The following is a 144,179-nucleotide window of genomic DNA, read 5'->3' on the forward strand; positions in this document are numbered from 1 at the left end:
CACAGAATGTTTCAACTTCACAGAAACTTTCATATAAATCCCATCAGGCACAGTGTCAAATAGTCTTTGTATTTGTCCCCTTGTGCGATCCCTCCTAACAACCTCCACTGGTGTTACTCAGTGTTTAACTTGCGTTTCACAGCTCAGTAAATTAAGATGCCCAGCAGAGCTTTAGAAAAGAGGCAGCAGAGACATTTCCATGGCTTTATCACATGGTCTCTTGTCTGACACAGCTAATCTAATGATGGATCATTTTCGTTTCAAAAACAAATTTCTTAACTATTCATCCAGGAGGATCTCCTGTTGGATGAGGACGCCTTGGGAATGTGTGTTAATTGTGTCTGCGTGTAAGCATCAACATGTATGTGGACTGCAGGATTCCATTCAGTGTTTAACACAGTGCAGCATTCCCAACTCAACATTGTTCCTGGGCAGCTGTAACCATGGTGACTCCTTAACAACTGCTGTCACAACGTCCCTTATTCGCAAATACCATGCACACTCAAAGGGAGACAAGCATTTTGCTACGGTTTGAGAACATTAAAGGGGATCTGTGGTTTGATGAAAAAGAAACGACCATTTTATAAATATCAATTAAAATCTCTGAGACAAACAAATCCAGAGTCATTTGTTGCTGGGGACATTTATATCACATAAAGGGCATTAATATCAGTGTCATATTTATCTGGCTGGCTAAAAGCCTAAAGCAAAATAATAAAAATCATCTAATTGCACTCTAAATGTTTCAACAGTCATTTTAAATCAATGTACCACATGTTTGCTGTGGAAGTGGGAGAGGAATTCTCCTCAGCAGCATCTTATTGACAGCAGCTGCAGTGCCCAGTGACCACACACATTGTCTTCATCGCTCTGCTTTAACCCTCTTTTGCACAACAGCAGACTTGAAAAGAACAAGGCTACATCTGTTCTCCCTGCAAACATTTTACTCCGTCATTCTGCTTGTCTTGCTAGGTGTATTTCTTAGGTCAGAATGTCCTTTTTTTTCTTTAATTTTCAATGCTCTGTCAATTCAATTAGTTGGTTTAAACTCACCCGCATAATTATTTCCCCTATTCTTCTGTTGCTTGATGATCATATATGATACAGTAATGTGGAACATCTGAGTCCGCAAAGAATTATTCATCAGTTTACATGTCCAAATTATTCATTATGTAATCATGCTAAAAACTAATCAAACATATTCTGAAAAATATATATCTGTAAACTTGGGTGGCAATGTGTGCTCTTTTAGCCACAATAGGCCCATGGCAATCCAGAATGCTTTCAATAGTGTTAAAAGATATGAAAGGAAACCTCTATAATCAAGAGAAGACACGACAGGAGAGTATGCAGCAAAAGTATAATAGAATAAGACATTATCTGATGATATGCGCACTTATTTGCACTATTTGGAAAGTGTATCTATCAAGAACGGTGGAGGAAGGTAGGGCCCAGATGCAGACTTCTCAAAAAACTTATTCACAAACACAAAAAGGCACGAGGCAAAAACGCAGCTGAGCCGGATATCCAAAAATACTGAAACTTTGATAAACAAAACAAGACTGTGGCTATGGAACAAGACTATGAAAAAACAAGACAAGACTATGAAAACTATGACTGTGCATTAGCAAGACTATGAGGCAAAACCAGACTTAACTTTCATGGCGTGAGCGTGGAAGGGAAAGTGAGGATTCTGCAAAGACTGAACCTGGAAACTAAATGCTGTGGGGAAGTGATTGGTGAGGATGTGCAGCTGTGGAACAGAAAACAGGTGACCAGAGTGAAACTAAGTGGCAGGAAAAAACAAGATCCTGAAACAAAGAAGCTGAAAACAAGAAATATTAAAACCTAAACCGTGACAGTATTATTATAAACCATAAAATGGTTTATCTGGAGGATTTCTTTCTATTGGTGTTCTTGCTCAAAATTTGACCTCAAGGTTTTGAACCAAATTATGTGAAAAGAGGCCATAGTTTCATGAATAACAGAGTTTTTCTGTGATATGTTCTAACTGATCATTTAAAATCAGTTGTGTGGCAGAAAACAACAGCTGGTGGTGTCATTAGTGTTTGGGATGCTGGATTTTATATCTGTGTGGAGGAAGAACTGGTTTACTCAGACTTGAGGAGGACAGGTGATCCAGATCAAGCACATATCACAAAGTGCCACACAATGTATTACACAGGGATTTGCATTTTGAAAGCAAATCTAAAACAAATACAAGTGGTTTAAATTTCCCTAAATAATAACGATGCTGCCCTAATGCATAAGTCAATGATAAGTATTGACTAATGCATTAGGACATCAGTCAATAAGTTGCTTTTAAGTCCAGTTCTGTTGTGTGAGAGGATGTTGACTCTGCAAATCGACACTTGACATGTTGGCACTTCTGAGACGGGGTGACTCCAGGGCAAAGCTCAGTCCTGGTGGTTGGATGATACATTTATTTTGCATTATTCATTCCAACCCTTTGCCCATTTCTGCTTTATAAATTCAGTGGGAAGGAACAATGAGCACATAAAAAAACGATATGCACTGAAAGATGATTAACAAACAGTAGTCAGCATTGTCCTTTAACACTAATCATAGATGTGATTAAGTGGAGGACCATTTCTGTGGATCTGAAACTATCAGAGTCTCAACAGTTTCTTGCATAAAGGGAAACTGCAGGACAATTAATCTAGAATTTGGTCCAGGTTAGTGGAAAGATGGGCATTGAGGTAATATACAGGGTCTCTATGCAGAACCTGTAACCCCTGGATACTGCAGCTATTTTTGTGCTTTGATAATAACTAGAAAGGTCTAGTTATTATGGGTCTAAGCAGTGAAGTTGTAGGTGATTTGACGCTTTCTTCTTTTTACTTCTATTTTTACTCTTTTACATAATGATAATTATCATTATTAATGGTTCCAAATATCGACTCAGAAACCAACCCATGAGGTACTTCATCCACTCCAGTTCTAAGGTTTAAATTTGAAGCTTATCTTGAAAAAAGCCTGACCATTTTGATTCTGAATGAATCTTCGTCTCTCCTAGATCTGTCTTTTGCTTTAGAAATTTCCCACTTGATCTTCTCCTCAGTTTTAATAAGAAACTTTGGTATTTTCAACATCTCATGAGAAACCACTGAGCCGGTTGTTACAAAACTGACTCGTGAGCATCTACAGACATACAGTGATGTGGAAAAAAAAGTTCATCCATTTTCATCTCTAGAATTTTATGTATCAGAACATTTTTTTTTCTAAATCATTTGGTCCCTACTGGATATAAACACTAAGATAATGCAACAACAACATATGACTTACAGAATAACACTGTGTCATCATTTATGCAACAACAAGTCAAAATGCAGAAGCGTGTATGTGAAAACTCAGCAGACCCCATGATTCAGTATCTTTTAGCAACGGTAACTTAAAATAGTCACTTTATGTATGACATTATGAATCTCTCACAGATGTGACCTTTATACATTTAAAGTTCACATAACAAGAATTTCAAGGTTATTTTTTCTATGTACATTTATGCTTTACATACATGTTCTGGGTGTTTCCTTTAGAAAAAAACAATAAAATCTTAAAGGTGTATGAATGCCATATATAATTGATCTAATTTGGTCACACGCTTACTTCTTTTGCCTTTATTTAATCAGGGCAATGACTGACTGAAATGTATTTTTCTTAGGTGGCCTGGCCTTGACAGGCAGCAGCTGTGTGAGCAGTGGTTTTGTACGGAATTACTATTTGCAATTCCCTTTTAAGTAAACATTTCAGCTCTCTACAGTTTCAATTTATATAACTGAATAATTGCAGAAACCTGCTGAGCATTAAAAATGTTGCTTAAGTCTGTCAGTAAGTGCATTAGTTTTATTTTGCTGTTTGGGCTTCGATGTCGCCCTCTTTCAGCTCGGTCTGTATTCATCCACCTAAGTCATAGCACCTCTCAGAGTGTCAGCGACGAGAACATCAGGTGAAAAATGATCTGTCTCCCGGTCCTTGCCTGTGGTCAGTCACAGGGGTCTTTATGACAGGTGTGATGTTGCTCTCTCTGATTGTCTCTAAATCTTGATATGTAGTATCCCTCAAAGAATCCATCATAGGACTGAGAACCTTTAGTTACTTTAAAGATTGATCACTAACAGCTTATTCAGTCATGAACATAACAGACACAAATTATTTTACTTTTATTCTAACAAAAAACATCTTATTAGATATACTGTTCTAAGTAAATATCCCTGGAAAACATTTTTGCTTTGCTGAGTAATTACGTGGATTTGACTCCATCTCTGGTATCATTGAACATCTGTTAACAAGTATATGTACTCATTAATGAGTTGATAAGAAGAACATTTATAAGCATGACCACAATGATCTTAGCTCATCTGTTGCATTCATCTGGATATTATATATGAAACTACCTACTTTTTAAAGTTACACCAACATGCAAATTAAGCTGTGTGACATACAGACGGGTACATTGTCTACATTCTTGTAGTTGTAGCTTAAGTGGCTTTACTGGAAAGCAAACAAATGGCACAATTTATCTTACAGTGTGCAGACCGGAACCAGCCTATCTGTCTGCAAATTTCTTTGATTGGAATTGCAATTCTGCAAATATATCCTTTACATTCACTCAAAGGTTCCACTATGAAATTAAGTATTTTATAAACACGAGACTCATTGAATTTACTGAGAAAGCTACTAGCTTACTACTAGTTAGCTATAACTCCTTGTATTGGTTTTGTTTCAGTTTGTTTAACTTCTTGAAAGATATAACATTATTTTTAATTTACAACAGTGTATGGATGATTAAGATTACACACGTTGTTTTATGAGCTTTTATTGACTTTTTTTGTTTGTTTAACGAGTGTCCTGTGAACCAGGTTTTCTTAATTTTAGGCTATTTGAATTGTACTGGTGTTTGCACTGTTGGGTGCTACATAAAACCACCTACCAGCTGAGATCTAACAATTTACTGCAGATAAAAAAAATAGTAACATGGCAGCTTTCATAATTTCTCATCAAACAGAATTATAGATGTCTCCTGTTTCCTAGAAAGAGATGTCACCAGATGATGATAAAAGCAAATCCATAATCTTTATACAGTTGTAATCTTTATAGAGGAAAGCTCAAGTCACAAATTTTCACAATCCCAGGGGAAAAAAGCTGATGGCATATTGTTCCCAGTTCAGGACTAAACAGGCTTGGAGCCTCTCACAACCAAAACCATGACACAGTTTAACTGCGACACATTAACTGTGACCCATGCTGATGACAAAAAATATTCTCAAGCGTGAAACCAGTTCCTTAACGTAAAGGTAACAGTTCAAACAGAAAAACAAGCAATCTCTCTGACATGCAACATTTAAACATAGATATTTATAAGTTGAGCTTTTTTTGTTTTTACAACAATATCCAACTCAAAGACACATGAGAAAAAATATGTGAATATATACATTAACTTACATTATCAATATCTCTGTTTTTTTATTAACAAAATGTACACAGCAGTGGAGGACGTAAAAGTCCTCTTTCCTTACAAGGTGCCCAAAGTCACCTGCTTCAGTCATATTACAGTTTATTTTCTTTTGTTTGACTTGTTTGGCTTTGAGGAGTAAGAGCACAAATCTGACTGACAAATGTACAAATGATCTTCTCTGTACAGGTCCGAATGTTTCAGCAAGTTATCATGAGGCAGTGGTCCCTCCTCATATCCACTGATGGCTCATCACATTATGTTGAGGTTTCTTTTTCAGCCTTGTGTTCAAAAGCTCTGACAACTGTGTTTGGTTGAAACTCTTTCTCTGAGTTCCTGTGGTCCCACCTGATCCACTGAGTTCAACATGAGTATACAACTTAAATTCTTTGTTGAGCAAGGGACATTGTTACAGTAATATATGTTATTGGCAAGTTGAGCCGTAATTCAGCTACCATATGACAGTTGTGTTAGTAGACATATATCAATGAGGCAGACAGACAGACTTGTAACCATCTGTGCTAAGATAACAAGACGCATATTTGCAGACAGAAGTCGTAACATGGCAAGCTAATGATTCACATTTTCATCTCCAGGTGAAAACGATCCATCACTCAGATGCAAGTCATTACAGTGTTGTGTCTCTGATCCCTCTCTGAAGAATAATATCTGTTCTTGAGTTCAGAAAGGGTTCAGACAATGGATCCCTTGGAGGAAGACAGGTGGATGGACTGGATGCGAATGGCCAGGGTTTTCTCCAGGGCCTGCAGGATGTCACAGCCAGGGCTTTCAGGAGGTGCATCATACAAAAGCTGTTTGAAGGGCTCCAACTCAATCAGGATCACCATGTTCTTCAGGAAGTAGCCCTCTATATAAGACGCTAGGTCTGGGGCATCAAGAAACTGGGAAGAAATTGGGGGAAGTGACTGTGAGAGTTGCTAAGTTTCACTATTCATTTTTTTAAGAAAGTATCATTTTCTGTGGGTTAAGCATCCAACAATAGTTGAATATATTGAAAACTTTGATACACAACATGTTAACATTGCATGTATATACATGTTTGTGTTAAATCACTTTTTCCTTTACCTTGGTGTGGTTGTAGATCTCAACACAAGTTTCCGTGTTGATGTTCTTACAGCAGATAATCTCACAGTGCCTCTGTAATGCCTCCAGCTGAAAGAACTTGGCTGCTGACAATAGCTAAAACAAAAGCAACAAAAATAATATGTTAAAGTTATTTTTTTGTTTTGTGTTTGATGATAATAATATGTATTTTTCTTAAATAATTTGACTTTTTTTATATGCATCTTGGCCTGTCTTTTACTCCATTGTAGGTAGCTGAAACCAAACATTTTGGAAAACCTTGTCCGGTTTTAAAATATTTAGACATTTATTAATAAGTGGATGTGTAGTCTCACCCTAGTCTTCGAGCCAGCATTGATTGCAAATCTGTAACTCCCCTGTAGCTAATGATAATTTCTTACTCCCTGAAGTCAAATAGCAGAAGTTCAGTGACGATGCAAATGCTATTAGCTTCTTTGTGAGGCAGAACATACAGCATTCAGATGCTTTCACACTACTCTGTATATGCCTTCTATGTTAGTTTATGGACATATACTGTAAATGGACAGGAACTTTTTCCGTGGGTTCTTTTTTACGCTGTAGGAGGAAAAGTGCAGTTTTGAAAAAACACTGTTATACGTGTGTAATGTAAAATGACTACATTATGAACTTTTAACTCACATGACTGTTCAGCTTGTTGCCATTCTATAGAAGAAACATAACCAATGCTATTTTTGTCAGCTATGCGTAATGAGGTAACCTAAACCGCCACCTTCAAATGACACTTTGAAACCTAATCGTTTTGCTCCACACCAGTTACAAGAAATTAGCATTTTTTGCAGCATTTGAAACATTTGCCCCTTACTAGAATGATAAGTCCAAGAAAACAAAGCCATGAAAGCTATTTTACAAATAAACAAATCCATATTTCAAAGTGTTTAATACAAGTTCCAGGATTCCTGTAGAAGCTTTATTAATGATCTCACCTCCATAATATTAGTGTTCCTTATGTGCAGAGCATCTGTCCCTCCAAAGTACAGATACTGCATCACCAGCTAAAAAAAGAGCGTCACAGTTTCACAACTCCCACACAAAGAGACATAATGTACAAATATATCAAATAAAGACTGGCTGAGGATTTAGGTTAGTAAATACCTGAAAGATGTGGTATTTGACATTGCTGATTTCAATGCATGTGTTTTCACCACAAGGTCTGTTTGCTAGAAGAGATTTGAACCTTGAGAGGAAGAAAATGAGACAGTGCGGGCAATGAAATAGAGAAGGAAATAATGTAAAAAAGAAACTGAGTTATGTATAATACTTAAATCCTTTTATAACAGTATGTACCCGTTGCCAATAATATGATGTGACATGAGGGTAAAACTGATGTACTGCTTCAAGAACATTTGATAATTTCTTTATAAAAACAAGCCAAAACCTTGATACATTCTGGATCTTACTCAACAAAAATTACAGTTCACATACATTACGAAAAACTAATGTTTAAGTACCTGTTGGATGCTGTGAAGAGCAGGACTTTGTGGGCATAAAAAGGTTTCCCCTCCACCAAAAAAGTCACATCAGACATCTCTTTATTATTCAGGAAATGAGGATCTGAGAGACACATGGCCAGAAATATTGAATTTCTTTCTGATCATCTGTTTAGTTTAATTTACAACTTAGCCTCATTACCCATACTAAACATTTCAGCTACTGTACAGTTGCGTACATTTATGCCACATTTTTTTTAACACTATGCCACATGAACACTAGATGGTGGTATAAACACTCTCTAAATATGGTCTTACATATTCACCAGAGAGAGCTGGCTCAAGATTTTACATTGCAGTGATGCTTTTATGCTCCCTTAATGCTGTCTATTTCTATTGTTTGTTTAGAGTATCTAAAATAATATGATAAAAAAATAATGCTCACCCAAACGTGATGACTGCTTCCTTTTGATCTCTGACAGTTTGGGGATGGGGTACGGGCCGTAACACTGGGTGAAAATTGCAGACAGCTGCTGGCTGATCACTTCATTCTGATAACAAACAAGCAGAAGGAAAGAAAGAGTGTGAGGACAGCCCTTAGTGAATGGCCTATCGTGTATAAAGACGCTGTAAATGTTACATGTAGAAAGAATCCATGTAATTGAGAAAGTGAGCATAATGTGCAACCCTCCTTCACAAACACTGTCAATAACAGCTCCATACGTCAGCCCAGTCAAATACAAAAGCCACTTTCACAAATGCCTTTTCAACCTGAGACTGCGTATTGTGTCATGTGTGAAATGACAGAGACGGAATGGGTGTCAAAGTTGACTGGCCACTGATATTCATCTGAGACGTTGAGGAGGTAGTGACAGAGGCGAAACTCCTCACCTCTTGTGTGCTTACACACATCAAGCTGGCAGCTGTGCTGTCGTCACTCAGATGATTCCCCAATGCGGGGCTGAATCGGCTCTGTTTGGCATGTGTGAATTATGAGGAGGAATAGTGGAAGGTTGATGATGACGTCTTTTTTCTGCCTATAAGGCACAACTAATGTGTGAAAGAGGGAAAGGAGTGACAGTGCAGCAATGTACTTAAGTTTACTGGGCAGACTTACTCTTTCAGTTTTGCTGTTAAATAAGTACCAACTCAGTGGAAATGTATTTGTGTTAATGGGGGTTTCCTTTCCAAATTTAAAATTCATGAAAAAGAGCATTTGAAGTATTATTGTAGAAGAATTTAATCAATCTTGTCCTCACAATTCACTACCAACAGTGCAATTATTTACCACAAAAAGACAAACAAAAAAATGTCTTAGATTTTGAGCTTTATGTGGCTCATTGTGATTTATATTTTGGTTAAATAAGTAAAAGCACACTGTAGTATGTCATGCATTGTTGTTCATTTGAGGTTGTATTAATCTAATTGTCAGACTTGGTGAGGACCAGATAATTTTCTATTACACCCTGATATGTAAAACCCTCCTACATGTGTGTGTGTGAAGAGAGATAAATGCTGTTGGTATGAAAATGCACTCTTTTTATGTTTCTTTTTCCTCATACCTAGTACATATAGCATGCCAACGTAAGCAAAGCAAACAGAGGTGCATTGCAGGACAACAGTGAATTGTTTTACATCTAATATAGACTACGAAGGGTATCGTGAGCTAAAATAATGAGAAGGGGCCCTGATCTAATTTGCTTCAACAGAGAAGACTGGGGGCTCATCATAAATCATTATCATTTTAGGCAATTGATATTGAGCGAGCCTGCAAGACTGTTGGTCTCTGAGAAGCTGATGACCTGACCACAGAATGATAATAAGGAAAGAGGGTGAGAGGGGGCCAGAGTTCAGAAAACTGAGTACAGATACTTGGGGAAAAAAAGCACAGTAAGATAAAGATATAGAAATTTTAAATGTGAAGATCGTATTGTTATTTTGGAGGAGGTTCAGTTCAATGTTTTTTGTCTTTGCGATGACCCCTAAAGAGCACCTTGCTGGCCATGAGAATCTGGAACATGAGAGGCAGGCCATGCGTGATGAGCTCCTCTGTGTACTCGTCTTCCTCGATGCAGCTGAACTCTTTCAGAAGACCCTGGATCAGAGGCCGACGATGCTGATGGAAGCATGTACGCAGAGACTCCAGCCAGGTGTGCAAAGTCCACGGGACCCCTGAGAAACAGTCCCAGAGATGAAAACACATGAAACTTAGCACAGAGTCTGCACAAAGAGGGAGTAAATGTTGTATACATAATGAGATATGTCAGAAAACTGATGATTGAAGAGTTTACAGAAACCCACCAAGGCTCCGTATGTCTATGGTGATGTCCACGTGTCCATGTTCAGCACCGTGGTACATGGCTTCTTTCAGGGCTTTAAGTTTGGCTTTTCCAGTGCGGATCAGGTCCATCTGAGATGGACTTCTACCTTCCAGTTCTGAACCCTCTGCCAGAATTTCCTCCAAGGACAAAACATCCCCTTTACCTTTCTCTGAATGGGACAACAGTTTACGGAACACATTTCTACAGGGAAAAAGCACATAAACAGAAAGAGGAACATAATTTAGCTCATCTGCTCAGATGGTAACTTAATTAGATTGCTCTTTACCAAAGAGGAGTTTGTGTCTTCTCTCAAATACCACAAATGATGTTTAGCAATAAAGGAAATACACAAATTCAAAGGTGATATGACAGACACTTAGTTGAACCCATAACTGTGATAGTCTATTAAAGCTACAACCTTCCTCGCAAAAAAGCTGTGATTCTGTGTTAAAGGCCTGGGGGGGGGGGGGGAATTATGGATGTTGGATAATGATTCTGAAATATATTGTTTTGCAATCCCGAGCCAAAGCATTGAAAACAGATGGGCAAGGTTTTTCTTTTGTGTTGATTTTTTCACACTAATTATAAATTGAATATTTCTCAAAGCTTTCTCTTTCAGCATCTACAGTGCCTGCATTAACACTGTCAAAAGATTCAGGGAGTCTGAGGAAATCTCAGCATGAGTACAAAGCTGGAAACCTCTTTTTCAAGCCCTCAGGCAGCACTGCCTGAGAAACTGTCATGACACTGTAATAAATACCGCTATATGGGCTCAATAATGCCTTGGAAAACCATTTTCACCCTATATAGTCCACCGCTGCATCTAGAAATGTAACCTGAAACTGTATTATGCAAGGAAGTAGCCATGCATTAACTGCACAGTAATGGTGCTGAAATCTGTGGGCGCAAGGTCATCTCAGATGGACAATAAGACAATGGGCATGTTTTCTGTGGTTAGATAAGTCCACCTATAGTTCAGGTCTGTCCGCCTATAGTTAAGATCTATCTCCTAATGAAAATGCATGGTGCATGAAAAATAGAAGAATCAGACAATAACAAAAACCTAAACTGTTGAACAGCTTAAATCTTATGTTAGGTAAGAATAGACATAAAACTCCTCCTGTAAAACTACAACAATAGTCTCTTCAGTTCTCAAATGATTTCACAGAGCAATTCAAAGGAAGGGTGATGTTACACAACGATAAACATGACTATCCCGACTTTTTGTTACCTGCATTAGATTCTAGATTATGTTATATTTACTAAATACAATGAAGTTGGTCAGTGAATGCAAATGATTTCCTTTGTTCTTGTCTTTGTTAAATAAAGGTCCAAACAGTTTTTAATTATTAACTAGGTTTATTTCAGAAAACTTCCCTTTTTTTTTTGGAGATCTAATCTAAAAGTATTACAAGCTTGATAAATAAACGCTTCTTGTACATAACGAAAAAAGAAAAAAGAAACACTTATGTCATGTATTTGGTATTTTCCTGCCTTGAAATGCTAACAAATCATGTTATTTCTGTACAATGGACAGTATACAATACAGAAATATTAGAAATTATTTTAAAAAGTAGAGATCTCTGCAGAATACTATGTCAGTGTTCCCTCAATTATTACAGCGGATGTAGCTGGCAGGAGTCTCTCATGTTGTCCCTAATCCTGCCAATGACTTCGACCATAATCCTGCTCACGTGCGACTTCCAGCTGTGCATATCTAATGGTTGAGGAACACAGACTTATGCACAGCAGACACTTGGCTCGGCTTGACTTATATCACAAAAAATATAGATGATGGTCCAAACATATTTCCACGCTGGTGGAAATAGCAAAAAAAACTGGCAGCTTGTGCCATTTTGTAGAAATATCTGCATTAAGCAAAAACCCAGAGGGAAGTGGTAATACTTTATTTCAGAGATATTTCTATTTAAATAATATTGCAACAACTTTGTAATTCAGCCCTAAATAAAGTGGCAACATAGATAGATGGTTGTGAATTTGCAAACTTCCATTTTATTTTCTCGAGTTCTTTAGGGCAACACAGCAGGATAACCAAGTAAACATGTCTTCTCTGTACCTGAGAGAGAAGGTATTATTAAGATTAATTCCATATGTTTTGTTTCTAAACAGTTTTAGTGTTTAGAGATGACACATTACATTTAGTTCAGTCAGACATTTAAGATGGTTGTGCAATCTATCTTTTGTTTTTGAATTGTGCCATCTCCAAACTAAAAATCTTTGAATGAATCAGTCAGCGGCCAAGGTGTCAGTTTCAAAGACACGCTCTCTTATGAGATCGTGTTTGTACCTAAAAAAGATTATATGCTGAGTACACAGTGTGAACTAAGGTTTGTGTATTTTCTGTTGGTTTACTTGTAAGTGGGATGACTGAACATAAACATTTGTGTAAGCCACCTGTGTCCATGAGCTGCTGCCAGGCTGTAGGAGTTCATGTCTCCCTGTGGTGCTGTAGAAATGCCATTACGGTACATGGTTCCCACCATGGGGTCAGCCCCCCGCTCCAGCAGCAAACACACCAGCTCAAAGTTACCTGCATGTGAAAAAACAATGACCGAGTTCATATACATGGACATTAAACCAGAAAAATACATTTTATGATTTTCTCTACATTTATTTCTCCATCTTTCTATTTTTTTTCAGTTTCCTGGATTGATAAACTCTAATGTTGTTTCCAAGCCAGTGATCATGCTGACAGTCAGGTGCTGTTATCAGCTGCTTATAGATGACCAGCTGCTGTTGCCAGCATGGTGCAGTACATCTGGACCAGATTCAGAGAGGATGCTGTGTGCCTGTACCTGCAGCGGCAGCCAGCTGCAACGGGGTCTCTGTGTAGTTCTCCATCCCATCCTGCAGGGAACCCTCCACGTTGGCTTTGGCATCCAGCAGCAGCTGCAGGTGGGCACACAGGTAAGCATTACAAGAAAGTGAGAGGTAAACAATGACTGGAAGGCAGAAGAGTCAACTGGCTAACAAATCTGAATTAAAAGTAGATTTAAGCTTTTCTCAATTTGTGAGCATATGAACAAATATGACTTCCCTCATTTACAACACTGTACTACCTATAGGAGAATGTAAACAGCCAGGATAATTCAAAGCTATGAACTGTATTCTTACTGCCTTCTTTTCAAATTAGCCCAAAGAATACTGTAAAACTTCTCCTAGCATTGGCAGAAAGATCTTCAGAATTAATAAACGTTGACGCAGAGCTATCCGGGAATATTTCATTAATGAGAAAGAGGAACCTCAACAAGCTCCTGACACCAAACTTGTCATCTAATGGGATGAAAAATGGGTTGCATTTAAAATCAGTATCTTGGAAATTGCGCATAAAATGATGAGTAATAACGATCGAATGACAAAACACGATAGAATTTAATCTTTCTAAACAATTTTTTTTATATATCTGATGCACTCAGAGACCAAATTGCAATGTCAGGTGGCATTAATGTTTTCTATTAGAACAAATGATTCAAAATCCAATGGCTAGATCACTTAGGAGACTAATTGAATTAGTTAAATGAGTTCGATACCAATTAGGCTGCAGAGTTTCCACTTTCCACTTGCTAAATGCAGTCTGATTCATTTCCAAATAGACAGGAGTAAGCCAAGTTTTTGCCTAGAGGGACTCAGTAATAACCCTCTTTAAATCAGAAAACTACACAAACAGAACCTGAATTATTAGAAATAAAAAAAGAGAGATGAGAACAAACTCAAAGAAGCTCTGAAGACAAAATGACAATGAAGACCAACCATGAGCTGAAGCACAACAAGAGGTCACAATGAAAGATTCACAGGTGAGCAAGGATGTCACTACCTGCACCACAGGCACATGTCCGTGTAACACAGCGAAAGTGAGGGGCGTCGCCTGCCGCGTTTCGGGAAAGACTGAGGGGTGCCTGTGCACTGTGTTTGGCACCTGGGGAAGGGATACAGGTGGGAGGGATGGACAGGTTAGGAGGGAGAGAGGTGAAGGAGAGAGACATCAAGCCATTAAAACTGCTACTTGGGCAATGGAGCACAAGACAAGCAGCTACAGGGAGGAGAGACAGGGACAGGAAGCTTTACATGAAAACCAAGAGTAATTAACCAGGAACCCTGGGGCTGCAGAGGACATCCTGTCCCCATGTTCACCTTCTGATGAAACCCATGGATTGATCTGTGTAGATTGGCCATGTACTAATGGTTTCACTTTGATCCACAGTGGGTTTCTGTGACAGGGCTCTGACCCATCTGATCTCTGTGATCAGGCTGATCAAATAAAAGCATGACGGAGATGAGATAGCCACGTGAACAAAGCACAAAGGCACAAATATTACCTCAGGCTGCTGGGAAGAAGTGGACTGGGATGCAGATTAGACATGTAGAAAAAACGTCTTGGTAACACTTGATAAACTGGCACAAAACAGTGTGATTTTGATGTTGAAACCAGATGGCTATAAAACGAATTTTTTTAGAAAAGGTAAGGTCACATCTGTAGTCCAGTACTGGGAAACTACACAAAAATGGTGGTTTCCATTTTATAATGTGAGAGGAAATAAAAGCTGACCTGGATTTCCTTTACAATAACTACATTTCCACAGATTTATCTTTAAGATGAAGCAAACATTATCCTTACTCCGTAAATGATTGACAAATCTTGGACTCCTTTATGATTCCAAGATTTGCTCGTCTTTTTTCAGTCTCACCAACCTAAACGTACCCTGCAACACAGCTAAATTATGGTCCACCTGTATTTTGGTAAGGTAACCCTCCCTGCCATTTAACTTATTATAATTTAAACGTTTTGTTAGTTCTGCTGCATATTGTGGATATTAAGATATAACATTAAAACATCTGCCTGATATTGTGTGGCTCCCCTTCATGCCCCAAAAAACAGTTCTGACCCATCAAGGTGTGGACACAGTAACTTTTGTGTTGTCTGGCTCTGAGTTGTGGCAGTACATCCTTTGGGTCTTGTGGGTAGTAGGGATGGGGGCCTCCTTGGATCAAATTATGTGGGTTTGAATACTGAACGGCTTGAGGTCTTTGTCATGTTCCTTGACACCGCTGGAGATCACCAGATATTTCCCAAAACAATTCTGCTCTGATTCACAAAGTCCCAACTGGATTTGATTTAATACGTAATTCAGTTAAATTTAATAACAAATTTGCTTGGACGGAAGAAATGTTTATGAATGCTAGGATGTCATTAACATCACCTGCCAGTAATTCTAATTTTACAGCTGATGTACATTTACCAATGAGAACTGTATTGGAACCAAATCATTTAAAAAAATCTCAGTCCGTATTATGAAGTGTCACTACTTAATCCATCTTTGAGCTGCTGACAGAAACATGTTTGCACAACGGCATGAAATGAATATGAAAGTGTATAGTGCTTTGTTCTTTGACCAGAGGTCATGAATGCAACAACATACAAAGCAACACTGACACAGTAGCTGATGGAACATGTTGCTGCTGAGGTGACCAACAAAGATCAGGATCATGAGGTCTGAACTGAATGGACAAGTTAAAGGATGCCACCTCAGTTGTTTGCAGACTCTAGGAGGTATTCACCATGCTTTCAGTCAGCCAACCACTTTTTACTTTCCTGATAGAGAGAAAAACAAAGACTCAGAGGCAAACCTCGACCTGAATTAAAGGAAAATCTGTTTCTTTGTGTGTCTGGGCTGTCAGGGCCTCATGATTCCCACCTTTATTATATGTAGCAGCATGAGACATGAGAGAGAACAAGATGAGATGAGAGATGACGTTTGGTTTTCCCCAATTCTTTACCACACAAATAATGAAGTTACACATATAAAGTGCATATAAATCTGTAGATACTGAGAAAAGCAAAAGCCCTGTAAACACCTCTCCTCTTTTATAAAACCCATTCCTCCTCAGTCTGGTTTGCCTTGGTACAAACAATACTAAAGTTTCGCAAGGAAATCTAGTCTAACTTACTCTGCATAGATCAGTCTTATAATTCGACTGCTGACTTTGACCTCAACCCATTGTTAAACCCTGGAACAGTAGCAGAAACTTTTTCGCCACTGACCTCGCTGTTAATTTCTGCTCCTGCATCCAGCAGCATCTGTACCATGGCCTCGTCCCCACGGACGCAAGCGTACATCAGCGGGGTCATCCCCTACACGAGCACAGGTGCAGAGAGCAAAGGCAACCAGAAGTTAAAGATGCAATTTTTCACTTTATCCAGTTTCCACACAGCATTTCTAAATATCAAATCCGTATTCCTTCTGCACTTTAAGTATATGTCATTATGTAATGGACTTTCAAACAGCTCCAAGCTTGTATCCTTAACAGCTCTTCTCCAGCCATCTTGAGTTTGTTCAGTTTAAAATTCTGCTGTTGATCAGTTTTTTTTACAGCATACCATATAAATCAATATGTCATCTAAGTTATCTGGGATGAAAGAAACATTCTGTACTAGACTGAAAGTTTTCTGCTAAGTTCAGCCCACCAACTAAGTTTGATTTTCTCATGGAAAGTCATGAGTTACACTTGCAGTATTCCCTTGATGATTTACCCCACGAGAGGTTAGTAGTCATGATATAAGCAGGCTGGCTTGGCAGGAGCACTGCAGGAAAATAAGCCAAAGGAAGATTTAATATATACAACTGCCCTCATGCTCAAAGGTGAAGGAGCTTTGGTTTATCAAGCAAAGAAAAATATACCTCTCCTTAGGCCATGTATGTGTGTGTGCATGAGTAGAAATGTGCCAGCATATGCATTATTCACATGTTGACTATGCCTCTAACCTGCTCATTCATGCTGTTGATTCCATCCGGCCCAAGCAGGTTGACGGCCTGCTTTACCAGGTCTGTTCGTCCACAGCTGAGCATACGGAAGCCCAAGTCCTGCAGGAATTTTGCCTCAGTAGAGGCAGCATCCAGTTTCCGTGAGGCACAGAAGCAGTCATCCGTTCTGAAGGGCAGAGCACAAACAGTGATTCCCAGTGCAGGCTTGCTGTTATGACCATTTAAATGAGCCATATTTTCCTTAAATATGTGACAAGCTTTATTTCTAACACTGAGGAGAGGATAAATTCATTTGAAATATGAGTATCATTGTTTGTATAATTTATGTGTGTGTGTGTTTGTGGGTTCAGAAGAAGAGGTTGGTTGAACACATGCTCTGCGGCTTAAAGGCAAGCACGCTCCTCAGAGCCATACCGGAGCTGGCGAGGCTCACAGTCCACTCCAGGGAGCAGCAGCCTGGCAGCCTGCCGAACGTCATCGCTATCCACAGAGAAGCTGCGTCTGTGTTCTGTGTGGACCACGGCCACACGCACCCACTCCATCAACGGTGGCAGCACCATAAAAGGCCTGTTGGGGGAGATAGAAGCACATGCTCAGGCCACAACAGACACGCACTAAACTTCTGTAAGCCTAAGTACTAGGTGTGCCCAGGCACTGGCAAAGAAAATCCACCTAATACAGAATTTGCATTTGTTATTTTGCAAAAATCACCTGGTGCAGAACAGGATGAAAACTGTCTAGAAAATCTAATCCACTCCCAGGAACCAACGACGTTTTGGATATGAGGAAAAACCATCCTCCCATTGACCACAAATTATTGTTAAAAGAAAGAAAATGCTGTATCAAATGTTTCCTAAGTATGTTCTCAATCTAATGACCATTCTGCTCTGTTCTAGTGAACTAAATCCAGTCAGAGTGATATTTCTAAAAGATATGCTTGTGCTGTAAATTTGCTATCACTGCATATCAACATTAAAATATATTATATAAATCTATGTAATGTGTAATAAGAGTGTTCATACGGTTTTAAAATGCATTGGGATGTTACAGTAGTCATAGAAACAAAATATATCATAACATGTTTTGTAGTTCTTTTGCTTTATCGGTTTTGAATGAAGGTCTTGTGAGTAACATGAAGCACCCTGTAAATACGATGTACTGCATGGGGACATTCTGTATCTAAAGAGAGCTCACTGCCTACATGAAGTAAACTAAAGGTGCAGTGATATTTTCCTAAATGTACTGAGTCACTCAGACAGAGGTGGGAGAAATCCATCATATCGTTGATCCTGACACAAGTACTTTCACTAAAAAGCATGTGAGAGTGTGGCAGACATTTAAAGCCAAGCCGTAGCTTAGCAGAGGAAACCACAGTATCGGCAGGATTACCAACCAATGCAATGCAGGAAAAAAAAGTCAGTGGCCAAAGACCCCAAAAGGGCCCCAGATTTACTCCATATGTACAATTCCATCATCGACTATACTGGGAGCAATAAACTTTGTGTTATCGATATGTGTGATAGCTATTTCTTTAACAAATGCTGCTCTTTGGTATAAGCATCTACAATGCAATAACTTTGGGAATTTATTGTTTTAAAATGTTCTCCTCTTGTCCACTTGTGTGCTTTTCTTCTGCACTTGTACTGCACCACTTTTTATAGCAGCCACACTGTTTAAAATACATATGCATGGTGTCAAATTTTGACCTTTGTTTCAGCACAGACATCTTTCTCCACTTAAGCAAAACAATGAGCTGTCATAAATACTGGTAGATTATGCAAAACAAACTCCCTGCTTCATGGATGCAAAAAGAACTAAATATTCATAACACTTTGGTAAGTAATATAATTAGATAAATAATGGCTTGTGAGTGCTGGTATAAGCAACACATGGAGGCTGGTGTGTACTATTGTTAAGTATTATATGAGACATATGCATAAAAGAAAAATTTAATAATTTGAGAAACAGGCTTGAAAGACAGTTTGAATTTTAAATTAATGGGAGTATTTCAGTTCAGACAATTGATTTTTTTTTCAGTTCATACTGCACATAAAACAGCATTCAGATCATTGCATCAACAAGAATAAATAAGATGGCCAAGTGCATATTTTGTATGAGTTGTCACACACTTGATGAAACTGTCCCACTGATTTATTGATCAATACACCACTTCACAAAGGATTTATTAAAGCCTGGACTATTCTTGACACATGCTTAGCTCACATCAGCCACTTACTGTAAATTATCCACTCATTACCGCGTCTCTAAGCTGATGGGAAGTTCTTTTAATGACAGCTTGATATGCTAAGAAATGCAAAGCCTTTTCTTTCACCAACTTCAAAGGAGCCTGCCCTACAGCCAAGTGACGTTGGTTCCACAGACTTCAATAAAGCACACAACACTTCATCAAGAGGCGGGAAACGTAATCGCAACACGTTCCTTCACAAGCTCGATGGAAACTTTAGTTCACAAGCAGTTCAAGGTCTCGTTGTTTCCACATAATGCCTCTGTAATAGGTGCAAAAATTCCTGAAGGAAACTTTGTTTCCAGGCTTTCCCTAACCTGCCTCTTCCATTGTGCTTCAATAAGACTAAAAAAACAGGCATAAATGCGATATTGGTGACAGTGATTTGAGCTAAAACAACTGGACACCTGGGACACGCATTAGCTGCTAAATTACTCCTCTAAAGGTGATAAAGTGCGGAGACCTGGTAGAGGACTGTTCTGGCTCAACCGTCAGCCCCATTTTCCACTTATGGGGTTTTCCATCAAAGTGTAGGAAATACTGAACATACAATGTGTAAGAAATAACAAGGAACAGCTCATAAAATCAGCTGAAAATTTGTTTCTTGGGTAGAAACAGCAAAAAAAATCTAAGGACTCCTCTGTGCTTCCCTCATTTGTGGGATAAAGTGTGAATTAGCTCTGTGGAAACTTTGCCTAACCCTTATGTCATTCACGCATAAATCATTGAACAGCCCTATAGCTGCCGATATTGCTGTGCCTCTCACAGCCCCTTCCTTCAACTGGGTCGTCCAACAGGCTTTCTTTTCTTTTCGTTTCATTCCAGATGAAAACACCTGGTGTGCCATTTCAGGGCTGAGCACAGAGAGCCCAAAACAAAATAAAAGAACAGTCTGCAGAAGTGTACAGTTTCAGCAGAATGATCTCTGCAGTTCTGTACAGATGGAGCACAACCACTGGACTGTGTCTATATGCTAAGGTGAAAAGGAGGACAGAAGCAGTAAATTGTACAGAAGTGCAGGGAGTTTCCACATTTTCTCACAGCGGTCTCATAGTGTTTCCTTACTGTTGTCCCAGACAATATTAAAAAGGCTATATTTTTATCTACCCACAGCACTCAATGAGGTGAAAGGGTCTGATGGACTGATCAATACCACACACTCCAATTTATTTCCGTTGTCCTCCAATGATACTATTAAGAATTCTCACTGTAGGAAAGAGCAAAACATTTTGACAGTCCAATTATGATAAAAGGTAAAGATACAATAGTTTTAACAACAAAACAAAAAAAACCCAGCTTATGCTGCTTTTCACTACTTTGTGCTATATTTTCTAATTGTGTCATGTTCCTTTATCATCTTCTCTCTTTCTAGCTTGACTAGATCTTTTGCAAAAACGTGGTTTCTGTCAATTACATGCTGAAAACTCTGTACCTCTTTTCCGGTCCTGATGGAAGATGATCAAAGACACTGTTAGTGCTCTGAGTTCCATAACAGCTGTGTTTTCAAGTTTTTCAAGGTTTTTTAACAGTGTACAAACCAGGAATAGACTGATTAATAAGGCAGATTATTCGCAGTTTCAGACAATTTGCATCAGCTTGTTATTTCAAGGAACCTGCCCACAGATTACTTCAAGAAGCTAGTCAACAAAAATTAGCACAATCTGTGCTGCCTCGTCGGTCTGGCTGCTGTGGAACAATGGTTTTGATTACTTTTGGAAAATTCATGCAGAGTACATCTACAATGCAGATGCAACAGTGTTGAATGTTTTCTTTTGTGAGATGCAAAAAAGAGAGAAAACAATTACATATTAGCATAAAACATTCGCCATCAGCCCTGCTCTTAGTAATCACAAACTACACTCTTGATTAACCTCAACTAACACAGAACCACTGCCCCAAATAAAGTAGATTTAGCAAACTTGTCAGCAAACAGTTCCCAAGTTTTATCTGCAGCATTTAAGGAACATTATAATTTATTTTTCTTTCTATTTTTGTCCTTCAGATGAATCCTACATTCATTCTTCTTTCATCTACGATTTGCTCCATACACTCTGAGGGAAATATCTGCTCAGAAGTGGCTGAGTATTCAACATATTCTTCAGCTGGCAGCTGAGTGGATTTTATTTCCTGCTGTTTGGTGCTGAGCAGCTACCTACAGTGTTTTATTATTATTTTTTTATTATTATTATTTTCTTCATTCCAATAACAGCTGTTAAAGGTTTCAGCAAAGGGACTCCAACAAACGAACAGAACATTTGCTGGGGACTATTTTCATTTCAATTGAATACATTCTGTTGTACTGTTATGCCAGTGCTGGTTTTCTTTCCTTTTTACTGGTGGAAGTTGGCCCACACAGCAGGTCTGAGAACGACCTGCCAGCTGTCTTACAGTCAGGTAAATTCAATCAGCCTCATCTCTTTTGCATACTGTTGCTGTCATTTCTGAAGTTTCTGTGTGAGACGTTATATTTGATAAACATGTTTTCCTGACAATGAAACGCTTATTCATGCATTCTCTTGTAAAAACCTTACTGTAAATTAATGTATATACCTGCAGTTGTATGCATCTGGGCGTGGCATTCCAATCAATGCTGATCTGAGCCACAGTAAATAAATACCCATAATAGTCAATAATAGAGTCAATAATCAGATGCAGGATTTGGTCCATTAAACATTTTCCTATTATATCAAATATAATAATATGATCATATAGTAATATGATCATGGCTCATGGCTTCTAAATGATCAAAGGAGTTTTATAATGCTTTACATCACTTGACCTTTCTATATTGTGAGTGTGAACAAGCCAAAGCCCTGACAAGTTACATAAAACATCAGAAATATTTGATAAAAAAAAAAAAGTTTGCAGGCCATTTTATTCAGGATGGGTTGGCCAAACAGGTGGGCTTTAGAAAAATGTGTGAAAAAATTTGTAGTGGGCTCAAACTTTTGCATGCCCCATTTTCTTAGTTAGGTCTTGCTGTTGTTTGGTCCAGTGTTGAGGAGTCTGGACCTCCTCTTGAACTGACTTATTTGCGTGTTTGCATCTCACCTTTCTGTTTGTAAGGTAACCTTGGATGGCTCAACATTGGGGTTCTCCCACTCCATATGAGGACAGTGCATGAAGTAACACAGTGTGTAGATCGCTTCAGGTGACCAGTGAATCACGTTGTTCTTTTGGTGGATCGGTGTCCCGTTGCTGTGATTCTTCATATACAGCGGCTGAAAGTGGTGCATGGCTCTGGACACTAGGTCGCCTACACAAACAGACACAGACCAGACATATAGCATAAGAATAAGAAATTGGCCATTGTGAAAGGTACATTCAGTAGACAAGGGAGAAAATGCTATTTTGAGCACATGGCCTTTAAAAAGTCACTGGGGAATCATCCTCATTCTTTCCTGCTTCCTTGGAGCTCACTCTGTCAGGGGAAAATTGAGTTTCCATGAGCCACAATCAGGAAAAAGACAAGGTTCAGCCCCATCTTTTCTGTGCAGCTGAAAGGGGCAGAGCAGGAGGATGAACTGAACTGCACTGGGTGAAAATTGAATATTCATGGATAAACATGAGCTACACCAAGCCGTATCCTCTGAGTACTACTGTATGATTTTTAAAAAATTAACCAAATTTTTTTTTTAATATTTACCAACTCAGTTTTTTTTTTATAATTTTTTTTTTTTTGGAGTTAACAGCTCTTAGAGAAACATACGGGTTTGGCTACATTTGGGACAGAGCAGATATAATTTTTCGTGCAACATTTTCAATTCAGTAGAAAAAGAGGCACGAATTGGAAATTTTTTCAGATACAGTCCAATCTTTTCATAAAAAAAAAACAAGCTTGTATTATTACAGTGTGGGCCCAAATCCCTTTCCACTGAATGCTGTCAGCTTTCTGTCGCTTCCTGTCAAGACCCACAGCACTCTGAGTAAAATGCAATAAAATTCTGAAGCAGAGTTGATCTAAAAACATCCTCTGTGACATATTGTTCTGGTCATTTTGATACAAGGCACAAAAGTAATAGAGCATAACGCCAGTTGGTTCCCCATTCTCAATGGACTTTGCTGTATGTGCGTCTATACAATACAGAGAGGGAACAAACAAGTAATTCCCATGGACATAAGGGTTTGTTTAGCATCAAAATTGCACCATTTAGCTCATGCCAAGATTCCATTTAGCCTCGACAATGCGAAAGGAGAGTGTGAAAGGATGCTGGCATGAGGGAAGAGCATTCATGCAATAAAACAGTCAATCTCTCAGCTGTCCTTTGGGAGGAGTGGTGCTAGACATCATCATTATGACAAGAACGTGTGTATAATGTAACTTACTCTTCATTACTGTCAGTTACTCTGGTTTCATCTCTCTCTTAATTTAACAGATACGCTTGTTACAAAGCTGTCTGAGGCTTTGTAGCTAAGCTAATCAGCAACAGCCAGTTTTAAAGTCTTATTTATGCTTGTGTGTGACATGTTGTCTCTTGTGTGTCACATGTTGTCAAAAGAGCCCTGCAGTGCTGAGAATGTAGATTTTTTCTAGCACTGCAAGAACATCACCAGAAGTATCTTGAAGTGAAATTATTGCAGCTTCATAAGCAGAAGTGATGACTTTGTACCATCACAGAGCCATAAGGATCCTTTTCGGTATATGAAAATGGGAAAGATGCAGAAAAACTAGCAGTTTAATAAGCTGAAACATCAATTGAGATTTAAAATATTTAAAGTTTAAATCATAACCACATCCTGGGCAATAAATTATCAAAGATAACAAGAGGAGTACAGGACTCACAGCATATTATGCTCCTCAGATATCTCACTGATTACTTTTTAGTAGTGGGCAAAGCTCTATTGGTTTTCAAAGCTTTATAATGCAGAAAAAAAATTCATGAATATGTAAACATATAATGGAACTGCTTTGACTTATGAGGGGTTTTATAAGAGGTGGCATCTTTGAGGTCAGTAACTGGCAATAAGGCACCCACACAACAAACACAGGGCTTAATACTTTAGAGAGAGTAAATGATGTTGAAATTTTAATAGTAAGAGGGAAAGTATACTCTTTGGAAACGTAGAAATTAACTGTAAATTTGATGGAGCAATTACATTCAAGCTTTTGCAGGTAAATAAATGAACAGTAACCATCTTTTCTTTGGGTAATGATGAATGGGTTGTCGCTGCCATGTGCAGCTGCTGCCTTCATCACAGTGTTTCAATTATTTGCTGCTATGCAGCTGTGATTACGTTTAATGGCTGCCTGTGGCAATCCTGACTCAACAAGATGCCAATATATTCTTCATGCTGTTAGTTTTGCAAATTTAAAAACAAGAGCCTTTAGCCACCAATGATGCACCTATCAAACAACATGGAGGGCAGAAACTGTCACTTCATACAGTCTTTCTTCAGGTCTTCTTCAGTAATAATCTGTGATAGGAAGAAGTCCACTGAACTAATGTGAGTCTGTCACCTGTCACACTGGATATTTTAGCAACAAAAAAAAAAAGAACCTGTATCAGCATTAACATCGTGAGGTAAATCTCTCTCTGTCAGAGGTATCTGGGGTCTTTCCTAAACCATTTTCACACATGCACTGTAGTACAGACATTTTCTACACATGTTCAAGAACATCTGCAACACTCCCTCCTGACTGCACACAGAGATTACTCAGCCAGCTGCATAGAAATGACTCAGGCTATCTTTGTCAACAATACACAATATTAAACTGCAGCATCCCATAGATGTTAAAGAAAGGCTTGATTTTATTCTATAATAAGATATTGCTTTTAACTCTGGCAACCTCAATTGCCTCCATTAACCATTGAGGTCTAATGACACAATTCTGCCTTTGCAGTTTTCAGTCAAAATCACCCTCTCAGTGTAAAACACTGTGATTAACACTTTGAACCAGGAGACACAAACACGATCAAATTGTTAAATGGTCAATCAGATTATGCTGTCCACCTTGACATGAGGTCAAACATAATCACCTTCAGAGTAGACACGAAAAAAATAAGATGAAAAAAAAAGAATAATAAAAAAAGCCTTTTACTGCTGCTACAACAAAATGGCCTTTAAAAGGCATTATTGAGAGAACTGATGGCCATTAAAAGCATCTCCTGTTCACACCAGACATAAAGAGAAAAGAAAAGGATGAACAGCAACAGATAAGGAGGAAGGAGAAAATATAGTTTGGGAAATGGCAAACAGATTCAGAGTCTTTAAGTTAAGGTTGAGTGAAAATAAAATGCATGAAAAAGTGCTCACAAGGGACAGTAAAGGTAAACATGAATTATTTATATGGGCATCATTATTTTAATGGTTTATATAACTGCAGGTATAATTGGTAGACAAGTTAGAAAGCAGTAACTAGTTTGACAAAAATAACATTTTTAGTGTAATTAAAGCTACGAGAGCAGTGGGAATAAAACCAGAAGTAATCTAAGATCCAAACTCATTCAGAGGTCAGCTGACTATCTCCATCTTCTCCTATTTTATTTATTGTTCTAACCTGGAGATAATCAAGTACGTAACTACAGGGCTTTACAGTCTGTAAAAAATGTCACCCAAGTTAATATTTCCCAGCTGCACATGTTTTCATCCACGCATATTTATGTCCTCCATCTAATGCTGCTTCAAAGAATAGATTTGTCTACATATAGTGACATAGTAAATTACAACAATGTGCCAGACGTATCTGTGGCAGGACAGCCTGACTGAGTGATGATGACACACCAGCTGTCCTGATCATTACACAAATTGCTGGACTGTCATTTCAAATATGCTAATTTGGCATTTTAGCAGAAAAGAAAATGAGAAAATACCCGGAGCTGAATCTGTGACAAACCTCTAAAATTGAGTCTAAATGCCACTGGAAAAAACAGGTTCTTGATAGGATGCAAATTATTTTGTGCGTGTTTGATTCCAAGATAATTGTTTCAGAGAATCAAACTTAAGAGTCTCTCTTCCATTATTCAGTGAAATCTTTGCTTCTTGTGCTGCTTTTCTCAATTATTCATTTTGTTTCAGTTTGAGCAGAGGGACTGTTTGCAAATGCTGTTGTTCCTCTCCAGAGCTGATAGCATTACCACTGGACTAAGTGGTGCTATTATCCATCAGAAGCTCTGTTGTCTTGCAGTGTGTTTGCAGTGTCAACACAACAAGATGGATCCTTGATTGATCTCATCAATATAACAAAAAAAAAAAAAAAAACTCACAGCGTATGCTGCCCCTCAGTCCTGAAAAAAAAAACCATTCAGCTTGGAATTGGTTTCCTGTTTATTGTGATGATAAATGTTTACACAAGAGACACAAATATTTCCCAGCGTTACACTGAAAGAGACCCTGCAACCCTTTAACCATCATTTTGATGACTCTTTTCACGCACATTAGGAGACAGTCTGTTCTTTCCGTGCTCACGAGTCTGACTCGCAGAGCTGCACGCCAACACTCACAAAACTGTTCAACACTGCGAAAGAGCGTCCCGATTCTGTGATCATGTCTGATTATATCAAATGGGAACATTGTGCATTCAGTTGTGTGCAACACAGCGTGCAACTGAGGATCTGTTGAGGCATTTTCAGCGTTTGTAAGAAAGTTTCCCCCAAAAACAGAAAACAAAGAGGAAACTTTCAGAAAGGCCCTGGGTTGAACTCTGGGTGAGTATTAAAACATTTTCTATTTTCTGAAGTATGAGACTGGAAGACATAATCAGAACTTAATTTCTTAAATGATGCAAAAAAGGCAAAACAACAACAAACAAACAAAAAATGCATTACAATAATACAAATGCGACTCCTGAAGGCTATGTAAATTTGTTCATACCATATAAACAGGTTTAGAAAACATTGCTATGCCCATTATTCTTTGAACAATGAGTAAATTGTGTGCGGATGGATATTCTATTAACTTTTGGCAGACTTGTCAAATTTATAATCCAAACTCATTCATTTTAATTTATGACTGTGGTTCATTACAATGGCTTTCACTGACAATGCAACTCTCCTGATTCACATTTAAATAGGCTGGGATGACGACGCAGTGCCTCACTGATAAAGAATATTTGTGTGTTATCATAAAATACATCATGATAACAGATAATAATGGCATCCAACTCATTTCTTAAAGAATGTTTTCAGTTAACTAGAGATGCATAGGTAGAAGGTTTTTAGAAGTTTGTCTTCTAAAATCTAATATGTTACCCAAGAGTTTATGAATCTCACAGAACATTTTGTTGATGCTGGAGAAAAAGGATCAATATAAGAAGTAAAAATCTCGAATATACATCTTAAATTTGGTTCTGATTCATCAGGGCCAAGGACATGGTATTTGAAAGAATAAGTTAAATTTCCAGTGATGGTTGCAGGAGAAAGATGAAGAAGACTGTGCAGGCTGGGCAGAAAAGAAGGGCATTTTTGTCACAAGCACATCAGCAAGAGTGAAAGGGGAAGTTTACAAGATAGAGGCGAGAACAGATATGTTAAAAGGGTTAGAGATGGACCACTGACAGAAAGACAGGAAGCAGAGTTGGAGGCAGCTGTTAACGATGTAAAGATTCTCTTTAGATAGATGAAGAATAATTATCAGTGTTACAGCTCAGGTTGAACAGTTTTGGGACAAAGACTGAGAGGCAAGACTGACTTGGCTGGGACTTGTATGGAGGAAAGTACAGAGTGTACAGCGCATAGTGAAGAAGGATGATGGCGTGGGCGGGGAAGAGAAAAAGAGGAAGGCCAAAGTGGAGATTTATGGATCTGGATACGCAGGAAGTTGCTGTGGAACAGGAAGATGTAGAGGACAGGAGGGGATGGAAATTGATGATCTGCTTTGGTGACCTCTAATGGAAGCACCAAAAAGGCCAGTTGCCAGAAAGCTTTTAACATAATGATTAAAACCTGCTGGTCAGAGTGGTCAATCAAGCTTCCTGAATTTATTTAGGTTTCCTTAGCATCTTAGATAACCATCATTATTTGGATCTCAGGTTGCGCAGTAGTCCACAAAGACAGAGATAGGTCTGCCTAACAATATTTCATTCTTTTTCAAATAACACACATAAAAGACTTACTGAGTTCAGAGATGCTCCCCACCCTCGTGGCCAGTAAGCACTGCTCGACGGAGCGCAACTCGGACTGGCTGTAAGCATTTCCCTCTCCACTTTTCCCTGCTCGTAGCTGCTGCTGGTCCCTGTGAAGAGTCAGGCCCTCAGGAAGGCTGAGCACACCTAAGTCAAAAGGAATAATTTGAATGTTACATTAGTGTTGTGGTAGAGCATGCAGTCTGTGAGAATTTAAATACTGCATCCACTTCTATGTTTTGTATGAAATAATGGATATCTAACTGTTTTTGTTCAAGTTTAATTCTGTTGTGAAATCAATTAAACAGGTAGGTTGTTCCTTAAATGCCCAATAGTTACTAGGAGAATATAGCTCTTATTATATCAGCCCATATATTTGTGATAATGACATCAAACAACAGGAAGGTTCAGTGAGCGTGTGCAATTGATTGTTTGAAGAGTCTCTGGCTGAGAGATCTATGTAGGAATACAATGCAATCATTAACCCACCTTTTTTCACCTGTCAGAAGAGATTATAATGCATAGTAGTTCAAATGCAGGCCCACTATTAACACATCTCCCTCACTCAGAAAGTACCAAAGCAGATTCTCCATTTCATTCTGCTCGCTGTTTTTTTTAATGCAGCATCTTGCTGCACCCTTCTTAGTGTGTGCAGGGTGTCAACTTATGAAATGGTTATAAGCGGTGAGTTTGTACTTATCCTCCTAATCACTGAAAGAAAGACAGCTTTGGTTTTAATGTCTCCACTTTCATAATAAGCTGCCAAATTACAGCACATGCTGCCTGTGGAAAACATAACATTCTTTATTCAGCTTGTGGGATCATGCAGCTGCTTGTAAAACTCTATTTCTAAAAGACATTGGACTCTGTTAGATGCAAATAAAAGCAGAAAGCAATGACATGTCTTCCATTTAAATAAATTTCATAAAACTTAATATATTGTAGTACAGACGTACAGATCAAATGTTGAGACTGAGAAATTTTAGTGTGCTTTTAATAAAAATATGCATATTTTTAATTTGATACTGGAGTCGCATTTTAACAAAGGGACAGAAACAACAAAAACAACACCAGCAAAATCCCACAGTTAATTAGGGTCACTGACGACAGTAAATGCGAGGTCTTGAAGAAACTGTTCAGCCAAACAGCTCGACAACTAAAGAATAATATTTCCAAAGTAAAATGGCAGTTTGGCCATCAACCTAACATCATAACATCAAAAGATGCATAGAGTGGAGAGAAATCTGAACACAAGAGAGAAGACTGAAAATAAATAATGACTGGCTATGATCTTCACACCCTTTGGAGGTACTGAATAAAAACAAAATGTGTCCTGCAGTCTGACAAATCAAAACTTTGAGTTCTTTTTTTACATTAAACATCAAAGAGGGGATAAACTGTCAGACTCATGGAGCCTATCCCAGCAGTCAATGGGTGAGAGTCAAGGTACACCCTGGACAGGTCGCCAGTCCATCACAGGCCGTAATAAGAACCGTGCTGCAAAAATATCTGGAGATAGGTTTCTTAGCAACAAGTCAGTGTCATTTGGCATCTAAACCTTACGCAGCAGCTGCTTACACAGCAACAACTTCTCTCTCCCACTTTCTTTGAGCCTTATTCCAAATGTATCTACAGGATTCATGATTCAACTTCTTAGATGTGCCCAGATTGAAGGCGCCCAGGTGTGATGACGCAGAATACTGCACTTCAGATCCCATAATTTTCACAACTGGCTATCAGCTCAGAACAAAAAAAGTAACTATCCTAATCCTAGCCCTAGCATAACACAGAACTATTGTTTATTTGTCCACTTCACTTGATTGATTTTATGTCAGTGGTTGCTCCAACCAAGCTAGCACTCATACAGAGTTTTGTCATGGATTGCAGGGCTACATATGGAGACCATACGATATATTACTCGTAGGAAAGGGGACTAAACATGGAGAGAAATCTGTTAAGGTAAGTATGGCACTTAATTGAAACAGACATACAAAACTAGGGAAGAGTTAATCACTCTGCTTTATGACTATGACAAGGCAAGCGTGGCTAAGTTCAATTTTGGAACACTTTGTAAAACGATATAAACAAGAGAGGCACTTGGAAAGCTCAGTCTTCCATTAAGGCCAAAGACTGAAAGAAAAATCTAATAGGTTCTGACTTTGCCTGTGCTTCATCCCTAAACTAAGTTTAAAAGCTTACAATATTCAATATAAAATTGCTGAAAAACAGATTGTGTGTGTATGAGTTAGGGTAAATATGCACATGCATTCCTTTTGTCACATTTACAGATCTATATGTACTGTATGTGTGCCTCACTTTTATGAAAATCAGACATATGCATGAGCATATAATATTGTAAAGAAAATGATAACGATAAAACAGCACCATGCATAGACACAGCTTTAAAAATTCTAATCACAGCAAAATTATTCACACATGCTTGTACATGATTTCCAATTCCATCTTTAGCCATGAAGGCTTCTCCACACTCTTTTAATTAATCTCTGCATATTACAGTTTAAAACAAGCATACAACTCTGGAAAATAATAGCAATAAACAAGCACACTTTCTCTAAGTGTGAAGTTCAGACACTTGAAAGAGTAGAAAAGGAAATGGGTTTTAATTGGTGGTTTCCATGCTGATATTATGAGCAACAAATATGAAACAAAATACAACGACGTTCAGATCAAAAAAAAAACTGGCAGAGGTAAAATAGAAATGGTCTGACTACAAAGTCCCCAAAACTGTGGCATCAAGTGAGGAGCGATCAGCTAATCAGAGGAATAGTGGTTTGATCAAAGTGTGCTGGGACAGCATGACACTGAACCCCATTTCCCAGATGCATTCATCAGTATATATGTGTGTGATAGAGCAAAGCACTCCATAGGCCAAAGCAGTGCAGACGGCTGTATGAAAATATGTGTAAATGAGCAAATTAAGCTTTTAATGCAAAACGCTTTGAGAGGTCAACTAGACTACAAAGTGCTATAAAAATGCAGTCCATTTACCATTTACAGCAGCACAGCAGCTATCCTCCTGCACCACACATGACTTCTACAATGTATAGCACTACAATTAAGAAAGATTATTTTTAAAAAGACCAAATACAATGTACTACGCACTATGTGCATGCTACGCAGATATAGTAATTGTATGTCAAATAGGAAAACATTATGATGAAAATGAGAGATAAAAATAGCATTTTTTTGTTGTTTTTGTTCGGTTGTTTCTCTCTCACATTTTTCAGGTACTGTTCATCATAGCATGCACAACTTTCTCTACAAAAAGAACATGTGTGCATTTTCAAGTATTAGTGTTGGAGCTACACATCAAAATAGCACTAGTTTGCGTGTGGCTAAAAATCTTGTACAAAGCCCTATTTGTGGGCAGTCACATAAATAAATAAATTATGAATAAAATAAATTGCCTCAAAATCTGAGTAATATTCATAATAACTCTCTGCTTATGTATTTACTACCTGGCAAAAAAAGAAGAAAGAAACAATTAAAATAAACCTGGACTTACTAAGTAATTAGGTAAGAGCCCCTGACTGCCTGACTTGTTTCAGTTGGCAACAACTTTGTGGTACAACTATGAAAGGAAATGAATGTTGTGACATTACATAAGGTTGTCAAACACATGGATCCTTGGTACACACAACTGAAAGTATAAGTATGAGCAGTACCAGACTGTGTAGCAAACAGACTCAATTATGACTGAACATAATTTATCTGCATTAAAGAGAATATTACTACACATGTAAGCTCACTGTCCAGAATTACTGTGGTGCTTGAATATAATGGTAATATTGTAGTTTCTTTTCTGTCGAAATGTGAAAAATATCTGAATAAATGTATTGCATAAAAAATACAGAAACATTACTGTAACACTTGAGCTCTCAATTGCTGAATTCCTTAACCTTGGTTCAGGGGAATAACAGACCCAGCTGACAGTGAAGTGGCGATTGCTCTTAGGATGGACTGAGGCAAGGTGACTCACTGTCTCTTTGCCTCCTAATGCGAGGCACTGTCTACCCTCCGGGAGGAGCTGATGGAGCTCTTACATGCCACTGTGGCTGCTCTCTATGCGTGCTTGTGATGGTATCCTACTCCTGGTTCCACAAAACTGATACCTTTCAGAAAACGCAATGTTGTCAGGTATATTGGCACAAAATGCTTACATGGTTAACTGGTCATAATAATATAATGGAAGTTGGTTATTGTCTTAAGTATAATGGTGAGGGATGTCACAGAGCACCTGCCTCTCTTTAAGAGGAACAGTCCTGTTTACCATATAGCAGCTGCTCAGCGCTAAAGAAAGAACACTGGATGATCCTCCAGGCGACACACTGTCACTGGAGAAGAAGTAATGAGTACAAGAGTTTCCATTAAGATGTCACTGAATGTGCCTTAGTCATATCCTCTGATAGACAGCTGCACAGAAGACGTCCAGTGCATGGTCAAATGCTGTGCATTCCACACATCCTGCTGAACAATATCACAAGCAATATTATATATTATCTTTTAAAACTGTTCCATTTTTGTTTTTATTATGATGCAGTTCGATTTTTAACATTTTATAATGCATCTGGGTTTAAAAATAAGCTAGTGCCAGCAGCCAATTAGCTTAGATTTCATGAGTCTACATGTGTAACACCGCTGCCTTGCTTCATGCACTTGGTTTGACTCCAACTATTTATTCAACCACTGACTCAGAAAATGAGACACATTCTGTCCGACAGCTAGATCTGTCTGATCTTTTTGTTTTCTCAGCAAAAAGAAAGAAACGACTAAAAAACTCATTGTGTATATTTTAAGAGTGTCTACTTGGAATATTCATAACTATGTTTCAATAGTAAAGAATTGTATGAAACAATGAATGTTTCCATTGCCTTATAAGAAGCCATTTACAGATGCCATGGGTCCTCTTGCCTTCAGTCTACCATGTTGCACCTCCATGTTTCTACAGTTGCCCAGAGTCTAAAATTAGGGGTGACTGGTTTGACCACAGAGATACGAATGGCAGTCAAGTTTTCAAAACCCTCCAGTGTCACTCCACTGTCAACCATGGCGTGGGGATACCTGTGCCGGCTTGTTGTTGACTTGCTTTGGGAAGAATGTATCCCCCTGCCGACTGATCCATTGTCCTTTTTTGTCATTTTTTTCACTGTGGTATTCATTTTCACGATTTTATGGTCTCACTCACCAGTTTCAAGTCCTCTTCAACAGAGAAAGACATTAAAAATGAAATGCTCTGGATTATGGCTACCTTGGGACTGTTGTATAGTAGCACTGCAGAGTGTTTCAATGTTCTGCATCTCATCCTCACTTATGGTAAAACCAAAACGCTAACCTTTGGCTTCAAAATGGCGATCCAAAAAATAGTGAGTGACCTGCAGCAGCCTATAGACTTTATTAAGATGCATTTTTTGATTTGGGGTAAATTAAGAATAAACAGAACACTTTAGCACAGCAGTATGTAAATTGAATTCTGAAAGGCAATCTTATGTCAGTGTGCATTCATAAACAAAGTAATATTTTCAGTCCTGAGTACAACATTGACAACTCTCATCTTCAGAGCCATGGTCTGATGAACATGGGATAGTATCAGCTTGACTCTTCCCAGTTGGTGAACTTTAGCCTGCTTATTGCCACTTTTTGTCTTCTGCCTTTGGTCTATCTTTTATTTGAATGTTTATGAAAAAATGCAGACAGCCTTGGTATATATAAGCAAAACTTCAACTGACTTTTCATATGTTTGCCTCAATTTCCAACATTGTTGTAAACTTCATAGACACGTAAAGGCATAAAACTGAAATCAGTAATCCGACTGAACTACTTAAGCAAGAGTGCTTCCCCAGAATCCCTCTTTGCAGAGGACTGTACTAACAGAATAGAATAAGTAAACATCCAATACTTTTACAGAATATTGTCTCTCGGTCAGTCTTTCAGACGACAGACTGCTGCAGTTTGGATTCACAGACTTGTCTCAGGGTTGACTAAAGCAGGGTAACAGGAACACTAACCTCGATGTGGCTTCTACCCTGCATTTAAATCTATTTTAGTTGGACACACAGAGAAGCGCACTTCCCCAAACATACTTCAGCTCTGCAGGAATTCTGGCTTTGAGTTTCACACAAAGATTAGAGGCAGAGACAACAGACTGAGGCTTTGATTTGGAAAACTGTGATTATACTGCACAAACAGGTGCACAAAGGCAGAACTTGGATGTACTTCATATCTGACTTAACTGCTGTGACAACTAGAAAGTGACAGACAGAGATAAAAGGAAAATGTGAGGGTAGAAGAAGAATCGTGAGAGGTGCAACCTTTTGACTCCAGAAGGGTTAATAATGTTGTTACTGTACATGGATCATAGTGGTGCTGCCCACTCCAGGCTCCATCACTGTGGTGCCAAACCAGATGGCCACCATATGTACACCGAGCGAGTGATCATAGAGGGAGACATGGCAAAGTGAAAAACAGGAAACAGAGTAGTGACGTGCGTTAACATGTGTTATAGTGGCTTTCGTCCACACCCTTAAAAAGGTGCTTTATTCATTGAAAATAATCACAACCTTATGGTGAGCTGCAGAAAAAGAGGTGTGAATATTAAACATTTTTTGAGGGACTGCTGGTGCATGGGCGCACACTAAATCTCCGGAGGTATGACCTCAGTTTGGTTTCTCAGGTGACCACAGTTCGGTCTGAGGCGGGCACGGACCTTTTATTGGGTTAGTCTGTTAGCCACAGGGGTTTACAGGAGTAGCGAGCAAACCCGAGTCCTGTGGGAAAAATAGGTATACATTTGCAAAAGTCTGGTAAAATTTGGAAACTGATGGAGAAGATATGTGACCACAGGATGAACCAAATGTGCACACACTGTCTGGAGCTGTAAACTAGTTAATGAGGATGCAATGCATAGCATGCAATGCATACAACACCGAAGTGCAAGCACATAAAAGCAGGCACATGATAATTACAAGTTATTAAAAAGTCTTAATCGCAGGCACTTGTAGTCACGTCATGTCTGCTTCAAGTGGGATGTGCCCTGCAGCTAAATCCAAACTGAACATTCCCTTTTTTGCTGCAGCTATGTTAAAGACAGTTTCTTGAACTTCCTGAAACACAATACTGAAATATCTTCCAAGTTACATCATGTGTTGCTCTGAAAGAAGCACACAAGCCTCCGGAAGTGTTCCCAAACAAGAATGAAGAAACTGCCAGAGTAAATACCTTCACATTCAGGGTTTATTTATGTTCTTTGTTAATGAGAAAAGGAGAGCCCCCTGGAAACATACCTAACCCCATCTAGCCCTGATTTGAATAATGAAATATTAAGAAGGCAATAATGAATAAGAGGTCATTCGAGTTGAGACACCCAACGGTGTCGGAGTTCTACTCAGGGAACCAAAGTTCACAACACCAGAAGCATGATGTGAAAGCAAAAACTTTTAGTCACACAAACAGAATAAAGCTTACACAAATAGGAGGACAAAGCACATGGAGATGGCTGAAACATAGTAAAATCGTATAGGTGCATCTAAAAACAAGCAACCTCTCATCGAGAGCAGAATTCAGATGCTACATGCCTAAAAGCAGTGGAAGTGACAATAAGGCAGATGAGCAGTGGAGATTTGAAGCTACAGTTAGGGGCTGATTAGTGAAGTAGCTGCATGTGAGCTGGGGTGGGGTGTTGCAGCAGAACACCAGCCCTTTGTTCCCACTGGGTCGCAACATGGATTTGTTCAGTCTGCAGCTTCTTTTCTTAATTTGTAGCATTTCAGAGGTGAATCAATGTCTGCTTGAACGTACAAGCTACATTTAATGGGGAAAAAAAAAAAACATAATTTTGTTGCGTTGGAGCCAAAATGTGCCACAACTACATCTGATATAAACATGAGGTAATGCTGTGTTCTGATGGATCTGAGCATCCAAATATCACTGAGGTGTATCTATAGATTACAGTTGCAATGATGAATTAAACAGCCACCACCTTGTAAAATCACACACTGTTGGTCCAGTGTTGTTCTCCACTGCTCTTGATTCAGCTTCACAGCATTGATTCAGCTCAGCTATGCCCTGACTCTGGAATTTACATAGCTGTGTGTTGCAATGTAAGTAATGCAAAAGACAAACTGTGAGGCATCTGTATAAATCAGATACATTTGTTTAGCCATTCTCAGATGTGGCCTGTTTATTGCTTTGTAAAAATCAGATATAAGGTAAAACTTTGTTGGAAGACTTTTTTTATCTGTCCAGATACACCAAAAAAATGTTTGGAAGAAAACTGATGAATACATATATTAATAAAGTGATTCAGTCAGCAGTTCCTCTTAATACTTCTGCTGTCATGCACCTTGCTCAAGTGCACTTAAGGGGGATTAAAAATGAAAAGTTTTGCACCAAATTGTTGGTGGGTTTTTTTTGTAATAAATGTATGTATGTATGTATGTATGTTACTAAGTCACTTTATGACCCATAAAACAATTCAAAGATAAAAATGTAAGTCAAATGTTGACATGGCATCCCTGTCACTGATGAGTGTACCCTCCACAAACTTCTGATTGAAAAGGTAAATCTTGGGTCCATGTAAACTTGGTGCAAATTTGAACCAAATAGCTGGATGATGTGCAAAAAAACATTTCATTGACATTCTTCCAGTTGGACGCCATTGAATCAAAATCATGGACAAATGATAAAACCTTGTAATTTCACAGTTGTCCCAACAAATTCTACAATATGAAAGCTCAAATACCATTCAGCTATTGTCTTAACTTTTGTACTTTAATGTGTTTTGATTACTTAAGTACAAAAGCCACTTCCTGTCGCAGTTCAATGCTATTTGTTGGCTTTATATTCTTATCATAATTTTGAGTCTTAAATTCTTATCGTCACATGTTGCCATGTAAAAGATAATGCAGCACAAACCGAAAAGTGAAGTAATGGAGAATAATAGAAAAAACTGTGACCATGAAAGCAGTGCCTGTAGCAATACAAGGGCAAAGAATTAAATAAGGAGGCAGGCGTGAGTTAGTTGGGCAAAAACAGACAAGCACACACCAGACAAGTCATCAACACACTAAAACACCAAACACTCAAACACACATAAAAACTTGTGACAGGTGGACCGATGCACACCAAGGGCACAACTAGAATTATGCGATCTTCTCCAATAAGAGGGAAACCAGCCTCCCTGCAGGCCATGTGTTATTCCACCCTCAGGTTACAGCTCTTTCTATTATTTCTCTCTTTTCATCTAATTTCTTGTGTCAAGGGTAAGAAGTCTGTGTGTAATATCCATGAGTCACACACTTCCCGCAGGAGGCTTTCCAGACAATACTAGCAATCAACAGCAGCAGGGAAAAAACTCACTGGGCTGTAATCTCTGCTTATCCTGCACTTCTTCTCTTTGACTTTGTGGGGGAGTCTGACGGATATGCTACAGCGTTTTCTATCTTACAGTTACTTCACATGATCCGATAGGGACATGCAATGGAAATCATGTGTTTTTGTAGTCTGTTGCATTGCCGCAAAATCAAGAACGGAGTTGTAGTGAATTGAGAAATTATGAGACTTCTAAACCTCCAACAAAGAGAAACAGCAATCCTGCTGAATGCAACAATGCTTTGAAGTAATTGCTCATTAAGTACCCAGGGCACTGGAGTAATTAAAGGATATGACTAATATCATAAAATGAGACTTGCTACAAGGGGATATTTTCCTCTGGGTCAATTAAAAAGGATGACATCACACTGAGCTGTATGTCAACACTTGAAGCTTTTAAGTGAAAACGCTGTTGGACAAAAAAAAAGTATGCAAATATGAAGCAAAGTGCAAAGTAGAAACTTAGTATTAATTTCTGTGTCTTTCTGCAGAACTTTACGTGTGTCTAACACAACTCATAATTCTGTATTAATGTATACATTTTTCCAAACATTTTTACAATTAAATCATCTTAACTAACACTTCTGCAATGAATGTCTGAGATCCAACATCGACACAGACTTTACATTAATTTTACTGTCAAAAATCTTCTGCAGGAGCAACTCTAACATTTTTATTGAGTGTACATTATTTGAGTGACTGGCACCTTTGAACAAAAGTCTTCCCAGTAACAAAACAAGATTGCAAAAAAACAAGACATTTGCAGTGAAGGCCAGAGAGTATGATTCAAAGCGTTACAGAAAGTGGTGGATGTAAGGTGCCGCGATGCATGATGACACCAGGTTTTGTAATCCTTAGTAGAGCTTACTCAGAGGAGAATGTGTTGTGTAGAAAGAATGATCTTTAAAATGTCTTGAAACAAGATGATTGGAGTAATAATATTATTTCCTTAGACTTAACAAATTCTATTAAAGGACAAAACCAAGCTATAATTTGTTCCTCTAAAAATTACTTTACAGGTTTATCTTGATTGAGTTCAACATTGAGTACAACAGATTAAGCTGCTGTGAATAATCACGTACATAATTGCTACAAAGAATAGTATCCAACAAAAACAAAATACTTGTTAACTTAACATGAATGGTTTTGGACAGTTGGTACCCGAGTACCAAGAGAAAACTTGCACATACAGAGGGATAACATGCAAAAACTCAAACCAGGAACCCCTTTTGCTGTGAGGCGACGATGCTAATCACCGCACTGCTGTGCAGCCCAATGACATATACCTCCAAATGGATTCACAAATATATCCGAGTTTTTCTTGTTCTCATTATTCCTCTGCAAATTTAAATGGACAGCACAAGTTCTGCAAATTCTGACATCCAGATAAGAAACATTTATGTGATGAAGGCAGTACAGATGGCCAGATAGTTGTTAGCTTGAAGCTAATGGATGGTAATAGGCATACTCATGATGTTCCAGTGTTAGAAGTGCTTTTGTTCACCTGCCCAAAAAATCTTTAACAGAAAGTATTTTCAACAGTCCATCTCCAGAGTTCAGTAAAACACAGTTTCTATTGTCTTACATATAACATATTTTCATTCAAATCTCTGAATTTATTTTATTCTGATTTCAAACATGCTTCATATCCATCCAGTATCAATAATGAATTACGAGACAAAAAATGTATCTGCACTTTCCTGTTGCTCCTCCTAGAAGTCTTCGATCTGCAATCTGGCAAAATAATCTGATGACTGCTGCCATTTTAGCAGTTAAGTTAGATCCCTGTCATCTTGTGCGTCACCACAAAGTCACACGTACAGCATGCCCTGCTGTCTTGTTGCTCATTTCTTAATGCTGGTTTATTGTACTCACAGTGGGATAAGTCTATTATCAGACACCTGCATGATAGCACCCTGCAAAGTATAAAAGTACTGAAGCTCCCCAATATGCTCCTGTGTGTGCTCCTCTTGTGTGTGTGCATAAGAGGATTCAAATGAAGATGTTTTTTTTTTTCTAATGTCTGTACATTTTCATAGTTTGCTGTTTTGTGAGCCTTTATTTTCAAACCTCCCAACAATCAAATAAAAATAAAATAACACAATATCCCTGACAGTCAGAAAACACTCTTCTCCCTAATTTTGTTAATATTAATGTCAAAGAGAAAGTTAAGTGAGTCTTGACAACTCTTCCTGGAGTTGTTTCAGGGAGGGACACCAGAAATTTATGAGGCATAGAACTCCAAATTGCTCTGTAATTGTTTAACTCACCTAGCGTAATCGATCATTCTGACTTTGCAATGTGGCCGCACAGACACTGAGTGGAAGTGGGCCATGCCTGGCAGAGAATGATGAGGTCTGGGGCCGTGTGCTGCTTCATGTTGCTTCTGACACCACCCCTGCACCCTCCCATGAGTGATGGTCTACACTGTTCACTGTTGGCAAATATCTCTGTCACTTTGATAATGAGAGAGGCCCCAGATCAGACATGTAATCATTTGGTTTTCAAGAGTGCACAATACCTCTCCGGAAGAGCCCTGCTGACCTCAACTGTATTGCTTATTATGGAAAATGTGGAAAGTGTGACAAGAAAAGAATGGTCCCTTTGTTAAGTCTGCTGAGTGAATGTTTGCATTCAAACTTTGAGGTGAAAAAAAGCCAGGTAGTACTTGAGCAATCTGCAATATCACTCAATAAATCAGCTGTGCAAGCACATCCTTCTAAAGTAATCTTCAATTTGAACAAAACAAGAAAAAAAAAACACAAAAGAGACTGAAAATTGCTTCTTCCTTCTACCATTAAACTCAGATGTTTGCATATAAGACACTAGGCTTCAAACAACATATATTCCACATAACATATATATTGTTATTGTAGGTTAAAACAGTTATGGCCCATGCCAAAAGCACACCTCGTAACGAAACACACAAACCAAGCCAAGTTAAACATTGGAAGTATCGGATTGTAAGACTCCCCTGTACCAACGGAGTCCAGTCAGCTTCAGGCATTACAATTTGGTGGGCTGGGTCTCCTGTCTGCTACTCTAAGTTCTCCTTCACGTATTTTCCAATTCTCTCCCCACCCCCAGGTACAGTGGCTCTGCTGTAAGAAGGAAAGAGGGGGGAGGAGGTCGGCTGGCAGGGAACAGCAACTTCAAATCCAAACACATGGACACGGATCTGGAATATGCACGCCTCACTCACCCACACATCCCTGCACACCCGTACACACATGCATCTTGTTGGATGTGCACATGCAAACATACAGTATCCCTCTTCTCCTCTGTTCCTGTTTCCCTCTGTTGAGAACTCAGACTCATACCCACTGCATGCCAGGAATATAAATGCAAAAAGGGTGTCATTGTTGAAACATCCTGGTGCAGCATTCAACTCTCCAACTTACTTTAGTAGGTTGGCTTTACTGAAATGTTTGAAATATGAAAACACAAATAGAGAAATCGCTCAAAGCAACAAATATTGCACTCTGTGTAGGTCAGAAATGTATGATCTTACAGTCACCGTTTGCTCTAAAATGATAAATGTTTCTTCAGAAATACCATATATTACTATACAGCACCTAAACTAACACTTGTGGAGGCTTTTTTCTCCTCCCATTTCTCTTCATCACCCTTCTTCCCTCTGCAATCATCTATAAACCATCAAAATGCATCCTTGCTGCTACACCCCTCTAACCAGCACAGCCACATTTCCCAACATGTCCCATCACAGAGCTGCATCCCATGTTCCTCTCTGATCTGTGCAGAGTGCAGTTCATCATCATCAGGTCACTCATCCTCAACTCATTAGTGGTAATTAATGGCGGCCAGGAACCAGACTGCCCCAGGCACGATGGAGTCCAATCCTAACCCAGACCGGCTCTGCCCCACCCAACCGAGGCAGGCACAAGTTGCTTTTCTGCTTGGTTGGTTGTGGCACTTCATTTGTGAAGCTTAATGCACTTGGCTGCGGAGCCCAAGCTGGAAAATGGCCAACCTCAGAAAACTTAGACCAAAAGGGGGAAAAAATAAGATGACCTTTTAAAAAGTGAAGTTAAATATTCTGTGTAGTGTATATCAGGGTTTCCTCTTGGAGAATGATAGTTTGACTTTGATGTGAAGCAGCCTTTGAGGCGATGCATGTGAGATGCTTTGCTTTGAAAATTGTGGCTGTTGGAATGATATTCTGTGAAGTATGTCCAGATGTGTTAACACCTAAGCTGTATCAAGTTAAAGCCCTTTTTTTAAATACTATCATTTATCCTTCGACAAGTATGTTGAAAAACAGTACTACTAAAGATTTTGCATGAATAAAGACATGATCTCAAATGTGAGCTTGATTTCCAAATGTTCTGCTCAACTCTTTTCTCCACTTAAGGCCAACGCCTGTGGTCATAAAGTCAGTGAGGCATTGATTGAATTTAAGTACAGAGAGTTTCAGTAAAGATTAGCACAAAGATGCCAATGACCAGCATTACTCACTGCATGATGGACTGCAATTGCACAGAGAAAAAAAAAAAAAAAAAAGGTTTAACTCCTTATTAGGTTCACTGAGTGGGCCAGTGACATAAGAGTTTGTGAACTTATAGTCCTTATGCAAGACTTGTGAGTTCTGTGTCTTGCTCAGCAAAATGATGACAGTTTAACATTATTTTTTAATATCATGCTGTCAACAGTCTTGTGAAAAAAGACTTATTCTGAACAAATACAATTTCTTGTGCCCTGTTATCTAATTGCTTGCTCGTAATGAGTTTTGTAATTGATTTTCTCTCTTTGCATTAGTCCCCTTAAGCCACTAAGAGCAGTATCTTCTGCTCCCGCAGTAGGCATGCTCATATGCATTATATAATGCTGACTTGGCTGCCAGGAGTATTACAGTCAAGGTTTTGATGGAGGGTATGAGGATGGATAGAGGGAACAACGCCCTTAACTGAAGTCAGCTTCAGAGAGTTTTCCAAAAGACTTGGCTGCCTGTTCCGATTATAGACCTAATCAAAGTTTCACCTGTGCTTGGTCAGTCAAACTCATGGTTTTCACTTGTTTTCTTTTAATTTCCCGAAATAAATCCCCCTCTTTAACTCTCTAACCCAGAGGGACTCTCGGGTGTATCTTTGGTATTAAACCTTGTATGTGCACAGACACAGTGAAACATGGTGCCAATGGTGCCTCGGACCATGTGAGCTGCCTATAAGCTTGGATGTGTTTCAGTCAGGACACACATATGAGTTTCGTATGCATATCTGCACATGAGGTTGTTAATTGTCCTTTCATGTATCTAAATGGGGTAGTAGTCTGCTGCTCATGAATCATTTCATGCCATGTCACATTAACTACCTTTATGTTATCCAAGTAGAACTGCATGGTCCACAGATTCCCCCAGCCATGTCAAAATGAAGGGTGAATGACAGTGACACAGCCTTTAAATATGTCAGGAGCCATCAACCAGATGCCTCCACGATATAGATGGACTACATCAAATCATATCAACTATTTAAAGGAGCAGTGTGCAGAAGGCAGTGACATCTAGTCACAAAACTACAGATAGAAAACAAATGAGTACTCGCTCAAGCATGTAGGAAAATGACGGAGGCTGTGAAAACAAGAAAAAAATGAAGAAAAAAAAACAAGGACAGCTCTAGAGCTCCTGTTTGATGTGTCGCTGCTGGGCTCCCGTAGTCACTACGCAGTGCAACGTGACAAAGGAGGTGATTGTAACTGGTGATTCTAAATTTACTGTGAGAGTAAGTGTGAGCATGCATGGTTGTTTATATTGCTTGTCTCCGAGTCGCCCAAGGTGTACCCTGCCTCTAGCCCTTAGGCAGCTGGAATACGCTCCTGCACCCCAGTGACTCTGAAGAGGGTGAAGCGGCTATAGAAAAGGGATGGATAAACATGATTTTGCATATCTGTCAAAAGATGCCATTAATGTTTTCACACAATAACTTACAAACACTGACAAACTTACAAAATAGCTGACAAACACCTTGAAATGAACTCACTTGATTCCTGTGAAGAGGCGCAAAAAAGAGACAAAATAACAAAAGTAAAATATTGAGCTTTACAAGAGAGCTCTGCTTTAAGCATTAAAACCTTGAAAGTAAATGTCAATACTAAGTCTGATGTGTAAACGAAAACACAAGACTGAGAGAACAAAATGCCCTTAACAGCAGAGGTCTAAATCCACGTCAGCCTTGAGAATAAACAACAAAATTGCATTGAGTGTTGCACACTGACATCTTGACAACAGAGCACTGCTGTCCCTCAGAGTTCAGAGTGCCTGTTTTCAGGGACTGCATGGAAAAGAGGAAGGAGAGGATTCTGGAAAATGAAGATAAATTGAAATATTTCGTCTGTCTCAGTACACCTGGCAACAAAACTGTGCACCGCTACAAATGAAAGGAAATGATTAAAATTCCTTTTTTTTTTCTCGCAGTAAGAATAATTACTTTTCATGAAGGCAGAAACAGGCAGTGAATTCTGGGGCAAGTAGACTCAGTAATGCGGTCAGACTGCATACAGTTTGATTGAAAGAAGCAACAGATGAGGCCTATGACAAGAAAAAGCTGAGATGATGATAGGAAGCAGCAGGGCTCGGAAGATTTAGTAGAAGATGAATGGAAACAGTCAACTGGAGGGAAAAAAATAATTGTCGAGGCTTCTTATAACAGTTTATACAGTTAAGACTAGCTTATAAGGAAATTACATGATTTTCAAATACAGTATTTTTATCCAATGTCTTGCATTGTTTGTTGCTTGCACACTGGAGCAAACTTGCTTCAAACCAAAATTATTTTAAAGTTCAGTGGATCAGCTTTTAATGGTGGTAAAATGGACTGTTTTCAAATGGCTGGTGGAAAACACTTATGACACCAATTGGAATCCTCTTTGAGCTTCACCATCTTGTTCTTCTCAAAACTAGCATGTAGATCTACCTGAGAACCGGTAGAAATATGCCCAACCATACATCCAGTCACCAAGTGGCCATACTCTACTTTACTTTATTCTCTTTTTTGTAGGAAATGGAAGCAAGGTAACATTTAAACAAGTCACTAAGACCATACATTTTGAGGAACATGCTCACAGAGGTAATAAAAATGATGAGAAGTAAGATCATTTTCTCATAGACTTCTATACAATCTGACTACTTCTTGCAACCAAAGGATATAATCCATGCTGGACATTCAACAGAGTGCAGGCTCACTTCCCTTTTCAGACTTGCAGGGTGCATCAATATTTTATTCATAGTCTATGGTGGTATGCTGCAGTGGCCGATGGTAGTACTCTTTCTGCTGGCCATATATGGAGGGCCATCCAAGGAGAACCTAAAGAGGGTGAACAACTGGCTCATATTGCATGAAACCAAGCTGGAAAAAGGTGCTATAATCATCAGCTAGAGTACAAGAAAACCAAGTCCGAGTCAGTCCATGGGATAAGAGACTCACTGAAGAGTCAGCTGAGAAACGCTATTGCTTTAAAGGACAGATATAAAGCAATAACACTGCAACGAAGTCAGATGCTTTTTGCTAATTCATAATGTCAAATAACAAATTCAGATAGCACACGAGCATGGACAGTTAAAGAAGGGACAAAAGCAAAAAGACATGAGCTTCTCTACTAAACATTGATCCAGTTGGCTCTTTAACGATGTCCACTGTCAGTTTAGAGGCACATCAACCGCCCATTCTCGAACATTTGGAACAGACAGGTTGAAATGGGCTGCAGGAGACCACCAAAACAATGACCTGGATAGTCTGCAAGTTAGAGAAGATAAGGTAGCACAGCAGTGGGCTAACTGGTTAAAGGCCACTTAGCTTTCCAAATGAAGTGCTTACACTGATCATGACAGATAGATCACAGCAGTTGGCATCTTTGAAACTAAAAGGAAAGTTTGTTCTGAAAAGTCAAACTTTAACTGCATAGATTCAAAATAGGCTTGTAGGTATTCACTTTTAGTGACAAGTTAACAAAGGCATACAGTTGTTGAATCCCACTCTACTTGGAGTTCTACTAAGATTTGATGAGTGGTTGATAACTATGGTCAATAAGTCTGTGCTTCCACTTGTCATTATTACTACCCCTGATTTCCTGATTGGTCTGGCCTCCAGCTAAGTAGCCCAATCACATCCCACTGGAGGTTTCCCACTCAAATATTTATTGCAGAAAATAGATTTGTTTAAAAAGAAAATGTAAGGTCATTATTGTGCTTTAAAAACCCTCTGGCTGTTTTCTGATTGGGTTAAGGGTCAATATTTGTCAATGGGAAAGTCTACTTAAAATCTAAGCAACACACCTACACACAGTCCTACTGAGCAGCAGGTGATTAATGTGCCCTGTTAAAAGGTCAAACTGGCTTATGATTAGAGCCTGTATTTTCATTTTCAAACTAACAATGATTTATGGCACAAGTTACAGAATTGCCATTCACTGCTTCTGATAAATTGGATGTAATCATTCATTAGGATCATGAACCGCCTCCAGTGACTAATAGCTCAGTTAAAAACAAGAAGCAGGGTGCTGAAATAAAGAGCTGTTTTTGTGTGAAAATAATGTCAAATGTTTCCTTTCTTCCAGTCCCTTTCACCAAGGCACTTCCATTAAAAGACAGATTATGCTACAACACCAGGGTGAAAAACAAGAAGTCATCATTACAAAGAGAACAAATGAAAATATATTGATTTACAATATCTGAGGCAAGAAGGAGCACAGACTAAATTGTCCCTTCTTTGAGGTATAACTGTATGGTGTACTTATTCAAAGTCAGAGGCTGGCTAAAATTAAATGAAGTTGAGAAAATAATCTAAACCCAGTGTAGCGTACACTTAATTTATTTTTAGGCAGGTGTCATGGCTCTCATATACCTACAATGTTTCTGGTCTGTTTTTCTGTGGCTCAGTCTCCATCCAAACGTCTGATCACTACACCCTCAATGACTCAGGCCCAAAGAAGATAGCTGTAATGGCTTTGAAATTTCAGATCATAGTGCTTATGGGCCTGTTGATGTCATAGTAGGACAGTCCTGAGCGTTTCAGCACTTGGCAGGATTGGGAAAGTGTATAAACATTAGAACTGAACTATTTTCAGTAAGCCTGTCAGTCTGGTGTATCACACATATTCCAATGGTAACTTTCAAATCACCAATTGACTCAACATGTGTGTTTTTAAATTGGGGGAGGAAGCCAGAGTACCTTGAGAGAGAACCTGGAGAGAATTATTTGGTTTGATGTCTTTTCAACAATAGAAGGTGCTTAATCCCTGCAAACAATTTAATCTGACACATTTTAAGGGCTTGAAGAATTATTTAAGAAGATGTCTTCAAGAACTCATCTAAAAATAAAGTTTTGATGAACCTAAATTAGTTTTGGAGGTTTAATCAATACCATGAAATGACCTTTTCAAACCTAAAAATTCTTTCACATCTATATAATTATACTTCACTCATCAAACTTTAATTCTGAAGCAGAAAACTTACCAAAACTCGTTTGCACATCAAAAGGCTCCATCTTTAGCTCACGTTTTGTTGAAGTAATTGCACCATGGACTCTCCATAAAAAGCAGCTATTTGAGATTGGTGGATAAGAGGGTTTAGCCTTAACCAGTTAACCCACAATTCAAGGAACTGCCCAGTGGTTATTTTCATTCTGCTTGATTGCGTTTTGTAACACTGATAGAAGCCATTCATGCTCTGCTGTCTATTGATGCTTTAAATTCAGCGAATCAATGCAAAGACAGAGTAATTCCCAAGTTCTAAAAGCTTTGAGCCACTTTGTTTTTAATTAAGGTTCAAGTTTGGTGAAATTAGGATACACGTTCTCCACAGTCACACGGGTATACACACACAAAGAGAGAAAAAGACAACAGATCATTTCCTTGCAAGACAAAACTAATAACAACAAAGACAAGTAAATCATCTAGCTGTGTGAATGAAAAGGCAATGTAGCACCAAGAGTAGTGGCAATGAGTGAGCAGGCCTGACTAATACCTCTCTAATTCCTTTCCACCACACATGATCAATAGAGTTCATTTCGATGAAGTGTGGCAGTCGTGGTGCTTTTCATTAGCACCCTAATGATAGAACAAAGTGTCCAATCTTTAAAGCACAAGTTTAATGGACTATATATAGGATGAGCATTGTGAATAAAAGGCAGTTCAGTGGAGTTATTATAGGAAATGGTTTACCGAATGTAGATGAGCTTCTGTGGACATTACCATCAGACTCTGAATGGACAGGATGTCTGGACTCGTGTCAGAATAGCAGCTTTTGTCACCTCGGTGCTTCTCCACCCCTGTAGGGAATTTATACTAGCCAAATAATTTTTACCTGCCAATGGACCACTGGCAAACCATTCATATCCTCGCAGACAGGAGGGGTGTTTGTGATCCATTATTTACTCTGTGTCAACACAGAATTAAGGAACTGATAGAGTAAACACAGCAATGTGATATGAGGGGATTTTCTTTGCTCTTATCAAAAACACATGCAAGAAACACCTCGCCCCCATGAACAGAAAAAGAATGGACATAGGCTTGTGTTGCGTCTGAAGACGGATCCAGCTTCTTGTCGGATGTAGCAACCACCTGAATGACCCGTAATCTGACCCTGCAACTGATGCCTTTGCAACAGATGGTGTTCATGTTCCACGAGTAGCTTTGTGCGTGTGTAAGCATGCGCAAACGAGCATGAGATCAGTCTGTTTTTGTAACCTGTAGCTATGGTGAAACTACAGTAGAGAACAATACATTGAGGAAAAGTGATAATAAATCTAAATATCAGCCTAAATAAATAAAAATCTAAAGAGTTTGTAAATGTTGGAAAAGAGACGTCACTGGTGATGTATTAAAGCTAGGAACTGTCTTGTTTTTTTATAAAGGAAAATATCTAACCTTTCTTCCCACTTCAGTAACTGTAATACACTCTCTAAAAAAAGTTTGTGATAAAAATAAAGCAAACTACATGGAGAACACATCATATATTGAATGTTAATGTGCAGCACTTACAAATTTGGGTCAGTAATTTAGAACAAACGTCTATTTTCTTTCCCTTTTGGCAAACACTGTTTGTAATGAGGGCATTTTCCTCTCTTTTCGTGTTAGACCATGACTCATTTTTTACTTTTAACCCTTTCAAACCTCAAGCAGCATATGACTGTATGTATCCCTTTAAGACGTGAAGCAAATATTGTGTGCTTTTTACAATTATAGCCTGAGGCAATGGGAGTGTTGTATGATCATTTAAGACACACACACTGATAAACACAAGAGCCAAGACAATATTTTACAATAAATGCCAAAGGATTACCCTGTTGTATGGGTTTCATTGTACTTGGTTGTTTAATAACTATGGTGGTTTAATAATTCCTCTTATTTATAGTTTCTTCACAGGCTGTGAAGTTGGGTATCCTGTGGAGATGTTTTCTGTTTTAAAATAAGTCTAAGATCTGAATGGGTAGAAGGACCATGTGCTGTGTGAGAAAAAGACAACAAGGAGTGATTAGTTAGGTGTAGAAAAAGTGAGGTAAAGAGACCAAACAAGGAGAACAATGTCAACTTAGAAACAGTGATTGACAGTCAATACATTTGAAAGGATTTGGATAAGGCCCTGTGATGGACTGGCGAACTGTCCAGGGTGTACCCTGCCTCTCGCCCAATGATGGCTGGGATAGGCTCCAGCCCTCCCGCGACCTAAATTAGATTAAGTGGGTATAGAAAATGGATGGATGGATTTGGAGAGGGCACAGTCACTGCATTTTCCCGCAAATATTATAGAGATGCACACTGCCAGGAAGTGGCTATCAATCACCTGCAGAAAGACGTCTGCTGTCTCTTACCCTGACCTTGTGCTGCTCGAGTTCAGAAGCAGAAGAGACAAAAATACAATCTGAAGGCTGGAGCTCAGTAGCCTATAAGCTCTTTGGTGGAAAATGTGATAGTGTGTCTGCCTCAGAGCTGTGTGACCAGGACGGAACCGCCTGCAGGAGCATGTGAAACACAATCGTTCCTCGTCAGCTGCAGGTCAGCAACTTTCACAGCACAAAAATAGGCCTTTACTGTCAACCCCTGTAATCAGTGTTTAAAAGCCACATTACAATTCATGTAGTGTTTCTCTTGGTTTTAGCTTTACTTTTGTTTCCCCAAACAGCAGCGAGAAGTGGCTAAAAAACAAGGACACAGAAAGAAAGGAAGCTTTGAAAAATGCTTGAATGGTATTGCAACTTATTGTTTCCCAACAGAAAGTAAGTAATATAGCTAAGCACACATCCTGAGGGTGTTGATAGAAGAAAAGCCACAATGACATCAGTAGCCGGAGGCTGTCCTAGCCTCTGGCCTGCAGCCATCCAGTTAAGAACTGGAACATGAAAGCTCCTCCCACCTTCATGTTGCCTGGAGAAGCCGTACAGCCTCAACCAGAGGGCTGACAGACCACCGGCTCACCCTTCCAGAACATTGCACTGATTGACCAGAAATGTCCATAGATGAAACAGTTGTACACATAACTGACAGGGCAGAGGGAGTGAGGGCAGCGGAGTAAATTGTTGGATTGACTTAACAAGAGTGGGAAGCAATAAAACTCCCCTCCACACAAACTAATGGCTACAGCATGTGAACTGCAGGCCACAGTCCTTCCCTCTACTCTTCTTTTTCCCCTCTTGCTGTCTGGCATGTTTAAAAAATGACAAAGTTTTACTTTGTTAAAGTAAAAACAAGAAAAAAAGTATTTCAATTTGCAAATTACTCCAACCATTACGTAAGTGACAATGTTAACGTTCCTGTTATGCCAAATTTACCCATTACTGTGGCTATTGAACTGGTATGACCTTTCTCTTGCTGTCTACTTTTCATCTGTGAAATTAACTGCGTGCTTTGTCAAAAGTCCCCGGCAGGGAGAATGACATCTGACACCGGCCATTACATCTGCCAGGTAGCGTTTTTCCATGTGCACAACAACACAAAAAGCAACAACACAATGAAAGCAAGATGAACAGAGGGGAAGATGAAATAGTTCAAAAGGTTACACCGTTACTGTGTCTTTGTAGATGTGTACTGTTTCTGACTTGCAGGTGTCCAGGTGTAAGATGCCCCCTGACCTTATTCGAACATGAAAGGGAAAATGTCCTGCAGGCCTGTGGAAGAGGGCCAGGTGATACAGCAGGTGGGAGCGTTCACCTTCACTCCTAAAAGTCACACTACACCTGCAATATACTTTGCTTCACATGGCATGATTATAAAAGCAGCAGCAAAGCTGCAGGTCATTAAAGATGAGACGGAAAATCCTCAGTAATCAATTTTTGTAATCACACTATAACACTTTGCCAAAACATAGACTGCTATTTGCAGAAAACACAAATATTGCATTGTATGCTGCAGATTTTGTCACACAATTATTATAGTTACAGTGAAGGTATAGTACACTGAATGCCTCATAATCTCAGTATATACACTATGAAAGGGCCCAAAGTCTGCAACACCACAAAACTATGAGGACCGTCAAGTACAAAACAGAAATAACTGAGGGTCTGGCAATAGGACCATTTTCAACTATACACCAATAAACACATGGACCTGGCAAGGAAGGCATTTATCTGAGGTGTAGCAAAGAGGCCAAAAGTTATCTGGAAGTATCTACAAAACTCCACGGAACAGACTGGAGAGTCTGTCTTCAGGATTGCTTTCAGCTGTAGACACTATAAAACTGGAAGACTTACCAAAATAAAAAAGCCACTGCTTACAAAAAGAAGCATCTGACAGACTCCTCAGATATGTGAAAGAAGGTTTTCTGGTAATAAGAGACTTGTCACAGCCACAGCTGTGACGCCTGGTTCTTAACTCACCTGTGTTCCATCTTCCCTTGATTGCCCCGTTAGTTTAAATACCTGGTCTTCTCTGCCTTTCTTCGCTTGTGTGTTAATGTATTTGTTGCCTGTTTGGGTCACAACCTGGATCCTGACCTTTAGTGTTTTTGTGGATTATTTTCAGTTCTTGGAGTACCTTGGTTTTTTTGTTCCGGTTCCGCTGGCCGACTTCCCTTTTCACCAGGCCAGGTTTTTCTCTGTGAGATTTTCTGTTAGCCAATAAACTTTTGTTTGAACTAAGAGTTCTTGTTTCTCCTGACTCTGTGACCGCACCGGGGCCCGCACTTCATTAGGGTGTGACAAGACTGAATGAATGGCTCCTTATCAGGCCACTGCAGAGCTTGGTGATGAGCTGATCATTTGAATCAGGTGTGGTGAAGGAGGGAAACATCGAAAACGTGCAGGGCGGTGGGTCATGAGGACCGGAATTGAGAAACACTGATTTAAGCAAACAAATGATAATACTTCCAAATGCATTAAGTAGTATTTTATCACATGAAGTCATATGAAGCGGGTTCTTCTATCAACTATATTGATAATAGAGATGGTTTCATCTTGAAGGTCATTAGCATGTGTTTTTTTTTTAAAGTTACAGTGGAAAGGTATATTTAACATTTGGTTTTAATGAGTAGAAATGGATTTTTTTTAAAAGGTTCAACAGTTTAAGTGAAAAAACCAATATCTTGAAGTAAAAATTCAGGGTCCATGCGTAAAAAGCTACCCTCAGAGCAGAAGGAATACAACGTTTAAACAGATATATGACGTGAACTTCACATTCTCTGCTGAAGGATCGATGGATACATGCCTAATACAGGCACATTCTTGATCAAACTCTGGAACAGAGGTTTTCCTTTCGGCATGACAATGACTCTTTAATGCTATAACAACATTCGAGAAAGAGGTTTAAGGGAAAACATTTAAATGTCTTGGAATAACAAGTCAAAGACAAGACTTCAATCCGACTGAGAATCTGTGATTTGACTTAAATACTGCCGTACACCAGGGAATCCCATTCAGCTTGATGGAGTTGGGGTAGTTCTGCTTGTGGCTGAATGTGCCAAACTTAAACAGAAATACCCTCAGAGACTTAAGTGTTCCTAAAAGACAGAAAATTCATTCTAGTTCCAGGCTGTAAGTCAACGAAAGAGAAAAAAAGCCAAAGGGCACGAATGCATTCTGAAGTCATTGAGGTTTTGGTTCTCTGCCCATCCATTTAGATAGAGATCTGGTCTTGTTAACCTAAAATAACTGCCTTGAGGCCTTTCCAAGGTAGCTGCTGAGTGGTTATATTCACTTCTAAAAGGACTTGGTACAATGTCTGACGCCAGTTAATATTTCACCATGTAAAATGCAATATAGTTTCACAAAGTGTAAAAATGTGTTTTATATGAAACTGCAAAAGGAATGACAACACAATTAACGTTAAAGCAATTAAAGCTCAGGCTTTCCCTTGCTCCTGAGCTAAATGAGGAGTGTGGGGTAGAGGGGCTGCAGCTTATCTCAGCTGCCAGGTAGGGTACACTGGACAGGTCGCAGTTCATCCAAAGGGATTCTGGTGCTCAAATCTAAACAAAATGCAGGTGAAAATTGAACAGTGTATAAAACTCAGGATAAAAAGTGTAGTCTCATGGGTGAAAGTCCTGTTTGTTATTCCTCTACCACCATCACCTGTTTTGCATGTCTATGCACACTAATGGAAAAAAAAGAAAAAAGAAAAATCTGCAGATTACATTTCGCAGTTTGGCAAACTGCTGTTAAACTACTGCACAGAATAACACAGGAAACTCCCCTCTAATCGTGTTCAGCCTTTCTGCCTATTTCATATTTCTGACGACACCTGGTTAAAATAAACAGCTGCCTCAGGGAGGTAACCCACAAACTAAAACAACTACACAATATGACGCAATGATTTGAAACAGCGCTGCAATAAATGTTATCTTTGTAAAAGGTGTCTTGTGCAGTTTTAGTGATTGACTGTTCAATCAGTTTTATGCATGCCTGTTTTAGAGTTTTCATATTGCCCACGGGCACAGGCTGCAGTGAACTGGATTGTGTCTGAGTATGTTGTATCTGTGCAGCACCGATGATGAATGGGTTTGAGTGCGTGGCCTGTATGCAATCATGATCCCCAAACAGCTGAGCACTCACAGAGTAATCCCTCATTGATCTCATAAATGTTGTTCAAACACCATGCAGCTATCTGAATAGCTGGATCTTTGACTATGTTGATCAATGATTGATTTCTGTGTTCAGATGTGTTTTGGTGTACATGTCTAAAGGAAATGACTTTCACGATTGCAAGTCACAGTCCGAGAGTCATTACCCAGTTGGGTGTTGTGCAGTTGCCCCACAAAACAGAGACATGTCTCCCACAAGTCCTCTCTTTCTCAACTTTGTCATTTTTCTCCAACTTCTGCTATTTGAAAACAGACAGTTTTTTTTTCACATCAAATTTACGTCCTAATTTGCTCCAAAATGCTTCAGTCAAATCATCTCACTCATGAGACACAGACAAGAAGGAAAGTGTCAGTGTTAGTGACAAGTCAGAGTCTGAAGAAAGAGCTAGTAATTAATTATACATATAAAAAGTCTAATGGGACCTTTTGTATTCTGACTTTAGCAGTATTTTGCACTTGCTGAGTTCAGTGTGGATCAAAAGCTGCAAGAAACCGAGCATTTGTGCACAAAAGTAGCACAGCACAAACTGTAACAAGTGCACGAAGGGTGAGGGATCAGAAACACAGTATGACATATTAATCTCCTTCCCCCTCAGGGAACCTGACACCATCACGCTGCAACAGGTAAAAGAGAAAATTCAGTTTGCAATTGTCAGCACAGAGTTTGGAGCCAGATCTCTGCTCTCTGCAGATTTCTCTCATTTATGCTATAAAAGTCTAGGGAAATACATGCATTTGACTTCTTTCTAACACTGAGAAAGATGTATATCTGTCTTGTTTCCGCATTTGAAGTATGACCTTGGACTCGGGATTCAAATTTTTTTCACAAGCCCTTTGCAATCTAATTATCTCATATCTGATCTTACTTTAAAGGGGAACTCCGATATTTTTAAACCTAGACCTAATTTCAGGCATGAAATACGTTTATCTACTCACCGAGAACAGTTTGGTGAAAGTCGTGTCCTTTGGAAGATATTTAGATAACTGGAGATCCATATAACGGAGTGAACGGGGCTTAGACGATGCAGCCTCTAAATAAGGCATTATCTGTCTTTATTTCACCAATACTTTAAGAAGAATGAATGAATGAACGTGTACTATAACTCTGTTAGCTCATAGCTGCTGTGTTGTTGTTATTGGAGGCTTTCGGGGGGCTTACAGAGGGCTTTCTACACACTCATCTACTGGGATAACGTCATCGACGTGCTGCTGCAGCGCAGCTTATTCACTCCGTGCTCTGTGACAGTCGGCTAACTTCACACGTAGTTTGCTGCTGATAATTTTGTGCAACATGGCAGGATATTTATCAGATTTTGACAACATGGACGACAACTTTGAGTACGATGGACGTTCTTACCGGAGTGAACTAGTTGTGCTGCAGCGTTTATTTTGAGCGTTTCATTTACAGTGAGTCCTCCTCTACTATCCATGTCAAAGACATCAGCAGTGTGGTAGAATTTTACCAAAATATATGGCAGACGTCGAATGCAAAATTTGCAAACAACAGTTTGCATATCACAGCTCGACTATAAACATGACATAACATCTAAAAACGGTAATATTTCATTATTTTATAGGCTTTTAATATCATATTAAACATGTTTCAATATTTTAGTCGAATAATCGTTTATTTGTTTTATAACTGCAGGCGCACCCGCCCGCAACAACGGCAGCATCCCTCAGATATATGTCTTTTGTGTTTAATCGCCTTCTTGTGCTGATATCAGTATATTTTATCAGTGTAATCATGGGCTATTATATTGCGTCACAAAAGTAGAATCACAGACTATGATCCTCAAAGCAAAAATGACCTCTGGTCAGAACTAACAATAAAATCAGAGCGACAGCAGGATGCAGAAATGTGTGACTTCTTCTTTAAGCTGAAGATGCAAGCTTTGTATTCAAGCATTGAAATCCGAGTTCAACTAAATCTTTGAGGAGAGTTATGATACAGATCATGGATGGTGATTACAAGGTGATACTGATAGTCAAAAGTTGAGAAAGAAGCCTCCAAAAATCAATGAAGCTCATGAATAAACACGTCATAACTAATTTCATCCGTAGACATGGATATAAAAGCGACTGTTTGTGGCTTCGTTGGGAGTTGGCACTATATCTTGGAAATAGGTGGATGCAGACTGTAGACAGTTTCGTGGAGTCTTTTCATTACAGTTTTGCCAAGATCAGTACCATTGTGTTTGAACAAAGATTTAAGATCAATCATTACCTCCCCTTAAGCCTATAAACCTATCCAAAATGTCTGTACAGGAAAGTTTAACAGGTGCATATCCCATAATGTAAAGAAGGTTGGATCAAGTTTGCACTTTACAGAAAAATAATACTAATCAGCTACTGCCTGCAGCTAAAACTCAGCAAGAAGGTTGATAATGTTTTTCCTAACATGTCAGTCTACAGATGCACTGCATCTATGTACAATGCTTACAATCAAACATTATTTGCTGACCTTTCTTTTACTGAGACAATATATTTTTTTCTCATGTATGTGATTGCTTATGTGTCTCATGGACCCGCTACAATCAAAAAAAAAAAAAAAAAAAAAGACCACAGCCTGCCATCAACAAATTCGATGTTGTCATCTCAAAAAGTGCTCGGGGGCTTCTTGCTTCTTTATCCGAGAATGTTCTCATAATAGACCTTTCTTCATGTGGCTCTCTGCCATCTTTCCTTCATTACACCATGAACCTAAAAACCCAGAAACCAACGTGACCACAACCCAAGCATGTGGGTCCTCTCTGTTCAGCATGCTGTCTCATCCAAATAGGTCCGGAGGGGCACTTTGTGTTGTGATGTCATGGGGCAATTTTTATTACCAAAGCTTACAGTGATCATATGAAATCCACACAAGTTTAGACACAGATGGGCAATTAATGATTATAAATGAACTCCTTTTTCGGCAGCCAACACTTAGACTGTGAAGGAGCAGCTTGCATTGCAAGGACAGATACGACAAATTAAAAGCTGTTCATTTCATAAGCACTGATCACACTATGTGATGTGACACACTCATGTAAAAATGAGGGTACTTCATCCCCTCATCATGAACTTCTTCCGCAGTGATATCACTGCTGTGGTTTGGGCCCCTAGAAATGAGCTGTTGAACACTGTTAAAGACCCATCATTATAGGCTGCAGAGCCATCCACTACAAAATTGAAAGCACATTCAATAAGCTTGGAAATCCACATACAGTGCTCATAGAGTGGTATTTGCAGCAAATACAAAATAGCACTACAGATGACAGACTGTGTAAAGGTTGTCTTGGTGTCAAACACAGGGTCCAACTGCAGCTCCCCAGAGCTTGCTCATAAAGCTTCTCTCATTATATATTAGATATTATTGCTTGTTGCTGGTTGAACAGTGTCAACATGTATTACTTTAATTTCAAAAGTCAGTTGCCAGATATGGGAGTTCAGGAAGTTGGAGATCTGAGTTGAAATCTTGGTGTGACTTCAGTCACATTATCTAGTTTCCATGGGTAGAAAAACCAATTGGGCTGGATTTTTAAAATACACAAAAGCATATCTTCACGTTTTTTTAACAAAGCTCCAATTCCACTCAAATTTCCCAAAAGGGGAGTGAATCTGGTAAAAATATCGAGAGTTACATCTCCATTAAATTATATTGTTTAAGCTATATGAATTCTATTTGGCTTTAGAAATAAGTTACATCAAGATCTGTCTAACATAAATTCAAAAACATTGCAGCAAATGAGAAAATCGGAATTTTGCATCATAATTGAGATACAGAACTACATATCCACTCATGAGTGAAGAGGAGACTGAAATCGCAAAAAAAGGAAGTGGAGCATGATAGACATGTAACACTTGCTTTATATTTAAAGTCTGTAGTCCCAGGAGTCGACTGCTGATGCTCTAAAACTAATGAAACTGAGTTGTGAATGCCAGATAAATATGACATGACAGACTCACCATTCATTTTACAATAAATCAAAATAGCCATTACTCAACTGAGACAAGATGAAAAAAATGACATTCTTCTGCTTTGACTTACAACAGTTATGTTGTGAATATACAGTAAACAAAGAAAACAAAGTGCTGAAGCTGAGATATGCGGTCATCTCAACAGCTATTTGACTTGTAACTCTAGAGAGAATATATTTGAATGGAACTGTACTTTAAAAACCATTCAGCTGCTCTGACTTATCATGAAACTAAATACATCCTTATACAGTACTTCAGCTGCCTCTCAAATGTCACATTTCTGCTGAGAAAATGAAATCTTGAAAATGTGTCTTTTTCAGCTGGAGGAAACTGAAAGATTTATCTGTCCTGGGGCCCTGCACTCATCAACTCATCTCTGCTATGCTTTCATTTTTCTCCTGCTGACAATCAGGCTTTGAGAGGCATACTTTGTGTGATAAGTTGGACATAATTGATTTGTTTGAGCCTGCATCACAAAGAGGAAACAGTTTAAATCTTCACACACACATTCCCCAGCTCATGGTTTCCCAACTTTGATGATATATAGTATGACCCTCTGTCAAGCATCAGTTTCCCCATATTCCCTCTTAATTAACTGAGGCAAAGTGTAAAGCTGTTCTATGGTCAGATAAATCTAAATTTTAAATTCTTTTTGGAATTTATGGACGCTGGACCATCTGGATGAAAGAGAAGAGGGACCATCTGATTTGTTATCAGCACTCAGTTATCAGCATCTATGAAGGTAAGGGGGTGCATTTGTACCCATGGAAGTGGCAACTTGCATATCTGGAATAACACCATTTATGCTGAAAGGTGAATACAGGATTTAAGTAACATGTGCTCGCATCCAGACTTTTTTTTTTTAAAAAAAGAAGTCCAGTCTGCAATCCAGACCTCTCAGTCGCTACAAATATTTGGTGCATCATGAAACCCGAAATATGACAAAGAAGATTCGGAACTGCTGAGCAGCCAGAAACTTATATCAGGCAAGAATGGAATGAACTACCTCACGTTGGCTGATGATGAGTGGGCCAAAGAGATTCCTCCTGAGCTACAGCTGTCCATGCATTGTGTTGCTGCCAGCAACATGTTTAAAATGCAGTTTAGAGATGTATAAGTCACAAATTACCAGGTAGAACATCTCACAGCTATTTTGATTGAGAAGATTTAAAGATGAGGAGAAGAAAGACTGCACAGGCAAATATCTTAAGAATTTTTTATCTAAATGCAAAAATTATTTGGAGATTTAACCTTTACAGCTCTTAAGGTGTAAATAAACTAATCCGATAATCCCAGAAAACAAAAAACTTTTCTTGCAACGTAAAAGGCAGAACAATCCAATTGAAGTCAAAACAAATATTTGATATGTTGTTTTTGTACAATTTCCAATCAAATATAAAGGTTAATCCCCAACTGTCATTGTATTCTATTATGATTTTACACAGCCTCCACACTATTTTGGAGGTGGTATTAAAAACAAATATATGATTTGTTGTTTTTGTGAAATTTCCAATCAAATATAAAGGTTAATCCCCAACTATCATTGTATTCTGTTAGGATATTACACAGCTTCAAAACCTCCTATTTTGGAATTGGGTTGCATGACTAAATCAGTGTCACTGTTTCTCTTTCTCCTAACAGATTAATTTCCGAGAGGTGATGCGAGGAAAGCAGTCAGCTTTTTATCAGCCCGACCTCATCGTTTCATCCAGTAAAGCTGACATCAGTTTTAAAATCGATAGTTTAAGACTGTCTGCTCTGCACTTTGGATGAAGGTTCTGTAAAGAGTGAAAATAACCTGCTTCAGATGCTCTGGATTACAGTGTTAAAACTTGGTATGCATTTGGTTATTCCCTGAGGCTCTCTGTTACTCAACCCCTCCCACAGCTACAACCTACAACAACTCTTAAGTAATATCTGCATCATCATTTTGTGTAGAGGGTCTTCACTTGTCTGGACCAGGAAGCCCTCTCTCATCCTTGCTGCTGCCAAAGGAGGTGAGAGTGGCCAAGGGGCAGTTTCTCTATCACAGTGTACCACAAACTTGTTTTTTTAATGAAGAGTCTGTCTTCAACTATCACTCCAACCACAGCTAGAGTTAAGGAGTAAGGAGGCACCATATACCTAGGGGCAAAAATCTGAGCTGCACATCATAGACACCTAAGCCCTTATTAAAGTGTTACTTCTCTGAGGGGAGATACTTAAATTATACTGTACATTATGAACATGTTAGCATGGGCCGGTGTGCAGTTTCAAGGTATACCATGGTTTTTCAAAAGTGTTTTAAAACACAGTTTTAAAAGCACTGAAATTTTCCATCATACCGCCCTGCAGTAAGACTTGTTTTATGGCTCTTTAAACAGAGAAAGTGCAGGAAACCAAGATTTCATCTGCAGCGTAATGTTCCCCCTCCCCCTGTGGTTGGTGCAAGCTGTCAGTCTGTTGAGTGTGACGGCTGAAGGAGGTGAAGACCCAAAGGTTTCCCACTGAAAAATGCAAAGTTGGCTGTTTGATAGCTTTGACTTGGAGGATGAAGGTAATCTGAAATGCAAGAGGTGCTTGCTAAGAGTTGCTGTGTGTAGACTTCAAATATGATTATACATGGATGGAAGCACCACTCATCACTGCCAAATTCAAGGTAACACTGTCTTTAAATGAATGTTTGCAACAAGATACGAGAGTTAGTTCATTTTGCAGCAGTGAAATAAGTAGCTGACTTGCTTGCTACTAAGACAGATAAGGTGGATAATTAACTAGCTAACAGAGCTCACCATAGTTAGTTACTATATAAATGTTACTTCACAGAGAGGAAACATGCAGAGAAGTATTCATTTAATCTATAAAATTAGTACTTTTACTTTAGTACTATAATCAAATGTAACTTGTATCACTTCTACAGTTTAAACTTTCCACCATAGTTTACATTGTGTTTTGTCTTTTCAGTAAAGATCATTTTTCATTTTGGGATGAATAAAGTGTTCATTTCACTTCAGTTTAATCAATTTCCATCAATCCATCCATGTTCTATACTCGGTTAATCCAATTCAGGGTTGCGGGAGGACTGGAGCCTATCCCAGCATTGAGTACACCCTGCTGGACAGGTTGCCAGTCCATCACAGGGCCACACAGAGACAAACAAGACAAACAACAATGCATGCTCACACTCACTCCTATGGTCAATTTAGAGACACCAGTTAACCAGACATGCATGTTTTTGGACACTAGGAGGAAGCCGGAGTATACGGACAGAACCTACGCATATATGGGGAGAACCTGCAAGCTTCATGCAGAAAGGCCTGAGCCGGGATTCAAACCAGGACCTCTCTTGCTGTGAGGTGACAGTGCTGACCTCCACACCACTGTGCAGCCCTCAGTTAGTTTCAATACAACAAATCAGTTTAAAAACCCACTTTTCAAAACAGCCTGCAGGCTCTCCAGTGTTTTCATTGACTGTACATGTTGTGTGGAGAGACAAAAGGACCGTGCATGTGTGAGTGTGTGCAAGCATGTGTGTGTAAGTTAACACACTCTCTACCTTTCTCCTTATGTTTATGTGTGAATCAACATTGGAATCATAAAATCAGAATCAAATAACTGAATCAATAATTCAGTCCATGAGAAAAAAATGTAAATAGACTGAAAGACAAATGTTAGAAAGTGAGCATGTCTCTAACTATGTTGAGCTGCGAGTTAAGCTCACTTAAGTGGAAGAATTTACTTTTATTTTACTTTACTTTTTTATTTTACTTTACTTTTCAGAGTTTTTGTTGTCATGTTTTAAATAACCTTAACCTTAAGGGGGTTTGTTATTACTGCCAACTCACAAACATGTTGCAAACATTTAATATTTGAACTTGAGCAAATCCTGCTGTACATATACATTTTTACATTGGAAATCTTCAGTATATTACAATAAACCAAGTTACTATATAGTAGAAGCAAAAAATGTACAGTACAGTATCATTCAGCATTGTTAATCAGTATAGCAACATTGTGATTATAAAATTGAAAATCTAATAATCACATGATTGCAGCCATAAACTAAAACAACTTCCCTTTTTTTTTCTCTCTTTTGACTTACCCTCCTGTTTAAGAAGTTACACACACGCCTACACACACAAATAGAGACACACAAAGACACGTCAGTGGTTAAATGTACTGCTGCACCTCTTGCTGCTTTTTCTGAGCTGTTGTCATCCATCTTTTCAAGTACTGGACTTTACAGTTGCTGTGGCAGCTCTGTTTTTCGGTGCCACTGAGCCCACTTGGTTCAAAAACCTGACAACAAAGCTAAGAGAAAGAACTGGATGGATACAGCTTCCCCCGCCCGCAGAGCCGACCCTAATAGTTCACATCTCAGTTCAGTCCTCTCTAATCTGACACACACGCACCCAGACACAAACAAAATGTGCAGTCTCTTGTTTTCCGGCTCCCGGCACCAATGTTTTTCACCTTGTTTTCTTATCCTGCCCTCTGTCTGCTTCCCCTTCTCCCTCTGTCTCCAAATCTCTTTCTGGATGTGCGATTTCGCAGAGCAAGCCACACATGCTTCGGTGCAAATCATGCACATAGTCTCTGTGAGACCACAGTCGGGTGTTCGTATGATTTAATTATTATGTAACTTCTGCAGGTGTGCAAAAGGTTAATATGGCAGAAATTGGTTTTGCAATCAGTCATCATTACCTGGAGACCATCAATAATTTATAACCAGGATGAGAAATCTACTGAATTAGACATTTTAAGAGGTGGGACTGAATGTGTGTGATCTCAGTACTCTCTGATGTTCCACTCTTTCTCCTAAACATAACCCCCAATGACAATCTATGACTAGAATGGCCTCTAAGACCAGAGCTTCTATGCAAATGTGCAGCAGGTTGATGAATCTTCTTGCATCCATCAGAAAAAAGGTCTGATCTTCATAACCAGATGAGGCAAGCCGAACACAGCATTTGATCACAGATTTCCTCAAGCAGGACGTGAGAGAACTTGCATGAATGAGTAACATCCATTTTTGAGTAAAACTTAACAGCAGCACCTCAAAGGTCCTTCAATTCCAGATGCCTGAGTAAACAATATTCATGCAATTCTTGGAATTCATGAAGATTACCCAGAGCATGCATTTTTTTAGAAGGTTTGGAGATTATCTCTGTGAGCAGCCCCTCCTAATGCAATCCTGCAACTCATCCTTCTCGTGCTCATCCTTTCCTTTAAAAAGCAGACTTCCAGATGGGAGTGAGCCTTTGTGGATCAGAGCTGTGAGGTGATGCAACATCATGCCAGGTATAAAACTGACAGACACACCTGTTGCAGCAGCAGCGTGTCATCCTCTCAACTTTTCTCTATCCTGTGAGTCAGGCAGTGCTTTGAATCACTAACTGTCCAAAGAGAAAAACTGACGGAAATGAAAGAACAGAGCAAAATAACAAGGCTGAGTCATTCATTGTGGCCTTTATTCACGATTGTCCTGTTGTAGTAGTGTGGGTGTTTCCCAGAAATGTGTTATTTATCAAAGGTACCTGTGGAGAATTCAACCTCACATGTGGAAATACAAAGTAAGACTTAGCTGCTTAACGATCAGAAATTGGGGGTATTTATGTTGTTTTAATGGCTGCTCGAAGATGAACTTTGGAGTCCCACAACGATACTTCAGCGATACATTAAAAGCCTCAGCAACTGCTCACCAGATGTAGAATAAAGGCTTTGGTGAGCAACCGTAACAACTTTGCAGTCATCCACAGTTTTACCACTCTTAGTACACTACAAGCTCCCGTGCAGTTTAAATTATGAATGTAGCAAGTCTCATTACAAAATGTGCAACGCATACATTGGATCACAATGAAACATGGTCATTTGAGATCGTTTCCCCAACTGTTTTCAGTAGGAACCTGATTCTGATGCTTTTTTGTCACACTGTAAACTGCAATGTGTGAGCAAAGTTGAAAAAAAAAGTGTAATATTTTAAGAGAACACCATAAGAATTGAGAAGCAGTGGTGTTGAGAAATAATCAAGTGAGCAAGGCTGCAGCTGGCTGAAGATCAAGGCTGTGAATAAAATGCCGTTTACAGATTATTTTTAGTGGTTACATTCTATAGCACAAATGAACAAGTCCAAAACACGAAAAACCTCCCTACAATGTCTCAGAGCGACAGGTTCTATGTAAAGGTCCCTATTCTGGACAGGTAACTCAAATGCGTGTGTTGTAAGACATGATGATTTGAAAAGTTGCCGGCCAAAGTCATTCTGACTATCCTCTTCCAATATTTCAGTGTCTATCAACATTATGGTTGTGTTTTAAAGAATGCTTTTAGTCATAGGTTTTTTTTTACTTTAACCAGGTACTTTTGCTCTCTAACCATAACCAAGTAACTTCCTAACTGCCTAAGCCCAGTCAAGAAGTGATATTATATTTATTGCAACGTGTTGTGTTTGCTTGTAACCAAGGTAACCACCACAGTGGCATTCGTGAAAGTGACATTGTTCTGTCATTTGTCTTTTTTGTTTTCACATTTTAACATATACATGTCTATTTATGTATTTCCTAATTTGTTTCATTATTCTTTTGCAGATTTAATATTTTTTGTGGCACTCCCATCATTCAATACAAAAAGTGAGCCACTATCTTTAAATCCAATTGTCACAAATGTTTTGGAATGAGACTTTGAGATGAGACATGAGACGTGAGATTTAATGTTACTGTATATCAGCTGCTCCTGGAGGTACAGAGGACTAAACGGAATATTGTTATAATTTATAATTGTTTGTTATATTGTTCTTATGTTTTATGTCTTATACTTGGTGTTGTTATTCATGTACAGCACTTTGTTTCAGCCACGGCTGTTTTTAAAGGGATTTATAAATAAAGTTGAGTTGAGTACAGTCGATTATGAATACAGCATGTTAAAGCTTTAGATTTAATTCTTCTTATGCCTTTTAAGATAAAGCATACGATGTAATGATTTTTGTCAAAGGAATAAAAAGCCATAACATAAAAGCTAATGTCGCTGCTCTCAACTGTCTTTTCATGTGTGGCTGTTCTGTCAGTGTGTAATTCACTTTGACAACGACATAGGAGTAGAGCAGGAAGCATATGTTAACAATAGAAAAACAAAAAAATGCCATGACCAAAATAACATATACATTCTTCTGTGGTAATATGTACCATATGTTGCTAGTTCAGCTGCTGATTGAGTAAATTATCTCATAAGGACTCAAGGATTGAAAAGACATTCAGCATTCATTTGATTATAGTACAAAAAATGTGGATCTGACTCTTACATCATCTACAAACCCCACCCACTGCACAGTGAAAACTACAGAGTGTAGTTTGATCTGTTATGTGTCATGACTCAGACACACATACATAGTATGTCTGTATAACATGTACACAGACAAGCCTCCCTGGTGGGCCTTCCAAACCTGGATTGACAGAACTATTAGGGCCCTGCGAGACGTGGAGGACGGGATAAGGTTACCTCACTTCTGCAATTACTCTCCATCCTGGCAGTGGCAGAGAGAGAATATCATCAGTAAATAAGAAAGCTGGACTGAAACAGACAGGAGAAATTGAAGAAACAAGACAGAGAAATGGGCAGCTGAACTGAGACAAAGTGAAAGTGACAAGAGAAGAGAAGAGAAGAGAAGAGAAGAGAAGAAGATGAAAATCATCTATTGTCAGAGAATACCAGGTGACTGTACATTGAAAAATAGAAATTAAATGATGTATTCAGTCAACTGAAACATGCACACAGTATATGGTGCGACACACATAGTCTGAAGGTCAGCTGTCTCATGGAAGGTAATGGGATACTGGTCAAATGGAACAGAATCAGTACTGCATCAGCAACTCTACAGCCTCCTTAAACACCACTAAACCATGTATGAACCTTTGTTAGTGTAATTTTGTTGCTCACAAACAAGTCCTAGAAAAGGAATAAGATGATAAAAACTCATTTTGCATGTTGCTGTCTGAAAAAAACTTTCTTCCAAGTCAATATGTGAGAGAAAAAAACTGAAAGGCAGAAATAATTTGTCAAACATTTATTAACACTGAAGTTGTTTCCTTTGCATACTTATGTAAAGTTGTTGAAGGTGGATTTTATCATTTTCAATCTGTTTCCTAAAATCATATCTATGAAAAGTTCTGCAGCTTTTAATGATAAATATATTGCCCTTACAAATCGCTTGGTTTCTTTGATTTGTAATTTTCTGTTACTTTTTCTGCACGCAGTGGAATTGGACCCTCAATTGGACCACTGCACACTGCAGTGACAAGACAAGTTCCAGGGATACGGTGTTGTTGTCACTCCTCTCCACTGATTCCACATTCAAGAGACTGCAACATATTCAGACACAACAGGGAGTTGCGTGAAATTCCTTCTAGGAAGTGTGGGAAAACAGTCTCAGATTTAGAAATGCTGCAGATGAAGCAGGCTATTTTCTGAGTTTAGGGTTTTATGTTTGATTTTGATCCCAAACCAATGAGCAGCATGGAAAAGGTGCCGTAATGTTACAACAGACGGCAGCAGTGATAAGCGCAAATTGGTGCATATAGGCATTTATGAAAGGATAACTGTGTCCTCCAGTGTAAGTGTATGTTCAATCTGTGGAAACTTTGGCATGTGGGAAGTAGAGTGTGTTTATATGTGTCACGCGGGTGATATCTGTCCAACGTTTATACAGCGCTGAAGCCACCATGTGCAGAGGAAACTGACATGAGAGAAGTTCAACCTCTCACGGTCACTTTTGAAATGCCACATATGTTTGCACCTATACGATTCTGCGCTATCGCCAGGGATTAGTGAATACTGCAACGCCTGACATTGGCAGCTCAGAAGCCACACAGGAAGAAATTTTCTTCACCTTGACTAATCCTCTGTAAAATCTTGAGGATACCCAATGATTTATGGATAAATCATGATATACTATCATTAAAGTGACAGTAACACTAATTTGTATCGTATGGAAGCTTATCTTTCTCTTCTCTAGCCTACAGTCAGTTTGCAGTATAACTGGAAAACCGAGGCAGCAGACAGGCTTCTTTGTGTTAAGTTGTGCTAAGTTTTAAAACAGCTCATTTGTAGATTTTTGCTTTTCCTTTGGACAAATACAGTCAAGCTGTTTAATCGTCTCAAGCCTTTAACTTTATATTAACTCTAGATATATAATTTGAAAAATATATTCCAATATTCTTCTCTAAGTGATACACATTTACTATAAATACTGAGAGACCTTCTGTGAGTGTCTCCAGTTTTTCAGCAAATAGTAGATATTTTTTTCGAAAAGGTTCAGTAACTACATGGTCTGGGCAGATAAGATTTCAACCACATGAATATGGAAGCCCTTTAAGTTGGATTTTCATCTTAAAAAGCCCCAGCCCCTATATCCTACTGCCCTGCACATTAAAATCAGTGATGGCTGCAGAAATAAACAATCTAAATGCTGCTATAGTGTTGCATTGTATTGTTATCGTCTTCATTTGCTAATATTAGACATGCTGGTCAGTGAGCAAGTCCCTCAGGATTTCTAACTTGCAACTGAAACACAGTCAACTTGGGTGTGAGTTCCAACTTCAGAGGCAAATGGAAAGCATCATAACTGTGAACACAAAATGAGTGTGTGTATGTTTTGCTAAAAAGCTGCTCTGCTCATGATGCTATCAGCGTTTATCTGATGTGCGCTAATGGAAGTATTTGTGAATCACATGTGTTCACATGTCACCAATTATGACTAAAATGTCTTGACATTTCCCAACATGCATCTATCACACATATCACTTTTGTCATAGTGATAAGAAAATTTCTTTGAATTTTCTTCAGCTCACATCAAAGGGAGAGACCAAGTTCAAAGCTTGTTTACCAGTATCTTCTTTATATTTTCCAGCCAGACTGGCTGTTATTCAAATGGGATGATTAAACTTTATAAAATGTATTCAGAGCTCCAAAAGAACACAGCAGATACTGATGCTTCAACTAACTGATCCACTTGCCGGTACTTGTTTGCTCAGGCTTTCTCTCCTGCTATAATAAGAAGTAGACACTGCTTGCTTGGGTCTCATCTGTCACCCACAGCTTCTTTTATGGATTTTCCTGTTTTGATTCTTGCCATCTGTGCCTCTTTCTCTCACTCTGCTTTTCTTCCAAAGTCGACATCATGAACAATTCATTCTTAGCCACAGCTTCACTGGATTTGGCTCCTTGGTGCAGTGTAATTGTTAATCTATTCTGGTCTAGAAGTGATGTATAGTCTATCTAGCTAAGAGCTAATTTAGAATACAGAGAAAAGTAAACTTCCCATTTTTGCTTTAGGGAATACACCCAGTACATTTAGTCCGGAGGGATACAGCTCTCTCTAAAGACAGCTAGAACAGTCTTGATAATGTTATCTAGTGATAAAAATACAGAACCTCTCCACTTACAGGGAGCAAGAGGCTAAACGCATCATGCAGGGTGATTTTAAAGCAATAAGTGAACACTTTCTCGGTTGACATTGTCAGGGCAATAATGGAATAAATCTAATTTTAGTACAAAAAGTCAAGCATGAAAATGAAAAAACTCAGCTGGATCCTTGCTGCTGCAGCACCACCTGTAAAATGTCGTAAAATGACTCTGAAGTTTTCACCTGTGATTGTTCATAATTGGACCTAATTGTAGTGTTCAGCTCTGGGGCCCAGTTTCATCATGTCTACATAGAATGACCATGGAGAAGATCCTGAGTAGTGCTCCTATTGGTGTGTCTGTGTGTGGATACTGATTTAAACGTTGGTCCACCAGCTGCATGTATCAGCACACATACAAATGAGTGACAGTGTGCAATGGAAACTTTTTTACAAACCACTGAGGGGCAAACGAAAAAGAATCATTACAGAGGAGAAAAGTGACACACAATCTATCGCAGGCATTGCCAGCTGGGTGCAGAATTGACTGTATTCTATCACTTGTCACCTCTTAATCAACTGAAGTAAACTTGGCTGGCGCCCTCCCTCGCTATACCATACTCCATGTCTCATCAGCATTTCCCATTACCCCCAGAAATATGCAACTTATACCAGATCAGCTTCTGGGCAATGTGTGAGTCTGAGTGAGCCTTTGGCTGTCTGTGTTTGCTGCAGTTTTTTATTCCCAAGTGTATGCAGCGGTGTAAGGGTTTCCCTAGCACAGATATGTTATATCTCACTACCAGACATAATGGGGGCCAGTCTCTACTGGTACACAGTGGTACAACTGCTGACTGCAGTCATTCCTGTCTGATTTCCCTCACCACATCACATTCTCACCAGGCATCCACCTCACATAATATAGACTACTGGATGAACAACAAAAGACTTCCATTAGGAATAAGATCTATAATTACTTCAGAGAAGTGCTATTAAAGCAAAACAAGGCCACAAATTTCACCTCAGTTAGACACTTCACACCGTAATGCTTCTATTGTTTTCCAGGAGATGTGCTTTAGAGCAGTAATTCACTATTTTTGTGCACCCACTTTCTATAATTTTGCCCTTTCAGTTAGTGGTCTTCCACATTTTTTTAAAGCAGCGTTGGCTGACAATTTGTGTTATTTGGGCTGAAAAGGGCATCAGCGCCAACAAAGTACATGTCCCAGGCAAGAAAAAGCAAGAGTGAACACAGCACAATGCCACACAGCAGCATGACAGTTGTTCAAATTATCTCAAATTACACCTCAACAGTGTAGTATTTCACACATATCAGGCAACAACTCCACAAAGATGCAAGGTGTTGCTGCATAGAATTTCTATTGTTTGTGCAATTGGTAGATACAAGGAATATTGAGATACTTCAAATAAAAAGGTTCGCAAAGATTTACAAATAACTTAAACCATCAAAATGCAACTGAAAATATTTTTGTAAAATGTTAAAACTTAAGACATTTTTATGTTTTTTATTCTGCTTCAAAACGTTGGGACAGGATCTTGTTTACCTGTGTTGCATCGTTTCCTCCTGTAACAACACTCTGTAAGCATTTGGGAAGTGATGAGACCAACTGCTTTAGGTTTGTTTCTAAGCCTGATTTACGTTTTCAGCTACTCAACATTTTGACACCTTCTTTGTTGTATTTTGGTTTCATATTGAGCACAATGAGAACAAATAATCACCTGAGCTCTCCTACTACAGAGCCACAATGTTGCAATATATGCACAATGTCACCATGTATTGTGCCTTTGAGGATGTTCAAGTTACTTGTGCCATGTGCACTGCTAAGGAAAACAGTCATAGAATCAAGATGATGAACTTAGTAGTCCACAGTTGACTATAATCCCCTTGCGCAAACAGGACAGCAAATAAATACATTTGAAGATATGCTTCTGCAGCCTGATTAACAACAGCACGATTTATTTTCCTTTTAATTCAGCTCTGGTTTCCACCCTTGTCTGAGAAATACCTGGGTTGTTAGATGCCTAAATGCACAACTATTGTATGTAAATCCCCTTCAACAATAGCCAGTAGTTGTTATATTTTTGATTGCCTCATTCCTAGCCACTCATCTTTAGACATCACCTATGTTCATGGATATTTTCTGTTCTTGCTCACGCAGCATGTTGCAAGTTGCACATTGTGGGCACTGCGTGACTCAGAGCAGCGAAAATGAACCATAATAAAACGGAAAAAGAAAAAGGTGAGCAGAAACATGACCCCAAGGGCTCCACTAAGCAGATGAATGATAACATATTGTGAACGAAAAGGCTTTGTATTGAACATGGTAATGCTATCAATTGATAATATAAAATCATTTATTTTGCTGCTTTAAATTTGTTGTTTTTTCTTGGCTACTTGCTCCCCACATAAATGCTGACGTATCCATAAAATATCGACGTCAAGTCACAAATATTTGGTTAAAAATATATATATATATTCGTATATACAAACAAAACAGATTCTTAATGGCACAGAGCTTTACTGACATATGTTCAAATGATTTCCTCCAAATATTTCAACCAGCCAGCCTTGCCCAGACTTGAGAGTCATGTCACACCTGCAGTGCGATTAGAAACTTGTCCTTAGAGTGTCACAGATCCCTGAGTACAGGATATTATGTTCCTCTAGACATTTTCTTTGACATGCATGTGTCTTAAGAAAAATCAAAGAATCCCAGTGTCCTAAGTCTGGTGGGAGCCCTGAGAAAAATCCTACCATGAAGAGTAGTTTCCTGTTCTGACAGGATACCACAGCTAAAGAAGGGAAACCCAACACCCACCTGCAAATAACACTGAGTCAGACATGGTGAGAGGAGCCCCTGACATCTTGATGTATGTGTATGAGTGGGTATGTGTGTGTTGGTTTGAGTGTGGGAGGCTTGCCATATGCTGGATGTGCCAATGCAGAGCTGCTGCAGTAGCTGAGAAAAGACATTATAACACAAGATAATTATGGCTCTTATGACAAAGTCTGACATATCAGTTTGGGGAAAAAGCTAGTGCAAATTCTTTCCCTTTTTTTAACAAATTGATGAACTGAAAAGAGAAAGATCCATGCATATTTTATAACACACCATGTACCAAATGCCTAAAACTACAAAGCCCCTTCCCTCATATTTTGGGCTCTTGTACTCAATAGCTTTTAAATCATTAGTTCTCATTTTGAGATGCAAACACACTCTCATGCTTACTGGCAGAGATTCGAAACAATTGTTTTATACTCTAAAACATCATGAACAAACTCTATATAACATGCTACTTAATCCCCAAGTCATCTAGTCACCTTAAGACAGAGCAAAACAAGCTATTTTCTTCAAGTCTCTATAATACGGTATGCCATCTGTTTCCATTATGTAGTTTCACATTTACTATATAGATATGGAAGTAGTATCAAACGTTTCACATATTTTGTAGAAAGAAAGTAAACAAGTTAATTCATTAGAGTCTGAAGTTGCTGCCAAGACACTGAAAGACAGCAAGCCAACCAAATAATTTAAGTAATGTAAAAATCTAATACACCCCTTAAAATGTGTTCGATTTTCTTTTTCTTTTTAACACATTTGAACAACTATTTGATCCTCTCCGAAACTGTGCCTTCAGATAAAAGTTAAATATTTGATGCCAACAGCTGTAAGAGATATCGCAAACCCTGTGTCCAAATTTTGGAGTTCTCTGAGACATCTTTTGGCACCAGATGTTGGCTTTTGGGCTGAATTTACTGAGGGAGTCCTGGACAAAGTGGCATTCCTTTGAAATCCAAGATGAGTTTTCATCAAAGTACAGTGATTCATTTCAAACAATTTGAAGAGCTTTTCAAATCCATCGAGAGACTCAAAGACTTCTATAATGTTTTTTTTCCTAGGTCCTATGAGAGCACTTTTAGGCCTGGGAAATATGATTCCACAGGCTTTAATCAATGTCAGTCATTTAAATGAGAATATGTTCCACCTGTCACTCTCTAAAGAGGCTCTAACTGGAACCTAATCATGAGGTCCTGTTTCTAATTTCATGGATTTATTTATTTGTTCAAGTTAGGAAAGTTACAACTAAAAAACTATTTAATGTGTTATTTGTGGAAAGAACACCTTAATCAAAAGAGCAACAACTTTGTCGCTTAATTTCTCAAGCAAGATCTGATTTCAATATTGAGAAAGATCTGATTTCATATTCAAGTGCATGAATATGTTTTAAAAATCTGCAAGGTGTGTTTTTCATGTGACAGCTCAATGCGAAGGTATCTGACTGAGCCAAAATGTTCTAAAGGGGAAAACACCCACTGAAGTAACCAGGTTATTGGATTTGTGACAGCATAGAAATGGAAAGCAGCTTTAGTGGAGGAGATGCAATAAAGATATTCATAAAGGCCTCCTCACAAAGCTGGGTCACCAGCACAAGCATAATGTAGAAAAATCACCTCAATTACTCCCACTTGGCAGAGAGAGACAGATAGAATGGATGGAGTGATACGGGGGTTCAGTTTGGCAGGCAGAAGCTGTGTTGAGGTCAACCCACCCCCTGTTTGACAGGTTAGATTTTAGTAGGGAGGCAACAAATGACAGCATTTCAGTATCATCTGTCAATGCAAATGACAGCAGTTATGTTGTCTCAAGGCTTTGAGGTCTTGCCATTTCAGACTGATAGACATTGAGGAGGATGGAATTTTGCACAATATGGAGCTTCTTATGTTAACATACTGTAATGATACCATATTAAACCTTCTATAACTGTTCATTATTTTCAGCTAATATCACAGATAAATCCATAAAGGAAACCTGTTAGCAGACATTCGCCTGTCCAGGAGATACTGAAATACAACCCATTTCATTTTGTTGTGCTTTGTGCCATCTGGACAGTGTATCAGTGTATTTCTGTTGTATTTATCCCTCCAACTGCTAAATACTTTATTTATTTTCAGACTTTGTTAGGTTTTGCACCAAACTGATTAACCAATTTTCAGACATGAACTCCTGGGTTTTTCTGCTGAACTGGCTGGTTAACATAAGGTGGAATACACCTTATGTTAACTACCTGGTTGTTGTTTTTTTTTTGTATTAAGGCTGTTTTGTGCTGGGCAGACATGCACAATATAGAAGCAGCTAACCAACCAGAATGGTAAAGTTGCAGACCATCAAACCAAAACAACGGCTAAAAGCTTCTTGAAGCTGAGGTTCGAGAGTCGGATCATGATTATATCAGAGTTCATCACCTCAAGCAACCTTTCATGTTAAAGAAATAGTTTGTTCCGTCGTTAAGATTATAGTGCTGTGTTTTTTAGTTTCACATTAGTTATATAGTCATTACTACCTAATGAACTACATAATACTGCATGACACAACATTACTTCATGCACTAATTAATTTTTTCTACCTTGAGCATTATGCCAATATTCCACAAGCTCCAGATGTTTTACTTGCATCTGATCCTATTCATCGGTCCAATGCGTCAAAGAACGCACTCCACACCACTTCCACAGCCGGAGCCTACCTGCATGCCAAGTGGCCTGCAGAGTGACTGATATTCAAGATTGCACAGGATTCATCCTCTACACAATGATGTTTTATTGCAATCTCTTTGAACTGTATGTCACCAGGCTCTGCATTTTTGCAGCATGTATTAGAACACTTATACATGCACAAGTGATTCTGACTGTGGTTGTTCAACTGAAGCCTTACAATTCTGCCAGTTAGACACAGAAACAGCAAACCAACTGACATGGAAACCTAAAGGCACAGTAAAGGCAAAGTACTCCTCTTACAATGCAAGGCTTCTCGTGGTGATTCATCAATACGGTCAAAAAGTCTTTCTAACTTTGTCTGTCTGTCTGTCTTCACTCTATAGCTCAGTTTTATTCACATCACTCTGCATAATGCATGACAGCACACGTTTACCCCAAGGCTTTTTTTTTATTATGTAAACCTGTTGCAAGAGGAGCCGCAGCAGCACTTTAACAACATCCATCAAAAGAGGGCAAGCATACATTTGAGTTGTTTCTGATATACTAAGCGTTAAGGAGGAGTGAGGTTTAAATATAGTTAGTTCTTTTTTACTTAATTTAAACCAAAAATATAACAACATTTCTAAACATGGAATGTGTGAACTACCAGGGAGGTTTTGTGTGTAACAGAATAAGAAAATGTACAATGGGATAAATGAAAAACCTCTTTCTTGTTTGGCTGAAAAGAAAGAAAAAACACCTCTGCAGGGCATCACTGAGAGAAACCAACTGGGGAAGGCCCTTTCAATGAGAGCTCTCAGAGTAAGTCACTAAACCTGAGGATATTGGGTCATCCTCATCATTGTGTGCATTAAGAATACAGCTGCATGCAGTGTAGGCTGAATGTCAAAGAACTGTGCCCTCTGTCTAGCAATGCATGGAGAACAGAGGAGGTAAGGTGGCAAGGTAGAAATCTGCTTTTCTCTCATCTCAGTCTTCTTACCAGCCTGCTGCTCCGGCTGTCTTTGACTGAGACACTATTGTAGCTGAAAGATTGAAAGTTAAAGGTCACAGCTGCTGAATAAGAAAAACTGATAGAATCTGGTAGCAAGTGAATCTGAGAGAATCCAAGTCTGCGCATTTGTGTTGCAACTGAGACTTCCTTTTTGGTTTGATGAACTTATAAAATGTAAATATCAAGTCAGAGCATGAATATATTATTCACATGGGAAATATATGCAAATGAGGGTGCAAAGTAGAGAAAGACCCTGTTGCACAGACTTACTCTTTTCCTAACTCACCGCTTGCATTCTTCCCGCAGATCAGATGTTGCCAGGCCTGCAGAGACCCCCATATCTCAGCATCACTGTTGACGGCCTGCTCTAAGGTCTCCACGGTGAACTTGGGGATCCCGTTATCGCGTTCCAGTAGCGCACTGCGCAGCACCCGAGCGTAAACTTCACGGAAGAGGCTCTCCATGCAGCCAGCCAGGTAGATCGCCGCGTGCTCGTGGATCCTGACCGCAACCCTGCTGTCGACCATCCACCTGAAGAACTTGCCCACGTTGAATATGAGTCCGCAGCGCGCCGACTTGCCGCGGCTGAACTTGTCCTCCTCCGTGCTCATGTTGTACAGGGACAAGGCACTGAGCGCCGCCCCGACGCAGTTCATAGAGACTGTCCAGGACAGGACGATCTTTATGGCACTTTGGATCTCGTATTTGGTGCATTTTGCGTAGCGCAGGCTCAGGCGCTGCGCCTCCTTGGCGACCCTGACCAGGACCCGGCTGATCAGCACCGAGAGCCTGAGCAGGACGTCCTGAGGGGGGGTCGGCAAGCTCATCTCCTCGTCCTTGCTCAATGCGCACGCCACTTCCCCGAGGCTCCACGGCACATCCTCAAGCTCGGGTAGTTTAGCGCACTGCCCGGTGCACTCCAGGATCTCGGCGTCTTCGACCAGGACTGTGTTAACAGTGTCCAGGCTGTTGTGTCGACTGTGCATCGAGTCGGTTAAATGCCAGTAATTCCCCCCATGTGCCTCTGAGCAGCACAGCGACGCACTGGAAGATCTGAAAGAGTCGGCGGCTCCACCATAACCCGAATCTAGCGTCAAATCCTCCAGGGTCCTCGCTACTGACTTGCTACTCCTTGCCATAACTGCACTTCATACTGTAAAAGAGAGCTTGGGAAAAGTGGAGAAAAAATGTTTAAAAGGTCGGAGTCCGTATACGCACGCGCCTTACACGAAATCTGAAATGCTTTTTTTTGTGTGTGTTTTTTAAGGAAAAGTCCAGCCAGCAGCAAAGTACAAAGTTAGGTTGCAGTATTTCACTTCAGTGCATCAACAGTCTCACGGTGCTGTACCAGCGCAGTGCCTGACAGATGGGGGCGGGGCCGTGGAAACCCTGAGAGCGGCCGTCAGCCAATGGACTCTCGGGAAGAGACAGCAAGGAATTTTAATTGGATAAATTTAAAGGATCAATAAAAGTAATTGATGTTCGCTCCGGTTAAAAGCGAAAATAAAGGCAAACAGTAAACTAAATTAGCCGAATGTTTGTTTGTCCCTTTTCTAATTTAGTTGAAAAAATAAGAAAAGTCAAGAAGAAACCTCGTGAAACCATATTAGTCAAAATGCTCATTTTTAATTTTGTCCCCCCAAAAAAACATAGATGATATAGCATGAGATGCTTTAATGTACCCACGTCCCGGTGACAAGTCCATCATTAGATCAGGCTTTTCAGATATATTCTGAGGGCTCATGTCTTATCGTAACATGACTCAAGACCATTAATAATAGATTGCATGCATAATGTATCCTCTGTTCCTCTAGAGGATAACTCATTGAAACATCTGAATTACTTTCAAGGTCATTTACCGGATCACTCACAGGGTCCATCTTAAGTTTTTTGCCTCTTCGTGTGTACACGACAGGCTTTGGGATATTAACTAAAGTGAAAGCCTCAACGTCCAGTTGAGCAAAGCGCTCTATGAATATTATTCATTCTCAACCAGAGCTGTGAAGTGGCCCAAATAAATGTGCTGAAGATAAGCAGTCGCATTGCAATACTGATTCAAATCAGTTTAAAGCAAACAAGCGTGAAATGTTATGGTTCAGCGCAAAACTACATGATGGTTTTAGAAGCGATTATACATCGCTACATAATAAATGAATATTTTAGGAAAAGCCATGCAATGTCGACTGCACACTGACTGAGGATGTAGCTACATCTGAAATGCAGTTTTGTAGAATGTAGCTTCTGCACTTGATAGTTGGAGCCTCTCTGGAGGAACAGCTACCCCTGGTGTTGAAAAGATAAATTGCATTTTGACTTCATGACTTTTTTTTTTTCTTCCAAACACACAATTTAAATTTCAATAAATTATAAAACCACGGAGCAGTGATGATGGTACCCTAACAGTTCATTTGGTCATAAGGTGTGACAGAAAAGAGTCTCCTCATAGCTCATTGAAACTAGCTTAGCAACGTAAAACTGCCAGAGCAGACTACAGAGCACTTTTACACTGATTTCAACTCCAACTTTTGTATTAATAACTTAATAATTCGTGGTTAAAAAAGAAGAAGAAGAAGAAATTCATAATTTGGGATGCTATCACAAACTCTGCTGCACAGAAATGGAATCTGCTTACTCTGTATCTGAGACATTTTCAAATCTCTTATGGCTTTGAATAAAATTAATTGGAAGCTTATGCCAACAATTTGCATCTGAACTGTAACTTTTTTCCCAACCTTCAAAGCAAAACTGCTTCAACACCTTCAAGATGGATGAGTTCTGTTGGTGTACATCAGTCTTTAAGCCATTCTGCAGATACTTGGTTGTATTGAGATCACAGTTTTAACCAACCCATTCCAACACAATTTCACATTACCCCTTAAACTACTCAAGTGCTGTTTTAGCAGTATTTTCAGGGTCATCATCCCAATGGAAAGTGAACTTTGACCCTAATCTCAAATCTTTGGAAGACTTAAACAGGCTGTCCTCAAGAATTTCCCGTTTGCAGCACCATCAATCATTCCTACAGACCAATTTCCCAGTCCCTGCTGATGAAATTGCCCCAGCATGATGTTGCCACCACCATATTTAACTGTGGGGTCAGTGTTCTTGAAGTGATGAGAGCTGTTGGGTTTGCACAGTACATGGTATTTATTTTGATGACCACAAAGTTAAGTTTGACCTTGTCAAAAGTCTCCCACAAGCTGTTTGTCATGTGGGAAACCTTTGACAAGGTCAAACTTAAGTTTCCTGTAAGCAGCGTTTTTTTCTGGCCACTCTTCGGTAAATCCCAACTCTGTGGAGCTTATTTGAACCATGGACAGTTACACTAGTCTTTTCCAGCTCCTTCGGGGTTCATTTTTCTCAGAAATACCTCTTGATTAGTGGTGTTACAGACTCTGCGGCCTTTCAGAGCAGGTGTACAGAGATCAAGTGACACTTAGATTACACACTAGTGGACCTTATCTAACTAATTCTGTGACTTCTATGGGTAACTAGTACCACTTGATTTTTTATTAGGGTGTTAATAGTAAAGGGGTGAATACATATGTATGCACCACTTTTTTTAATAAACATTATTATTTGATTTATTTTTGTTTTTATCTAAATAATTTGGACTATTTGAATTACAGGTTGCAAAGTAAAAATGAATAGGAAAAAGAGGGTTTAATAATTTTGCAAGACACTCTGTATCTATAATAACCTTTTTCTGGTTACATATCCTCATTTTAATTCAGTTCAGTATTCCTACTATTTTTTCCTGGACAAAAATAATCATTGCATGCATTTGACCTTTCTAATCAACTGACATCTTTTGACATCTTCATATCTTGGCATAACCTTTTTTTGTAGACACTGTTCTCTTAAGATGCATCTTAATAACACTGCACACACACATTAAAGAATAATCCATATAATCTAACTGGAAGTCAGTGAAAGAAAAAGAAGAAGTAAAATAAAATAACAGAAAATAACTGAATAACTAAAGGGTGCATACAAAAAAAGCACACCATCCCACATTAGATCTTTGTTATGACTACCATCTAGTGTCAGTTTACAAAGCTATATTAATCGTATGCATAAAATGATAAATGTATGTATTTCAAAGTTAGCTTTGACTTTGAAGGGCAAATACTATTTTTTCAAACTTACCACTGGCTAATTGAGGCTATAGTTAAGAAGCACGCTTGTTTCTGTGTCTAATCTTCTTGTTTAGTTGCCTTTGTTTGATATCCTATCACTGCTATACTTATTGAAAATCTGAGAAATATGGATTAGAATGGGCTTTTTGAGTGTAATGCATATTCTTGAGAAATCAGAAAGTCAGACAGGACCAATGCAACAAGTAACTTGTCAATACAATAACCAATGAATTAGCAGTGAAAGAAAGAAATCCAATCTACTGCAGTGGTCCTTGTCTTAACCTGTTTATCGTTAGACCCTGTGATGACAGAATGCAGAGTTTGCTCTAATCACAGTGCTGCTGGGATGAATGGGTTTTCAGATATTTCCACAACAATTTACTTAGGTGGCAATAAATGACTATTCTCTGAAATCAAAACAAAGCCTGTTTGACACAAAGCTGTAGAAATCCATCCAAAGTTGGACTGCAGGAATAGTTACAGTACAAGTCTTACATTAATGTTTTTGGCCATTTTCTTTCACTGAGCAGTTTTAAAGTCAGTTCGTCTCGAATTAACAGAGTCAATAGGATTCTATGTAACTCAACAACAGGTTTCTACCTTAAACTTTTGATTTTGTCCCATTTCTCTGGTGAAGGGTGACCATAAAAGGGAGAATTTCAAATAATAGAGTCATGGGGAATTTATCAATTAAGTCAATTGCCCAACCAGGGTTTCCAAATATTGGCCTTCTTTACTAAGATAGTGAAAGCGTAGCTAGAGAGATAGATTTCAACCTAATGTGTGTTCTATACACACTTAATAGCACTTAATTATTTTATAGATCTATAATGTGTAATAAACTTTAAATTGTCTTAAGCAATGACATATGGTCAAAATATGTCATCATTGATATTGACTGCAGGGTTGTGAATTTGTTTATTTAAGTGTTTCTTTTTGATCTAATTAGAAATACTTAGTCTAAAACATAATAAGCGAGTCACTGTTACATGGTTTCTTCAAATTTCATGACAAAGCTAATGGTTTTATGTAATTTAACGTGGCTCACATTGATTACAGATTATTGTTCCTGTGAGTGGGCGACGATCGTTACGTGCGGCTATAAGCACTGCAACGTCACAGCGGGACGGCCCTTAACGTAAATCGAACACACCAGATTGAGGCAAACCTCACAGTACGGCATGTGACCATCCGGGTATTATTGGGTTTACCACATAACAATAATCCAGGCTTCCTATTAGCTGCTTCTAAAAGCAAGTTTGGGAGCTTACTGTGAGATTTTTTATGCCTGAGACGAGATTTCATGCAAACTGTCGCAAATAAACGATCGAATATCGACGAGTGAGAGATTAAAAGTCTCAGTAAACACCGTATAAGCAGTAGTAAGAAAAGCACATTATAGAAACGTGATGAAGGTACAGTTGCATAAGGCCCAATTCTGACCAATCAGAGTCCTCCTTTCGCCCCTACGTATCCATGTGGGTGGAGATGTTGATCCAGAGGACATCTTGTATGGCCGACTTTACCAAGCATCGTAGCACGTCCACATTGTTCTGTGGTTTAAACAGGGGCATTTTTGTTTACTTTATCGAGGTCAACTTTATCTCTGGAGACAAACCGTAAATCTTTGCGTGTTTTTACTTTTTCTGCGGGTGAGTATCGCGCATTAGATGGGCTCCATTCCGCGTCTTTCGGTGAACGAAAATATAATAATTTAAACGTCACTACATATTGCAACTCCTTTGGTCCCGGAAATTGATTCTCTTGAATGTTCTCACTTAATCGTTGCGATTAATCTTGACTAAATGTAGGACGTTTGTTTCTACGTCTGCGGTTGTTATCAGCTGTATGTATGCAGCCTCTGCAGGTCAGCAGACCCAAATCTGTCGACAAACTCATGGAGCGAGGCTCTTCTCCCGACCAGGTCTTAAACTGCGACGTCCTTTAACGCATGTGGGACTCTTGCTACAGAAGAACATAAGCGAGCGGTTTGTTTTTGTTTCCGAGGCCCCTCACTTTTAACCCTACAAGTGATAAATAAAGAAGACCGTCGACATGGTGGTCAACACCATCCACTGGTTCAGGAAGGGACTGAGGCTGCATGACAACCCGTCTCTGAGGGACTCTATCCGGGGAGCGGACTCCCTGCGTTGCATCTACATCCTCGACCCCTGGTTTGCTGGGTCCTCCAATGTGGGCATCAGCAGATGGAGGTAAGGATACCAGAACTCACAAGAAGTGTGAACAGTAGGAGGAGATAAATGGGCTCAGGGTTTAGCAGATAATGTGTCATACTGGATCCTGTCGTTTCCCACATCCATTAACTATATCATCTACCTGTGCCACGTTCCCACCTGTACAGCTGAATAACTCCAAGTATGCACCTTTAACTAAACAGAAATGAATGTTTTTACTCCATACAGTAATCTGTAAGATTATTTAGTTGATCAGTACATGCTTCCACCTGCTTAGTAATCATTGCTTTGTCATGGCTTTTGGGGTTTTAAGGATCTCCTAAATTTAATTGTAACTAGCGTTTTTATAGTATATTGAAAATGCAGACACCCTAATTGTTGTAAAAAGTAAATTGCTGTGTTTCAACCTGTGTTGAAACCAGTGTGCACATGGGATGCCACATGGTTCAATTTACAACGCGATTACATGCAGAAAAGTCCATGTTATGGTATTGAATGGTGGTGTAACTTTTACTAACAACGTTTCTCAACCCAAATAGACGGTAGATTTCATACCAGGTCATTTATTTATTCAGGAAAATGATCCAATACTACAGAGTCTTTCATCACATAAGTACAGCATCTAATTGGATGATGTAAAAATGAAAAGAATGTTATCACAATATGGTACTGAAGCAATATTTCAAGCAATGAATCACTGAGGAGCAAAGATGGGCAGATGATCTCCAGTTTATCATTGAGTAAACCAAAAAATGTAACGGTAAACAATGTTCCTCAAAGAAAGACTGGAAAAGGGTTTGTAAATGTCTTCCTCTGCAGTGCATTATTAAATGATTCAAGGAATCTGGAGGAATTTCTGTACCTAAAGGGCACAAGTCCAGGTTGGACACCAGATCTCAGATCACTGAGAGGCTGAGACTTGGCACTAATATGCGTCCTGTCTGATCTGACCACTAGTGCAATGCTAAGTAGAGCTGTAAGCAGTCTAGGACAGATGGAGGACATGTTCAAATCCGATCTCTCATATAAATGTCAGGCGTATCACCTACTAAGTTGCACTATTAATGCTTTTGTGCACCAGCCTCGCAGCCACTTTGTTGTTTTTCCATCAAAAGCACTTTTAAATGACCACACAGCCCAGTTATGTTTCAGGAAGTGAAGTCGATGTTCACTGTTTTGCTTTTCAGAATGAAAACTGCAGACAGTTTGAAAGCTGGTTTGTGTTTTTAGTCAGCAGGGGGCGCTGACACTGAACTGCAGTGAAGTAATCCTGCTCTGGTTTGCACTCATTTCAAAATGTGGTCATGTTTGAATATTTTTATGGTTACTCTGAATGTGATTGTAATTTCACAGACATCTGCTTATGTTTTTGCTCTGCTGACTTTGACGTAGGATACGTGCATAAAGAGCGGATAACTGAGGTCTGATCACAAGTGGCTGCTCAAGACGCATTGTAATTCCAGGCATCAACACATGTACTTAGAGCTGTCTAGCGATTAGATAACCCAGGACACATGATAATATGTTGCCTATAGCTTTGGAGGGAGTGATCGTCTTTCAGTTAAAGGTTTACTGCTTTGTAACTTCTCTAATTCACATGTTGAAGTGTTCTTGGGCATGCTTTGATTAAAATGATTTGCTAGATTAATTTAATGTAATGATATCAGATGTTAGTATGGCCAGGGTCTGTGATGAATGGGGTCGTGTTATTTCCTCCCTGGAAAAGGTCCTTTACATTCCTGGGATGGTAAATATAATAATGTAATATCAGTGTATGTTGTACACCTGAATATGTATTACACACCTTGTGTGTTAGGATTAGGCTAAATTGAAATTGGACTGAGGCGTTTTCATTCAAAGGGATGACAGTCTGGTGGAAGCAGGTGCTGTTTTCACACATGAATGGCAGAGATTTCCAGGAAATTTGTTCTTACTTTGGTCCAGACATTTTGTCCTGATGCTGTTCACCCATGTGCTTCACATTAAGTCATGTTCTGCTGGAGATGCGCTCTCACGGCTGTAAACGTGAGGCACGGGATACAGAGAAACCTTTATTTAGAATGTAAAGGACGCAGGAAACAGCAGTTATTTCTTTACTGTGTTTCAGAATGGGTCCTTGTTGAGTTATTATCAACACAGCAAGACTCTGAACGTCTCCACAGTAGCACAAAGCGAGTGGAAAGAAACATACGGGATGGAGAAAAGGAGAATGGAGCAGCTTCTGAAAAGGAGACTGGTCATATCCACACTGCACATGCTCCAAAATTCAATATTTTTACATCTTTTGTAAAAACAGTAAAGCAGGAGTGTTTATTAGTGATCCAAAATATTTGCTGCGCTTGTTGCTTTTTTAGTTTACAGCACATGTGGTGTGAGGCTCCCAAATGGCTGTTTTTGTGTAAGACATGTATGTGGAAATGTGTACATTTGGCAAAATACCGAATACCATAATAAGAGCGTGAAGCAGCAACTCGCTTCCTGTAAATTCTCTGGAGTATTTTGCTTTTGCACTCACACACTGGCTGATTGACTGACTTAATATCCACAAGGAGTTGAGGTGAATCTTATGCAGAATTACATTTGTTTGCACATGCATCTGTGGAAAATTCCAGATGTGTAAACACCTAAGAATGAGAGTATGAATGAATGGTGGAAAGTCACGACCAAAAATACTCAACCAACAAAGATCATTCCAAGAGAAGGCCAGAAATAGTCACATGGTTCTAAAAGGAGTCGGGGGCAGCTTCTGAGGATGAATACATCCTTCGAATGGCTGCAGGGAAGCCGTCATTTTTCTGTTGCCTGTGTGCAGTCTGTTAAAGATCATGTGGACAAGCCAGAAGCCACTGGAATAATGTTAAGTTGATTATTGACACGATAGACTTTATGGTTTTACTTTAAAAAGTTATGTTTGAGAACAGGGAATTTCAGCCTGAAAACCTTAACCCATCTGAGAACAGTGGTAGTGGTGGTATAATGAACTTTTGCTGTATGTGGGCAGTGTGAACACTTTAGTTTACATTTTTGTTGATCCCTCAGGTATTATTGCTTTGGCATGTTCCAGAAACTTGAGAAATCACTGCGAAGTTCTCCCTGAAGCTGCTCTGGCATGGTGTTGTGGGCCTCCATTTTCACCCATAACTTCATGTTGGTTTTCCTGTCGGTCACTCATTGAACACGTATACGTGGATATATCTTTAACTGGAGTTTTGATAGATTTCCAAAACATCACGACCCTTCTAATTTTCTCAAATCAGGGCTGTGTGCTTCACATGTTGTTCCAATGTACAGCTCTACATTTCTTTGAATCAGACTCTGTGTTACTGTAAGGACTGCATTAATTTGTGTAAAGGTTATTTGTCAAAGTGGACAGAAATAGCTTAAGACTATTGATGTCCTGATAAAGGCTCCAGACTGAAAGCTTGCTGCCTCGCCACCATGATGACACAAGTTGTTTTCCCTGCTTAGTCGCTCTCTCGTTCAGTGCCAAACGAGCTGAGAATCTGGGTCAGTGTGGGTTTTTGTGTGCTCATGACATTATGTCTCCTCATAGCTATGACCTAAATAAAACACTCACATTTACTCAGCTGTAGCACTTCATTTTACATGTGTACACAGTTTCTTTCTCTTTTTCCCCCTCTTTCATGTTTCCACACAAGGCTGTTGTAACAAAATGTCGATGTAGCTTATCAACATATGCTGTTCAAGGCGCTTTGCAAAGTAATGTTTTGGTCCTCATGTGGTGCAGCCATCAGCCTCAACCTTTCAGATACCAAACACGACCTGTGTCCACAGTGGATAGAAGAATAGAAAGAATCAATATGCAAAACAAGTCCATTTAGATGGATGAAAAGGACATGAGAACAAATGTTTCATTGTGCAGATGATCTTCATAAAGATCAGCACTGAGTCATGTATGAGTCCTCTATCTGTAAATATCACTTTTTTTCTGCCAAAGGCAAAAGAGACGACATGAAAAAAGATTCTGTCATTAATTTGTTGGCCTTGGGAGCTTAACAAATCATAAGTAAAAGCGAGTCCCTCTCTACTGTGTATTGTTCTCCGTCTCAGAGATGCAAAGAAGTGATTTCACTTAGACTGGACATGATTTGTCGTTGTCAAGTGTTTTTGCAAGTGCTGTGTTAAGATGTATTAAAAAAATGAATGTCACCAGAAGAGGGCTGCATATTCACAGTGAAAACCTTCCATCTTCAGCATCATGCACCTTCATATTCACAGAGAAAACCTTCCATCTTCAGAATCATGCACCTTCATATTCAGAGAAAACCTTCCATCTTCAGCATCATGCACCTTCATATTCACAGAGAAAACCTTCCATCTTCAGCATCATGCACCTTCATATTCACAGAGAAAACCTTCCATCTTCAGCATCATGCACCTTCATATTCACAGAGAAAACCTTCCATCTTCAGCATCATGCACCTTCATATTCACAGAGAAAACCTTCCATCTTCAGCATCATGCACCTTCATATTCACAGAGAAAACCTTCCATCTTCAGCATCATGCACCTTCATATTCACAGAGAAAACCTTCCATCTTCAGCATCATGCACCTTCATATTCACAGAGAAAACCTTCCATCTTCAGCATCATGCACCTCTTCATATTCACAGAGAAAACCTTCCATCTTCAGCATCATGCACCTCTTCATATTCACAGAGAAAACCTTCCATCTTCAGCATCATGCACCTTCATATTCACAGAGAAAACCTTCCATCTTCAGCATCATGCACCTTCATATTCACAGAGAAAACCTTCCATCTTCAGCATCATGCACCTTCATATTCACAGAGAAAACCTTCCATCTTCAGCATCATGCACCTTCATATTCACAGAGAAAACCTTCCATCTTCAGCATCATGCACCTTCGTATTCACAGAGAAAACCTTCCATCTTCAGCATCATGCACCTTCATATTCAGAGAAAACCTTCCATCTTCAGCATCATGCACCTTCATATTCACAGAGAAAACCTTCCATCTTCAGCATCATGCACCTTCATCACTGAAGGGAGACTTTTAATGGAAGCAAAACATTTAAATTCATGGCTGAGAGCCCTGTTTTTTCTTTCTGCATTTGCTTTTTGTCTTTAAACTTTTTGTGAAATGAAAACTAAACATGTTTACACTGTAGTTGTATATTATCAGATTATTTCTCTGTGGAAATAGTTGAAATGTTTTCATGTTGGTTGGTTTAGTTAAAAAACTTTCCGTTTTTTCTCTCTTTTTCGCTGCTTCAGTATAAAAGGAGCTTTACTAGAGCAGCAGCTGCACCTCTAACCAGCACAGACTGTTTATCAGACCTGCTGCTTTTTATTCAAATGTCACCCATGTGACACACAAACTCAGAATTTGTGTGAAAGTTGTGGGAGGTCAGCGCTCCTGAGAGTTCTTTCAGGTTGTCAGATTAACTATGTCTGATTAGTGGTCTCGTGCCAGCATTACTTGATAAGTAAGGGATCATATCATTATCCCTTTGTCTTCCCAGGTTTTTGCTGCATTGTTTAGAGGACTTGGATGCAAGCCTTCGTAAACTCAACTCCCGTCTGTTTGTTATCAGAGGCCAGCCTACAGATGTCTTCCCTCGCCTTTTTAAGGTAGAGATAAAGTTCAGTACAGGATAAACTCTTGGGCCTGTCTTTGCTCTACATCAACTAATTAACAACCGCTGAATCAATGTGAAATTTCACAACAGAAAATGGGAAAAAGTTTGTCTACATTTTAAAGCCAAAAGTCAGAATTTCTTTCCTTTGTTTTCAAAAAGTACATTTAAATGAATGATGTCACATCCAGACAGTGCACATCTATATAAACATACTGAAATGAGCATCCAGTACACAGTGATGAGATGTGAATGAATCAGGGTTTTTTAAAATAAATTTGTTCAAAATTTGAATTTAAGTTTGTTAAAATAATCTTGATCAGATTTATTTATATAATTAAGTGTAAATTTGATATGCTTGATCTTATGCAGAGGCCCTCATACTATAAGATTCTTAAATAACATATTCAGGAGGTGTGTAAATGCATTAAAAATCCAGAAAACAAATCTGATAGATTTGATGTTAGTTATCTTGAAGTCAGTTTTTAAAATACCCCTCATTTGATGTTTATGCCATGTCTCACACGCCACATTTATTACAGTAAATCAATCAATGTTTGTGTGCTGCTTACTTTGTAATATAGGAGTGGAATATCACACATTTATCCTATGAGTACGACTCTGAGCCATTTGGCAAAGAACGTGATGCTGCAATCCAGAAACTAGCCAGTGAGGCTGGAGTCGAGGTCATCGTGCAGGTTTCACACACGCTCTATGATCTGGACAAGTGAGTGACTCACACTTAAAACGGAAGTCACATGGTTGATTTAAATGTATGTGGGATTTATTGTGACACATGTTTTTACTTTTTATCCTAAAGGATTATAGAACTCAATGGAGGTCAGCCTCCACTGACGTACAAGCGCTTCCTGGCTCTGATCAACCGAATGGACGCTGTGGAGCTGCCTGCGGAGACGATCACATCTGAAATCATAAAAAACTGCGTCACACCCATCAATGATGACCATGATGACAAGTTTGGGGTGCCCTCCCTGGAAGAGCTTGGTAAATGTTTTCCTTCAGTTGAATATGTGTGTGTATACTAATAAAACAGGCTATATGTAGTGGAATAAATGCTGCACATCATTCCCTGCTGTCAGGGTCTAACAACAGTGTTTGACTGACAGGTTTTGAGACAGAGGGCCTCATCACTGCAGTATGGCCAGGTGGAGAAACGGAAGCCCTCATGAGGTTGGAACGGCATCTGGAGAGGAAGGTAACCTGCTTTTTTTTCTCTGTTTTGACAGAAAATGAGGAATAAATCTTGTATTTGTTGGTCTTTGCCTATTGCTCACATGCTTATTGTCAAGCTGTGAGGGTGTTTACTTTATGCAGTTTAAGATCTAGTCCATTATCCTGACTTTCATTTACATGTAGCTCAGATGAAATGGATTTGGATTGTGTGTGTGCAGGAGGCAGCGTTCCTTACATTTCTTATTTTATAGTGATTTTGTTTTTGTACTGTGATGCTGCCTAAATGTGCTATTATTACACTATTGTGTTGTTCTGTTGATGAAATGTGGTCACATCAAAATATATGTTGTCTGCTCCCACTGTCAACTTGTTTCTGCTTCCTGATGCATGCATATGTGCACACAGCTGATGATTGTCATACAAGCTTGAAGCATAATTAAATCATCTATGCTTCATATCTAGGTTTTTTTGTATTATTTTGTAAAATATCTGAGGCAGCAAAGGACCAACATTTCCCACATGATTCAACATGTTTTCTAACTGATACAACATGTAATCAGAATGAACAGAATATGTTAAATAGATGCCTGATAAGCATGTCAATGTTATGTGTTCAGTAATAAATCATGATGCATCACACTCCACAGAGTCAAAGAAAATATGTAATGTTGGGTAATTCAGTGATGTTTTCAGCAGTGCCGTAAAACTACAGTTTGGTTACAGGAGATGTGTACTGCTAGAACCTTATATGCACATACAGAAAGTTTATTTCTGGTGAATCATCATGTATATCACCAGTAGTGTCTTTGTTGCATTTATTATTTTGAGCCTCAGTTCCTCTGCAATGAATTAATTTGGGATTTTTTGTTCAGCAATCAGTGATATTATTTTTGTCAACGCTAAGGAACCATTCTTTTGCAGGCATGGGTGGCAAACTTTGAGCGTCCACGTATGAACGCCAACTCCCTGCTGGCAAGCCCCACAGGACTCAGCCCCTACCTGCGCTTTGGGTGTCTCTCCTGTCGGCTCTTCTACTTCAAACTTACTGATCTGTACAGAAAGGTGAAAATGTTTTTTTTTATTATTATATTAGGGCTAAGCAACACTTAGATTTGACTGATGTTCGTGTGAAATACATAAGGCCAGCTTCACACAGGGGATGTGTGTGTAGCGTTACCTTTGTTTTTAACACAGGAATGTCTCTGCTAATGGCCACAAATGCACAGTTTTGTGTAATTCATGGTTGAAATGACCTGGAATAGAGAAGACATAAAAGTTGCCCAGCTCTAACTTGAAAACAATCGCATGCAGTTGTTGAAATGAACTGAGAATGATTTATTGTCATTAAACATCCTCAGAACAGATGAGCTGTATTCATATTCAATGTCACATATTTCCTACATTCTGAAATGATGTCAAATAAAAAATGTCGCCTTTTACGTCCATCATCCTATTAGGTCAAGAAGAACAGCACCCCGCCACTATCCCTATATGGCCAGCTGTTGTGGAGGGAGTTCTTCTACACAACTGCCACCAACAACCCCTGCTTTGACAAGATGGAGGGAAACCCTGTATGCGTTCAGATCCCTTGGGACCGGAACCCAGAGGCTTTGGCTAAGTGGGCAGAGGGTCGAACAGGTTTTCCATGGATCGACGCCATTATGACCCAGCTGAGGCAGGAGGGGTGGATCCATCATCTGGCAAGGCATGCTGTGGCCTGTTTTGTCACCAGGGGAGACCTCTGGATCAGTTGGGAAGAAGGCATGAAGGTAACGATGAAGAAAAGGCAGCTCGCATGCATACGAACCATATGCCATTGATCATAATTGTATATATGATTTTTAAAAAGTTTAAATAGATAAAGGAATCTTGCTGCTGTGCACTGTCTACCGTAGTTTGTCTCAAGTGTCTCTAACTTGTCTTTTGTTTTGTAGGTCTTTGAAGAGTTGTTACTGGATGCAGACTGGAGTGTAAATGCTGGCAGCTGGATGTGGCTTTCTTGCAGTTCCTTTTTCCAGCAGTTTTTCCACTGCTACTGCCCTGTGGGATTTGGAAGACGCACAGATCCCAATGGCGACTACATTCGGTCAGTCAGTACTTTCATGTGCATCACATGAGTGTAAAAGCACTGATCTTTGATAAGCTGGAAGTGCTATGAGAGATTTAAATGAAAAGCACAATCTCATGGTTAACTTGTGCTTCTTTGTAGCCTCACATGAGGGGAAAAAAAGTCATTATGGGTTCATCAGAATTACAAAAATATCAGCAAGTTGTTCAGAGCGTTTTGTAATTCGTGATGTATTCATGAGAAAGCGGTCTGCAGCACAGCAAAGCAGTTCTCCTAATGTGAAGCAGTCGTGATGAAAATGATGAATGTTTTCTCTCTTCCACTGTTTTCATTCTTTTCTTTCTTTGTTCCCAGGCGTTACTTGCCTGTATTGAGGGGTTTTCCAGCCAAATACATCTATGATCCTTGGAATGCCCCTGAGGAAGTCCAGAAAGCAGCCAGGTGTGTCATAGGAGTCCACTACCCCAAACCTATGGTGAACCATGCTGAGGCCAGCCGCTTCAACATAGAGAGAATGAAGCAGATTTACCAGCAGCTCTCCTGCTACAGAGGACTGGGTAAGGACACAATCAAATGAAAGGCTGATTAAACTGCATGATTGTTGAAAGAATAATTAAATCTCTCAGTATCCATCAGCATTAACAGTTTTTTTTTTTTTAATTGATCTGTTCTTAGTCGTTTTCACAACCGAGTGAAACGCCTAACAAATGCACTCCACAGGGTCTTACTTTAGATTACACAAGTAATCTAGTTGTAGTTAGTCAAATTAACAAATGAGCAATTGTACAGAGCAGAAGAAAAATGTGGATCATGAAGACGTTAGATGAGATGAAAGAGCCAAAAAGAGTTGGCGTCATGTGTCAGCTGCTTCAAATCAGACCACAATCTTAACAAACATTCATACAGTCATAGCTTTCCGTTGGATGGCAACAGAGTGTTTATTTCATGGCTAAATGCGAACCTCGATGCTCTTCCATAACGTGCTGTTACAGCACTCTTTCTCAGACGGACATATAAACAGATACATTTAACTTTTAACACAGCTCAGGTCTGAACTGCAGCAGTTTCATTAACAGACACACAACAGTGGTGGGTTGATCTGGCATATAATCAGCTTTTCAGAGTCTTCTGAAAGATCACCTGCTGTCCAAAGGTTTCTCTTTCTACCTATAATACTTAGTTGGAGCACAGAGTTGTTTTTGTTGCATCGGAGTCCCATGAACAAGAGAAAAGTGTTTGAAGTGCTGAAGCTCTGTCTGACCATATATTAATATTTTCAACTACTCCCATCCAGCAGCATTTTAACCGAATGTTGTGTGTTTGCTAGCTTTATATAACATTTTAAGACAAAGCAACATGTTATGAGAAAGCTCCAGAATGACTGAAGGTTTTGTTTGTGGCTACACGAGACAAACGGTATTAGTGAGGTCATTGTCCTTATGTGAATTAAAACAACAGCTTTGTTACAGTATTACAGTTAAACCCCTTTTGAATATAACACTGACTGTTCTTTAAGCTTAAATGTGTGGAATACAGCTGCGGCTATGTTTAACACAACCACTGAGCCCATGGAAAACTAATGGGATTTGTTACAATGCCTTTACGTGTTGTGTGCTGTCCTTGAAAGGCCAATTTTGCATACACACAGACTCTTTCTGTCTCGATCACAGGCATGTCTGAATGAGGCCGTGAGGACCATTAGCATGATAGTGTCCAACTGATTTATGAAGCCATTAATGTTTCAATGTCAAGGAGAAGTCGGTGTTCCTTGATTGTTTTTCACAAGCAAGTGAAACAATCAACTTGAAATACTTTTTTTCCCTCGCAGGTCTGCTGGCATCTGTACCAGCCAATCACAGCAATGGTGCAAACGGCACCTGCACAGGGGCAACTAAAGGTCCTGGGTGGACTTCTGAAGATCCTACAGTAAAGGAGGGAACCTCTCAAACAGGTATTGAGGCTCATATTCTGTATTGCTGTCAAGATACTTTTGTTTACTTAAGAATCATCACAGTCACAGCTAAAATTGCTACCCATAATAATAGGCAGCAATAGGCAGCGTGATATCAGATATCTGAAATATCTTGCCTGCAGCACTGCTGTGTGCTGTTGACAACTAGAAGATGAATATTGGGCTTTATTACAGAGCATCACAAAAACAGATACTAATAACATTAACATCCACCGAGCCAAGCTTCTACATTTCTACTGGCTGTCAGTAAGAGCCTGAACACACAAACATGCAGATTTTTCTTTGCGTCTGCACCCGTCGTCCACAGACAAACACAACTTTACATTATCACTTGCACATTGTGCTTTGGCTGAAATGTAAGCTTTTTGATCGCAGATGTGTCTGAAATAACCTCCCGTTTTTTGGTCATTTTGTAATGCAGAAAGGAGACAGTCAAAACAGAAGCGCCGCCATGAAGATACTCCATCTGCGAGCAGCTCGAAATTCTTGAAGCAGAGTAAATAGGGTGGGATGAATGAAATACCAAGAGTATGTCCAGCAAGCATCTGTCTGTTCCTAATGACCACAGTGGAGACAGAATGGGTGTTTCGGTTCCATCTGGTATTACATACATACAACACACACACGTATGTCGTCACGCTCAGCTCTTAACATCATCACCAGCTAAGACACATTACACCTCTCAGGGACTGAGGAACTAAATTGTAACTGCATTTCAGAGACGGAACTCTGCAGAAAGAAGTAAAGAGGAAATGACATCACATTTTTAAGTCTTCACATGAGTGTGATGTGAAGCAGCCCGTTGTCTTCCATTGTCGAACTTTACAAGTGATTAAACCAGTAAGCTGTTATTCAGTTATGACATGATTTGGTTGTAATCTTGAGGTAAGATGCCATCTATTCACTCGGGTGGATCGAAGCATCGGTGACTGATCAGAAGAATTGGTTTATAGTCCGACCTTAATGTGAAAACATCAAAATACGAAAGGATTTCCATCAGAGCGATGAAACCTTTGTGTTCAGGAGATGAGGAGGATTTGTACAGCTGACACCCTCAACCACTGTCAGCACAAGAAGAATAAAAAGCCCAATTTTTTTTATCCTATCCACAATTTAAGTCGTATATAGAGATAAAATGAGAATGAAACGATTCTGATGTACAGAAGAAAAGAAGATTAGAAGCTAGATGATGAAGCAGGCCATCAAATGTTTTATAAATATTTCTTGTTTTTGATGTCAAGTTTTTATATATTTGGTCATGGCGTCACACAGCTCCTTTTGTAAATAGTGTTACCAAAACTTTATTGTTTCCACGTAAATGTTATTTTTTCTCCCCTGTGATCGTAAATCTATTATTTTTGTATAAAGAATGGCCTCATTCTAAATGTATTGACATGGCAATTAAAGACATGAGTTTATCTTGTATTCTGTTTTTGTTTCTGATTCTTTTATTTCCATTTTTCATTTCACGAAAAGGACTGGTTTACTATTTATTTTGTAAGCTGAATCACAAACGTTTCTTGCTCTATCTCCATGGACGTTTTCCACTGCTGATGCTTGTCGCAGCTTGTAGGGTTATTAATCACAGATTTCACAGTGAACCTGCATGATTAACTGCTGGACCTTTGCCAGATTGGATTGCAGACATCATTCACAGACTTTTGCCTTTTCTGCAGCACCTGGTCGTAACGTCCACTATGATGAGGGATGCTGAGCCCCACAAGAGACGATTGGAACAGCCTTCACACCTGTGATTCACCAATATTGTGTTTCACTTCCTGAGGCAGACCTGGCCTTGTCTGAAGCCTGTGGCGGTACAGACTAATTGATACTTATCTAATCCTTCAGTAAGTTGTAAATGTTGGGTTGGAAGAGGTGGTCATCCTGCGGTTCTATATGTTTACTCTTAAACTGTGTGCTGACATCCAATCGCAGTAAGTAAGGCAACGTGTAGCACAATACAATTCATTCTCTAACACAGTGGTTGTTTGCACCACAAAGTCATAACTATTATACGTAATATGGACCAGTTATTTTGGGAACTATTCCTCGGAAAATGAGCTGCATTATCAGGGCAAAAACAACTGCATAACAAAAATCACATGGAAGTCAGACTCTTGACTCTCATCCAAACCAGCTAGTCAGGATCCATTTTATGCCCCATCTATCTGTGAAGTCAGATTGTAAATAAGATTAGAAATATTCTTACAGTACATCCATCCATTTTCTATACCCGCTTAGTCTGTCGGTCGGGTCGCGGGGGGGCTGGAGCCTTTCCCAGAAGTCATCGGGTGAGAGGCGGGGTACACCTTTGACAGGTCGCCAGTCCATCACAGGGCCACACAGAGACAAACAACCATATACACACGCTCACACTCACTCCTAACGACAATTTTAGAGTCGCCTATTAAGCTAACATGCATGTATTTGGACTGTTACGGTACAGTGTTTTTTTGAAGGAAAATTGGCCTAAAGACTGTTATCAGTGATCATAAAAGATGGCATGTTTCAAAACTGTTGAGCAATGAAATAATGTGTTTGACAAAACTTTTAAAAGGCACATATGTACTATAGGTCTTAGTTATTTACACTTTCTGATCAACTCTATCACTGGTGCACCAACCCTTTGACTGTCTCTCTTAGCGGATATTTTTCCAATTTGTACACTGTTTAAAAGTTGTCCGAATTGGGTTCATTTTGGTAATGTATTGTGTAATGAGTGAGGACGCCCCCTTGCGTGAGAATCACGTTGTATTCTCGTCTCAAAAATGAAGAGAAACTGTCCAATAGTTTCTGCGGCTCGGTGGGCGGTGACAGCTGCGCCCGAACTGCATAAATCTCTCGCGCGCACATGCGCGGCTTCTGGATCCTGGTGCTGCGCTGCTTCCTGGTTGTCAGCGTTCACAGCCTGTTGCTGAAGATGGAGAAGAGCCTGGACAAAGTGCAGAAGAAACCTATTCGCCTCATCGCAGCAATTTGTAACAACATGGGGATGGGGAAAGACGGAACACTGCCGTGGAGTTTACCGTAAGAGTGAAACCGTTCATGGAACAGCTTCCTTAAAAACCGACACATTATGACAGTTTCACTTTACATTTTCAAGTAATTCTCTTGATATAGGACTTTATGGGGATCTGAATGTGTTTCTTAAATACCTCAAATTATGTTTACATGCATATTTTTTTATCAAATTCTCTTCAAACATATGTACTGAATTTCTAATAACCTATTGTGTAGTCAGTGAAAGCAGCTGGAGCACTGTATCTGTTACTATGATCTTTTCTCTTAGTATGATTTTATTTATATTAGTTTATACTAAATGGCTTATCAGTGGATGAATGTTAACTCACACTTACTGGTAAGTGTGTGTGTGTGTGAGGAGGAGGGGAGGGGGGGGTCATTTGGTCCTTACCAGATCCTATAATCAGATGAATAACAAGACAGCATATTTCATTGTGTCGTTATTTATTCAACGAAACCTAAAATGAGATGCAGAAGTAGTGTATAAACATCTAATGTCACTCTTACTGCTTTCATAGGAATTAAGGGGGTAAGTAGCAGCCATGCTCTGATAATCAAATGCACTTTGTTAAGTGATCCAAAAGCAGAAATCCTCTTCTTTTGGAGCATTCAGGTGTGTGTTAACACAATGTCAAGGAGGAAAGACATCAGCAATTATATTAGAGAAGCAATTGTTGCTGCCCATCAATCTGGGAATATTTATAAGGTCTTTTCCTAACAATTTGCAGTCCAGAAAGTTTATTCACAAGTGGAAAACAACATCAAACCATGTAATGCTCAGAGAAACTGTAAAAAAAAAAACGAGCTATATGTCAGACCTTACAGGCCTCAGTTAGCAGTAAAGTGTATGACTGTATGATTTAAAAAATTTGGACACGTTTGACTTGTTTGGAATGATGCCAGGACAAAGCCTCTTCTGTCTAAAAATAATATGGCAGCTGGACAAGAGATTATTTGATATCTCATTATAGCGTGTATATGGTTAGGGTTATTATGACCTAAAGCACTGCATTTTGCAAACTAAAATGTACTAAACTGAGTGGATTATAAAAATAACACTCAAGAGGTAAAGTTTTAAACATGCAGTAGGTTTTGGCCCAAAAAAGTGATGAAAAACCAGTTTGAGAACAGTTTAGAACTGCCTGGTACAGGTTGAAATCGGTTTGGTCCTGAAAACTCACATGACATCATGAGATGCTGACTTAAAACCAGACCAATAGGAGACAAGTATTGGGTGTGATCTTTTGTTGCCAGGCAGAATCATGGGGCAAGCTTAGTTTTTTACATATTTCTGCATTTGGTCTTTTTATTAAGCAAATAATGGTATGGAGTAACATTGCCATGTATTGTTGTGCATCTGAGAATGTATTTACCTAATTTTAAGATTTGGTAATGACCAGATGATCTTTAATCATGTCTGAAGATAAATAACAGTTATAGTTGGTTATAACAGTAGAAGCAGCTGTGCTAACGGCATTAGAACATAGTGTAGACAGTTTTATCACTGTTGTGCAGTTGTAAAAGTGGTGCTACATACACATATTTTCCATTTCAATAAAAGGACTAGAAAGCTGCTGTCTTTTCTCTTATATGGAAACTATAATCAATAGTTCTTAGAATGACTGTGTTCTGTTTGACAAACTTTTGGAAATGTGTCTTCCATAGGTCTGAATTCCAGTTCTTTTTGAAAACCATCACAAGAGTATCGAGACCAGGTATTCCTCAGCATTCCTAAAAAAACAAACTGTATTTTTATTATAAGAATTTGGGTTAACACATGTTATAATGTTTAAAATCAGTGAATTATTTAATATGTTTGTCCTTTTTCTTTTTTGTTTTGTGTTATTTATTTAAGTCTATTTATTTCCTTAGATATTTTGATCCCCAGTCATATGTTTTTTTACCTTTTCAGAGGGATGACAGCAGTACAAGTTAAGGTGTATTAAATCTCAAAATATTTTGTCAATTATAGGAAACATGAATTTGATTATCTGGGGAAGGTTGTGCTGGAACTCCCAACCAGAAAATATGTTACCTCTGGCCAACTCTTTGCATGTGGTTTTGAGTAATACACTGAGGTGAGAATTTACACACACGAACACCACCATCATCAAAGCCATCAGGGAACTCGAAAACCAGTCACAGGTTTTATTGATCTTTTTTCTGTGACATCTCCTTTAATACAGCACGGTCCCAGATAACGCCCAATTCTTGTGTCAAGATTTTGAGAGCGCCGTACGCCTGGCTGCAGAGCCCCCCCTTGCTGACATAATAGAGACCATCTGGATTCTTGGTGGGACGCGTGTCTACGAGGTAAAATACAGTCTGCCCAGAAACACAGGAACCAGCTTGGTATTTCTGCATTGTAACATGTTTTAATAATGAAAAAGCAAGTTTTTCTCAATTTGACACTAGCTGGTGCAAAGTGCCTTTGTCATGGCTTTCTGTGATACTTCAGCAGAGCAGAGCAACTGATGATATTTTAACAAAACCTGCATGTGCTGTCAAAAGGCCTGTACAACAGCAGTTCTCTACCCCAATGATTTGCAGCTCACTTCTTTGTATTTAATCAGCTTTGTTTTAGTCAGAGCAGGGACGAAATAAGCAGCCTCTAGTGGCAGATTAGTGACACAACAACTTATCGTTACAGCCTTCCACACAGGCTTAGTTACACTCTCTTTTGCTGCTCCAAAGCTTGAATTTGTGTCTCGTACTTTGTCACAACAAAGTACCTAATTTCCAGAGTAATTTGTTTCTCATTTTGGCTTCAGTAACTCCTTAAAGTTTAATTGTATTGATCGGCTTTGAGCATATTTCCTGAAACAGCTTCATGCTATTGCAATAGCTGTTTGCAGGAGGAATCAAAATAATCCAGTTGATACATTTTTTTGTCAGAGGATATTTGAGTTGCACTTCTAGTATTTTAGTCTGTTTGTCAAATTGGGCACAATTCAGCTACATCTGATTAGTTTCATGAATGTTCTTACCTTAACCCCCTTGTAGCTGTTTTGCACCCTGTGGGGTTGGACTTTCCCCTTTTATAATGGGACATAATTAATTAGCCTCACATTATTCACAGCTTCACCAAAGTCCCAAGTCTAATAAGTCAGAATTATGAAACACATCTTACTTTGGAGAACAGAGCGATTCTGCAACACACCAGTTTCTAATTAAAAACAACAGCAAAGCCAAAGACAGCCCCATACTCTTGTTGAGCCTTAATTAAACCCTTCAGCAGGGTTAGTAAATATACATGGTTGTCTTTGTAGATAGTGGCAATATTGTGTTGGACCTCATAACAAGCTGTATCCATCAGGGTGTCGATTATTAAAAGTTATGCTTCCAAACCTCATTCAAAATCACAAATGAGGCAAAAGGTTTGATTTATATAAAATGATGCACTAGACATCTGAAATATTTCTGATTCAAGTTTTTGAGTATCTCACTCATCATGTAGCCTTAAAAGAGGAAAATGATTTTTTACAATCACAGAGCAGCTTAACTGAAAATATAAGGTATAAACATACAAGTAAACTGCGGGGTAAGGGTTAATATCTTCTTTTTATCCAGGATTCGTTGAAGCACCCGTGGTGTGACCTGCTTTATCTGACAGACGTCATGGCCGACTTCGACTGTGATGTCTTCTTCCCCGAGTTTGACAGAGAATTGTTTAAATTACAGGAAAGGTAAGTTTTAATCTAATTTCTCAACTGTTAGGAGTCAGCGTTTCCTGATCCACGGGATCTGGCCTCACATTTCAACTTGCTGGCATTTAATGTAATAGTAAAAGAGTTATTTCCAACCCTCATGATTAAGCCATTTTTGCTTTTTGTGATAAACTCAACATCAGCACAGTCGTCTGAGTGAGTCATCAGATCAGCTCAAAAGGATTTGCTGACTTCACCAAAGCTTTGAAGAGCTTTGTTACATGAGTTACGCTGAATTTGAATTGCAAATTAGTTTACTGTCTTTGCTGAGGGTAGAGTCTGTTTCTGTTTAAGGTAGCAATACATTGTCACTTCAGACAAATCGGGAGATAAAATGACTGAATTTTTTAATATTTGATCAGTTTTACTTCAGTTTCCCTCAAGAATACAAGGTTGTTTTTTATATGCTATTTCATAATTTTGCAGACGCTGAAACTCTGCTTCTATGTATTTTGACTGTCATTCATTTCATGTTTTTTTCTCTATCCTGATGAATTCACAAAACCTGTTTTCTTTTGTTTCCAAACAAGATTTCCAGATGTACCAAGTGACATTCAAGAGGAGAATGGCATTAAGTTCAAGTTTCAGGTATTCAAGAAAGAGACTGCTGACACCATGCAGTGAAAAAAGGCAACGAAAAACAAGAAACGGACCTAATCAGAAAACAATCTGGTCATTACTTCCTCAAAATCCAGTGTTCAACATTATTTGCTGAATCAGCCTTGACAGAAAGACTCAAAAACAAAGTCTGCCATTGTGTTTTTGAAAATTCAAGGGAAACCAAAGTCTTGATAAAACTCTTAATATCATTCAGTGTTCCAGTTTGTAAATGTAAATGTACTTTATTTATACAGCCCTTTACAACAATCCATTTTGGTGTACCAAAGTGCTTCACAGCAGATAATAAATAAAGAAAAGAATAAGTAAAAAACAATAAAAGAGAAGTAAAAGCAATAAAATACAACAAAATCGAATAAGTGTCATCATACTGGGTATTAACAGCCATCCTAAATAAGTAGGTTTTTGGCCTGGATTTAAAGGCCCAGGTCAGAAATAAGACGCATCTGGGCGGGAAGCTTATTCCAGAGCCTGGGGGCAGCAGTGGAAAAGGTTCGGTCACCCCAGTGTTTGTATGTTGATCTGGGCACTTTGATTTGTTGACCTCAGAGCTCTACCAGGGTTACGGACAGTTAAAAGTTCAGATAAATATGATGGGGCGAGGCCATAAAGAGCTTTTAAAACAAACATTAAAAGTTTAAATTTAATTCTATAAAGGACATGAAAACCTTAAAGCACTTCTTGCACTTCCAACTTATTTAGTTCAATATACCGTAAATTCCGGACGATAAGCCGCTACTTTTTTCCCAGGCTTTGAGCACCGCGCCTTATAATATGCTGCGGCTAATGTATGTTTTTTTCTTTTTTTTTTCATGCCGCCAAAAACATTTTGCCTCGTAACATTAGACCAATAAAATTAACGAATAGTTCACAGTGGTCCAATGAAATTGTACGATAAATCAAATACACTGCTAAATTATTGTAAATCGGTCATTTGTACTCACCCTCAACATGGAAAACAAACGAAGAAATGCACATGATGCAGTGGGTGACGAAGTTCTGAGGCTGTTCAATTCATAAACTGAAGAAGATGACTTTGATGGTTTTAGTGCGCAGGAGGAAGATAAAGAAGGCGATCAATGACTTTTCCTGGTAGGCTACTGTCTTTTTTTTCTTCTTACCAGCCGTGTTACAGGCACTGTTTGAAAAAAAAAAAAACATTTACGCCGTATTTGTGTGTTACTGATAGGTATTTAAGCTAAAACCATCGATGTTACAGGCACTGTTCAGAAAAAAAGAATTTGCAGCATGTATTGGTTTATGTTACCATACGCATTAAATTAAAAGTCTAAAAATCCTCACATGTAACATCTTTCTGTGTAAATATCTGTTAAAATGTGGACACCCGCGGCTTATAATCCGGTGCGGTTTATACAAGCACAAAATGGATTTTCTTTTTAAAATGAGAGGGAGCGGCTTATAGTCAGGTGGGCGCTATAGTCCCGAATTTACAGTATTTGTGTTTTTATGTTGTTTTTTTTCACATTTCTGCTCATCATCAAGACTTCGTGTTAAGTTCTGGTGTTAAAAGAAAAAAAAATTCTCCCGCCATGTTCACATGTCATCTTGTCACTTTGTCAGTGTTCCCTTCTCATCCTCCCACTCAGTTTTATTGCAGCTGCACAGAAAATATGTTGTCAGTGAGTCAGCCAGCAGCCGACGTCAAAGACAGCCGCATGCTGACGTTCACAGCAGATCTGCTCCTTTCTAAGCCAACACGACAGGTGTCTGTTTAGGAAATTAGAACCTAACCATCCCACTGGTTAACTTTCATGAAATAATGATCTTTTTTAAACAGATGTGGAAAAATGTTACAGCTTCAAATTTGTTGTGACTGGAAAGTTATGTCATTGTCTGTGTTGTTTTTGTGCCCCTTGGAGATTTATTTCAGAAACAAATAAATATTGAGCTTGTGACTGAGACAAAAACGTGTCAATATTTGATCCGTTTGGTATTTTTCAGCTGGTTGTATTTGATCCCTTTAGCCACTAGGTGGTGGCATCAGTGAGAAAAAGGGACAGAAAGTCTGGCTGTCTCTCTGGTACCTGATTATCATCATATTTTTTCACCAGTTTCAAGTTGAATAATATGTTATAAACTAACAGTACATCAGTACAAAACTGCACAATGAAAGGTCGATGTTCGGTGAATTCAAGGAACTTCCACCATCCATCATCTCCATGGGCTTTCTATGGTTAGATCTGGAGGGAATGAAGGCAGCTGATGACTTACAGAGGTTATATTTGGCTTTTATAAAGTTTTTATTTTCCTTCTGTGTTTTTTCTAGCTGTTGATGCATTCCAAAGACATCAAATCAAATTTTATTTATATGGCACCTTTCATACTTTAAAAGCAACACAAAGTGCGTCACAGAGGCTAAAAACAACAATGATAAAACATACCAACCCTCCCACCCCCATAAATACTCAGAGAGACACAGAGACATACAGACACACACACCCACACATGCACACACAAACACACAAGCTCAGACCCACTGCATCTATTTGAGAGAGACATGGGCTGCACCGAGGCCTAAGGCAAGGAAAAAGCCACACTTGGGGGCCGACCACACTGAGAGGGCTCCCGGCCCACGACCACCACAGAGACACCCCCGACCCGGGCAGACAAGAGGCCCCACACCAAGGTGCAGAGCCCTCCAGCCACCCGGGCCAGAGCAGTCCACAGGACAGCACCCCCGTCAGTGGACCAAAAGCGTGGTCCCAGCGTGGTAGGCCCCCCATGAGGAAACATTGGAGCTAAAAAATGAAAGACTAAAGCAGTAAAATAAGATAAAAAAGGTGTAAAATGAACAAAATAGATCAAATGCTTTTGAGCTCATATAGCTAAAACGTCTAACTAAAATATGGAGTTAAAACATATAACTACAACATGCAGAATAATGAAGCCCACATCAAAGATGCTACTCGATGCTTCAAGCTTTCCTTCCTTTACTTAATGATATCACCATGAAGCTTTTTTTTTTGTATGAACTCTTCCCAGAGGCGAGTTTGAATCACATCATCAAATTGCCATAATGAGTAGTTTTCATTTAGCTGTTTTACCCAAGCTGGCTAGAAAAAAAAAAAGTTTCTTAAGATATATATAAGATCAGAAGCAGATCAGTTCAATTAAATTATTACCCTCTCGATAAGCATGATATTTGCTTTGTAATGGTTCAAACATCTGTTTGCCTTTCCACTTTTCACTTAAACTTGAGAACTTCCGGAAAGTTTCCCGTTGCCTTCTTCTTCTCCCTTGTTCATGCAAATCTTTTTTGGTGACTCCCACGTTTTTTTCGTACCGTTTCCCCCAACATTTCCCCGTGCAGAGTGAATGAAAACACATACAAAAGCATGCAGGAAGAGGATGTCCAAAGGTTTTTCAATTACTCAGAATACACTTGTAACAGGAGCATCGCATCATAAAAAGCCCAGTTTAATGTGAAATGCTCAGCAATCTGTTTCACGATGGCAGCTGTTGTTGTAGAAGAAACCCAGCTGTGCTCTGTTCTGTTTGGTTGTCCCAGTAAGCCTTGAAAGTGTGACAGTGAGGCAGCACTGACAATAGTAGTGAGTGTTAATGTTCACAAACCTCCCCCCGTCAAAACCTCCATCCATTGTCAACCCAGTAAAAAAAGAGAATCAACAAATTAACTTTTTTTTTTATCTGAAGAGGATTTTTATCCAGTCAGCACTGTTTATACATTTGAGCTACACCGAACAGACTCTCCCCATCAGACTGCAGTGTACTTTGTGAAACCACTGAATAACGTCACTTTTATAACACCAAGGGGATAAAGTAAAGATAGAAAGGGATCTACTCTGCACCGAGTGAGGAGTTACTGAACTGCTGACAATGAAGCAAGACTTAACTGAATAATGTTTTTTTTTTTGCATGAATCAGGGGGATTTGTGTTCAACAAGAGCTACGGAGCTACATGGCCACCTTCAAAATTCTCATATCGGTTTTGCTGCAAGAAGTGTTGAGGCAGACTTTATCCCAAGGCTTTATGTGTGCGCTCCCACTAATTACCTTTTGTAATACGTACACTTGATGTAACTACGAATTAGCTCTTAATTTGAGAAATATGTGGATTGTATATTTTTTAAGCTCTTAATATGTGTGACTCTGATTTTTGCAGCTTGCTCACCATGCTCAATGGACCTTGAGTAAATTGCTGTGATCTACAGACAAACAGCAGACCTTTGTCATATCTTGGCCCTGTTTTCTCACTTGTCCATTTCCTCTTCAGCATTTTTTCCAAACAGATTCTCTATTATGTTTGGTTAAGCAAGTCTGTACTTCTCCAGAGAACACCAAAGCTACAGGACTTCCTAAGAAGTGCCCAGATTGATTTTCACAGGAATTCAGAATTAGTTAACAAACTTTTCCAATTTTTCTTGTTTTATAGATCATTAAAATGGAACAGGCTGATCCTGCATGTCATTATCAAACTATTTTGAAACTATTATGCTGTGTTTTGTCGCCATCTTCTACAATTCATAATACTAAACTACAGTTTCCAAAAGGTTAGGTTACTGTGTAAAATGTAAAACAGACAAACTGAATGCGGTAATTTGCAGATTATTTAAGCCTCATCTTCGACTGAAAATAGTACAAAAACAACATATGACATGTTTAAACATTTATAATATACATGGATTTATATTAAATTAGTTGGGATAGATGCATGTTAACCACTGTTCTGCATTGTCTAATGTTTTAAATACACAACACACCGTTTTTTACAACCAACCAGATCATATTTGGTCTGCAGGCAGGCCTGTTTAACACCACAGAGTTGTGCTGTTGTAACATGAGCAGAATAAGGTTGCTGTGCTGAAATAAACATGGCCTTTGTGAAAATCATCTGGTTGGCAGCATTCAGATATGGACACTGACTCACATCATGGTCAGTATTATCTAAAGGTCGCATGATCCATGATTTTGAGAATAAAATTAAATTTTTTGATTCATCAGACCATAGAGCAGCTCTGCACATTGCTCTCCACATTGCTCTGGATTGTTGTTGAAATATATCTCTTTTTAATCTCTGCTGATGATAGAGTTTTAAGGTACATTAGCTGATGCAAGGATGAACTGTTTTCACTGAATTTCAGAAAAGTTTCATGTTTCTACAACTCAGTCATGTTTTCTTTAAATGCAGTGCTGTCTCAGGTGTCAAATCCTACAGATGTTCAGCATAGTTTTTTTTTTAGAGATTTCTCCAACATCAATACGTCCTTTTATGTAGCTCCCTTGGCAAACCTTAACTCTCCTCCAGGTACATTTTGGAAACTGTGACATCACAAGAGTGAGGAGACAAGAAGAGCCTGCAGCCTCTCTGCGATCCAAGTTTTAATCCAGTGAATTTACCAACTTGTTGCAAATTTACCTAATTAGTTGTGACAAATTCCACCAGGTGTTCATTTTAGCATTACAAAACTCTCATCTTTTCTCGCCCCAGTCCAACTGTTCTGTGACAATTTGCTCGCATGAAATTAAAAATGTATTATTGTATTATTTCCAATTAAGTACAGGTCTTAGAGACTTTGCATATTATTGAATTCTGTTGTTAATTACACTTTACACGTTATCCCAACCTTGCAAAAATGTCTTAATTAAAAACAGCATTTAACCTCCTGGCATGGAAGACTTTACTCATGTAGGAGACAGGCATTTAAATAGTCAATGAAATGAAAAAATCAGTCATGAATGAAATGTCAGAGATACCCAACAGACCCACCACAGATGAGCAAATGTTTTTGATTTGTGAATCTCACACGATGTTCGGTGTAGAATCTTATTAACTCTTTGTCATTGAACGTCCATCAGTGTGACATTTATTTTCCGCCCGCAGCATGTAAAGCATATTGTGTCATCACGTTAAGGGCAGGTGTGACAGACAAGCGCCGACAGACAGCGGACTTTGTGGCGTAGACTGGAGGAGAAATGTTGAAAAGAAAGAACATTGAAATCCCAGTTTATGATGCAAACATGAATTAACCAGAGCAACTCACAACATGAGGTTAAAATATGTTAAAGGGTGAAAATGCATGAGTGACGCAAGTTTTTTTATAGGAAACAAAATATGAATTTCAGACGTTCTATCAAATTTGGTATTATTTGGTGAACACAATCATTTCCTTCTTGAAGTCATAGTTGAATGTGTATTTTGAAAAAAGCTAATTTTACATCTACAGCTTTGTAAGACTATACTTGATAAAACAAAAGGAAAATAATACTCCAGTTTAACTCACACTGACAACAAATCAGGAAATAAGGCCATCTTTGCTCGTTCTTCAGCTGGAAATCATTGCTTCTAATTGCAGATGTCATCTGTTTCTGCTGAGATATGACCTATAAAAGCACTATGTTAAGCGTGGCTAATGTCAACCAGTGGCTTGTTTGAAATGAAAAAGGATCATTCATACTCTTTGGTATTAACCTCTCTGACTTGTCTGTGTAATTCAAGAGCTCAGTACGGCTGTCGACAGGGGACAAGAGGACAAAGAGTGAGAAATAGATGTGACTTGCATTCATACACCGAAGCCCTGTCTATTCTGCCTTGTCTTGATTCATCATGAACGTCTCCTTGTGTTTACTACATTGAATCGGTGGAAGACACAGACTGTAACCTTGCAATATAATGAGTTAAAGCAAATGCCAGTGAAAATTAGAAACCTTCGGCACGTCGGCTGCAGTGTGCTTCAAGTAATGTGTAGCCCCTCAGGGGTTCTATGTTGTGAATGGTTGTAAAAATGAGCTCTAGTCAAGCATCCATCTGCTGAGCACACATTCATTACCAGATGCACTCACTTTTGCATCATCTGCCCATTGGCTATCGCCATGACTACAGGACCATGTTGAGTGATGCCGACGGCAGCAGATGGAAGTGGAAGTTGTTGATGCACAACCCCACAAGTCTGGACACACATACCCTCTGTCTTTGTCGTGACCCCCGTTGTGAGAGTGAGGGAACCTTGAGGCATAAAGTCATGGCTTCATTAGCTGTGATGCCTGTGCCCATTAAAAGCCCCTCTTTAATTTTCAGGGGTTTTTGTTTGCTCTAAAACATCACAACACATTTTAAACCAGACGTGGGACATTTTAGCACGGTGTAGACAATGCCAAGTATGATTTTAAAATAGTTTAAATTTGTTTTAAAAAAATACTTTTATTGATGACCACAGGCATTAAAATCTTTATTGATCGAGGCCAAACATAAAAATGAATTTAACATAAATTTAACTGAAATTTAACAGCTTTTAAAGTAAAGAGTGCAACGAAGGTTAAAAAAAGGGTTTGTTCAAATAAACCACTTCTGATCTAAATCAAAAGAATAATTTTGCTTCCTTTTTTATTCTAAAAATGTTGGAGTGTTAGAATTAATTTGAAGTGACAATGAAGTGATATGTTGGTATTGAAATATAGTTTTTAATAAAGTGTAGCCAACTGCGGATTTACAATAAAACTGAGCCACATTTCCTCCCTGAGGGGAACGGTTGTGCTGCCAAGAACATTGTGTGAAAATGAGACCCTGGCTGTAAATAAAATGGGCTGAAAAGTCTCAGTTATACTCAATAATGCATTTAATAGACGACTCCGCATGTGTGTCATTATGCTGTTATGTCAAGCAGTTTTATGTGAACTAACTGTAATGTGGTAACTTGTAAATGAGCTCCAATATTTTGGCAACTGAGAGTATCGCTTTGAAAAACTGTCAGAGATTAAGACATCATTGCATTTAACTTTCTGATATAAATCTGGCAAGTCATTATATTGCCATCTTCGTCTCTTCCGATATGAATTTACAGTAGCAATAAAAGTGCACCACTTTAAAAGTGTAATACCAATCAGACTCAACTGAGAGAAGACTCAATGTTCAGCCAGGACCACTTAAGCTGCAATTTATACAAGATAAGTATGGCTCTGTTCTGGGATCTCCACATTCTCTAGATCCAAAAATGGAATACTTAAGACAGGGAGATGTCACAAAGACCCCCAGAAGGACAGAACGGAGTAGCATCAAGGAGACATGATAATGAGTCAGACACAGTTTGAGGATGAGCCAGGGTGGAGGTAGGATGCAAAAAAAGGAAAACAGCTTTCTTTTTTCTTTGCATTTGAAGTTAGAATGAATACAAACTAATAAAGTAAAGTCAAGCACTTAAAAAACATTCACATGATTCACAAATAGCTTTTCAATTAGAATTAGTTTAATTTAAATCTCACAATGTTGGAGATTTTGGCAGAAGGAGAAAAAGGTGAAAAGAAGATTCCATTTAACCTTAAACCCACACTCTTTACAACGATTCAGTCCCACATTTACATTTTACATTCCAGACATTTACAACACGTCCATAAGATGTTTTTTATGTCTTCCAAGACATATGAGCAAAAAAAATCAGCCATCAGTTTTTGGTCAGACAGCCTGTATGTGCTGTGTAGACTCTTGGAAGAACCAGTGGCAATTAATCCTTACTACTTGTGGGGTGGGACTGTGGTTAATTTCTTTAAGGAGCAGATTAAATGAGAAACTAGCAAGCTGATGAGCACTTAGTACATCCTTGGTGGAGACCATAGCAGATGCAAGGTCACCGAGGCACCGTAGAACTTGGTGAGCTATGGAAAGCAGCAAAACCTTCGCTCAAGGTCAAACATGAGCTACTGTTAGTTCCAGTAGCACAGTTAGGCAGGGTCAGCAACAGGACTAACCTGGGAGCTAGCAGAGCAAACTAGGCACACATAAGATGCAAGGCCATACAAGCAGAAGATTACTCATTTCAGAATATCTGGAACTGTAGCACCTCTTGGAGCACCAGGCGAGCTAGCAGCAGCTCTGAGTGAGCTGGGCTACTGGAGCTAGCAGCACCTTGATTGTTGACAGCATACAAAGTGCATACATTGATATATTATACATTGATCATTTAACTTGCATATGACCTTGTACTATTCATTTGGATTCTTTGAAAATGCATCACCAATTCAGATGTCTGGCTGATTTTTTGTTTTTTATTGAACAGTCATATCACATTGGATATACAAATGTATTTCTGAACTGTGAACTGCACCAATATTATAACTGGTCATTGCTAAGCAGGGACAGGAAAGACTGCTGCCAGCGGTGTCAAATTAGCACATTTACATCTCACCATTCATTTAACGAAGAAGAAGAGGTAGAGTCATATTCCATGTCATTTTAAAGCCATGAGAGGTTATTTCTACAGGAAAAACCTAACTTGAGTATTTAAAGGATTTGTAACTGCTGAAGGGGGACTTTAAAATTGCCTTTGGGAGTTTGAAATTTAAGGTATCCCCACAGACAAAATACACTGAAGTTCAAGTTTTCATTGTTGGCATTTGTCCAGTTGAACCATATCGAAAATAAGACACAAAAGCACCTTTAGACTTAGGACACTTAAATCTGATACAGCCATTATACAGATATAAATAACCATGACAACAGTATGCATCTCGTTACAATGTTAATTTATGCTTTCACTAGTCCAACAACCACTGTCAGTCATCTACTTTTAAAGGGGCGACAGGGTTAAAAAGTGGTCTCTCTCTACGAAGCTGCAGTTTCCCAAAGCTCATCTCAAAGTCTTTCTTGGTCCCGTTTAGGACATCCAGACTACCTGTCCTGATGTCATAGCCTCGCGCCCTCAGTCTCTGGATGCGGTAATTCACTATCTGTGTTGTCAGCTCAAGAACAGTTGGAGTCTCTGTGATTTGAGACATGCTGCTCCCAGCACTGAGGAGGCCCTTAAAGCGCTCAGCCAGAGTAGATTCAGGGTAGTAAAGGAGAGCTGGACACTTCAGGATGATGTCCCGCAGCTCTGCCTCAGAGCAGCCAATGGTGTCCTGGGAGAAGGTCAGGGTGCGGCGCATGCTGTCCGGGCTCAGCTCAGTGACAAAGCCCCTGAGTTTGGAGAGGAGGCGAAGGAGCTGTGCTGTGCTGAAGCCTCTGTCTTTCAGGAACATTAGGTTCTGCCTCAGCACCTCTGGAGGCTTGAGAAGAACAAATGGGTTCTGACTCAAAAGTTTCTGAAGCCAGATTTTCATGTTGGCCTCCTCCCCTCCAAGCTCCTGATAGGCCCCTTGGAGGGTGTGGACCATCATCTGATTCTGCTCTACTGGCCGGCTGAAGCTCTGTGGAGCGCTGGCCATGAGCTTGGTGACGATTCGCTTGTTGACGTTGAGGCTCTGAAAGTAAGCAATGTTGTTCCGCTGGTTGTCATGGTGACTGGAGGAGGTGAAGAAGGAAGCGGGGAATTTCTCTATAATCCCAACCAGCTCTTTCTGACTCGGACACACAGACATCCACAGCTCTCTCTGAGTCTGCATGTGTTCTGGATTACAGAGGACAGCCTCAGGATGAATAGCTAAGATACGAGCAATGATGGGGCCCGGGGCCCCCATATCCTTTAGCAAGGCAGCTACCTCCTTAGTGTAGGCTGGACTCTGATGCAGCACCCAGCCCTTAAGCTGCCGGACCTTCTGGATGTCCACAGAGAGATCATAAAGAGCGTCCACAGTCTGTTGGTTCTCTACTGAGCTCAGCGTAGTGCATGGCCTGACTTTTAAAGGTAGAGCTGTGACATGTTGGCACCGGAGGCACAGAGATGTTGCAATCAAACGCAACATTGATGCTCACCTGAGGAAGAGAGTGAAAATATAATAAGATAGGTGACAGCAAATTATAAATTAATCCTATAAAGGAGGGAAAAACATTTTAGAAAATGGCCATTGCAATTGCAGGGGTCGAGCCTCTTGTGCCGGTATCATGACATAGAAGTGTGACAATAAGCGTCATGACTCAGAACTAAAACATGTTTCTCTCTATGAACACAGTGCAGCTAAGAACATTTAATCAGGCTCTATAATTTCATACATATTCATGGTAACTGAACTTTGTACCTTACTTAACTACATGTCAAGGACATCCTATCATGTGCAAATTACTATTTCCAAATGTGGTGATCCTGAATCAAATTCTTTGCATGACAAACTTAAGTATTAATCATTCCTTTTAGGGGTTGAATGCATTCTCCTACTTCTTCAGGTAAAGCACGTTGAAACATATTCTTATTAGCAGAAAAATATATAAAAACAAGGCTGAAAACAGGGTTGTTTTTCTCATGGTGCTCATGAAACATGGCTCTCTCAAATATTGCCATTGCATGTATATAATGATCTTACTGAGAACTGTAGTATGATGTTGTGTGATGGTGTGAATGATGGTGTTCAACAATCAGGAACACCACTGGGGCTAAAATGTAAACTGCACATCATCCAAGCAGTCATATGAATAGAATTTTTAAAGAAAATCATACTTTGCTGTAAAACACTGACACGTTCAAACTTAAGAGTTTAAAGCAGTGAGGCATTCATTCTCAATGGTGCCAAGTGACGTCACACCCAAGCGGACCAGTGCTACAGCAACAAAAAACGGTGACAGAAATGTCTTTCACACTACTGCTTTCCACCACAAACTCAGCCTTTCAGTCTAATTCCTGAACTGAGAGATAGTTCGAACCTGCAGTGATTGCATCTCCTTGGAGGCATTTTGGAAGAGAAACTTCCAGATAAGACCCAAATGCGTTATGCTTTCTTTATCAATGTCGACCATGACAACCTTGAATTCACGATGCAGGTTCCTTGAAACAGCAAAATGGTTATTCCTCCCAGATCACGCCAGATGTTTCATGCGGGAAAAGCATGAGCAAACTTGATTATTTGACACCATCAGTGACTGCTGGCAAATAGTAGCCTGGAAAACAGCTTATTTCACCTGAAAGCACTTTATTACCACGCTGCATATAAACCCTCGAAACATTACCTGGTTCGCCGAAAACATTTGTACAAACATTTTAAGAAATAGGTAATTTGTTAAATCATTCCAAGAATTTAGCTTTCAACCTAACAGCCAGAAAGGTAAAGAGCAGCCCTGCAACACTGCCTGTGGTAGATCGTGTAGTTTGTCTGAGGGCTTTTACAATATTACTACCTCTCAATTTCGGTGTAAAGTGTGTAAATGTGTTCATATCTCAGCAAGTATAAGAAAAATTTAGATGCAAAATGAATTACCTTTAGCAGCGGTCAAAGGATGTGACGTTTTATTATGAAACTGATTTCGTCTACTGTTGGTCTGTGTTGTTGTGTTCACGACAGCACCACTTGGAGGCGGCGGTAGGTACTGCAGGAAGTACAACAAAAAGAAGGGGGAGACTCTGAGATAGAAAAATTGTTTATAAGCAGACCAAAGAAAAGTTGGTGTAAAGGCGTGTCATAAGAGTTTGAGATGCCCCAGTCCTGTTGTCTATTTCAAACTCTGCTCTTTTGTTGCTGTCCATATGCCCAGTAATCAAATAATTTTGGCAAAATCTGTTTCTCAAACAGCAGTTGGTATGCCTCCAAATTCTGCAGCATACGGGGCCCTGATGAGTGTAATCGCCAGGCTGAATTGGACAGAACACGGAGAGTTTTTCGCAGTTGGTGCTTAATCATGATGCTTGATCACCAGCTCTGCAAGCTGTTCCCGCAGCAGCACAGGAGCCGCTGCTGCCGAGTGACTATCTGGGTTCATTATAGTTTATGTAGTAATAAACAGATTATTTGTCTCAAAAGAAAACAGGTTGTTGCTTTTTTTAAAAAAAGACCCGGTATGTTGACAGGAATGGTCGAGTCATCCTAATTTAACATGTTAATAGTTTGTCCCTCTCAGACAGATGGCATACAAACGAGTTTCACGAGACAACTGAATCTTTTTTTTTTTAAGCGGAATCAAAACAACTTGCCTACAGAGTACACTGTGTCATCCACTTTTCTTCTGTTTCCAGTAAACCCGTCAGCTGTTTCCATAGCTCTTGTTAATAGTTTGAGCAGTGTTGCTAGAACAGTTCTCAACAGGAACCAGGGATTTTTAAATATAAACAGGGATTTAAAAAAAGAAAAGGCCAAAATGAGTAAACTGACTGGAACAAAATTTATTCGGAGCAGATCGTCTATGGACTCCTGTCAAGCTGCTCTGACAAATGGTTTGTGTCTGACTTGCCTAGACTTTAAAATGAAGCATATTACCTCATGCTGCGATTTGCTGTGTTTGTTCTAATGTTTAACGCTGTGTGCTGAATAAGAATGAACAACCAGTAACCAGGTTATGGCACAGTCACTCAACAAAATGGAAAGCAGTTTTTGCATTCCCGTGCATGCTTCAAAGACAGGCTACTCATGGGAAAGTTGAAAGGCTTTCCCATAGTCTGGGAATGCGAGTTTGTTTGACTGACCTTTATCCAACTTGGCAAGGCATTTTATCACATGGCAAATGGCATGAATTCCCCAAGTAGAACATGTCACCTGCACAGGTGCGGGGTTTTCCAGCACAAGCATTTGTCTTTGTTCGAGAGCAAACAGTGACTTTTACAACCTGAGAAACTGAAAGCATGATAATGAAAAAGAACATGTTATACTAAGGGAACATAAACAAAGACAATTTGAATAATACTTATTAAAATGCTTTACCTTGTATTGTATGTCATAGATTTAAATGGGTGCTTTCTATGTTATTTCATTGCTTTGCAGCTCAGAGGCAGGTATTCTGGAAACAACAATAAAAGATAATGATTTTTGGATTGCATAGTGTAGTTGTGCTATTTATTGTCTTTTAAAAGATTTCAAAGGGTCAAAGATTAAAAGAATATGATAAGAAAGATCACAACTGCTGTTCGATGCCTAATGTTTAATCAACTAACAAGTCAAGTTTTGCAAGAAAAGATTTACAGCAACTTCACCCGCATGTTTTGTGTGATAAGTTAATAAATCCCATATTAAAAAGGACTGTTGGTGTTTAAGAACTTTACAAAAATGGATGCAAAATGTTTGTTATAATGTCTAAGACAGTTTATTGTCATTTTAATAACACAACACATTCTCTATTGTTTCTTAGCCGCAGACAAAAACCTACTGTCAAATAAGTAAATAACAACATAAATGTGTAAAACAGCCAAAGTTTAACTCAGAGAACTTAACATACATTTGATGTAGGAAGAAAATACAAGAAAGGTATTAATGAAAAGTAACTGTTTTGTGGGTTAAAATCCCAGATTGTTTCTCTAAAAGAGGTTTAACGCACTGATTCAGCTTGGAGTGACGGGTCCATGTTAAGGAAATAATGTGTAAAATGAGGCCACAAGTAGCAGCACTTGTGTTTCCTTTTGATGTGGTAATATTGGGACACATTTTCATTCAATTGCTTTATACTGTATCATATTCCTCTCTTTTTAAAGAATGCACACCTGATACTGTAGATAAAAAGCGCTGAATAAATGTTTTTATTGCTTCACAGCAACAAAGCCAATCATATACTAACAGTTCCCCGGCAACCGAAACAAGTTACTAATCACTTGATAAATCTAGATTTATTTCAGATTAGTCCGCTCACTGAATAACTGTATGATGGTACAGAAACATTCAGTTCTTGCATTTGCAAATGTGCGATCAAGCTTACTTGCACGGAATGCTCATATAAGTAAACATTCCCATAAACACTCCTTCTAACTGCTGTCAAGCGACACCTCATGGTTATAAACCACACCCAAATGCTGAGGGAAAACCTGTCCTACTGCACATCAACACTGTAAATGTATAACAAGGAACATAACTGTAGGTTAACCCTTACTGGCTGATTCCACCAGGCTTGTCACGCAAAAAAATTACTTTAATGCCATTCAAACTGCTCCTGTCACTCTTACTTGAGGTGTCTGCCTGAAGTTTTGTGTGTGTGTGTGTGTGTGTGCGTGGGTGTGTATTTGTGTGTGTTTTTGCTTCAGTGCCTGATTCCCTGAGCCTTCTCTGAGAGTGTGTTGGTGTTGCTTTATTAAAGAATGTAGAAGAGGAGGAAACTGATATCAGTTGAAGGCGGACCTTGTGACAAATCAAGGTGGATACACTCAATGGGCTCACCGAAAGTACTCATAGTGTTGCCACAGTGGGGTCTGGAAGAGATGGACAACATGACCTGCATCAGGTTTACGGAGTTTCTGCTTTTCCTCCTCCTAAATCAGGTCTGCAGTGAGGAGCCAAAGCTTGAGTTCAGAGCAAAGGATGAGAATTTTGTGTTGGGATATTGTTTTGGAGTGGATTATGTTGCTGCTTATAGATATGGTCCACAGGGATACCGTCTGCTTGGCAACTCCTCAGACCTGACCAACATACCTGCCCTACATGATCGGCTCAACTTCACCATAGACAGTTTCCTGCTTGGACTGCAGATCAATGGTCTCATAGAATCTGACTCTGGACTTTATAAGAGGGAATGCTGGATGAACCACTCAATAGTTCGTTATGACGCAGTGCAACTCTTGGTGTGCAGAGAAGAGTCTTCATCTAAAATGATTACTGTAAATGAAGATGGCAGAACTGAGCTCTTGTGCAACAGCACTTTAATTGGTAAGGACAACATTTCTGTGCACTGGTATCATGAAATATATCCAGCAGATATGCCAGTTCTGTTCCTGGATACCACTATTTCGCAGGACCCCCTATTGAAGGAGCTGCAGGGTGTTGTGGAGGCCAGAGACAACGGGTCGCTGCTCGTCCTTGATAAAACTGTGTTACAGAAAAATGTGCAATTTTACTGTCTTGTGATCAATGATGGGGTTTGCCTCAGTTTCCAAAACATGTACTTAGCAGGCAACAGTGAAAGCAGGGACATTTTCGTCTCACAAGGTGAGAGAGTGGTTCTAAATTGCCCTTCTGATAATGATGATCAACAGCTATGGCACACGCCATTGGGGGAAATCAAAAACAACAGCAAAGGGAACAATCAGATGTACATATCAGCTGGTAATACAGAAGACTTCTCCCTGATTATTCCTGATGTTTCTGATGAACACAGTGGAATGTATTCATGCATTTCCCCTTTCTCTGAGATCCAGTACTGGTTGATGCTTTGCTCCGAAACCAGATCCCAGGAAAAAGTTGCATACGAAGGTGAGAGCATCTCGCTGGATTGTAATTTTGGGCAAAAGCATTCTAAAAGAGTGCTGTGGTATCGCTCACGGTTCAAGGTTCTGAGAGACTCAGAGAACACAAGCATTCCCGACCTGGGGGATCTGAGCGGCAGACTGGCTCCATCTAATTCTGAAGACATGATGACCATTTCTCACCTGGACATGAATGACACAGGGGTGTATGGGTGTCTGGTTTTAACAAGCCCTGGATTTATTGAAGGTGACATGGATTACGAAAATTATTATGAGGAAGGCATGACCACAGATGAATATGGTGAGAATGAATACCATGAGGAGAGGTGTATACTTAAACATGAGACTATTTTGAAAGTTTTTGACAGGAAAGAATCATCGGAAGACTATAAAATTACTGGGATTGCAGTGGGGGCATCACTGGTGGGGCTTTTGATAGCTGTGTCGCTTGTCATAGCGATTACAATAAAGAGGAGAAAAGCAGCTTCTGTGACACGTTCGGATATACAAATGAATGTGGATCCTGGTTGTACAACAAGCTTAACTGGTAATGATGATGTTGCTTAATTGTTTTAGTCCATTCATCATTACTAAACTGTTGTGTTTGTACTTTTTATGCTGTATATTTCCAGAATCAGAAAGGAACATAATTTATTTTTTCAAAACGCCCACTTCCTCTTGTAACTTAATTTGGAACTAAAGAAAAAGGGGTTTCTAAAATACTAGAAATGTCAAATACCTATTACTGTGTACGAAACCAGTTGAAAGTGTTTTGTAAAAAGAACATTCCATGTTTGTCTGATGGGATGACAGTGTGGCATGGTTGTAATGTGGAATTAAATGATGACTAAAAACCAGTCGGACTGCTGCCCTGTTGACACTCATAGCATCTTTCCTGTGGGTAGCAACGGCTGGAAAGTACCTGACATAACTTGTGCACTGACTGTGAATTACAAAGTATTTGTTTGCATAATTTGTCATATTTTGTGACATTGCCTTGATAAATATAGAGCAGAAACAAACTCTAACATTAGTTAATGACCGGAAATTGCCAAGAGTCCCCATAAAACACCCAATAAACTTTCTGCAAGAAAAGTATTGTCCCTTTTCACTAAGTAGATGAATGGCATGGAAATGTTTAATTGATGAATATAAAAATGAACAAAGCAGACAGAAGGACAAACACTTTTTCACAGTGACCACTGTAGACATCATAGGAATGCACAATAAGGACATGCACAAGGACACTGCTTGCACAAGTGGTTGCTTTGCTTGTGCCAATGACAACAAGCTACTTATTGTTGCTGAGCAGGTTGCTCAAGCGGTGCCTTTGCAGCAAAAGTCTTACAGGATCCTTCCACAGAAGATAGCAGAGCAGTCTCATTCACACTCTACGATATTTCAGACAAAAGTGATGATATAGGTCAACACCTGAAAGTTCTGCTCATCAGTGCAAAGAGGACCTGTTTAAGTCTATGAAATGTTTATAAAAAAATCAAGAAGGGGTGGATTTAAAGTAGTATCTATTACATGCAAACGAAGCGTAGTGGATCAAATATAAACAGCTCCTCCACCTACAGTGAAAAAATGTGCTTTTGCTATCAGCTGAGAAAAGAGTATCCAGCTAAATGACGATGTTCAATGACTGAAAGACTCTTTCAGCCTGAAAGGTGTGCTGAACACATGATACGCATGGATACCTGGTACAGTCTGTGGCAGAAACTACAAACATCAGCAGCTACAGAACAAGTGAAGGAGATCGTATTGGTCTTGTGGTGAAGAGAAGTGAAATTACAATTGTGAATCATCAGGTAGTGCATAATCATGCATTTCATAGCCATTTATACAGGTTGTTTGAGTCTGGCTGAGTGAAGACTATTAAAAAAAATAAGCTACAAGTGGGCCTAAAAATATATAAGTATATATATATATATATTGGTGATTGTGTTTTTGGGAAGTGCAACAAGTTGTAAACCCAATGCTGACTCAGTACAGTGTTAGCGAACCTTGACCTTTTCCTTATCAGCAGACATGAAATAACATTGGGAGTCAAGTTTCTGACTGCCTGCTTAATCTAGGTCTGATACATCTTATCTTTCAGTAGGGTTTTGTTCTTCACCAAAACCAGAATAGAAGAAATATGGGTCACTTTGTCGAATCGCAGCTAATCTTTTTTCCCTCTGCTGTTTGGTGCTAAACAGGTGGTGTAAATACTGCTGGCTATGGCAGCTTTATTTATCCACTGGAAGCTGCTGCTGCTTGAAATTAAAATAATGAGATAAGGTGAATCAAAGAATTACGATTCTATGCTGTAAAAATCCAAATTATGGGTGTACTCTATTTATCCAATATTGGAGGTATTACTGTTTTGTAAGTAGGGCTTTTCTGAGGGAATGTTTGCCTGTTATTATCAAGATGAAAACCTAATCATCTTCATTTTAAGTTGTTGTCGCAAAAGAAAGCCAAATATGTTGTGCACTTTTTAAATGGTTACCATCAAAGGGTGTTTTTAATGAACTCCTCAAAAAGCCTTAATGGTCTACTTACTTTATAATTACAATTAATAAGTTCTGCTATATTTTCCCAAAACGTCCCCTTGGCTAGAATATTGAAGTTTACAACATGAACTGAAGTATTGAGTCAATATCTGACCACATTTAGAGGCACACCGCTGCGGACCTGTCGTCAGCAACAGTCCAAATACTTTCACAGTTTGCTGGCAGATTACATTTAGTGATTATATCAGTATCAGAATGTCATCTTCAGGAAACTTTTGTAATAAGCTGCAATACAGTTGAAGGAACATTTTTAAATTAAGACATTAATATTTATCCGGTCATAATTTTTACTGGTAACCTGATTGTGATTTGTTCAGTTAAAAGACCTTCCAGAATGAGAGAGCAAATTATGGTCTCACTCTTGTATTCAAGCCTTGATTATCTAATCAATACCATGTTGAGAATTATGCAGCTGTCGGTGGGCTGTGAGCCCTGAGCCCCTCTGAGCGAGGCTACTGGAACACCTCAGTTCTCCCTCTGGATTGTCAGTAACTCTTGGTCCAGTTCTCGTTTCACTGCCTGACCACACTTCACATGAGGCATTAATAATGTATGAATCAGTGTGTGCTGCAGTGGCTACAGTCTCATGGGTTAAGCCTATAAAACCCGTGTCACGTAAATGTGGAACATTCTCCATGAAAACATCAGAAAAGTGGGATTACAGAATTTGTTATCTTGTTGTTTGAGTGAGACTTTTGATCGCATTAAGTGTTTCAATTCATGCAGGCAGATGAGGCCCATAAAGAATATGTGACCTTAAGATTGTGAAAGCAACTGCATGTGAAGGGTTAAACTGAGGTCCATTTTGGAGATATTTGTTTTGACTAAAGAAGTTTAACTTTGTTATTCTGATTTATTTCCCTAACCAAGTGATTTTATTCTAATTTTGTCATAACATGTTGTGTTTACAAGTGACTATGACAACCAGCCACATGGCGACCATGAAGGGGATGTCTTGTTGTTAAAATAATGTGTTTTAGATCTGACAATGTTGCTTTTCTAACTTAATCTTGATATTATTGCCCACACCCAACCACAAAGTGACAAAACTGTTTTAGCAAAGTCTTGTTGGGTTATTGACAGAACGTATAATGATCTGAATCTCGCCTCACACAAAGGCCCATGGCTGAAAGGGCAGCACCCACTTGCAGGTTTACATCTGCTGAAACTTCACCAGTGATTCGTCTCTATGAATATGAAATCATATTTTCCTTCTTACATTAAAGCTCATCAAATTCAAGATGAGCGAATATTTTTCATGACATGACGTCTCAGTGTTAACATTTCACAAGTTGATAAAATACTAGTTTATGACATTTGCGAATCATTGCATTTTGTTTTTATATTACATTTTACATAGTGTCCCATCTTTTTTGGAATTCGGGTTGCGCATCAGTTCTGCCATGCGGAGGTCAAGGAAGAGTCTGCGTGTTTTTATGCCCAACAAGTGAAGCAGGAGCAAGCTACAATATATATGAACATAAGAGGATAATGATTTTTATTAGTTTATCTGCTAAACAACTCCTTAAAGTGAACTGTGCAGATGAAAAATATGAACATCTCTCAAACTGGTATAAAAATTTTGCAGCTCAAGAATGAATCTGCGCCACCCTTAGAAACCTCAACAAAACTATGAGGACTGGAAACTCCTGCAGCCAAACCTGCAGATTGGGTTCAAGGATAAGAGATGAACACATGTAAAAGCACCGCCTCCTGTCCAATTACTTCTCTTGGAAGATGAAAAAATGAAATAGACATGAGAGTTTCTGTTGAACAGGCTTTTTTTTGTTTTTATGAGAGATAAATCAGACAAAGGGAATGTTTATGTTGCCTAAAACAGGGATTATATGTGGATTAATTAAAACGCTTGTAAAGTGTTTTAAAATGAATTAAAATCATTACACACCTTAATCATTTTGCTCAGCATTTCAGATCCTGGATGACAGAAAATGACATTTACAAAAATCCAACTGGCTGACTCACTTTTATCCTCTTTGTCTCTTTGGTGCAAAGAGCATTTGGAAATCTGACAGCATAGACTGAAAGTTACTCAATAAGTTTAACAATACATCTATCTTGCACTAATTTGATAATATACACAATAACTGATCAGATCTATTTGAGCTTTAAGGAAGTGGCAGTGATATTGATCAGATTATTAATTACCGTACACATTCACATAGTCGGCTGCTGGCCTTCTTTTTGTATTTTTCCTTTTTTGGGCCGTTTTCCGACCTGCTTTGGCTGCAACAGCTGCGTTGCTTTTCAGTCTGATAGATTTATAGATTGTGATTGGTCAACTGATGCCAACTCTACCCCTTCTACATGAACACACGCATATTCAGAGTGGAAAAATCCAGGTTGACTTATCAAGTTGATAAGTATAGCGAAATTTCCATTGTAAGGATTCATGAAACCAGATCACTCGAAACATACCTTGAATAAATTGAGCCTGCTTTGTAGTAGAGGCCCCTGCAGTTTGTGCAGCTCATAGTGCAACACAGCAGTATCCTGCTTTTACTAAAACTGCTTCAGAGTTTCTTTTTTAAGTAATATTTTATGATGCAAAGGTCTTCAAGTGGCTGTGGTGCTTTTCCTTTAAAGCTTTGCATTTGGCAAACTGGAGATGGTGGGTTTCAGCAGTATTTTCAGCTGCCAGATTCTATTACTCCCACACACTTAACCTTTTGGAGCCTTGATAAATATTTATGCTCTGCAGTGGTGCCAATACTTCTTAAGAGGAAATATGGTTGCTGTTAGGAAACATTTGCTCAGCTGGTGTGTATAAAATTTAAAATCTTTTTGTATTCTTCATTGGACTGGCGACCCGTCCAGGGTGTACCCCGCTTCTCGTCTAATGACAGCTGGGATAGGCACCAGCACCCTCGCAACCCTGAACTGGATTAAGTGAGTGTAGAAAATGAATGGATGGATGGATGTATTCTTCATCTTGATATGATGATGCACCAATAACTGATACTGCAGCTGTGGTGAACAAATGGACTTTTTAAAAGGTAGTTTACAAAATCTCAAGCTGTCAGAAAATTCAGTCTGTCATCCATCCATAAAGATAAACGGAATTTCTTGTGATTTGGAAATCTTGTCTGTTTTTGGTTTCCTTCTCTCATCGCCCTTTGCTGACGTTGTCTCTCAGACCGCAGTTTTACATCTATAATCTGAAACACTAACACTGTTCATCTACATAGTTTTTTTTAAGACTTTTAAGATCAGCTGATGAGTTTTGAATAAAGCACAACCTGAATTGAAGGAGAAATTTGCACCTTTTTAAAACAGTTTAGTAATTTGTTTGTTTTTACACTATTGTTTGTGATCACTAATGCTTTAATGATAAGTACTGAGTCAACATGGGGAGGGAAGGAGGCAGAGGCAAAGAGGGGTTTCCATATTTGCTGGTTTGCTTCACATACAGTACGTTTGTTCACAGAATTGACTGACAGAGACGCAGATGTGGAAGAAGAGCAGCTTTTCTGTTCTCGCAGGTGTCATTAAGAAAAGACGCGGGCACACAGAAAAGCCCGGGAGGCTCAAGAGAGCTCCAAGAATTCTTCACGCCTCAAAAAGCAGCAGAATCTAGCAGTGGGCTTCCTTCAGCTTGTTACAGTCAGAGACTTTAAATGGATCAGCTTAATTGCCACTGCTTCTCTCAGACCATCTGTGTGTGTGGGAGGGCATGTTAGAGAAGTAAGTGCATGTCTGCCTCAGTGTATGCTGTCTGTGTGTTTGACTTTAAGTAAACTAAGACAGAAGTGACAGAAAAGAATAAAAAAAAAAATCAATGGAATCAGTCATAAAATTGTTTATACAAGTTGTTACTCAGTCTCTTGTGTTTACTTGGGCTCATTTAACTTCTGCAGACTACACTGAGATGTGTGCCTAGACTACGATTATGGGGATTATCGAAAGTTTTCTGCCCCACTCATAAACAAAGGCACAATGCAACAATCAAAGTCACAGCTGGCTGATGTTAGCAAGATTCCTTTTTGGCTCCCTCCATGCGACCGCTTCCAAAACACCCCACCCTCAAGGGGTAGCTCAGTCTGTCCGATCAGGAGACCTTGTTCTGTAGAATGTGCACGTCTGCTCTGTGCTCCCTGGTGGCTACCGGGCTGAGCCTGCTGAGACCCGATCTGCTGTAATTTGCCAGGCCCATTACTCCCACAAATGTGATGGCTGTGAGCCCTGTGAGTGTGAAACAGTTGGTGGGATAAAGAGATAGACAGGGAGACAGAAAGAGAGCAGGGTTCCTCACTGTTGCTGCCATCTAACCATAGAATCTGAGAGTGTAGGATGGTTTGTGCTAATGGCACCAATTATGCACCAGAGAGCACTGCTGATGGACTGGTTCTATAGCAAAAGTGCTCTGGGATAAATAGCAACAGAGGAAGTCCTTTGTGTCCAAAAACTGCAAATATATATATATATATATAAGAGATGAGCCGCGTGGTGTTTTTCTTTCCTCACAGAAGTCTGTTGGTTACTCAGACATGTAGAGGTGTCTGGTTGGACCACAGTCACACAGGGATTTATGTATGTTAATTTCAGAAGGGCAATCCAAGCGAGACTAGGACCACTCAAATGCTCTCAATAAAACTGACTTCCCCTGGAGGTCTCAGAGGCGTTCAGAAGATTTGATTTGAAGTCTATAACCTAGAAACTAGTGGGTGTGAGGTTGAGTTGCCATGATACTCTCAGTCTCGCTGATCGTAAGATTTCCTCTTCTGTGTGATGATTCTATTGGAGGGAAAAGAAAGTATCTCAAATCATCATTCTGTTTTTTCATCCTCTTGACTAAATGTGCTCATTATGTGATGTTTATAATAACATTTTTGTTTATCCTCCCTTTTACATGTATGTATCACACGAGGGCACTTTTTGTATTAGAGCCCAGAAAAATCAACCTATTTCAACTGGTTGGACTGCACAGTTCTTCGTAATTTAACAGAGTTTCTGGCATATAAGAAGCACAAGGGTCATCCGGGAAACTCTTGATTGGTGTCAGGAGAAAACTGACTTATTTTCACCGAGGGCTGCTCAGCTACCCGAGTCTTTGCTCTGAAGCATTCAGTTTTTGCACACTGCAGAGTTCAACAACAAAACAACAAAGCTGACTTGTTCAGTCATGTGCACATACTGTTTTATTAAATCTGAAAAAGGAATAGAGTTCAGTCGACAGGAAAGTGGAAATGAGATCATTTAAATTCAAGAGATCTCTTGCCCAAAAACAATCCCACAGTCATGTATTGTCAATGTAAGCTGGCACAGCTACGCCTTTGATGCACAGATGGTGTATGTAAACTTTATCGTTCCACCTCCTGCTCTTCCTCCAGTGTAATTTCTCTCTCTCTCATCCCTCATGTCCCACATTCCTCCTTCCTCTCATCATCCTGTGCATCACTCAGTCGAAATCTCTCACTCCGCCATCAGCAAAGCTCCTTGCCTCACACACAAGTTTAATAAATGAAGCTCTGCAAAGTATGGTAGGAAAACTATGGCTGGGTAATTTTAAGTGATGGGACCCTCTGGTGACACAAACTTATGACCTCCTGCCTCTTTGAACGGTTCACTGAGCAGGACAGCAGAGAGACAACTGAGGTGACGACTTGGTTGGAAATTCTGCTTCAGAAAAACAACCAATCAAACAAACTCAGACTCTTAATTTAATGGGCTCCGCATTGCTGAATTCAAGTATGACCTCACATTTACAGACAAACAATGTTATCCAAAGTCCATGTGCAGTGAAAAATTAGAAATCAGAGCCCTGGTAATTCTTAGTGTTTGCTTTTGCTTGAAAATAATTCCAAATTTCCAGACTGTTGATGACAGAGGTGAAGTCAGCAGTGTCTTATTGTGTATTAATTTGTACAGTCAATATTGAATACCAAATCACATGGCTCTTCAGCGTATGTCTTACTAGTCTCTGTTTCACAAAGTTAATCCAACCATGTCAACAAAAATACAAATTTCTCGACCCGGTGACCCTCATCACAGCATCAAAGTTAATGGAGGTAACTGAGAATGCAATGACTGTACTACTCATTTTAATATGCTGCCAATATCTTTGAAAAAATTCAAACGTATATACATGAAACAGTAGCATTTTTGCTGTGGAGACAGTGGAGATGCTCTGACGTTAACCGCTACCATCAACACACCATCCCAGCTGTTGTTACAATTTAAATTGCTAAGCATTTGCAACACTACAGTGCAATAATTAATAAGTGCTTTACTGAGTGCTCTGACAGAAAGAGAACCCGATTGTACACAAGGTCAGAGGAAATTAAACTAATTCACCAGTGGCTGCATGAACCTGTTCAGATATTAGAGCCAAATGAATTATTTTTGCAAAACAAAACAAAACAAAAAGAACAGGTACAAAACAGCATGCAGACTTGTGTGAAAAATAGAGCAAGTGCATAATTAAGTAAAATTCATATAAAAAGAAAGATTTTGGGCCTTTATTTATATATTGTATGCATAAAATATGTCTGAATAGATGACAAAAGACAGAAGACAAAAGACAGATAGAATGAGCATAAAGCTTTTAATAAAAGCTTTAATTATTATAAAATTAATAAGATCATATATATAAATATTAAAAGAGTTTTAAAAAGTCCCTTTTAGGTATGGAATATTTTCCCCGATGGACTCAAGCTGTAAATGAATTAATAAATAAATGCTGTGACCTTCCAGCTCAGCGTTGCATGATGGATGCACTGGTACCTCTGAGAACTTCACGTGAATTGAAGAATTATTTGAGAACAAATCTTTGGGAGCAACAAAGATTTGCTGGCTGATAAGCACCTCAATTTCCATTTTGAATTCCATCTTTTTTATTCTCTCAGCTGCAGCCGTGATTCACCGTAAAGGACCACAGATCAACTTTCTCATTTCAACGCATCAGCATTCCTGAGGTGTTTTTCTTTTGCCATTTATGGGTGAATACAGTGGCTGTATAGAGGGCATGATACATGGCCGATCCACGAGCACACATTTCCACGTGGACTGTGATGCTCTAAAATCGTTCTCATATTCAAAACCTCATCCAGATAATTATTGACAGGACCACTACACAAAGTTAATCTATTGGAGTGATGACCCATTTCGAAAATGTCAGATCAAGGAAAAAGTTTGAAATGACAATAGTTTAAGAAAAGGAGAAGCTGAGGTGAAATAGTGATGTAATGCTCCTTATTCCTGACTCCACCCTCAGAGAAGTTAGACTTTTCAAACATGAGCGTACCAAACACAACTCTGTGCAACAGCAGGGGACCAATGATCCCAGACATTTACTACAACATATGACATTAAATGAGATCATTTCAATTTTTAATCATTTGCACATAAACACACAGGTCCAGAGAGCGAAACACTATAAATAAATAAACACTAAGTATTTTTAAATTACTGTTGTTTACACAGTAATTTAAATTACTGCACCCTTACCTGTCAAATATCTAAATTGAATTGCTTTGTGATACTGATGACTCAGTGGTATGAATCCCTTGAAATTGTTCATGTATTATTTTTGTCTAAATTAGTTATTAACGAAACAAACCATTATTACTCAGTGTGTAGAATAACACTTGCTTATGCTAGTCTTCGAATCTGAAATGAAAAACCCAGATTTTCTTTATGTTTTCCAGATTTTAAAATTGCAAGATAAGTTAAAAACACTGAGATATTACAGCTAAGATGTCTAAAACCATAACAATAAGGTCCATTAGAGGTCTGGAGTTCTCAAAGCTCAAGCAGAGAATTTCAAAGCTCCTTTTCTTGTCAACCATCAGAGATGTTGGAGGCATTTCTAAAATTGGTTGGTCTAGTACATCATCTCAGCAATTTGCATTTGTGTGGATGAAATGACAAGAAAAGCACCCTGTGGCATCAGAAGATGTCAGTCTGACACCTGTACTGGTAGATGAGTCACATATGGGAACTTTTGACCTATCTTGATAACCAGCAGTTTAGGAAAGTGTTCAGAGCTCTTCGTTTTTTGAACATTTTAAAGTAGTAGATTTCATCTGAAGTGGATAATAACAAGAATCTAATTTGGTCCAGTTCTGCCACTGATTCTGTGCTTTCTCTCTAGCTTGACATGGATCATAGAGACACTACATAATATTCAAAAGAAGTCATAAAGGATAAAGGAAAATAGTAAATGACCTTCTCTTTCATTGTGAACTCATACAGACCCCAAATGACAGAAGAAAAATTCAAGACAAACCTGAATAAATGAGTGGAGAAAGACAATGACAGCAGATGCTCCCACAAAAGTGCACTACATGAAACAATTAAGCGATTAACGGTCAATCAGGCTCTCTGGCATGCATCAAAGAACTGAACGGGCCCACTTCATACTGATTTTGTATCGAGATGGTCAGGGGAAAGATTTAAGTGCCTTTGAGAGAGGGTTCACTGTTGGGGCCCAGATGGCAGGAGCTTGACTCACAATGACTGCTCTATGACTAAAGTGACATCTGCTTTTAGACAGATGGGAAAAACATTGGTAAATAGGGCTGTAATTTGTGGTGGAAAGTGCACATTTAGACTATGAAGCTTGTGCATTAGTGTGATATAAGAGAAGAACCAGAGGAGCAACTCCTCGAGTAACTGAAAACATGAAGCATTACAGTAGGCTTGTAGTGCATAAATATCCCAGTACAAAGAAATTTGAGCATTTAGTGATGCAAAAGCCATAGATATTTGTCTACAGAAATGTAGACATGTAGATAAGTGGGTGAGTGCCTGTGTGCTGTATATAAAGGGAACAAGCCCACATGCCTGGCCCCTACAGTCGGAGAATTTGGTGCAATCGGGCATCTTGCTGGCATGCTTTCAGTCCATTTGATACCTTATCCTGGCTTTAAACTACAGGATTTTTTGACCAATTTAAGCCATCCCATTGAATCCCCTGAACTCAGCTGATGCTGATGTTCATCCTAGAAAATCTCATGAAGGGCTAACAGATAGAATCTTAACATTTGGATGCACATGAATGATAATCAAATTGTTCAAATCGACAATCAAATTTGGTTCAGAGTTAAAATATTTTTTCTCTCAGATTTGATTGTTTATCCCTTTTCAAAAGGGGGTATTTTGTAATTTTGTCATTTCAATACATATACTATACAGAGTAACGATTAACTCTAAAGTGAATTTTTCTTAAAATTAACTCGTCACCAATGTTATGAGTTGAGATTTGGCATTTTGGATTATGCAGCTGTTAATCACTGCTGTTTGTTATATATCTCACACTGTAAGGAGTGATGAGATGCTTCTCACTGAAATCAGCAAACTTTAGGGAAATATAACTTATGACACACATCTCTGTCACATCATACTTCCAAAACCTAAACATGACAGGTAGGGGAATCTGATTTTTCAAAAAACACATTTCACTCATGGTGTCAAGGCTAAAAAACGTCCCTTTGGATGTTACATTATTGTTTTATGTGAAAATGACAACGCTGAACACCAATCTGCTTTTACAGATTAGTGGAGTTTTGCTAGCAACATTTTTTTTAGTCCTAAAGGCAAACATTTACAAATTACTTTGAACCAATGTTTAAACCAACATTCAAAATTTCACCTGTAGTTGTCACTGAAGAAAAGATGGTTTGTGTTTATTGTAATTCTCTCAAACATTTTCTTGTTTAACCCAAATAAAGTTACTGTAGAATGTGCCATTATTTTGCAGTCCTGTAGTGTGTGCATGTTCGAGATAAGAGAGAAGACCTTCTGTGATGTTTGTCCTTGCACGTGTGGTGCAACCCAATTTTAAAATCTGTTAGTAGTGTAAAAACTCCTGTAGTCTGAGTCTGATATTGAATGGAAAGATAACTGAAAATCAATATAAAGTTATCTGGGATCATTAACTTTTTCTTTTCAGGACAGTTCTAGCTTGATATGAGGGATTTTTTTCAGACTGACCAGGTCCACATCGCTTGGGCCTAAAGGTTTACTTAGTTTGAGAATTATATGAATCATATGCTTTGTGATTCACTGTGGTGGGTTCAGAGCAAACATGAAGAAAATATGCACCTCAGTGTCCTCGGGTAAATTCAACCACTAGTCTTTTTTAAGCATTTTGCAGCACTAAATTTCAGTTCTGGGTCAGTGGTTATCTCCATAGTTACCATTTGTCACCTTTATTTGCACCATTTACAGTGAGCTGTACTTGTCACATAATATTGATTGGAGATTGTTTTTTCTTTTTTTGGAATATCTCAAAACTTCAAATATCTGGTCGATTTAATAAGATTGAGCCTCCTTGAAAATTTGCTCAGATCATTTTCAACCGGTTAAGCAGCAAATAGCCTCAGCAAGTATCGATGTGACCAAGCATCAGTGAAAATTTACTCCACTAACTTCTGCGAGTTAGTTGTGATGTGATTGAATATGAGAGAACGTGTTTCCAGTATTTGTAACAGACAGATAGCTAAATGTAGATTTTTGTTTAGTCACTGAGCACACTGAGGGCAGAGTTAAGGTACCTATATTTTTAGCTAACTTTAAAATTCTATTAGAGTGCTTTTGTGTGTTAATTCCCTACTATATAGCACAGCACATGTTGGCCCAACACAAATAATTGTGTGCCTTCATGGTGTTATTACTGTTTAAGAGACTTGTTCAAAAGTCCTTAGATGTTCCCAGGGGAATAAAAGGGAGAAACAGAGAATGCTTGCTTTTGTGCCCTGTGTTCTTGGTTTGGAGAATTAAATTTAGCTGTCTCTCCTGTCACACAAGCAAGCACAATTAGATTTATTTTCACCTGCTTATTGCACATACAGCAAAGAAGGCCTGAGTAAAGGGTAAGTTGTTTTAGTTCTCGGAAATTAGATGAGGAGTACACAGTCGGAAACTGTCTTCCACTGGCAAATTTGTGAGAGCTGCATTTCCTTGTGACAAGCTGACAGACAGGAATGGATGTTCTAAAGGGAGTGTAAGATGCAGTGGAGCATTCCCATCCACTACATCATAGGATACTCCTGTCATGTTAAAATCGGATATAGAGTTGAATCACAGACATGTGGAGAAGAAAGATACAGATTCATGAAACATTGTTAAAAAGTCTAAGAGTTTTAGAAAAGGTAAATGAAAGGCAGACTTACTCTCTAATGGAAGCTTGTGGCTGTTTGAGTTTCTGCTCTTTATATATGCGAGTTTCGACCACGTGTGGGCAGAGCTAAACATGGAGGCCCGTGGAGGATTAAGTGTACGCTCAGATAAAATGTAACTTTTTCTTCAAATCTCACCAACAGGCTACGGAGGCGTTCAGTTGCTCAGAATCAGGGAATCGATGCTGTGGGCAGGCAAAGGGAGGGATCGGTGCACAGAGGAGAGGAGGACGTTTCGCTTTTGTATCGCTCACAGAGCGTTCTTGGCAGCTTGTCATCCTTTGTGACTGATAATGTGTCTCAACCCTGGAGCACCAGAAAAAGCTGACTCTTTTACCTGCGTGGGTAGACTTCCATCGCCTCCTTTCCCCATATCTGAGATCATTTCTGTCTTCTGTTATTTTAGTGAATTCTCTTGTCCCTATAAAGAAAGGAAAGATGGAACAGCTAACAGAAATTGCATGGCTTCTTATACTTTAGGGCAGCAGACATTATGTTGCTGCAGCAACAGCTACATTGTGTTACCAATCTCTCGATAAATGTCTGTCAAGCCAGACTTTTGCCAGCGTCACTCCGCCACAGTGGGAGATGAATCTGAAAGACCACAAACAGAATCCACACACAATTCCAGGAGTAATGGAGCTGTCACTGGCTAAATATGACCCCATAGTAAACCCCCAGGGGCAATGATATGGTCGCCATTCCTCCAATGGGAGGGGGGCCTGCAGCAGACTGAGGAGGGGGGGCACATCTGATGATAACAGTCATCTTCAGGGATGAGGAAAAATAGAGGTTATTATGTCAGTGTAACCCCACGGGATAACTATGTTTTTATGTATGTGCTACATTTGAAGCTATAGTGAGAATCCCTGCTGAGAGAGCAACGGGAAAGGATGCTGGTGGGATGCTTAAATGATTGTTGATGCTTGGCTGGATCTGATGAAGCCTGCCTCTAGGCGAAATAAGAAATATTAGGTTCTCCTTATCCTGCAAACCAGCTAAATTACAGACTGCGATGGAAACATTCTCACATATTAGTAGTCCGAGTTAGTGGTACCTCACAATGTAGGTTACTTCCTCTTTGGCTCGCATGCATTTCTAAGACGTAATGAAACGTACCCTAGGAATCAAAGCGTGATGCACGGCAAGGCAATCTTGCATCCAATCTCGAGTCTCAGCTCCAGTTGCCTGTGCGGTCTCTGGAGGGTGAGGCATGCTACCTCTCCCTGCCTCTCTCTGCTCTCCATCCATGGCGCTTCTCCAGCTCTGAGTCCACTTTGGCTCAGGACACCGGCGGCAGCGCTCTTTCCCTCCGCACACAAACACACATTCACACACACTTTTGCAATTGCAGCTTGCAGCACCGGACCGGCAAGAGAAATATTCTATCTAATCTGGAGCGTTTATGGTAAGCCAGCATTGCTTTTTTCTTTCTTTCTTTTCCCATTCTTTCGCTGTTGTGCCGTTTACGCTTAGAGAAAAAGTGACACGCTACAGATGACAGGGAGGATGTGACCAGAAAAAAACACTAAAAACACCAACAATTGATGCATTCATTGTCTGAAAGCGTGTCCGTGCTACTCGATGATGACTTTACTTATTACTTTATCTACTGCAGTTTATCTGAATTCTCCATGACTCATTCACACACGCTCAGTATTTTTTATTATTAATATTTTATTACTCAAATTGAGTTTTTCAATTTTTAATGGTACCATCATATCGCTTTCGTTGTGTTTTCATGTGCAAATTTAGGCTTTTCATCACTTTTACGGTCACTCAAACACTTGTGGACTCGTATTAACTCTAAATGAATCCCTGTGTTTATATATTATTTTAGCCCACTCAAACTAAGCAACATGCACTGCCCATCATTTCATTTTTCACTTTTTTTCATTCCAGTAGGCTACACAGTGAGAACAACCTACAGTCAGCAGCCTATACAGGCAATCCTGTCTTGATCATTGCTGAGATGAGCGCTGACCTTTTTCTCCATTTTCTCCACCTTCTCCCTCAGTACCTTTTCTGTGTGTGTGTGTTTCTCATCGAAGTGATCATGTTGGACAAGATTCATCTTCTCTCCTATCACAGGAGCTCTTTTGTAGCCCGGGGTCACATGCATCTTGTTTGCTGCAGTGCTCTGCTCTGCCTCCAGTCCGTGTTTGTGGTTCTGGTTAAGACAGTGAGAGAAGGGGGGGACAACAAAGACGAACTCCTCTTGGTGCTAACCACTCTGTGTACTCCAGGATTGATAATCTGCCTTTGTCAATAAACAGCTTCCCTCAGAGGATCTGGGAACTTACTGAGGCACATTAATAGAGAAATCTTTGGCACTGTCACATCCCTCAATCACCTGCATCCAAAATCCCTTAGTCCCACCCTAATCACTAACTTCTAACCTCATTTGTTGCTTTTATTTTCCACAGAGGCAATTACCTTTCTCACACCATGCGCCAACACTCCTGCTGCCGGCTGTGTTATCTCAGCAGTGGCAGTCCCTCTGCTCACTGAATTTACAACTCAAACCTGCCCAAGGAACGTGCACCACACAGCATAATCTTTAGCTGATCCTGTCCCTGAGGCTTTTATCCCTTGTAAGAACTGTTATTGTATGAGGGATACAAAAGCTGAGACCATATGAAGCCTGCAGTCCCCATCCAGCTGCCGGCAGACTGGCTATTATTCTTGATGCAAGTCCTGATGCGCGAGGAGTTATAAGCCAGGGATGCAAGAAGACTTGCAAATCAAATTGCCTAAATCTATTGAAGCATCTGTCTTCATTCTCCAGAGGGCAGCAGGGTGTGGGGCAGAGGGTCTCTTAGGCTGATCATGACTAGAAAAGAAAAGAAAACCTGTCGTTAAGGAATTATATGATGTGCCTTGGTCAGCCAGCTGTGCAGTTTGAGTGGGGTATGGATGGCAGGACGGTCAAAATGACAGTTTTTTAAGTGTCAGAGATGGTAAGAAGCTTCTTATTATCTGTAGTCATTCAGTTGTTCTGCATTTTCTTCTGTCTCTTTGAATAACATTAATCAGAGAAGTAGCTCTTAAGTTGTTTTGAGACAAGTGACAAACAGTACAGTTTCCCTGTTCTTATCATGCTGTCTGCAACTACCAGTCTGAGAAACAAAGTTTCTCCCCCTGATGAGTTCATTTTGCATTTGCCGTTTTTGGCCATTCTCAAACAGAATGGCTCATGATGTCAGCTTGATTTCTTTTTCCTTCACCCACAGAGTAAACGTCTTTGGTTTAGCGCTGTTTGTGATTAATGGAACATCAAAAGCTCAGCATGATACATTCCTGAGGATATGAGTCTGCCAGGGACACATAAACATCATTAATGAAGAAGAGGCCGACTGGAGAGTGAGATAGGCAGAAAGAAAGAGAGAGAGAGGAGGCAAATGGGGAAGGCAGCATTTATTTTTGTCAGTAATATGATGTATATTCACCTGTGGTTTTGATGATGATTGGCTCTGCAAAGCCACTTTGTGTGATGAAGAGAAAGTTGCACCCAGGGATCTTGTATGATTATCTACCATAAATTTGGTGCATATAGGGACATATGGGTGGCAGCACTTTTTAATTTTTTTTTGTCCAACTCCATTTGGAAAATCACATCTCCCTTTGCTCTTTCATGCCCAGTGGCAAAGAACTCGGAAGCGTACAAAGGAAACTTCTCTCTTCGTGAAGCTATATTTATCTGAATATGTAGCTCTCTACTGGGCTTAGAGGCTTAATTACCCAGAAGAGGGGGAAGCAAAAATTAAATGCAATTATGCAACAGTGTGCAGAGTATCCCGAATACTGGAGCTGTTGTCGATAGAGAGATCACTGCTTCCATTTCCCTGTGAAGGTCTGACCTTTGTGTCGTACTTTTTCTGAGGAAAAAAAGGAGGAATTTTTCAGGAAACAAATCCTGAACCTTTGAACTGTTTATTCAAAGCATTTAAGCGGATTTATTTTTAAGAAACACTTCATATGTGTGATTGAGAAATAGTTTGACTTTTTGGTAAATACTCCACTTAGCTTTAGTGCTGAGAGGTTTGAGTCCTTTTTTTTCTTTCTGTGACATATATTACACCAGCCAGTATGTGTTAATAGCCTGTTTCATATTCACTGATATAAGAGTGACGTCTGTCTTCTCTCTTAACTCTTTTTCTGTGCTTAAGAAGAACGTGCTACTGAGGTTTCCATTCCATTCCTCGACTGGCAGGGATAATCTCGGCAGGAAATGTTAGACATGTACTTGACCTTCTTCTGCCTAAGTGCCCTTGAGCAATATTACTAACTGCTCTAGTGATAGCTGCTCAGAAGACTATCAGTAGAAACCTGCAGGCACAAATGTGTGGAAGCTGCACATGCATGAAGCTGAAAAAAAAGCATAAATGAAATCTCATTTTGTGTGTCTCTCTGTGCCTCCCCGGTGGCCTCAGCGTGAAGGATGTAGAGCCAGAGGTGGGGGCAGGATGGAGTGCTCCTGGAAGACAGTGTTGCTGCTGGTATGTGCATCTCTTGGGGTCCAGTACACGGCCATCCGGACCCTGAGGGACTCGCTCTCTGGACCCTGTCAGGGAGCCTACCGATGCCGGAGCAGACACCGTGCAGGTACAACTTTTAGGCAAATTAAGATTGTCCCACATTCTGTATCACATCTTAAAATGTGTAGCTATGTGGTGCTCTTTTTTAAAGCACAAAGGGACATTAATAACTTAAATGAGGTCAATCACCAACACGCAAACGCAGATATATTCTCAATACTTGATTGGTAAAATTATTCATATTTCATCACTTTGGAAGAAAAACATTAAAGGCAGAAATAATCAGGCTGCATCATCACTGCTATTACTGATACAAAAGTAAAAGAAAAGTGGAGCATTAAATGAGGGAATTCCCTGTAAGTGGAGAGGAGAGAAAATTAAATATATGATTCTTTTTGCAATCATCCTCCAATTTATCTCCATTAATCCCCTCTCAATGCACAGATGTAGCTTCCCAGCGACAGGCTCCTGTGTGCTAAAGTAACAACCTTTTTGCAATCAACTCCTCATCAGCAGTAATTACACATTAGCAATTTGCACTATATTTAGAGATCCACCATTTCATAACCGCACTTAGAAACCAACAGCAGACAAGCAACTTACTCATGCATGGCTACCATCTAAATTATTTCCATTTTATTGACTTTATTGGCTTGATACAGGATTTTCCCAACAGAATATACACACGCACACACACATAGATGCACACATCCATATATATAGATAGATAGATAGATAGATAGATAGATAGATAGATAGATAGATAGATAGATAGATAGATAGATAGATAGATAGATAGATAGATAGATAGATAGATAGATAGATAGATAGATAGATAGATAGATAGATAGATAGATAGATAGATAGATAGATAGATAGATAGATAGATAGATAGATAGATAGTGTGCTTTCTTTTTCATGACTGTAAATCTGATTTTATCAGAGCTCAAAATAACAACAACAACATTGTATGGAATGAGCGGTCTAAAAATGTTGTCACTTTTTATGAGAAAGTGATGTGAATGTCATAGTAATGCTGACAGCACACAAAAGATCATTTTGCTTTTCTTTTCTTAAGATTCCAGATCGGCAGCCTTGTGTGATGACAGCTGGGTGCAGATCGAGTCACCTCGGAGGCACATCCTTCTGTTTGCCACCACACGCAGTGGTTCGTCCTTCACTGGGCAACTCCTCAACCAGCATCCCGGGATCTTCTATGTGTTTGAGCCGCTCTACCATGTCCAGCAGGCTTTCACCAACTCCAGCAGCAGGCTGCGTCGCACCTTGGATCGCCGGGCCCTGCTGGGAGCATACAGGGACCTCCTCCTCAATCTGTACACTTGTGACCTTCACTTTATGGAAAATTATATTCGCCCCGAGCCTCAGGATCACATCACAAGCTCCTTTTTCCGACGGAGCTCCAGTCATGCCCTTTGTTCTCCTCCCGTGTGCTTAGAAGTGGTGGATAATATGGCCTCTGATTCACCTGATGAAGTCTGGTGTCCGAAGAAGTGTGGGGCGCTGAACCTTACTTTAGCCTCTATGTCATGTCTGTCTAAAGAACATGTTGCCATAAAGTCTGTGCGGATTCCTGAGGTTGGTGACCTGCGCACTCTGACAGAAGATCCCCGTTTGGACCTGAAGATCATCCACCTTGTGAGAGACCCCAGAGCCATCCTGGCCTCACGTATGATAGCATTTTCTGATCAGTTTCGAGCTTGGAAAATATGGAATGCCACTGGAAGGCAGCCTCGATACGTTGACCTGTCACAGATCACCAGCACCTGTAAGGACATGGCAGCCTCTGCAGAAACAGGTCTGCAGAAGCCGGCATGGCTGCACAAACGCTACCTGCTGGTACGGTATGAAGATTTGGCTTTTAGCCCACGGGCCAAAGCGAGTGAAATCTACAGGTTTGTGGGGCTGGAGATGGCTGACAGGGTGAGTACGTGGATTGCAAAGAATACCAATAGTAACATGTCAGCTCCATCCGAGTGGAATTACAGATACTCCACCACCAGAGACTCTAGAGTGACAGCAGAAAACTGGAGGCTTCGTCTTGGCTTTGACATTGTGAGGACGGTTCAGAATCTGTGTAATGACACTCTGGCTCTGCTGGGATACAGGCAGGTTCACTCTGCAGCTGAACTCCGAAACTTGTCACATAGTTTAGTAGAGGAGAGGACATTTCAGTCTGTCACATGATCATTTTGATAATGGTTAATAAAATGTCTTTTTATTTATCAATGCACTGAAATTGACTTTTCTGTACGTATAGATGCTTAGAAAATAATTGTAACTTGTCATTGATTTGATATCATTGCTAGGTGTTGTTATAGATATCAAAAGTACCAAATGTTGTGTGTGATGCTGAGAAACATTATGACGCAAGATACAGTATTACAAATATAGTACTCTTGTAGGAAGGACCTCCCTAACATAGACCAAGTTATGACCCCGACCAAAGACTAATGGGACACAAAGGACTCATTAGTAACACTTTAAGAGGTTGAAGTTAAAATCAGGTCCAGGAAAACTCAAGAAGTTCAAGTAACATCTTTGCCCTAAATTAAAACTGTAAAAATGCCTGATTGGTGGATCTGCTTATCTAATCTCACAACAGTGAATAAGGGTTTTGAAATGGCTTGCAACATGACCAACACTAAGGATAGGAGGAAAAGTGTGGTCCACATCACGTCAGCAGTCAGCAGTTGCAAAGGTGCGTTATCTTGTTAAATATTAAGTGTATTGTGCTAAGATTTCAGAGTTCTGGTACAGAGGAAGATTGCTAGATTAACTAACTAGCTTTGCTAGACTTAGCTAACCTTTCCCTTAGGTTCTTATGCACCAAACTGATGTCTAAAACCACTGGTGATGAAAAAATCTCCTTCATACGTCTCCTTATGTCTTGAGCACCTGGAGGGAAAAAATTTCACCATGAACACACTGTTGACATTTACCTCCCATCTAGGACATATAGTCTGTCTGTACATGAGGACAATATTTGCAGTGCAGAAGGAAGCAGTAGCTATGCATTATTCAGCAAAGGAAACCATACGGTTGCAAAGATACAAAATGTTATGACAGCAATGCTTGCATAAAGTCAGCTAATTTTTATTCCGGTTTTTACTCTACGGTTTAGTTCTAGCTCAATTTAAAGTGTCAAAACCTGCGTTTCAGTTTAACCACATCATATTGACTCTTTTGTACTTTTGTTAGATATTTAACCGTAACGGACCAAAAAATCAAAAAATTTAAGTGTACAGTTAATTTATTATGCTGAGCAGCCAATCAGTGACAATCTCGCTGACAGACAACATAATTGATCAGCTGAAAAAAAACATAGTACAACAGCATCAACTGCGTGTTGTACACCAAAAAGACAAGACAGATGTTCACCAGTGCTCCCAATGTCCACAACCCTTGGAGCATTGATGTTCCTCCTTAAGAAAGACACATTAATTGGTTTGGTGTATATGAGCCCCAGTTCTTCTTTCCTATGTGCGTCCTTTCTGATGTGCTGATAAAGTGCTTGCCCCCAGTTAAGTGTTCATAGTGCTGAAAGTTTTTTTCTTGGATGCTAAGATCTGGATCTAAGTTCTGGAGACAAATTACTAGCATTTTTTATTTCTATTTATTCATTTATTTACTTATTTTAAACAATATCTGTGATGATACTGTCCAGGTCTCCCACAGCTTCTTCTCCTGCATTAATTTTCTTTGGCTGCATGTGAAGTTGTAACTGCTGTTAAAGGTCACAAGAATTTCACTTAAATGAGTCAAGTTGTCTGTTGTATTCAAAGGGGCAGGATTTGTTGTTTGTGATGGTCTCGACTGGACTTGAAAACACTCTTAGAACATGTTTTTTAGACCGAAACCCACAAACACTGTTTCTTTGGGACCAGTTTTTGGATCAGGGTTTCCAGGTCTGCAGCTTTTGTGCGGACAATGGCTGCTTTTTAAATGTTGTGCTGGAAGAACATTTTGTACATTAGTTGTGTTGACCAGTTTTGCACACAATTATATGAATATTCATAAATAAGAAACCATATTGATTGATAAAAGAGTGTGGCACATACACACATGTAACACGATGTGATGCTCTCTGCTGCCCAATACCAGACTGATGCGGTTATTTGAGGCAAATTTTGATTTAACGTGCTGGTTCTGTTACGCAAACCTGGAAATTTCATTTATGGCCAACAGGAATCTGAAGTTGTCCAACACAGCAATACAGTGAACCTTAATGGTAGGAAGTTACTGTGCTGTGTTTTGGTTTTATTTATCTTTTAGTTTTCAATTGCTGTGCAAATTACTAAACATCACCTTAAATTGATCTGTGATCTGAAAGGCTGTGTTTCAGGTCCAGGTCCATGGACGGGTCCACTAAATGGTGAAGAAGACATATCATGGATCATTTTAGAGTAAATCACTCATACACTGATCATCCTAAAACAAGGCATTACAAAAGAAGAGAAAAAAAGAAAATAGACTTTAGTCCTTACTTTTGAAGTATCTCCAATGCCTCTTGGTAGCTCTGTTTTCAGGATGTCAGGAATGTGTGAATAGATTTGTTGAATCTTTACTGTGAATATAGCAACTTACTGTTAGTGTGCAAATGTTATGTACTGGACATAAGATTTTTGTCTGTGTGATTATACTGTTAATATTTTTTTAGTTTTCTAAGAATAAATTATGACATGTTACAAATACAGAAACCAATAGTTTGATGTGTTTAACTTAATCCTGTGAATAAAGTGTATAAGTGCCTGATTTTTTGAGCTGAAAGCAGAGAATGATGCAAGTGTGTGGTCTTTTATCTTGTAATCCCTCTATATTTAGAACGTCTTCTTGTGTAATTTCAATCCTGCTGATGTGTCTGTGGTAACAGATTTTTTTTTCTCAAGAGAACACATAATGCTCACAGTTAGTTTATTTTTTTTAACTTTGAACATAACTGAAATAATATCAGTATCATTCAGTCTGTGTCTGCTGAGTAGTTAGAGATTAGACAGCTCCAGGTTAAATTTGAAACCGGTTTTCATGTCTAAACAGAGAAAGGATGTGTGCCATCTCCAGGCACCAGCTCATTTATTTCCATGTGGAGCTGCTCTCCTGAGATAAACGCTGTAAGTACTTTCTGAGGAAAGGCTCATTGCATGAATCATAGACAAACCACTGATTGACTGTGATTTTCTTGCTTTTTAAATGTGAGCATTGCTTTTAAAAGGCAATGTTCACATTCATACGGAGGCTGCAATTCTCTCCTGCTGGTAGCTATGGACTTTCTTGCTTATGATGCTGATGAAAGCCACGGGAGAGTGATGGAAAGTATGCAATTTGAGAAGAATGGTCATACTGCTCTTTGAGTACTATTAAATCTGATGTGAAACCATCCCTTTATATATGTATTTCGAGACACCCAGTCCCCCCCCATCCTTCCTGTAAAATTCTCCATAGCTGCTGACATCAAGGATATTTAATCTCCGGCCAAAGAAATGATCTATAGATCCAGCTAAGGAGAAACAGGATTTAAGATGTGTTAAAAAAAAATTGTGGCCGCCTTTCTTTAAATGTCATCTGTAAGGCTACACAAACTGGCCATAAAGATAAGCTTTATGACATCCGACGAGAAGTGCTTAATTGGCTTTTCCATCCTCACCCTGACTCACAAAGCTGCAAGTGACCTGAGTTAGCCATCAGCTAATTACCCATTTCTTCTGCACTCAATACAGACAACCTCTTTGTGTCTCCTTAACTGTACTGACAAATTCAGGTCCAATCAATATCAAAAATTGAAATATGTGAGGGGGCTTCTGGTTGTGGGAAAAGCTAAATAGCACACGGTTCATCTGTGCCAGTGATTACAATCCACACAGACCTGTAAGACAGCGACTTTTTAGAGACCATAGATACAAACAATCTCACTGTTTCTTAAACACAGATACATGTTATCTCAGGATACCATGGACTAAAGTCTCCCACCTCAGCACATGTTGACACTAGGTGAGGAACAAGCTACGTTTCAGAGGCTGCAAAAGCACGCATAATATTCATTCAGTTAGAAGTACATATGCTTCGGTAAAAAAAGATTTTAAGAACATGAAAGTGAAAACATGGTACATGGTATGAATTGCACTTCAAGCATAAAAGTAAGAATTAACCCTTTGAAGGACATTTCGACCAGCTGTTTCAATGCAAAGCAATCTGAACCTCACAACCTAACATCATATATTTTTGAACCATGATAAAGAACAATATACTGGAAATCATGAGCATGGATTCAAAGCAGTCACAAAGAATCATCCTTACAGCTGATTAAGTCAAACAGCTAAATATGGCTATTGATGAGGAATAGCTTATCTGACTTTGCTGTGTACGCAGTATTGTCTGGTTCACATTCCTCCGTGTCACTATTTACTGACTGTTCTTCTCTTGGATGTTACGCTTGATTCTCCTCCTTGTCCATTCAGTTAGGTTACGCCATTATGTCCGCTGATAAATTATTCTGTAGACCATCATTTTTAAATGTTAATGTCCCATCCACTAAGGCTGAAATCACTTGTGATGTTGTGTACAATGACTTAAAGTAAAAAAGATAATCACATAGATTCACAGCAGATGCATCATGAATAAAGTAACAAGTCTTTTCGGAGTCTGTACAGAGTAGAGACTATAAACATTTATGTTAGTTTGGAATGGAAATAACTACACTCAAGAGTCCTAACTCTAGGACCACGCTATACAATCTGATTTGATAATATGAAATATTACCGAATGCTACGGATCCATAAAATAACCACTGCCGCTACAAAATATTACATGAGAAACAGTGCTATGGCAGCTAACATCAGGAAGATTAAGTCAGAAAAGCGCAAACCATACTGAAAAGTTGAGAGAACACTGCTAAGAAACAGCTCCACATTTGGGAGTGCAAGTGTGTGTTCGTGTACTTCAGAAAATACAACCGTTCACAATCCGATCACATAAATTGAGTTGTGATTTGGATCTGCAGTACTGAAACTGCAGCTGTTCCACAAATATTCTACAATTAATGCAGTCTTATCATTTTTTTACACAGTGCCTATATCATATATATGAGTATGATCAGACAGAAAATATCACTTTATTCTGAGGGTCCTTGATCAAGAAGGGAAAGAAAAAAGTGAAAGATATTGCTTTGCATTCTACTCACTATTGCCCTCCTGTCTTCATATTTAACCACAAACCCACTGTCAGTACAACTGGATGATAATATAATCAAACATTTGTTTGTAAGTTGAGGCCACAAGGAATCGTGGAATAGAATTGTCTAATTTCTTTAGTAAAGGATGCTTCAGATCTCTTATGTTGCTGCCACTGACAAACTTCAGGGTAATTTCGCTTGAAAAAAAAGAAGCTTCTTGTGTTACATGTTCATAACCCAGTAGTATAGAATGGTGCTCTGCTGTTGCTTTTTACTATTGACACAGCCAGTGTATCCCATACTGCCACAGAACGAAGACTGCACAGTATGTAGCTATAGAGCAGCTGCCAAGTCATTGAAAACTGGCACAAGGGGCTCTTGACCAAGTGTCAGCATGTGACAAACTGGAAATGACAGTGTGTTAAATCTACACAGTCTTGGCCTTTGAAAACAGAGGTACAAACGTTAGTAAAGATGCAACACTCACAGACATTTATCTGATAAAACATATGCTGCAGAAGTAGAAATTTTCTTTCAGGGACTGGTTTGTCAGCATCTTGGGAAGACGCATGTTGACATCTGTCACACCAACAGCTCCTTCTAAGTATGCAGAGTAAAACATGCCCCCCTCTGTTTATAAGATATCCAAGTTATTTTCAGATATTCATATTTTTTCCCCTCTTTATGTCAGAGTAAACTCTTGGATCAGCTTGTGTTGAGAGGTTGAAATGTCGAAGCAGCTGGGCGGCGATGGACTGCGTGATCTGCATGTGTTTGAAGAGCTGAGGAAGAGAAAATGTCCTTGAAGTGGTGTGATATTTTGCACTGGATGTTTTATTGCAGCATAATCAAGGAAACAGTACGATAAACTAAAAACTGTGTGAAGACAGTGCCTTGTGAGCAGTGAGGAGGCCAAGCTGAGAGCTTTGATCTCAAAGCATGAGTAGGCTCTGACCATCGAGCTTTCAACTGCACATTAAATGCAACAAATCTTGTGATTATTAACTCAAAATCAACAAACGTGGACCCAATAATCTCTATGCAAATAGAAATTAAATGGCTAGATGTCAGATATTGACCGTGTATGTTTAATTTGCAATTAAAGTTTGAGCCAGATGAATTTTACAGGTCACTGCCCTCACAGAGCCCAGAACCAATGTGAACCAGCTCCCAACACCGTTTTGAGAAGCATCCTCTTGACCTTCCAGCACCAACGTTGAGTCGCTGTCAGTCGAATCAGCTATATCATTTAATCCCCTCTGCGCCATTCCAACGCTCCTCTGTAATCACCAGCCTTAACTATTAGCTGGTCATAATGAGATGTGGGAGGAAAGGAGGTTGTGAGACGTCCTTGGAGTTGCTCCTCCAGCTGCAGGTGTGCCGCACGGGTTCATTATCCTTTGGTTGATTCTTTATGGTCCCTATCTGGGCAAGCAGCCAGAAAGTCTGGAAATTATGAGCCCTCTTGCTGTCACAGTGACACATAACTGCCGCCTTTGATCAAAATCAATACATGTGTGCTTATAAAAACATATATGTACCCGTGCGTTCAGAGCAAATGTGTGAGTGCCTGAAATATGACAACCAGCAGAAAGGCAGAGAGGAATTTTTACCCTTTCTTAGAACTCCACAAATTGCTTCTTACATGGGAAAACATTGATTGAAGAATGAGAGGCAGCTAAGAGCAGAGCACACAACATATTGACGAGCCTGTTAAAATCACCCATGAAAAATGTTGCTGATGATCGGAGAAACATCACCAAGAAATTAGTATTCCAGTTTTAGGTCAAACTGACTGCACACCAGCGCTTGAAAAAGCTGCCCCCCCCCCCCTTTTTTTTTTCACAGATGCTGTTTAATTTCTCTCAGTCTCATATGAGCTGAGGGCTACTGCAGGCTGCAATTTGCCAAAACTAAGGGTAGGCAATTCATCATATCTAAATGTTTTATGTGAAAATCATAAGAAAATAAATTGTACACTAACAACATTTAAGCTCAGCATATTTTTCTCAATTGATATGACCATACGATCCCAGTAGCATCTGGACAAACAGTTCAAATTTCTCACTCTCCTTACTGGAAGCCAAAGATGTCATTTATGGAGAGATTATGGAGCATTTAAGACTGAATGAAACCACTTTGCACAGCAGTATCTTTATTACTGGAGCCACACAGGCCCTCAGCAGACATCAGCCTCTGTCACGCCCATCACTCAAATACTGTTATTTACCCCCATGTGCACACTACAGAGCCGCACAAACATGCACAAACATGCACAGCCCCGCTCTTCATCGATCAGCTTTACCTCTTTGTCTCGGCTCTTCTGCTCTCTCTTTTCACAGCTTCAGATTTTTTTCATGCATCTTTTGTTTTGTTTTACAAAAAGTTTTTGTTATTTGTTTTGTAATGAAGGCTGCATGATTATGATGCCTCTCCCCAGAGTTTGTTTCCAGAATGACTTTGCTCGCGGATTATTTATTGTATTTACCACAGATCCGAAGACAGAGGCTTTCATAGCAAACATCAAACAACCAGCTGGCGTTGCTGCATCTTTGGTAGAGCTCCTCAAGGTAAAAGCAAGCAAGCTTCCATCAAACTCAGCATCGTCAGCAGTATCTCACACACACACACACAAGGTTAAAAAGAACCTCACCAAGAAATATTTCATATAAATGGCTAAATATGCTTCAATGTCATCATTCCATTTAAAATAGCCATTGTTTGTGTTATTAACTGTCAGCAGGATCGTAAATTTACATCTTTGCAATAATTTAACGCTTAATTGATTTCGTCATTTTTTGCTCTGCTGGGTAGAACTCACATTCCAAGAGTGATTGCTCAACTGCCATGATACTGTAATGGGTAATTAGGTATATTACAATCTGAGCTAAAAGGCATTAGAAATTTATGATTTTAAGAAGTATCTATGATTATGAAATGTTGCTGCTATTGTGAGCCTTTTTCATGATACACAATGAAGCAGCAGCAGGAGCTCTGGCATGAGAGAAAGGGCTCATCTAGAAGGAGAAAATTAGAAATAACACAGCATCAAGCAGGAAGAAAGCAATAGCAGGCTTCCTCTGAGTGGGTAAATAAGTGAATATACACAGTCAGTCTGTTTGTTATACTGTTTTCTTTGCTTGAGTCTAATGAAATTGGAAGAAAGACTCATAGCCTTTACTATGAGAAATGCAGCAATAGGTCTTTGCATGTTCTTCCCATGCTCACACTAGGCAAAAACATGCTTGTTAGGTTATCTGGTGATTTCAAATGCAGAGTAGGTGTGAGTTTGCATGGTAGATTGTCTCAGTGTTGAGCCTGCAATGAACTGCCAACCTGCCAAGGTTGTACACCAGTAATAAAGCCGGGAAGAAAAAATGGATATTTCAAATTCATGTTTTTAGTCAAATAATTTAAGGTTATGTTTTATGCCCCCTACATTATTATAAGGAGGAGACAGGATGACGGACGAACAAAAAAACACAAAGAGTCTGTCCTTCTGTTACTTTATCATGTTCTTGCTTTGTTCAAATCTTTGTCTTCCATCTCA

The 144,179-nt window shown here is 39.2% G+C and overlaps 5 protein-coding genes across 7 annotated transcripts; 3 read left to right on the top strand and 2 right to left on the bottom strand.

Annotated features, from left to right (window-relative positions):
• Positions 1-3,219: 3,219 nt before the first annotated feature.
• Positions 3,220-76,027, bottom strand: btbd11b (BTB (POZ) domain containing 11b). Of its 2 annotated transcripts, XM_072385465.1 has the most exons (17): positions 74,968-76,027; positions 28,426-28,581; positions 22,425-22,629; positions 17,543-17,695; positions 17,129-17,294; positions 16,408-16,497; positions 14,182-14,283; positions 13,163-13,256; positions 12,762-12,897; positions 10,327-10,547; positions 10,019-10,197; positions 8,471-8,576; positions 8,047-8,149; positions 7,691-7,772; positions 7,522-7,590; positions 6,560-6,673; positions 3,220-6,375 (listed from the first exon to the last, which is right to left on the bottom strand). In XM_072385465.1, the coding sequence occupies exons 1-17, from the start codon at positions 75,818-75,820 to the stop codon at positions 6,166-6,168; spliced, it is 3,039 nt and encodes a 1,012-aa protein (XP_072241566.1). In that variant the 5' UTR covers positions 75,821-76,027; the 3' UTR covers positions 3,220-6,165. The 2 variants fall into 2 exon arrangements, with proteins under 2 accessions (XP_072241566.1, XP_072241567.1); XM_072385466.1 differs by lacking the exon at positions 14,182-14,283.
• Positions 76,028-80,326: 4,299 nt separating this feature from the next.
• cry1b (cryptochrome circadian regulator 1b) lies at positions 80,327-93,289 on the top strand. Its single transcript, XM_072385467.1, has 11 exons — positions 80,327-81,033; positions 86,524-86,632; positions 87,222-87,364; positions 87,458-87,642; positions 87,765-87,853; positions 88,753-88,893; positions 89,289-89,600; positions 89,766-89,917; positions 90,254-90,456; positions 91,728-91,850; positions 92,293-93,289. Exons 1-11 carry the CDS (start codon positions 80,876-80,878, stop codon positions 92,373-92,375), a joined length of 1,698 nt encoding a protein of 565 aa, XP_072241568.1. The 5' UTR covers positions 80,327-80,875; the 3' UTR covers positions 92,376-93,289.
• A 1,417-nt stretch (positions 93,290-94,706) lies between these two features.
• LOC140306855 (dihydrofolate reductase) lies at positions 94,707-101,131 on the top strand. Its single transcript, XM_072385468.1, has 6 exons — positions 94,707-94,898; positions 96,558-96,607; positions 96,865-96,970; positions 97,079-97,205; positions 98,463-98,578; positions 99,130-101,131. Exons 1-6 carry the CDS (start codon positions 94,723-94,725, stop codon positions 99,221-99,223), a joined length of 669 nt encoding a protein of 222 aa, XP_072241569.1. The 5' UTR covers positions 94,707-94,722; the 3' UTR covers positions 99,224-101,131.
• Positions 101,132-107,522: 6,391 nt separating this feature from the next.
• Positions 107,523-111,365, bottom strand: mterf2 (mitochondrial transcription termination factor 2). The gene is made up of 2 exons (XM_072385173.1): positions 111,314-111,365; positions 107,523-109,880 (listed from the first exon to the last, which is right to left on the bottom strand). Exon 2 carries the CDS (start codon positions 109,868-109,870, stop codon positions 108,743-108,745), a length of 1,128 nt encoding a protein of 375 aa, XP_072241274.1. The 5' UTR covers positions 109,871-109,880; positions 111,314-111,365; the 3' UTR covers positions 107,523-108,742.
• An 18,790-nt stretch (positions 111,366-130,155) lies between these two features.
• On the top strand, positions 130,156-137,972 carry LOC140306569 (carbohydrate sulfotransferase 1). 2 transcript variants are annotated; one of them, XM_072385175.1, is made up of 3 exons: positions 130,156-130,313; positions 133,339-133,510; positions 134,522-137,972. In XM_072385175.1, the coding sequence occupies exons 1-3, from the start codon at positions 130,311-130,313 to the stop codon at positions 135,646-135,648; spliced, it is 1,302 nt and encodes a 433-aa protein (XP_072241276.1). In that variant the 5' UTR covers positions 130,156-130,310; the 3' UTR covers positions 135,649-137,972. The 2 variants fall into 2 exon arrangements, with proteins under 2 accessions (XP_072241276.1, XP_072241275.1); XM_072385174.1 differs by lacking the exon at positions 130,156-130,313 and having other exon boundaries at positions 133,181-133,510.
• The last annotated feature ends 6,207 nt before the right edge of the window (positions 137,973-144,179 follow it).

The sequence above is a fragment of the Leuresthes tenuis genome, unplaced genomic scaffold (genome assembly GCF_036924035.1).
Source record: "Leuresthes tenuis unplaced genomic scaffold, fLeuTen1.0.hap1 SCAF_5, whole genome shotgun sequence".
In the NCBI taxonomy this organism is placed as follows: domain Eukaryota; kingdom Metazoa; phylum Chordata; class Actinopteri; order Atheriniformes; family Atherinopsidae; genus Leuresthes; species Leuresthes tenuis.

What these genes read in the sequence shown, in the direction of transcription:
- cry1b (XM_072385467.1), top strand. Translation starts at nt 80,876, where the DNA reads ATGGTGGTCAACACCATCCACTGGTTCAGGAAGGGACTGAGGCTGCAT. An exon ending in TCTTCCCTCGCCTTTTTAAG is followed by an intron (nt 86,633 to 87,221) that starts GTAGAGATAAAG and finishes TTTGTAATATAG; the next exon opens with GAGTGGAATATCACACATTT. An exon ending in GCCCTCCCTGGAAGAGCTTG is followed by an intron (nt 87,643 to 87,764) that starts GTAAATGTTTTC and finishes TTTGACTGACAG; the next exon opens with GTTTTGAGACAGAGGGCCTC.
- btbd11b (XM_072385465.1), bottom strand. Translation starts at nt 75,820, where the DNA reads ATGGCAAGGAGTAGCAAGTCAGTAGCGAGGACCCTGGAGGATTTGACG. An exon ending in GGGGAGCATCTCTGAACTCA is followed by an intron (nt 22,630 to 28,425) that starts GTAAGTCTTTTA and finishes CTGTTTGTGTAG; the next exon opens with GCGACCTAGTGTCCAGAGCC. An exon ending in GAAGCAGTCATCACGTTTGG is followed by an intron (nt 8,150 to 8,470) that starts GTGAGCATTATT and finishes TGTGTCTCTCAG; the next exon opens with ATCCTCATTTCCTGAATAAT.
- mterf2 (XM_072385173.1), bottom strand. Translation starts at nt 109,870, where the DNA reads ATGTTGCGTTTGATTGCAACATCTCTGTGCCTCCGGTGCCAACATGTC.
- LOC140306569 (XM_072385174.1), top strand. Translation starts at nt 133,291, where the DNA reads ATGAAATCTCATTTTGTGTGTCTCTCTGTGCCTCCCCGGTGGCCTCAG. An exon ending in CCGGAGCAGACACCGTGCAG is followed by an intron (nt 133,511 to 134,521) that starts GTACAACTTTTA and finishes TCTTTTCTTAAG; the next exon opens with ATTCCAGATCGGCAGCCTTG.
- LOC140306855 (XM_072385468.1), top strand. Translation starts at nt 94,723, where the DNA reads ATGCGCGGCTTCTGGATCCTGGTGCTGCGCTGCTTCCTGGTTGTCAGC. An exon ending in GTGGGACGCGTGTCTACGAG is followed by an intron (nt 97,206 to 98,462) that starts GTAAAATACAGT and finishes CTTTTTATCCAG; the next exon opens with GATTCGTTGAAGCACCCGTG. An exon ending in TTGTTTAAATTACAGGAAAG is followed by an intron (nt 98,579 to 99,129) that starts GTAAGTTTTAAT and finishes TTTCCAAACAAG; the next exon opens with ATTTCCAGATGTACCAAGTG.